Genomic DNA, 144179 nt, shown 5'->3' with positions numbered 1-144179 from the left:
CCACACAGAAAGAGTCCCTTTGGCCTGACTCATCCGTGCCGCCCTAGTTGCTTCCCTGAGCTTATTCCACTTGCCTGGCTTTGAGCTCTGACCTGTCCAAAAAACTCCTCGTTTTTGCCTCATCTGACATCCCTAACGTTAAACGTTTTACATTGCCAAGTCCAATAACGTCGTACTGACAGACTCAGCCAATCATTAGTGGAATTGGTTTTACCAAAGAAATAGAGCCATATGGCACTGAAACAGCCCTCTTGAACCGTCATCCCTTTTGCCGGCACTTGGGATTGAAACTTGGGGCTCTAGACCAACCATTCTCAACCTTGTTTTGGCTCTGGACCTCCTCCCCACCCCTCCTCCCCAACGTAGAATTCTGATTAAAGTTTGTGGGCCACCTTCCCTGTGAAGCAGTTGAGTTTTTGTTTCTTCCGTACTTCTCTCCTACATAAAAAAGTACTCATGATACACGAGGTGAAACGAAAACACGGCTTTTGCTTAAAATTCCTGTGGTCCCCGTTGAAAATGGCTGCTCTAGATGCTTTTTAAATGGTGCGAGTCTCCCCCGCCCCCACCTTCCCCAGGCATGGAGGGCCAGATTCCAACCGGTCCTCCAACTCCTCACCTTTGACCCATGCTTTCAGACCCCTCAATGTGCAGCCTGTCGGAAGCTGTCTCTCCGATGGTGTTGGCCTTGCGCTGTTCGGTTTGCTTGGGCACTTGGATGCAGCACCGATCTGAGGGCAGACCTCACAGGGTTAACCAGTGCATCTGTACCGAATGATCCCGACATCCCCCCACTTCGCCTTCTGCCCAGCAGCCCAACTGTAAAAGGCAAGGAATTCTTCTCGGAAGATTCCTGAAGTGATTTATCCAGCATCAAGTGGCCTGGAATAACTCTTAAAGCAACTATTTATTTCAGGAATAATGAGCTGTTCCAGCATCATCCGAGTCTGTTGAGGTGACTAACTCCACAGCACAGATTGTCCCTTAGAGTCAAACAGCAGGGAAACAGCCCCTTCCGCCCAACATGCCCACACTGCCCAAGATGTCCAGATCAGAGGATGGGACTCATCCTGCTGCTAGGCAAAGCTCAGGTCTGTCAATCCACTGGCCCTCGGGAGAGATGGTTTTCACCAAAGTTCCTCGGCGGGAACAGACTGCCCCGTATTCTCTGAGTGTAAGGATGGTCGGACACAGGGTAGAGAGAGGGACTCAGTGGGGTGAAGTGGAGAAAACCTTAACATTTAAAGCCAGTAGTTCAGGAAAATGCTAATCATACCAGAGGAAATGGAAATCTAAACTCCTCCCACCTTAAGGTGTGAAATATGTCAAAAGCAAGACTGAATAAATAAAGTTAACTTTTTAACCACTCAGTAGAAGCCCATTCTGGCCATTGAAACCCATGCTGCCCTACCAACCCTGCGAATTTTGTTTTGGAAGGTGCAAACTCCTTTCAGACAGCGCTGGAGTTGAATCCAGGTCACTGGTGTGGTAATAGTGTCCCGCTAACCGCTACCTTATAAAACTCACAGATACAGAGTTGTGACCTAAAGCGGGGGGATAGCAGGATGGCGGAGTTGGGCTGGCTTGCTGTACCACTGCAGTCCGGGGTGCAGAGGATCTTGAGGAGGGAGTTCCGAATCCAGACCACCTGTGGGGATAGGTGAGATGTTCTCAAGTCAGGATGGGGTGGGACTGGGAGGGGAGCTCAGATTCACCAGGAAATCTCAAACTTGGGATCAATCACCAGAGAAATATCTTCAGGTTGAGAGAAAGAAACAGCAGATGATTTAGAACATAGCCCAGTATAGGCCCTTCAGCCCACGACATTGTGCTGACCTATGTAAACATACTCCACGACAATCTAACCCTTCCCTACTTCACACCCTCTATTTTTCTTGGGCCTATTTGAGAACCTTTTGAACGTCCCCATTGTACCAGCCTCCACCACCACCCCGAGCCATGCATCCCAGGCCCCCCACCCCTCTCTGATTCTCTGATTTCTACAGAGGTGGGGTGGAAAGTGCACTGACCGGCTGCATCATGGGGACATCAATAACCCTGAGCAGAAAGCCTTCCAAAAGGTAGTGGACACAGCCCAGCACATGACAGGCAAGACCCTCCCCACCATCGAGAACAGTTACAGGGAACACTGGCCGTCGGAGAGCAGCAGCGATCATCAAGGATCCACTCCACCCAGCACGTGCTTTGTTCTCGCTGCTGCCATCAGGAAAGAGGTGTCGGTGCCACAAGACTCGCACCCCTAGGTTCAGGAAAAGCTGGTCCCCCCCCCACCATCAGACTCCTCAACCACAAATTCAATCAGGGACTCACTTAAGGACTCTGACGTGCACTTTATTGGTTTTATTCTCTCTGTGTTGCACAGTCAGTTTGTTTACATTTGTTATATGTTTACAGTTCTTTCTTTGTTTACACGTGTACATCATGTACAGTTTTTTTTTGCATTACCAGTAAGTGATCATTCTGCCTCACCCGCAAGAAAAAGAATCTCAGGGTTGTACGTGATGTCGTGTACATACTCTGACAATAAATGTGAAATCCATATTAAAAATCTTCCCTCTGACATCTCCTCAGAACTTTCCTTCCCCTCACCTTATACAGATATCCTCTAGTATTTGCCATTGACCTTGTACAATCCTCCATGAACTGCAGTCTGACGCTCTGTTGAAAGATGTCACTTGGATAAGGGAGATAGCGAGAGGGGGTTCTGGCAAGTGTCACATCAAGACTGAATGACTGGTGTTTTACCTCCTCGGTGAGCTCATCCAATACCAGTTAAAAGGCCTCAATCAATTGCAAGTCTGATAAAAAAACACTTAACAGAACATTATCAGCAAGAAGGCTTTGGCTAACTTGTGTTTAGCTCCACTATGGAGACAGGACGTGTCAATACAATGTTTTCCACCTGTTGTGTCTGGTTTTGGTCACCTAACCAGAGGAAACATATCAATAAGATTGAAAAAGTGCGGAGAAGATTTACTTGGATGTTGCAAGGTCTTGAGGAAAAGTTAAACAGATTAGGACTTTGTTCCTGGAATGTTGGAGAATGTGGAGAGATTTGATAAAGGTGTACAAAAATATGAAGGGGAGATCTAGAGTAAATGCAAGCAGGCTTTTTTTCCACTGAGGTTGGTCGAGACAAGACCTTGAGGACATGGGTTCAGGGGGAAAGGGGAGATGTTTGAAGGGAACATTCAGGGGATCTTCTTCACACAGAGAGGGTTGAGAGTGTGAAACAAGCTGCCAGCTCAGTGGTGAATGTGGGCTCAGTATGGATTCTCAAGAAAATTTGGACATGTTTATGGAAGGGAGGTGTATGGCAGGATATATTGCAGGTGCAGACTAGATGGGCTGAAGGGCTTGCTTCTATGCTGTAAAATTCTATGGGTCTATTAGTAACCTGACTCTGCCCTGTTCTGTTTGAACACTTCCTCTGTAACACTACGCCCTGCCCCTTTGATTATATCTTTGTTTGACCTCTTGTACTCAGAGGTAAGTGGTCTTGCCTTCAGAGCACACAGAACAGTCTTTGACCTATATTTGTCCGGCTTTCATACGCAGCTTCAGGGTAACCGCTGAACTACTTTAACATGGAAGGTCATCTAGCCAAGAACTTGTGGTTCTATGTGGAGATGATAGGAGAGGATCTCACCTCAAAGGAAGGATCTAGTCATCCAGCACCAACCACAGACCTAGGAGCAGAAGTCCACGTCTTTGACCCTGCCCCTCCATCCAATGAGATCCAATCTTAGACACTCTTTCTTTCACTCTCTCTCTTTCTCTGTCTATATCTCTCTTGCTTTTTCTCTCTCTCTCTGTTACACTTTCTGCCTCTCTTTCTCACTGTCTTTTACTCTCTCTCACTCCCTCTCTCCCCTCTCCCCCTCCCTATCCTATCACTTTCTGCCTTTCCCTTTTTCCATCTCTATCCGTCTCCTCCTCATATTCACCCCCTCTCCCTCCCCTCCTCTCACCCTCTCTCCCCTTCCACCCCTCTCTCCCCTTCCCTCCCCTCTCACTCTCCCCCTCTCTATCCCCTTCTCTTCCCCGTCTCTCCCCCTCAGTCTCCTCTCTCCCCCTCACTCTCTTCTCTCCCCTTCTCCTCTCACTCTTCCTTTCTCTCTCTCCCTCTCTCCTCCACCCCTCTCCCCCTCTCTCTCCCCCCCTTACTCTCCCCTCCCCCTCTCCCTCTCCCCTTCGCTCCCCCTCCACCCCTCTCTCCCCCCCTCTCTCTCCCCCTCTCTTTCCCCCTCACTCTCCCCTCCCCCTCTCCCTCTCCCCTTCGCTCCCCCTCCGCCACTCTCTCCCCCTCTCACTTTCTCCCTCTATCCCTCTCCCCCTCACATTCTCTCCTTCATTCTCCCCCCTCTCGCCCACTCCCCCTGTCCCCTTCCCTCTCTCCCTGTCTCTCCCCATGTACTTTGAGTTGCTTTCCTTTCTCCTCCCCACCCTCTCTACGTGCCTGTCCCCCACACATTCCCCCAGCTCCCAATCCCTTTCCAATCAGAGCACATCTTCCTCAGCCCTTTGCCTCTTGCTCCTATCACTTGCAAACCCAGGTTCCTCCCCCCTCTCCCCCCCCCTCCACACCCTTTTATTCAGGCATCTGCCCATTTCTTGATCTTTCTGATGAAGGGCTTTGATCAGAAACATCGACCATCTATTGCCTTCCACAGATACTGCATGACCTGCTGAGTTTCTCCAGCACGTTTGTATATTGCACTCGACCCCAGCGTCTGCACAAGTTTAAGCTCATGGTCACATGATAGAGATTGATTTGCGAGCAGATCATCTGGACGTCCCAGATTCAGAATCAGAATCTATTCGAAATTTGTTGTTTTGAGGGGGTACTACAGGGCAAACATTTATTATAAACCACCTTACAAAATAAATAAAAACAGTGCAAGGCAAAGTAAGGCAGTGTTTGTGAAAGAAGCCGTCCTTGTGCCGCTGGGGACTCGTCTTTAGGCTCCTGTACCTTTTCTCCGATGGTAGCCGAATGAAGAGGGCATGGCCTGGGTGGTGGGGGGTCTTTGAGGACAGAGGCTGCTTTCTTAGGGGGTGGCACAGTTAGTGTAACGGTAAGTGCAAAGCTGTTACAGCACCAGCGATCGGGACCAGGGCACCCTGTCTGTAAGGAGTTTGTACGTTCTCCCCATGTCTGTGTGAGATTTCTCCAGGGGCTCCGGTTTCCTCCAACCCTTCAAAAACATTCTGGCGGTTATAGGTCAATTGGGTGTAATTGGGCGGCACGGGCTTGTGGGCCGAAAGGGCCTGTTACTGTGCTGTATGTCTAAACTTTTTAAAAATTAAGACACCGCCTCATATAGATGTCCTCGATGGAGTGAAGTCTGGCGCCTTGTGATGTCGCTGGCTGAGTTAACAACCCTCTGGAGTTTTTTCTTGTCCTGAGAGTTGGCACCTCTGTACCAGGCAGTGATGTAACCAGCCAGAATGGTCCCCACGGTACATCTGTAGAAGTTTACGAGAGTCTTTGGTGATGTACCGTATTCCCTCAGACGCCTCACAAAGTATAGCCGCAGGCGAGCCTTCTTCGTGATTGCATCAACATTGAGGCCCTGGGACAGATCATCGGGAGTGGAACAAGTAAGACAGAGTACAGATGTTTACAGAGAGAAATCTCTGGTGAGACCACCCCTGGAGAATTGTGTTCAGTTCTGGTCATCTCATTACAGGAAGGATGTGGAAGCTGTGGAGAGAGTGCAGAGGAGATTTACCAGGATGTTGCCTTGGTTGGAAAATAAGTTTTATGAGACAAGGTTAACAGAGCTGGGGATTTTCCCTTTGGAGCGCAGAAGGATGAGAGGAGACTTAATAGAGGCCTACAAGATTCTGAGAGGCAGAGATAGGGAGGACATTCAGCATCTTTTTCTCAGGGCAGGAGCAGCAAACACCAGGAGACACATGTACAAAATGTAGGGAGGGAAGTTTAGGGGAGATGTCAGGGGTAAGTTTTTTATAGAGAGCATGGTGGGTGCCTGAAATACCTTGCTGGGTGTGGTGGTGGAGGTTGGAACAATGGAGGCATTTAAGAGACTCTTAGACAGGTATGTGGATGGAACAAAAATAGAGGGTTATGAGGTAGGGAGGGCTTAGTTTTGGTTGGTAGGCATGTATGGGTCTGCACAATATTGAGGGCTGAAGGGCCTCTACTGTGCTGTAACGTTCTTAGTTCTAAATGAGCAAAGGCAACATAATTTCACTCTTTTGGGGTTCATTCACGAGCCTGATAACAGCGGGAAAGAAACTGTTCTTGAAGCTGGTTGCACATGATCCCGCACTTGTTATTCTTCCTGACGAGGAGGACATGTCCGGGCTGGGGTGAGCCTTTCGATATGTTGGCTGCTTTACCAAAGCTGCGGGAGTTAGAGATGGAGCTGATGGAGGGGAGGAAGAGTGTGTGTGAGCCACATACACAATGTTCAGCAGTTTCTTGCATTCCTGGGTGGAGCAGTTCCCATCCATGCAATGATGAAACACCCTGGCAGAATGCTTTCAGTGGTGCACCTGTCAAAGCTGCTGAGGGACGCAGATGGGGCATCACAGATCCTCAGGTTCCTGAGGAAGTGGAAGCTTTGAATAGCCTTTTCTGGAGTGGCCACTTTACACAGCAAAGTCTGAGGGGGTGAGAGTTGGCTGGGACTATACTCACTGGAGTTTAGAAGGACGAGGGGGGACCTTGTGAAGCAAACAGATACTGTATAAACAGGGAGGGGTTTTATTTCTGCTGGTAGGTGAGACAAGAACTGAGGGACATCGCCTCAAGATTTTGAATGTTGAAAGGCATGGACAGAGTAGACGGCGAAAGGTTGTTTCCCATGGTTGGACAAAAGGGCACAACTTCAGGAATGAAGGGCGTCCACTTAGAATGGAGTCGGGGAGGAATTTCTTCAGCCAGAGGGGCATGAATCTGTGGAATTTGTTGCCACGGGCGGGTCATTGATTGTATTTAAGGCAGAGATTGATAGGTTCTTGATTAACCAGGGTTTCAAAGGTTATGGGGAGAAGGCTGTGGGAAAATGGATCAGCTCATGATTAAATGGTGGAGCAGACTTGATGGGCAGATCGGATTATTTTAGCCCTTATGTCTTATGGTCTAGCTCGAAATAGATCAGCACAATTGAAAGGAGGGGAGGGGAGACTCGATGGGCAAAATAGCCTATTTCTGCTTCTATGTCTTAAAGCCTTAGATTCAGGGGACCACAAGGTAAGACTCAGCCCATCATTTGACTGCCATTCGAATCATGTCTGATGTAATTTTTTTCTATCAACTCTATTCTCCAGCCTTCTTCCTGTAACCATTGACCCTAACCCTTACCAATCAAGAACCTATCAACCTCCGCTTTAAATTTACCCAATGACTTGGCCTCCACACCTGTCCGGGGCAACAAACTCCACAAATTCACCTCCATCTGGGCTGAAAAGGTTTTTTTTTAAATTAATTCAAATGTTTAAATTTAAAATTTAATTGTAATTTTAAATTTACTCACACAGCACGGTAACAGGCCATTTCGGCCCACGAGCCTGTGCCACCCAATATACACCCCATTAACCTACAACCTCTGGTACATTTGGAACAGTAGGCAGAAAGCAGAGCCCCCAGGGAAAACCCACGCAGACATGATGAGAATGTGCAAACTCCTTTCAGACAGCGGGGGGATTCGAACCGCTACGCCAACTGGGGCACCCCAGCTCCTCATCTCCGCTCCAAAGAGATGACCTTTTACTCTGAGGCCTGTGCCCTCTGGTCCCAGAGTCTCCCACTGCTGGAAACATCTTGTCGACGTCCACTCGACCCAGCGCTTTCAGGGAGAGTAGATTTAAGACAGAGCTGAAGAGGAACTGCAGGGATGGTTGTGTATAATTACTGGCGAGGGCACCTTGTTGTCTTTGGTAGCCATGGACACAGGCAGTAAACAGCAATTGTTGTGCCGGTTTTAAATAGGGGACCTTCTTTGCACTGTGTGGGCGTCCCACATGTGTCTCAGTCAATTAGACACTCAGACCCTGGGACAGCTGCTCCCTGCATTCCAAGTATCACTCACTCTTGTGGTGAAGTGTGGACCGACTTTATCCATAGCTGGCATTGGACACAAGGGACAGATGGTAAAGCTGCACCCCTTCCAAGATCCGATGTTGTTTTCTTTATTGGGGGAGAAAGCTGGGGTAAATTTGGTACATTGGCCTTCATCAGTCAGACTGTTGAGTACAGATGTTGAGAGATCATGTACAAGACGTTGGTGAGGTCTTATTTGGTGTATTGTGTTCAGTTTTGCAGGGAAGATGTCGTTGAGGAGCTGGAGAGGGTTCAGAGAAGATTTATGAGAGCGCTGTCAGGACTTGGGGACCTGAGCTAGAGGGAGAGGCTGAACAGGCTTGGGCTTTATTCCTTGGAGCGCAGGAGGATGAGGGGAGATCTCACAGAGGTGGACAAAATCACTAGAGGATTAGATCGAGAGTCTTTTGCCCAGAGTAGGGGAATCGACGACCAGAGGACATGGGTTTAAGGTGAGGGGCTGGGGGGAGATTTAACAGGAACCTGAGGGGGAACTATTTTACACAGAGGATGGTGGGTGTACGGAGGAAGTGGTTGGGTCAGGTACTATTCAAACGATTCAAGAACATTTGGATAGGATGGGTTCAGAGCAGTGGCTTTCAAACTGCCCCCCAAACTCACGTTCAACCTTAAGCAATTCCTACATCAAAAGATGGTTTTGTGAGTGGAAGGAAAAAGTTTGAAAACCACTGTATTTATTATCTCTTTTTAATTAAATTCAATTAAGTATTGCTTTTTAGTTTTTTTTTACTAGTTAGTGCATACTGTATGTACATTGTACAATATGTTTGTCATTAGGCCGGCACGGTTAGCAGAACGCTATTGCAGTACCAGCGATCCAGTTTCAAATCCCGCCTCGTCTGTAAGGAGTTTGTACGTTCTCCCCATGTCTGTGTGGGTTTCCTCTGGGCGCCCCGGTTTCCTCCCACCCTCCAAAAGCATACCGTGGTTGCAAGTTAATCAGTGTATTTTAACAACACCAGCTTGTGGGCTGGAAAGGCCTGTTACTGTGTACGCTCATACGCATGTATGCCTTAAAGGAAACGCTCGGCTAAAATTTGCACAGTATGATAGATTTTATAGACTATCGCAATTGAGGACAGAGAGTCAGATAACTTTAGCGGCGAATTCGAAAGATTAGGTCTTTAGCAGCTGAAGGAGCCACATTATAAATAGAGTGGTCTAAACTGTGATACACTCAATCTCTCTTCATCTTGACCTCCTGGCAAGGGGCACTCCTGAATCCTTCCTGGGCTGTCACAGAGATATCTGGAAAAAATTCCAGGGAAGGTTTGCCGTTGTCAATTATCTTCCACAAGTGTTCTGCGTCTCCCAGTTAATTGGAACCTTTCCTTTCCTTTCTCATTGCACTCCAGATGAGGACAACCCACTAACAATACTGAGTCTATCATTCAATTATAACTTGTACGATGGACAAATGCTTACAGCAGCAGATTAAAATTCGATTGATTATAAATATTTAGTGATCCTAGTGCAAAAAAAGTGACAGCAAATAGTGGAGGCTTCTTGTTGGTGGTGTCTGAGCAGCCCCAGATTAATGTAACAAGAGCCGAGTAAAAACACACTAAAATGCTGGAGGAACTCAGCCAGTCTTCTCAGCGCCCGGAGGAGACAAAGGTACATTGACGATGTTTCGGGCCTGAGCCCTTCTTCAAGGAATAAGCAGAATGAGCCAAAAGCAGGAAATTGCAGAAGAGGGACAGCGTTGGCTGGGGGAGGAGTCCAGACCAACCAAGCGGGGTTAATTGGATATGATCAGGGACAAAGTGAGAATTGATTACGTCTGCATGAAAGGAGACGGTAAAGGAGGGGGAGGGACAGACCTGAGGTGGTGGGTTTAACGAAAGCCAGGGTAGTTGCTATTAATGCCATCCGGTTGGAGGGCATCCAGTCTCAAGATGAGGTGTTGTTCCTCCGATTTTCAGGTGGTCATAGTCTGGCTGTGCGTGAAACCATGGGCAGACATGACAGCAAGGGCATGGGTTGAGGAATCGAAATGGGTGGCCACTGGAGATCCGCGCTACTGTGGTGCAGAGAGCAGAGGTGCTCGACAAGGTGATCTCCCAGTCTCTCCGATGCAGAGGACACCACACGCGGGAGCACCGGATGCAGTAGACGACCCCTGTGGATTCACACGTGAAGTGTTGCTTCACTGGAAGAACTGTTTGGGGTCCCAAATGGAAGTGAGGGAGGAGGTGTGGGTGCAAGTGAAGCATTTCCTTGCATCACAGGGGTAGTTACCAAGGGGACAATTGGTGGGGAGGGTGGAGTCGACAAGGGAGTCATGGAGGGAATGGTCCCTGGGATAAAGAGCCTGAAAGCTGTTGGAAATAAATTGTTCTCGAACCTAGAGGTGCTGGTCTTCAGGATTATGTCTCTTCTGTAAAGATGCAGACATCAGGATCCTCTTCATCTTCTACAGTTCAACATTTAACACCATCATCCTCTCAAAATGGTCAACAAACTCCAAGACCTGGGACTCAACACCCCTCTGTGTCATTGGAGCATGGATTTCCTCACCTCCAGTTCACAATCAGTGAGGATTGGTAAGAACTTCTCCTCCACAATCTCCATAAGTACCGGCGCATCACAGGGCTGTGTTCTTAGCCCCCTGCTTTACTCGCTTTACACCCTCGACTGTATTGCTCGGTACGATAATAACACCTTCTACAAATACCACAGTAGTAGGTTGTATACCACAGGAGGAAGATTGAAAATTTACCTGAATGGTGCACCAACAACAACCTTGCACTCAATGTCACCAGAACTAAGGAGCTGAATGAGGACTTCATGAAGGGAAAGCAAGAGGTTTACAATCCAATGATCATTGGGAGTTCAGAGGTGGAGAGGGTGAGCAAATTTAAGTTCTTGGGAGTCACTATCTCCGAGGATCTTTCCTGGATACATCACACCAGGATGGCGAGAAGTTCTCCTCAGAAAATTGACTAAATGTTTTCAAGTTTGGGTTAATTTGTGAACAACATACTTCGTACAGTGTGAAGGGTCAACCTTGCAATCACGAATAGGGCTATACTTTGTGTGGAGATTGAGGAGGTTTGGAAAGTCACCAAAGACACTTGCAAATTTCTACTCCTGCACCATGGAGAGAATTCCAACTGGTTGCATCACTGTCTGGTACGGAAGTGCCAATGCTCAGGACAGGAAAAGACTAGGGGGAGTTGTGAACCCGACCAGCGCCATCACAGGCACCAGACTTCACTCCCTTAAGACATCTACAAGAGGTGGTGTCTCAAGAAACCAGCCTCTATCCTCAAGGACCCCCCACTACCCAGGCCATACCCTCTTCACTCTGCTACCATCGGGGGAAAGGTACAGGAGCCTGAAGATGAGCCCTTAGCGGCACAAGGACAGCTTCTTCCCCTCCGCCATCAGATTCCTGAATGATCAGTGAACCACGGACACTGCCTGACTGTCATTTCTTAAAATTTATTTTGTAAGCTGGCTTGTACAAATGTTTGCACTGTGAAGCTGCCGCAAAGCAATGAATTTCATGACATATTCTTGACAAAAAAATTTCTGATTCTGAAAAGTGAGGTCGTGTCTGTGGTTCACTGTCCATACAGAATCTGACAGCAGAGAGGAAGAAGCTGTTTTTGCCCCATTGAGTGTTCGACATTAGGCTCCTGTACCTGATGGAGTGAAGTGGATGGAGTGGCTCCATAGCACAATGGTTAGAACACTGGTCTTGGTCAATGTAGTGAACTGGGATTCACTAGAAGTGTGCTGTACTGACGACTGATCCTGCCTCCTGCCTCCTCCCCCAGGAGCCCGTATATAACCGGGGTTGCCCGCCTAAATTCAGAACCCCTCTGAAGCCTAATCACGAACCCTACCTGGGTTGTAAGCTAATAAAAGCGTTAGCTCTCCCTCCAGTCGAGTGTGAGCTTTTATCTACGCCACAGTCAGCGAGTTTGTTCCTCGCTGGGGCCTCAATTTTGTGAGGGGCGCTGGACAAAGTGGCGACTCTCTGTCTTCCTTATGGGACACAAAGTTAAAGAATTCCATGTATGTTACATTCTAAATGTAGTATTACGTGGCAATTATGGAATCTTTACTTTTACCTCCTTCCTGACAGGAGTATGGCCTGGGAGGTGAGGGTCTGCCTTCTTAAGACATCCCCTCTTGTCCTCGATGGAGTGAAGTCTGGTGCCTGTGATGTCGACGGCTGAGTTAACATGAGTTTATTCTTGTCCTAAGCGTTGGCGCCTCCGTGCCAGACAGTGATGCAACCAGTCAGAATACTCCCTACGGTCCACCTGTAGAAGTTTACGAGAGTCTTCGGTCCTCAAACTCCTCACAAAGTACAGCCTTCATGATGGCACCGACATGGAGGCTCTAGGACAGATCCTCAGAGATATTGAAGCCCAGGAATTCTGACCCTGTTAGTTCTTCAGAGAGTGAACTGTCAGGATATGTGTAGTAGGGGAATTCTGGGTCTGGGGAAGAGGCGGGTAAGTGGAGCTGAGTCCACAGCCAGATCAGCTGTGATATCCTTGAATGTCGGAGCTGGCTCGGCAGGCCGGATGTTCAATTTACTGAGTTAAACAAGAAAGTCTGCAGACACTGTGATTGTAGTTTACACAAAAATGCTGGAGAAACTCAACTGGCCACGCAGTGTTCTTTGGGTAGCTAAGTTAAAGGTACGTAACCAACGGTTTGGGTTGACCCCTTCATCAAGGTGTGAGCAAAAAGCAGGTGAGGCCACCTGCAAATTGAAGGAGAAACATCTAATCTTCTGTCTGGGCACTCTCCAACCAAATGGCATTAACATCGACCTCTCCGGTTTCCGTTAAACCCCCCCCCCCCTTCCCCAAGTCTCTTTCCCTATCCATCTGTCTTCTTTCCTCCAGCTCCCCACTCCCTGTCCTCTCCCCAGCACCTCTCAGCCTTTATCTCTTCTCCCCTCCCACCCACATCTACCTATTGCCTGTGGAATTGCAGTGTAAAGGAAGATTAATTAGCCCCAAGCAGTGTGATCACACTGTGGCGGGGATCATTCAGGAACCTGATGGTGGTAGGGAAGAAACTGTCATTAGGCCTGTTGGTGTACTCAAGTGCGAAAGCTTCGAAGACACAGGCGTAGACTTTTAAGAAACACAAAGTATCTTGTATTCAGCGAGTGGTTTGGATCTAAAATCCACTGTCAGCAAAAGTATTGATTCAATGTAATAATCATAAGGAAACCAGTTTAATACCTGAAAGGAGAGAATTTAGTCAGGTCCATGAAGAGCAGAGAAGATGTACAAGGATGTTGCCGGGACATGAGGAATTGGGTGACAGAAAAAGCTTGAAAAAACACACAAATGCTGGAGAAACTCAGCAGGTCAAACAGGGCCTTTATGTAGCAACGGTGAAGAGACAGAACCAACGTTTCAGACTTGAGCCCTTCATCAAGGTGTGGGGGAACATGAGAAATGTCAGAACAAAAGGGGAGGGAGGGGTGGTGAGGGTGGGAGATGATAGGTGGAGAGGGGGAGGACTGCAGGAAGGTGGGGGTTCTAGGCTGGGTGGAGAGAGAAAGGTAGGAACTAGAATGACTAGTTAAAGGGGGGGTGGGGAGGGAGAGAGCTGATTAGTGGAATACAGTGAACTCAATGTTCATGCCCTGGGTTGGAGGGGTCCCAGATGAAAAATGAGGTGTTGTTCCTCCAATCTGCAGGTGGTCACTTAACCACCGGTGTCAACAGAATCCTCTGTTTTACCTACAGGAAAAGCTTGAAAAGGTTAGGACTTTATTCCCTGGGCCGTAGAAGAATGGGGGAGAATTGATTGAGGCATTTAAAATTATGAGGGGCATAGAGAGAGTAAATGCAAGCAGGCTTTTCCCACTGAGGGTAGGTGAAACAAAAGCTAAAGGCCATGGGTTAAGGATGAAAGGTGAGTTGTTTCAGGGAAACATTGGGGGGAACTTCTTCATGCAGAGAGTGGTGGAATTGTTGAATGAGCTGCCAGCCCAAGTGGTGAATGGGGGTTCCATTTTGACATTTAACACAAATTTCATTGGATGCATGGATGGGAGGGGTATGGAGGGATATAGTCTAAGTTGGAATGGAATATACATTTGGGAGATAATTGGTAAAATTAGAGTAGGTTACATGCATACACACATTTTCAAACAGATCTTATTTGAAATTCATATTCAGTGAACTTTACAGAAACTATGGAGAATGCTATGCACATTCCACAAGTAGGTGCTAATTGAAATGATGTCATAAAAGTAACAAGCAGGAGTTAGGCTGGCTGTTGGATATTTCTGCCAAGAACTCACTCAAAGGTCAATGAGAAGTTTTGTTTACCTAAGACAACAGATGGGAGCAAAAGGCTAACTCATATTGTTTGCTGGAGAAGGAGGGGGTTTTGCAAGAGAGAGAGAGTCACATGGGCTTTCCTGCAGTTGGAGAGAGAGAGAGAGAAGGGTGAAACAAGTTTTCTCAGCCAGTGTGTGGGACATTGAAAGCAGCTGAACAGAACAAGCCAGGAGAAGCTTGTAGGAAACAAAAGGCTCCAGAGTGGCGGATGGCTGGAAGTGCTATCTGTCTGATGTTTCTCTTGAATAAGTGGAACAAAAAGGAACTCTGTGGTAGCCTGAAAGAAAGAGGTTATCATCTGGAAAACCCTGATGGGCCAAGTTTCATCAGCGAGACATTGAGGTGACTAATGGTGGTACCTCAGTTGTGGAAATCCTGGAACAACAAATCTCTCTCTGTAAACCTCCAAAGAACTTTCCTGAGTGGTAAACATTTACCATTAAAGTTTGGTGAACTTTATACATGTTAAATTCAGTGCACAGTATAAGAATTGTCTGCAACCAGTGAACTTGGAAGAATGAGAAGTGAGATTGAACTGTGAACCAAATAACTTTTCTTAAATTTACACACACATCATACACATGCGGTTAGAATTAGAAGGGGGTTAAGTTACGTTAGTTAAGTTAATAGAGATAAGTTAAAGTTTGTTTCTGTTTTCATGTTTAAGAATAATTAAAAAACAACTTTTGTTTGAGTAACCATTTGTTGTGGTGAATATCTATTGCTGCTGGGTTTTGGGGTCCTTTGGGTTCGTAACAAGGTGCAGGTCAGTGGGACTAGGTGGAATAATAGTGGGGTACAGACTAGATGGGCCAAACAGTCTCCTTCTTTCTCACGACCATTCTCCGATTCTGAGATAGCATCACCATGTTCCTCCAGTACTGCCTACAAGTTGAGGAGGTTTGCCATCAAGCCTCAAGGTGAGGGAGTGCCGACCCCTCTCCCTCAAATTCTTCTCCAGCGTATTGATGAGCAAAATAGTGTTCAGCACTGACTATAAAGGCCAAATCGCCTGTTTTCTGTGCCAGATCATGTTATGGTATTCCATTACAAGTTGCAGGTGTGGCTGATATTGTCTCCGTGCTGAAGAAGGAGACAGCATTGGTTGGTTTTGAGCTAGACCATGAGACATAGGGGCTAAAATAAGCCATTCTGCCCATCGAGTTCTGCTCCACAATTTATTCATGAGCTGATCCATTTTCCCACAGCCCCACTGCCCAGCCTTCTCCCCATAACCTTTGACATAGGAGCCCAAAGTAATCCATTCTGCCCATCAAGTCTACTCCACCATTTAATCATGAGCTGATCCATTTTCCCACAGCTCCACTGCCCGGCCTTCTCCCCATAACCTTTGACATAGGAGCTAAAGTAATCCATTCTGCCCATCGAGTCTACACCATTTAATCAAGAGCTGATCCATTTTCCCACAGCCCCACTGCCCAGCCTTCTCCCCATAACCTTTGACATAGGAGCTAAAGTAATCCATTCTGCCCATCAAGTCTACTCCACCATTTAATCATGAGCTGATCCATTTTCCCACAGCTCCACTGCCCAGCCTTCTCCCCATAACCTTTGACATAGGAGCCCAAAGTAATCCATTCTGCCCATCAAGTCTACTCCACCATTTAATCATGAGCTGATCCATTTTCCCACAGCTCCACTGCCCGGCCTTCTCCCCATAACCTTTGACATAGGAGCTAAAGTAATCCATTCTGCCCATCGAGTCTACACCATTTAATCAAGAGCTGATCCATTTTCCCACAGCCCCACTGCCCAGCCTTCTCCCCATAACCTTTGACATAGGAGCTAAAGTAATCCATTCTGCCCATCGAGTCTACACCATTTAATCAAGAGCTGATCCATTTCCCCACAGCTCCACTCCCCGGCCTTCTCCCCATAACCTTTGATGCCCTGGCTAATCAAGAACCTATCAATCTCTCCCTTAAATACACCAAATGACCCGGCCTGCACAACTGCCCGTGGCAACAAATTCCACAGATTTACCACCTTCTGGTTGAAGAAATTCCTGTGCATCTCTTCTAAGTGGATGCCCTTCAACCCTGAGTTTGTGTCTTCTTGTCCTGGGCTCTCCCACTGTGGGAAACAACTTTTCTACATCTACTCTGACCATGCCTTTCAGCATTCAAATTGTTTCAATGAGATCCCTCCTCGTTCTCCTAAATTCCAATCTGTCAAACGTTCCTCATAGGATAACTCAGAATCTTCCTTGTGAACCTCTTCTGAATCCACTCCAGTGTCAGAACATCCTTTCTTAAATGAGGAGCCCAAAACTGCTCCAAGTGAGGCCCCACCAGTGCTTCATAAAGCCTCAACATCATATCCCCGCTCTTATGTTCTAATCCTCTTGAAATGAACGCCAGCGTTGCATTTGCTTTCTTCACCAGTCTCAACCTGCAGTGATATGTATATGCTGCTGTGTACAAGTGACTGGGTGGCCCACTGATGACTTGATCCCCAGTAGCTCCTCCCTGTGACCTGGCCATAAAGGTCAACCTCCCTCTCCACATCCCCCCCCCCCCCCCCCCCATCCATTCATTCGAGCACATGAAGTCGGGCCAGTTACAATCTAAAGTGTATTAAAACCTATTGTCTCCTCTCAGTCTTTGGAGTTATTGATGGAGCGTATCACAATCTACAAGTGTTCCTTCAGGCTGTCCTGCACGAGGACTCCCAGGTCCCTTTACATCTGGGTATTTTCAATTTTCTCCCCATTTTTTTCTTCCAAAGTGCATGACCAGGCACTTTCCGACTTTATATTTCATCTGCCACTTTCTCTGCCCATTCTCCTCATCTGTCTCAGACCTTCTGAATCGTCCACATTTCCTCCACACGACCTGTTCCTCCACCTACCTTCATATCATCTGCAAACTTGGCCATAAATCCATTCATTCCACAATCCAAATCATTAATATTGATCGTAAAAAGAAGCAGCCCCAACACCGACCCCTGTGGAACACCACTTGCGACTGGCAGCCAAACTGAGTAACAGATTTGTGGACACAACGGGTTTTTACAGCAATATGAGTTTCTGCTCTCTGAAACTGAGAAATGGCATTTTTTAATTAGAAAGAGTTTGTTGTCATACACATTGTACAATGTACAGATGCCCAAAATTATTCTTACTTGCTGCAGTCGAACAGATACTTTGTTAAACAAAATAGAATTTATCGCTCCTGATTTATTTAATTTCTTGAATAAAATTCCCTGGTTGCTTTGCAGGAAGCAAACACACATCTCCATATTAATGGACAAGAACCTTCTTCAAGTTCAAGTTTGAATTTATTTTCAAAGCACACACATAAATTTAAATTAAATTTTCATATACAGCATGTTAACAGGCCATTTCAGCCCTCGAGTCCGTGCCATCCAATTAATCTACACCCAGGAGATATTTTAAATGGTGGGAGGAAATGGGAACCCCCAGGGAAAACATACAAACTTCTTACAGAGAGCGTGGGATTCGAACCCCGGTCCCAATCGCTGGCGCTGTAAAGGCGTTGCGCTAACCTCTGCTCCAACAGTTCTGCCCAATGACGGCACATATGACCCTGAGATTCTTTTTGCTGTGGGCCAAGCAGACCGTACCCAAAGAAAGATAGAACAATAAACAAACTGAATGTGCAAACACAGAGGTATAAATATTCAATAATAAATAATGAGCAAGGTTCAAATCCGTAAATGAGTCCCTGATTGAGTTTGTCGTTGAGGAGTCTGATAGTGGAGGGGAAGGAGCTGTTCCTGAACTTGGTGGTGCAAGTTTTATGGCACCGATATCTTTTTCCTGATGGCAGCAGCAAGAACAGAGCGTGTCCTGGGTGGGGTGGGTCCTTGATGATTGCTGCCACTCTCCGACGACAGCGTTCCCTGTACATGTTCTCAATGGTAGGGAGCGTTATGCCTGTCACGGCAGCAGACCAGTGAGGGGGATCTGCAGCTGAGGGACCAGTGCATGTGGAGGGCAAGGAACTCAAGGCAAGGAACTCGTGGAAGTAGTGGGCTGCTGGAGACTGCTGTTGGGAGACTCACACTGGGCTGCAGACAGCTGGAGACTGGTTTGAGCTGGTTTGAGAGGCTCCAGGTATCGGAAACAGGATGCAAGGAGGTGCTGAGGGTCCTGGAGGGTCCCTGACTGTTTCGGAGATTGGGATCTGGAGCTCAGGTCACCAGTGGTTTGGACTGGACTCTGTGTAGCTGCGGGGGCTAATGTGCCAGAGGCAAATCTATGGACACACGGTGACTCTGGGGGGGACTCTCTTTTGCTTCTCTCTTTCTCTGACTGTAAGAGGCACTTCAGGCAATTTCTGCCGATGGCAAATCTGTCTGCCTTGCAGCAGGCAAAAATAATATGACACTGTTATATTACTATTGCTATTGGGTGTGTCTTTGGAAGAGATAGATTGTGGGGGGGGGTTGGTGTAGGTCATTAACATTTCATTTAAAATGCCAGAGTTTTGGCTGAAGCTAGACAGTCAGGCACCAGTGATTTTACAAACACAGTGGAATTGTTTTTGGAAGGGAACTTCAGAAGCAGGTGCAAATTGATCGAAGCCTAGGCTCAAAGGGCTGATAAAGATCTTTCAAAGATGGGTTTGGAGTCAAAAGTGGTTGTTTCATTTTCACAAGCAGAGAGAGAGAGAGGTCAGTTCTGCAGAAGCTTTTGAGTCTGCAACATGGCAAGCTGGCAGCTTGTTGAAAACCCCATTTTGAAGACGGGTTGTGAGTTCTGAGTTCAACCTGTTGAAAACCCTTGTGGTCCTTACAAGAGGAAATGGCTGGCTAGAGTATTTCTCCTGAAATAAGGGAAACAAGAGGAACTCTGTAGTCTCTTGGAAGAAGAGGTTATCATTTGGAAAACCCATGATGGGGCAAGTTTCTTCAGCAAGACACTGAAGTGACTGATGAGAGGAAATCAGTTTGTGTGGGTGTCCAATGAGCAACACATCTCTCTCTGAAACCAACAAGAACCTTCCTAAATGGTAACCATTTACCTTTAACCACCAGAGCCTGGTGGAAATTCATAAATGTTGAATTCTGTGCACAGTATAAGAATTACCTGCAACCAGTGAACTTGGAGGAGTGAGAAGTGAGATTGGACTGTGAATCAAAGAACTTTCTTGAACTTACACACACATGCGCTTAGATTTAGAAGGGGGTTAAGTTAGGTTAAGTTAAAATTTGATCCTGTTTTTATGTTTAAAGAAAATTAAAAGCAACTTTTGTTTAAGTAACCATTTGTCTTGGTGCTGAGTTTTGGGGTCCTCTGGGCCCATAACATATAATAAATTGAACCTTGAATCCTGATGTCCTGGGCTGTGTCCATTACTTTCTGCAAGCCTTTCCACTCAAGGGTATTGGTGTCCCCATACCAGGATATGATGCACACTTTCCAATGCACATCTGTGGAAATTTGCCAAGGATTTCAATGTCATCTCAAACCTCCACAAACTCCTGAATGGGGTATTGATGCCCAGGTCTTGAGTTTGCTGATTAGTTCTGAAGGGATGACGGTGTTGAATGATGAACTGTATTTGATAAAAGAGCATCCTGATTTTGCTGTCTCGTTGTTCCAAGGCTTTGTGTAGGGCTAGTGAAATGGCATCCGCCGTAGACCTGTTGCTACAGTGGACAAATTGTAGCAGATCCAAGTCACCACTCAGACAGGAGCTGAAATACTTCATCACCAGCCTCTCAAAACACTTCGTCACCGTGGATGTGAGAGCCACTGGTCGATAGTTGTTCAGAAAGGTTACCAATCCTCGTAACTTAAGCTCAGTGGTGCAAAGAGCATAAAACATAGGCAATAGGAGCAGGAGGTCATTCTATCCCTCTGGGCTACCCTGTCACTCGATGAACGTAAAATCGCAAGGCCCCACATAGACAAGATTCTTTCTTGGTCAGTGATAAAATCAGAAGATGCAAAGGTATATGTACTCTTTCTGAGAGGATGTTGTAACGCAATGGGAAGTGGAGGATATTTGCAAGAGCTGAATTTGCTTGCTAATTTGTTGGTTATTATAAACAAATTGCCTTATACGCTGAAGGGTTTATGGATAACCAAAGTTGCAGAGCTTAACCACTTTTGAGGATGTGGTACAATTTTTGGAATGGCATGTGCACGTTTACACTGTACAGTATTTGGAAATATTAAGGGTACTTCTATAGTTCCTACCTCTGCCCCATTTTCTTGCCTGAGCCGTGAGCCCCTTAACATCTAAAACATTCCCGATCTCTGTCCGGAATCAACCGCCACTGAGACCACCCTCCTTGGCCAAGAGCTTTCTTGATTCCTTCTCATCTCTATCCTTAGAATCTAAATATCTGCAGCACCTCTGTTTCCCCAGAGTAGTCTGAGACGAGAGGCCAAAGGTTTAAGTGGGGAGATGTAAAAGGGACTTGAGGGGTCACCTTCTTTCCACAGAGGGCAGTGTGGGTGTGGAATGAGCTGCCGGAGGAAGTGGCAAAAGAGGGGAACAGTTGTCAGAATCTAAAGGTTTAGCGCCACACTATTACAGCACCAACGATTGGGACTGGGGTTCGAACCCAGCACTGGCTCTCAGGACTAGGCACATTCTCCCCGAGTCTGCATGGCTTTCCCCCGGGTGCTCCAGTTTCCTTCCGTGCTCCAAAACCATACGAGGTCGGTAGGTTAATTGGGTGTCATTGGGCGGCACAGGTTTCATGGGCTGGATGGACCTTCTAACTGTGCTGTATAATTAAAGTGAGTGCAATTTTTAAAGGAACCATCAGTCACCAGTGGGATCTGGAGCTGGAGATCTAAGAATAGATCATTGAGAAGTCTGGCAGCCTGGAGTGCCTGTCAATGACACCAGCTTACTGAGCTGTCCAGGACAGGGACAAGGTGACAGGAAGAGAATCTGTCCTTGCTAAGACGGCTGTTCATCAAAGTTTATTTCCCCCACAAAGTTAATGATGAAAAGGGAAAAGTTTAAGGCAATGGTTCTCAACCATTTTCTTTTCACTCACATCCCACTTTAAATATTCCCTCTGCCATCGGTGCTCTGTGATGAGTAAGGGATGGCTGAAAGTGGTACATGGGTAGAAAGAAAAAGTTTGAAAACCACCGTTTTAATCGTCCCTCATTGACTCGTTATGTGCACGGTTTCAGAGCTCCAAAGGAAATGACAATTTTTCTCAAGCAAAAGATTTCAATAACAATTGGGTCTGGAGCAGTGATTCTCAACCTTCCCTTCCCACCCACATCCCACTTTAAGCAATCCCTTATTAATCACAGAGCACTGATGGCATGGGGATTTCTTAAAGTGGTACATGAGTGGAAAGAAAAAGGTTGAGGACCACTGGTTTAAGGGGAGCATTTGGGGTAACCTCACAAAGAGTAGTGGGAGTGTGGAACAAGTTGCAGCTGAGGTGGTGAATGCAGGCTCAATTTTAACATCTAAGAAAAATTTGGATGGGTACCTGCAGGGAAGGGGTATGGAGGGATATGATCCTGGTGTAGGTCAGTGGGACAAGGCAGAATAATAGTTCAGCACAGACTAGAAGGGCCAAAGAACCTGTTTTGGTGATGTAATGTTCTAAAATATATTGTACATTGAGAAGGGTTCTCTGTGAGATTATCTCTGACACTTAGAATATTGTGTTCAATTCTGGTCACCTTATCACAGGGAGGATGTGGAAGCTTTGGAGAGGGTGCAGAAAAGATTTACCAGGATTGGAGAACATGATTTATGAATCAAGGTTAACAGAGCTGGGGCCTTTCTCCAAAGATACACAATGAGTTACACTACAGAAAAGTAGTGGAAAATCTTGTGATATGGTTTGAGAGTAATTAACCTTATTCTCAACATGGACAAGAAGAAGGAGGTGATCGTGGACTTCAGGAGGACCAGGAACAGCCACCCTCTACTACACATCAACAACTCTGTAGTGGAGAGTGGAGAGCACCGAGTTCCTTGGAGTTCACTTAACCAGTAACCTATCGTAGACACTCGACACATCTCCTCACTTGTCAGGAAGCCGCAACTGCGACTGCACTTCCTGAGAAGAATTAAGCGGGTCACCTTTATGCCAGCTTTCATCGGAGGTCTATCGAGAATGTCCTGGCCACCTGGATCATAGTGTGGTATGGTTGCTGCAGAGAAATGGATCGGAGGTCATAAGAGCAGCAGAGAGGATCACTGGAGTCTCTCTCCCCACCCCCACCCATCGACGTGATCTACCAGGATCATTGCCTGAAGAGGACACACAAAATCATTGAGGACCCATTCCACCCCACGCACAGCATCTTTCAGCTGCTCCCGTCAGGGAAGAGACACAGGAGGATCAGAGCCAGCCCCACCAGGCTGAGGAACAGCTTCTTCCCACGGGCAGTGAGAACGCTGAACGACCAAAGGAACTGCTCACACTGACCATCTGAGACTCTCATCATCATGAACATTATTTATCTATTTATTTGTATCGATGAAATACTGGTACTATATCTATATTGTTTGCCTGTATGTGTGTTATGCCTGGCTGTGTGTCTGTGTGTTTTGGCCCAAGGACTGGAGAATGCTGTTTCGCCCAGTTGCATTTGTACAATCAGATGACAATAAACTTGTCTTGAGACATGCCCTAGCTCTCTTTGTTCTCCACTCCAGGCAACATCCTGGTAAATCTCCTCTGCATCCTCCCTCAAAGCTTCTACGTCTTCCTGCAATGAGGCGACCAGAAATGAACACAAGGCTCCAATCAAATGTGCTCTTTTCTCCTCAGGTGCTGCCTGGCCTGCTGCGTCATCCATTTTTGGTGAGGTGCAGCTGCCTTCCTGCACTGTTCAGCATTTCTGCTCCCCCTGTTCATCTGCAGCGCATATGTGTGAGGTGTTGCCTTGCACCAACTCGACTCTCCTGCTCCCTTCTCCACCTGATGTACTGCAGAATGCCCAAGTGGGGCTTTCATGTCTAACTCCATCAAATCCATCTCATGGCTCGCAATTCTATAGGTTCACTGCCTTCAGCCAAGTTCAGTGTCTTTTAACCATATAACAATTACAGCACGGAAACGGGCCATTTTGGCCCTTCTTGTTCGCACTGAACCAAGTCCTCTCCTCTAGTCCCACTTACCTGCCCCTTGCCCATAACCCTCCATTCCCCTCCCATCCATATACATATGCAATTTTTCCTTAAATGACAAAATGGACCCTGCTGCCATTACTTCTCCTGGAAGCTCATTCCACACGGCCACTACTCACTGAGTGAAGAAGTTCTCCCTCATGTTACTTCTCAACTTTTGCCCCTTAACTCATCTCCTCTTGTTTCAATCTCTCCTGCCCTCAAGCCTATCCACATCAACTCTATCTATCCCCCTCATAATCTTAAATACCTCGATCAAATCCCCCCTCAACCTTCTACGCTCCAAGGAATAAAGACCTAATCTGCTCAAACTTTCTTTGTAATCTAGATTCTGAAACCCAGGTAACATTTTCGTAAATCTTCTCTGCACTCTCTCTACTTTTACATGAATATAAATTAAAATATTAAGACATATACAGTAGCAGTCCACAGTCCACAGTAACTATCCACATATGTTCTGGGAATTCAGGCTTGGGGGGAATAAACTGTTGCCCAATCTGGACGTAAGGCTTTGGGTGCTACGGTACCTCCTACCAAATGGCAGGAGGGGTGTGTGGAGCCCTTCACAATGTTTATTGCCTTTTGCCTGCATTGTGTGTCACTGTAGGAAGATATAATCTAAAATAAATGTAAAAAATACTTTAGGATGATTTACTCAGTCGCAAGACACTGTTCATCAGACTCACAGCCTGTGGAATGAAGCCATTCCCTAGCCTGACAGTCGGGATTTTGATTCTCCTCTAAATCCTTCCTGGTTTTAGTGGGTCAAAGATCTTGTGTGCTGGATGGAAAAGGGTCCTCAATAATTCTTTGAGCCCTGACCCTCCCAGTGAATGTCGCCAATAGAGGAAAGGGAGACCCCCCTCCTGATCTTCTCAGCCGTTTTGACGATCCTCTGTGTTAACACCTGGAATCTGATACTTTCATTGATGTCACTTCAGACATTAGTTTCAACCACTTGCTCCAGAGTCAAACTGAAATCTCACGGTTCCAACATTTTAGGAGCCGTGGATGTTCCACCTCACAGGTGTTCCTTCCATAGAACTGTAGTGAGTTGAAGGTGGAATACGACCTAAGGCCTGAAACATCGGTTTTATATCTTTACCTCCTCTGGACGCTGCGAGACCTGCTGAATTCCTCCAGCATTTCTGTGTTTTAACTACAGATCTTTGTGTTTCCTTCCATGGAATTGATATTGTTTGATAGCAAGAAGATCTTGTGAAACCACATTCCATCAGAAGTGATCAGTTGTGTTATGAATTGGTCTCGCTCGTTGTCTGAAATTGTTGAATTGAATGTGGAGTACTGATTGCAGCAACGTGCCAGTCAGAAGTTAAGGTGCTGATCTTCCATCTTATGTTGACCTTCACTAGAACGGTATAGGAAGCCAAGGATAGGGAAGCAGTATGGGATCGTGAAGGAGAATTGGGGAGGTGCATTGGATCAGAGGTCACATAAGGAGTTGGCAGAGTGTCCCCCTCCAGGATCATTGTTTAAAGAAGGCTCACAAAATCATCGAGGACCCCTTCCACCTTGTACATAGCATCTTCCAGCTGCTCCCATCAGGGAAGAGATCCAGGAAGATCAGAGCCAGCGCCACCAGGCTGAGGAACAGCTTCTTCCCATGGGCAGTGAGAACAGTGAATGACTGACAAACTCCTCACACAAACCACCCGAGACTCTGCTATCTAATTAAACAATATTTTTTTATTTTTATATGGTCCGCATATGAATTGTTTGTCTGGATGACAATAGACAATAGACAATAGGGGCTGGAGTAGGCCCTTCGGCCCATCGAGCCAGCACCGCCATTTTACAGATCATGGCTGATCACTACCATCAGTACCCCTTTCCAGCCTTATCCCCATAACCCTTAACTCCTTTGCCCACTAGAGACTTATCTAACTCTCTTTTGAACATAATCAGCGAATCTGCCTCTACCACCCTCTGCGGCAGAGCATTCCACAGATTCACACTTCTCTGGGTAAAAAAATGTTTTCTCATCTCTGTCCTAAAGGGCCTACCCTGTATTCTTAAACTATGCCCTCTAGTCCTCGTCTCCCCCATCATTGGGAACAAGTAATCCGACTTCACCCTCTCTATCCCCCTGATGATTTTGTATACCTCAATCATGTCCCCTCTCATCCTCCTAAACTCCATCGGATACAAGTCCAGTTTTTCTAGCCTTTCAGCATATGTCAACCCCGCCATCCCTGGAACTAACCTTGTAAATCTGCGCTGCACACCCTCTATAGCTAGTATGTCCTTCCTCAAAATTGGAGACCAGAACTGGACGCAATACTCCAGGTGGGATCTCACCAGGGCCCTGTACAACTGCAGAAGGGCGTCTCTGTTCCTATACTCCAATCCCCTCTTTATGAAAGCCAACATGCTATTAGCCTTCTTCACAGCTTTCTGAACCTGCATGCTAGTCTTCAGTGACCGGTGAACAAGTACACCCAGATCCATTTGCTCCTCCCCACTCCCTAGCTTGTCCCCATTTAAATAATACTCAGCTTTCCTATTATTGCCCCCAAAATGGATAACCTCACATTTGCTCACATTGAACGTCATCTTCCATTCTGCCGCCCACTCCCCCAACCTGTCCAAGTTCCTCTGCATTTTCCTGACATCCTCCTCACACCCCACACCGCCACCCAGTTTAGTGTCATCTGCAAATTTGCTCATGTTATTAATAATCCCCTCGTCCAAATCATTTACATAAATTACAAACAACTGAGGACCCAATACCAATCCCTGCAGCACTCCACTCGTCACATCCTGCCATCCTGAAAAAGACCCGCTTACTCCAACCCTTTGTTTCCTATTTCTTTACGAATTTCCTATCCATGTCAGCACCTTACCTCCAATTCCATGCTCCCTGATCTTGCCCACTAGTCTCCCATGTGGTACCTTATCAAAGGCCTTCTGGAAGTCCAAATACACCACATCCACTGGCTCTCCCAAGTCCACCCTCTTTGTCACATCCTCGAAAAATTCCAGAAGGTTAGTCAAGCATGACTTACCCTTAAGGAATCCATGCTGACTAGCCCTTATACTATTATTTCTGCCTAAGTGTTCTGCTATTCCTCCTTTTATGATGGACTCCAATATCTTCCCCACCACTGACGTCAGGCTGACCGGTCTATAATTTCCCGTTTTCTCCCTCCCTCCTTTCTTAAAAAGCGGCACCACATCAGCCACTCTCCAATCCTCAGGGACCTCCCCCGAATCTATGGAACTTTGGAAAATGTCGACCAGTGCCTCCACAATTTCCATAGCCACCTCTTTAAGCACCCTGTGATGCAGCCCATCAGGCCCTGGGGTTTTATCAGCCCTCAGTCCCAACAATTTACTCACAACCTCCTGTTTCTAGATCCGGATATCCATTAGATCCCCTACTTCCCCAGGAAAGTTCCCCAAGTCTCTTGATACCGCATGACCACTACCCCCTAGCTGACCATAACCTATATCCTCCTTGGTGAAGACAGTTGCAAAGTATTTGTTAAATTTCTCAGCCATCTCCTTGTTTCCGGTAATAATTTCACCCTTTTCCATTCTTAATGGACCAATTTTAGACTGAACCAATTTCTTCCTCTTCACATAATTAAAAAAGCTTTTGCTATCCTCCATTATATTATTTGCTAATTTCCTCTTGTACTTCATTTTCCCCTCTCTTATGACTTTCTTAGTTTCCCAATCCTCTAACTTCCCACTCTGCTTCGCTATCCTATACTTATTCCCTTTGGATTTGATATTACACTTGATTTCATTAGTTAGCCACGGCTACCATTTGCATCTCCTAGAGCCTTTCCTCCACTTTGGAATAAATTTGTCCTGAAACCTGTGAAAAATTTCCAAAAATACCTGCCATTTTTCCCCAGTTGTCCTCCCAGCTAGTGTATCTTTCCATTTTATTTTGGCTAGATCCTCCCTCATAGCTGCATAATCCCCTTTATTTAACTGCAGTACAGATGCTTCTGACTTCCTTTCTTTTTCCCTTTCTAATCGCAGCTCAAAAGTAACCATACCATGGTCACTATTCCCTAATGGCTCCCCTACATCGAGGTCACTTATTAACTCTGCGTCACTGCACAGCACCAAGTCCAGAATTGACTTCCCCCTGGTAGGTTCCTTCACTAGCTGCTCCAAGAGAGTATCTCGTAGACATTCAATAAACTCAGTCTCTTGTGCTCCTGCCCCCGTCTGATTATCCCAGTCCACCTTCATGTTAAAGTCCCCATGTATGTTACCCTGCCCAGTACAGACAAACCTTCTTCACACCCTCCCTGCCTGTGTCACCATTTTTAGGAAATAATATTCCTGTACCTCTGGGTCCCACCGTTCTACCATAGTCTGCATTTACTGTGCAAGTTTGACACACCACTGTGGTGGAGAAAGTTGGCAGGACAGAAATAAAGGGTAACCTCCAATCGGATGGCATTAATATCTGGCTTTCATTAAACCTCCCTCCCACCCCCACTTCCCACCCCCACACCCCACCCCCCCATCTCTCCATTCCCTGTCTCCCATCGCACAGACACGATAAATTCTACCTCGTCCCTTATCACATCCAATTAACACCCTTTGTTGGTCTGGATTCCTTCCCCATTGTTTGGACTCTGAGACGTTCTGAGATTTCCCGCTTCTACCTTTTCTGATTTCGCCTTGAAGGGCTCAGGCCCGAAACGTTGGCAACGTATCTTTGTCTCCTAGAGATGCTGAAAAGACCGGCTGAGTACCTCCAGCATTTTGGTGTGTTTACTACAATCACAGCATCTGCAGACTGTTGTGTTTCAACCAACGTTTCGGGCCTGAGCCCTTCATCTAAAAAAGCAAACAGTTGCCTGAATAAAATGTGGAAGTAAGAAGGGATGGGGCGGGGAGGGGGGGGGTAGAAGAACAGGCTAACAGGTAAGAGGTGGATGCAGGTGAGAGGGTAGAAGAAAAAGAAGCTGAAGAGTGATGGGGGGGTAACTCTAAATCGAGAGGGCAGAGATTTACCAGGATGTTGCTCGGGCTTCAGGAACTGAGTTACAGGGAAAGGTTCAACAGATTAGGACTTTATTCCCTGGAGTGTAGAAGAATGAGGGGAGATTTGATCGAGGTATTTAAAATTATGAGGGGGACAGACAGAGTAAATGTAGGTCGGCTTTTTCCACTGAGGGTCAGTGAGATACAAACCAGAGGACATGGGTTAAGGGTGAAAGGGGAAAATTTTAGGGGTAACATGAGGGGGAATTTTTTCACACAGAGAGTGGTGGGTGTGTGGAAAAAGCAGCCAGCTGAAGTGGAGAATGTGGGCTCAATTTTAGCATTTAAGAAGAATTTGGACAGGTACGTGGATGGGAGGGTATGGACTGGGTGCAGGTCAGAGGGACTAGGCAAAAAAGGTTCAGCACAGACTTGAAGGGCTGAGGGGGCCTGTTTCTGTGTGGAAATGTTCTGTAGTTCTATGGAGAGGGAAAGGAGTGGGGAGCTGAAGGAAGGGAGGCAGAGGGATAGGGAAAGAGAGACTCAGGGAAGGGGGAATTAGCAGAAATTGGAGAAGTCCATTTTAATGTCACACGATGCTGGAGAAACTCAGCAGGTCAAACAGTGGGCCTTATCTTCTTCTCTTCTTCTTCTTTGGCTTGGCTTCGCGGACGAAGATTTATGGAGGGGGTAAAAAGTCCACGTCAGCTGCAGGCTCGTTTGTGGCTGACCAGTCCGATGCGGGACAGGCAGACACGATTGCAGCGGTTGCAAGGGAAAATTGGTTGGTTGGGGTTGGGTGTTGGGTTTTTCCTCCTTTGCCTTTTGTCAGTGAGGTGGGCTCTGCGGTCTTCTTCAAAGGAGGCTGCTGCCCGCCAAACTGTGAGGCGCCAAGATGCACGGTTTGAGGCGTTATCAGCCCACTGGCGGTGGTCAATGTGGCAGGCACCAAGAGATTTCTTTAGGCAGTCCTTGTACCTTTTCTTTGGTGCACCTCTGTCACGGTGGCCAGTGGAGAGCTCGCCATATAATACGATCTTGGGAAGGTAAAAATACGTAACTGACGTTTTGGACTTGAGCCCGTAAGGGAAAATGTCGGCAGGCGTCTGAACAATAGGGTGGGGGGAGGTGTGGTGGGAAAGGCAGGAGGTGATATATGGAGAAGGGAGGGAGGGGACAGCAGCGATTGAGGGGAGGAGGGATGGCTGGGTAAAGGGAGGGCTGAGAACTGGAAAGGGGAAAGAGGGGAGGGGGGAGAGCAGGTTAGCAGAAACCTCGATGCTAATGCCATTTGTTTGGAGAAGGCCCAGACGGAAAATCATGTGTTATTCCTCCAATTTGTGGTGGGACAGTACATGAGGTCATGGACAGACATATGAGCGTGGGGGTGTGACGCAGAACTAAAATGGCTGGCTACTGGGAAGACTCTGTCACGTCAGTTCTGTATCTTTTCCTTTGCTAAATAAAGGACACTGTCTGACCGGCTGAGTTTCTCCAGCATCGTGTGTTTTCACTTCAACCACCGTGTCTGCAGACTTTCATGTTTTACTTCAATGTTAGGTGTTATTCCTCCAACTTGCAGATGGTCTCAGTTTGGCAGGGCATGAGGGCATGAGGCCATGGACAGATATGTTAGTGTGGGAATGGGGTGTGGAATTGACATTGATGGCCACTGGAAAGTCCCTGTTATTGCTTCACTCGGAAGGGCCACTTGGGGCGAGGGAGGGGGTGCAGAGGCAAGTGTAGCATTTCTTGCGGTCACAGGCCGTGGTTTGACTTGACTCTAGCTGTCTGCTCAGGCGCACTTTACAGCTTTACACTTCGCACTCTCGAAGCTGTGCGCGTGAGAGTGTGTACACGCATTTTGCAACCTGCTCATTAAGGAAATGAATGTATGGCTAAAAGGTTAGTCACCTGGAATAACGCAGTAATTAATAATTATATTTGCTGAAAATAATCTCTGTTAACTAGTTAGTCGGTTAAACAAGTAGTTAATCATTAGTAATTAAAACATGCAGTTTTATTAGCCATGAGAGAGCGACTGTGCCAAAATGATCTTGATTAGCTGTGGTGGTATACCTGCAGGAGTGTACGGCCGGCCTACTGCAGGGGGCAGCCTCTGTACCTGCAGGAGTGTACCGCCGGCCTACTGCAGGGGGCAGCCTCTGTACCTGCAGGAGGGTACCGCTGGCCTACTGCAGGGGACAACCTCTGTATCTGCAGGAGTGTACCGCCGGCCTACTGCAGGGGGCAGCCTCTGTACCTGCAGGAGTGTACCGCCGGCCTACTGCAGGGGGCAGCCTCTGTACCTGCAGGAGTGTACCGCCGGCCTACTGCAGGGGGCAACCTCTGTACCTGCAGGAGTGTAGCGCCGGCCTACTGCAGGGGGCAGCCTCTGTACCTGCAGGAGTGTACCGCTGGCCTACTGCAGGGGGCAGCCTCTGTACCTGCAGGAGTGTAGCGCCGGCCTACTGCAGGGGGCAGCCTCTGTACCTGCAGGAGTGTACCGCCGGCCTACTGCAGGGGGCAGCCTCTGTACCTGCAGGAGTGTACCGCCGGCCTACTGCAGGGGGCAGCCTCTGTACCTGCAGGAGTGTACCGCCGGCCTACTGCAGGGGGCAGCCTCTGTACCTGCAGGAGTGTACCGCCGGCCTACTGCAGGGGGCAGCCTCTGTACCTGCAGGAGTGTACCGCCGGCCTACTGCAGGGGGCAGCCTCTGTACCTGCAGGAGTGTACCGCCGGCCTACTGCAGGGGGCAGCCTCTGTACCTGCAGGAGTGTACCGCCGTCCTACTGCAGGGGGCAGCCTCTGTACCTGCAGGAGTGTACCGCCGGCCTACTGCAGGGGGCAGCCTCTGTACCTGCAGGAGTGTACCGCCGGCCTACTGCAGGGGGCAGCCTCTGTACCTGCAGGAGTGTACCGCCGGCCTACTGCAGGGGGAAACCTCTGTACCGGCAGGAGTGTACCGCCGGCCTACTGCAGGGGGCAACCTCTGTTCCTGCAGAAGGGTACCGCCAGCATATTGCAGGGGGCAACCTCTGTACCTGCAGGAGTGTACCACCTGCCTACTGCAGGGGGCAACCTCTGTACCTGCAGGAGTGTAAGGGGACAAGACAACACCTGGCCAGCTGTCAATCAGTCGGCCTGAAGGGATCAAGCCCCACCCGGTCGGGTGTCAATCACCCTCCGGGATACAAGCCCACGCCGTCCTCCTGAAGCTCACTCAGAGTTACTGCAGCTACAGCCAGCCTGGCTCTGTGGAAGTCTTTGTGGATTAAAGCCTGTTGTACAGTCTTTACCTTATGTGTGTGTGATTCTTGGCGAACAGCGCACCACACTAGCTCCTGCCCTTGGACTGTCCCTCACACAGAGGTTAATAAGAACCCCAAGCCCTGCACATTTATAGCACCACAGGACCTGCTCTGTCATTCAAACCCAGCCCTAGTGCATGTGATGAGTCAACCCATTACCCTGGCTCATCCAAACCTGTTGCTGTCAGTCCTCCACCACTGGGAATTAAACCCTTGCTAAATATTCTTGTGAACACAGAAAATTAATTAGGGCTGGCAGGAATATCTTGCAAGAGATTTCATTATGACAGATTGATTGAGTTTTGGGGATTGAAGCTTAAGATCAGAGAGGTTCTGCTGCAGCTACGCAAGGCATTAGTGAGGTTGCACCTGGAGAACTGCATGCAGTTCTGGTCTCCTGACTTGACAAAGGATATATTGGCTTTGGAGATGACGCAGAGGAAGGTTCGACAGGTTGATTCTGGAACTGGTTACCTTCTGAGTAGAGATTCAGTGGCCTGGACTGTTGGTGTTCCAAAGGATGAAAGCTGATCTTGTAGAAATATATCCAATTCTGAAAGGAATAGATAGCTGAAACGAGGACAAGGGGAGATGAGATTTAGGAGTGAGGATTTAGGGTGGAGGTGAGGAGGAATTGCCTCTCCCAGAGAGTAGTGAACCTCTGGAATTCCCTGCCTAAGGAAAGAGTGGAGGCTGCCTTGTTAAGAAAGCAGCCTCTATCCTCAAAGACCCTCACCACCCAAGCCATGCCCTCTTCACTCTGCTACCATCAGGAAGGAGATCCAGGAGCCTGAAGATGAGCACAAGGGCAGCTTCTTCCCCTCCACCATCAGATTCCTGAATGATCAATGAACCAAAGACCCTGCCTTACTTTTCATGAATTATTATTTTGATGGTAATTTCATAAGATGGTTATAAAATGAATGTTCGCTCTATGATGCTTCCGCAAAACCCTGAATTCCATGACTTGTTCATGACAATAGATCCTGATTCTGATTTTGAAATGTTTTTAAGAAACAGTTAGATGGATTTTTGATTAACTTGGGAATTAAGGGCTATGGGGAGAAGATGGGTGGGTGGAGCTGAGCCCATGGCTGGATCAGCCACGATCTTATTGAATGGTGGAGCAGGCTCAACGGGTTGGATGGCCAACTCCTGCTCCAGTTTCTTATGTTATGAATATTAAGGGAACCAAGGAATCTGGGAGCAGTGCAGGAAAATTGAAGAGGTGCTCTAGGGGCAGTGGTCCCGCTGGTGCTGGACCAGGGGGAGAGCACGGAGCGGAGACACAGCGCTCCTCCACAGGGTTCTACCGCCAAGTCCGACCACCAATGCCTCTGTCCAAGCTTTATTTTAAAATCCTGCAACTGCATGGTCTGGGCCTGGGCCTCAAGGGCTTGGAGATGCTGAGGAAGCAGAGGACTCTTGCAGGGCACCAGAAAACAGGAAGACCACCCCTTCGTTTGAGAAGGAGAAGCAGAGAAGACATCCCGACAGATGGTGACCCTGGTGTTAGGACCAGTGAGGGGCTCTGCAGCTGAAGAACATACAGGCTGCTGGCGACTTGCGACCAAAGGACTCACTCTAGGCTGTGGATTGCAGGAGACTGGATCAAGACTGGCTGAAGGGGGTGCCAGGTATAGGAAATGGGGTTCAAGAAGACACTGAGGGAAAGAAGAGCTCCCAAAGGGCTTCAGCAGCAGAAGCTTTCCTAATTGCGTCAGAGGTTTGGACCTGCAGCTCGGGTGGCCGATGGTTTGGACTGAAGTCTGTGTGGCCGTGGAGGCTGTGGGAGCGCTGCAGGCTAATGCACGGACACTTAGTGACTCACTTTGCTTCTCTTTCTCTGACTGTAGGGGACACCAGGCAATTTCTGCTGATGCTAAATCTTTGTCTGCCTTACGACAGACTAAATGTGATTTTGTGTAATATTACACCTGCTTTGTTACATGACAATAAAAGAATCTTGAATCTTGAGGTGGGTCAGCATGAGAGGACTGAATAGCCTCTTCTATTTTTGATTGTTCTTCCAGAATCTACTTTTCTTTCACATAAGAACATAAGAAATAGGAGTCGGCCATCGGGCCCGTCGAGCCTGCTCCACCATCCAATAAGATCATGGCTGATCTGATCATTGATTCAACTCCACCCACCTGCCTTTTCCCCATATCCCTTAATTCCATTTTTTATGTAAAAATCTATTCAACTGAAACTTAAATCTGTTTAATGAAGTTGCCTCAACTTCTTCCCTGGGCAGAGAATTCCACAGATTCACCGACTCACTGGGAAAAAGTTTTTCCTCATCTCCATCTTAAATCTACTCTCCTGAACCTTGAGCTGTGTCCCCAAGTACTGGTCTCACCTACCAATGAAAACAATTTTCCTGTCTCTATCTTATCTCTCCCTTTCATAATTTTATATGTTTCTATAAGATCTCTCGTTCTTCTGAATTCGAGTGAGTATAATCCCAGGCGATTGAGTCTCTCCTCTTAGATCAACCCCCTCATCTTCGGGATCAACCTGGTGAACCTCCTCTGGACACGTCTAAGGCCAGTCTATCCTTCCTCAAGTATAGAGACCAGAACTGCACACAGTTCTCCAGGTGCAGCCCCACCAGGACCTTGTACAGTTGCAGAATGACCTCCCTGCTCTTGAATTCAGTTCCTCTAGCGATGAAGGTCAACATTCCATTTGCCTTCTTAATAACCTATGCAACCCAACCTCTTGCGATTCATTCCCGAGCCCTCCCAAGTCCTTCTGCTCTCTAGCGCACTGCAGTCTTTCACCATTTAAATAATAATTTGCTCTTCTATTTTTCCTCCCAAAGTGGATGACCTCACATTTACTAACGTTGAACTTCATCTGCCAGACCTTTGCCCACTCACCTAACTTAACTATATCCTTCTGCAGCCTCTCAACACCCTCTATACAATTTACTGTCCATCGATCGTGTCTTAGGCTGGGGATGACAGACACAGTTATTCATTGGCTAAAAGGGTCAGTGTCATGGTGTCACAAGGTCGTGGATTTTAGGCACAAGCCCTCCAGCCGATCATTTCCTGCAGACTGCCAGCTACCCATTCATACCCATCCCAGATACCTCTGAAATGGTGCGAGAGTCTCTCCTTCCACCAGCCAATCAAACAGTACCTTCCAGATTCCACATGCTCTCTGGGTAAAAAGATTTCTGCCTCAGGATCTCCAATGGGTGGCACGGTTATTACAGCAGTAAGTGCTAGGCTGTTACATCGCCAGCGACTGGGGATCAATACCACCACTGTTTGTAAGGAGTTTGCACGTTCTCCCTGTGTCTGCGTGGGTTTCCTCTGGGTGCTCTGGTTTCCTTCCACCCATCAGGGTTGTAGGTCAATTGGGTGGCAGGGCTCAAAGGACAAATGGGCTGTATGTCTAAATTTAAAATTTAATCCCTCACCCTGAGCCTATTTAGTCCTTCTGTTTTCAGCTAATTGAACTATCCTAGCCAATCGCCCACATAAAACAGATACCTTCTTGAGCAGATGGCCGTAAATATTACTGACAACACACAGAAATTTGGAAACAGGTTCAGAGGTCTGAGTACAATCTACTGGAGGAACTCAGTGATTGAGTGGATCAACACAATGGGTTCCTCAAGCAGATTTTGATTGGCTTCAGATTCCAGCATCTTCACTCTCTGTGTGCAGAGATTTACTGGGCTGTTGCCGGGACTTGAGGACCTGAGTTACAGGGGAAAGGTTCAACTTTATTCCCTGGACCGTCAGAAAATGAGGGGAGATTTGATAGAAGCATGCAAAATTATGAAGGATATAGGCTTTTTCCATTGAGACTTGGTGAGATACAAACCAGAGGACATGGGTTAAGGGTGAAAGGGGAAATATTTAAAGGGAACTCCAGACACAGAGAGTGGTGGGACTGTGGAACGAACAGCAAGCTGACGTATTGAAAGCGAGCTCAATTTTTACATTTAAGTAAAATTTGGCCAGCTACGTAAATTGGAGGGGTATGGAGGGATATGGTTCAGATATAGATCAATGCAACTAGGCAGATTAATAGTTCAGTACAGACTAGATGGGCCGAAGGGTGTGTTTCTGAAGTGTTCTGTGGTTCTATGGGGCGTCTGAAAGAGGCCTACCCAAGGCATCAGTCCTCCGACCAATTTAAAGCTTCTGTGGTGATATGTAATTACACCACTAGGTCACCAGGGGTCACCCCGGTGACCTTGTCTGGAAAGCAGTCCAGACCTACAGTCTAGCCTTCCAGGTTTGTCTTGCAGAGAGACAAGGCCTCGTAGTGTACATATTAGCTTCAACCGTGTTCCCTTGGGCAATGGCCATTGCCAAACCAGGAAAGTTCGGATGAGGGTATAACAGACCCGAAATGTTAGCTCTTTCTTTCTCCACAGACGCATCGTGACCTGCTGAGTTTAGCTTAAGTTTAATTCCAGTCTATTTTAAATCTAAGCTCCAACATTTGGCATTTTATTACATGAAACACTTCATCAGGATGGCTCAGCAAAGCTGTAATGGAGGTCCCACCAGCACGCTGGGGCATGGTTACTTAATGTTCTACTTGGAATGGAGGTCCCACCAGCAGATTAAGGCATGGTTAGTTAATGTTCTACTTGCAATAGCGGCCTCACCTGCATACTGGGGCATTGTTCATCAATATTCTACTTGCAGTGAAGGTTCCACCAGCATACTGGGGCATGGTTAGTCAGCGTTCTACTTGGAATGGAGGCCCCACCAGCATATTGGGGCATGGTTAGTCAATGTTCTATGTGCAATAGAGGTCCCACCAGCAGACTGGAATGTGGTTAGCCAATGTTTTACTTAATGATCCAAGTCTCTCCAACCTTTCTCTATAACCCAAGCACTCCAGTCCGATCCTGTTGAATCCCCTCTTAACAATGATAAAACTGCATACAATGCTCCATGTGTGATCTCACCACCCCGGATGGCCGGAACGTGAAGTCCAGACTAGCAAAGGCAACATGCAAAGTACCTTCTTTACCTCCCTGTCTACCTGTGTCAACCACATTTATGGAGCTAAGTGATGTTTGGTTTACTTCGAGTCAAATTCAAGTTTACTGTCACACGTATTGATGTGGAGTGAGAAGGTTTGTTGAGTGACAGGTCAGGAGGTGAGCACAACCTTCCCCCAGCCATGGTTTTAGATTCAGAGTCCACTACGTCCAGACTGAAACTTTGACCCATCTACACTAATCCCAGCGTTGAAGTAAAACCACAATGTTGGAGAAACTCAGCTGTTCAAACAGTGTCCCTTCTATAGCAAAGATAAAGATACAGAACCAATGTTTTGGACTTGAGTCCTTCATCAAGGTAACCCCAGTACCAGCTTGAGCACCATCTCCATGCCTATTAGTAGCTGTCCATACGCCTCTTAAATGTAGAACATTACACCAGCATTCTCAACTTTTTTTCACCTACAGCCTGTGGTGAAAGGCATTTGAATAGATGTATGGACTGGCTAGTCCAAACCTACCTGACCTTCCCTAACCCCTCCCTTGTTTGCACATATTCCCCACTCTCTGTGCCCCTGCATATTCATGTGTCTGTCTAGAAGCCCCTTAAACTATTACAATATTGTTTTTGATTATCCAAAAACCACAACTGAAATTCACAATTATCTAAAAAAAATATTAAGTTGAAAAAGATGATCTTTTCTTAAATTTATGCATTTATCTTATTCAGGAAATTATGTATCTGTATTCCCAGATCCCTTTATTTCTCTGCACTCCTCAGTGCCATTTACTGTGTATGTCCTACCTTCCAAAATGCAACACCTCACACTTGTCTGCATTAAATTCCATCGGCCATTTTTTAGCCCATTTTTCCAGCTGGTCCAGATCCCTCTGCAACCTTTGAAAACCTTCCTCACAGCCCACAACGCCTCCAATCTTAGTGTCATCTGCAAACTTGCTGCTGCAATTTCCCACATGATCATCCAGATCATTGATATAGACAACAAACGACAATGAACAGAGCACCGATCCCTGAGGCCCATCACTAGTCACAAGTCTACAGTCTGAGAAGTATCATCCACTACCACTCTATGTCTTCTCCCATTCATCCAATTTTGAATCCATTTTACAACCCCTCCTAGATATCTAGCGCCTGAAACTTCAGAACTAAACTCCCATGTGGGACGTTGTCAAAGGCCTTACTGAAGTCCATGTAGGCAACATTCACAACCTTTCCTTCATCTACTTTCTTGGCAACATCCTCAAAAAACTCTATAAGGTTCATTAAACACAACCTACCACACACAAAGCAATACTGACTGTCCTTAATCAGCCCTTGATTGTTCAAATACTAGTATATCCTATCACTCAGAACATCCTCCAATAATTTACCCACTACTGACGTCAGGATCACCGGCCTGTAATTTCCTCATTCACTTTTAGAGCCTTTTTAAAAAACAGAACAACGTGAGCTACCCTCCAATCCTCCGGCACCTCACCCGTGGCTAAGAACATTTTAAATATTTGTGTCAGGGCCCCTGTAATTTCTACAGTAGCCTCCCTCAAGGTCCGAGAGAATATCATGTCAGGCCCAGGGGATTTATCTACTTTTAGTCACTGTAAGGCAGCTAGCACCTCCTCCTCTTTAATCTCCACATGTTCCATGCCACCACTGTTTATTTCCCTTCCTTCCTTATACATGAAGCCAATTTCCTGAGTAAATACTGATGCAAAAACACTGTTTAAGATCTCCCCCATTACGTGAGGCTCTGCACATAGACGACCAATGGGGGACCAATTTGGTCCCTTATTATCCCTTTAACATACCTGTAGAAACCCTTCATGTTTACCTTCACATTATCTACCAGAGTAACCTCATGTCTTCTTTTTGCCTTCTTCAGTATTTCCTTACATTTTCTATACTCTTTTAGTACCTCATTTGCTCCTTGTTGCCTAGACCTGCTCTACACCTCTCGCTTCCTCTTTATCCAGATTGTTAATATCCCTTGAAAACCAAGGTTCCCTCTGCCTGGTAACTTTGCCTTTAATCCTGACAGGAACAGGCAAACTCTGCCCTCTCAACATTTTGCCTTTGAAGGCCGTCCACTTACTGAACATGTCCTTGCCAGAAAACATCCCAATCCACTCCTCCGAGATCCTTTCTCATTTCCACAAAATTGCCCTTTCTCCCATTTAGAATCTCAACTCAAGGACCATAATTAACATGAAACTAATGACATTATGGTCACTGGACCCAAAATGTTCGTCTACACATTATTTGTCACCTGACCTGTCTGGTTCCCTAGTAGGAAATCAAGTACTGCATCGTCTCTCATTGGTACTTCTATATATATTGATTTAGAAAACTTTACAAACTCCAAGTCCTTTTACAGTAAGGGAGTCCCAGTTAATAAGTGGAAAGTTAAAATCTCCAACTACCACAACTTTCTGTTTCTTACATTGATCTGGGCCAAAATGACATCACTGAGCATGCTAAAGGCTTGTCAGAACAACCACATGGATCCAAATCAGAAAGATGGGGAGGAACCAAGGAAAACAAGACATATTCCTAAAATGGACCTGTTATCAGAAGTTTGGCATCTCATTAAAGGCAATCCAACTTTACTCCCTGTATCTAGCACATTCAAATCTCCACAGCCACTGCATTGCTGCCAAGAATGTTCATCAGAAGCTTCACAGCCATTTGCCTCATGTCTCCAACAGAACCATCAACATCTTTTTACCATTGATGGATAAACTTGGGCCGTTTTCTCTGGAACGTCAGAGGTTTAGGGGAGACCTGATTGAAGTTTATAAAACTGAGCCAGACCTAGATCGGGTAGACAGTGGGAGTCATTTTCCCAGGCGAAAAAAGTCGCACACCAGTGGACACGCATTTAAGGTGAGATGGGGGGAAGTTGAAGTGAGACATGTGGGACAAATATTTCAGATAGAGAGTGGTGGGTGCCTGGAACAGGCTGCCAGGAGTAATGGTGGAAGCAAATACAATAGTACATTTCCAATTGTCCAAAAACTTGGGACCAGACGTTTTTCAGTTAACCAGATTTTTTGGATAGTTAAGAAAAAAATGGCTTTAAGCAGCCCAGGATCGTCAGCAGAATATTTGTATCAGTGGTTCAACAACAAGAAGAGGGGTGGTGGAAAACGGCTTGTTGGGCTGGAGGCCGGTGACGAGTGGAGTGCCTCAGGATCGGTACTTGGTCCATTGTTGTTTGTAATATACATTAATGACCTAGATGGTGGGGAGTTAAATTAGATTAGTAAGTATGCAGGTGGCATTGTGGGTAGTGAGGAAGGCTTTCAAATCTTGCAAAAAGATTTGGGCAAGTTAGAAGTTAGAAGAGTTGGCAAATGGAGTTTGACGCTGACAAGTGTGAGGTGCTACATTTTGGTCGGACTAATCAAAATAGGACATACAGGAGGTAAAGAATGCAAATGAACAGAGAGATCTAGGAATAATGGTCCACAGTTGCCTAAAAGTAGAATCTTTTGGAGTCTTTTTTAAACAATGGATCAACATGAGCTACTCTCCAATCCTCTGGCACCTCACTTGTGGCGAAGGACATTTTGACTATATCAGCAAGGCCCCCTGAAATTTCTTCACTAGTCTCCCTCAAGGTCCGAGGGAATCCTGGGGATTCACTGTAAGGCAGCAAGCACCTCCTCCTCCTTAATCTCCATGTTTCATGATACTTCTGTTTGTTTCCTTCCTTCCTTATCCACTATGTCAGTTTCCTGATGCAAAAAAAACTGTTTAAGACCTTCCCCATTACGTAAGGCTCCACACATAGTTGACCACTCTGATCCTCCAGGGGACCAATTTTGTCCCTTACTATCCTTTTACTCTTAATATACTTACAGAAACCCTTTGGGTTTTGTAATGTGCGTCAAAAGAACCGAAGACTTGTTGATCCAAACCAAGGCTTTTATTAACTAAAAGACTGGAGCATATCACAAGTAGGTCAACCAGTCCAGAATGACCTGGTCTGGCTAGGAGCAATCCTTTAAGACCTGCCAGTAGGTGTGGCTACACTCTCAGCCAATCACAGTCATCCTACACGACCAGCTGTACATATACACATTGGTGATAGAATCTGTACCATCACAGGTTTACCTTCACATTATTGGTCAGAGCAACCTCGTCTTCTTTTTGTCTTCCTGATTTCTTTCATTTTCTTGCATTTTCTGTATTCTTCAAATACCTCATTACCTCCTTGTTACCTATACCTGCTCTACACCTCCCTCTTCTTCTTAACCAGATCGCCAATATCCCTTGAAAACCAGGGTTCCCTAAGCCTGGTAACTTTGCCTTTAATCCTAACAGGAACATGCAAACTCAGCACTCTCAAGATTTCGCCCTTGAAGGCCAGCCACTCACTGAACTCACCCTTGCCATAAAACATATACCGATCCACTCTTCCTAGATCCTTTCTCATTTCCACAAAATTTGCCATCCTCCAACTTAGAATCCCAACATGAAGCTCAGGGGATGTGCGTCTCAGCTAGCAGATGCTCTCACGGACATCTGTAACATCTTCCTGAGAAGTGCCGTGGTCCCAAAGTGCTTCAAAGCTGCCACCATTTTCCCCGTGCAGAAGAAGTCACCTGTGTCCTGCCTCAATGTCTATCACTCAGTCGCACTCACATCCATCAGGCATGAAGTGCTTCAAGAGGTTCATCATGGGACATGTCAAACTCCTGCTGTCCCCATCTTTAGACTCCCTGCAGTTCACATACAGACCCAACCGCTCTATGGACAATGCCATCACTGCTTCCCTCCATCTAGCCCTCACCCACCTGGAAAATAAGGACATGTATGTTCACTCTGCTGACCACGAATGTGCAGCTAAACACAGCTTGAACCACATCATCAAGTTTGATGACGACCCGACCATGGTGGGTTGTAAGAATGAGGAGCTAGTATGCAGAGATGAGATGCAGTCACTAACAGAATGGTGCAGAGCCAACAACCTGTATCTGAACATTAATAAAACAAAAGAGATGGTTGTCAACTTCAGGAGGACCTGTGGGGTGGGGGGGTGGTGGTGGTGGAGGGGAACCATGTTCCGCTGACCATTCATGGATCCACCGTTAATGTTGTCAAGAGTATCGAGTTCCTTGGAGTGCACTTGGTGGAGAATCTCACCTGGTCCCTTAACACCAGCTCCATTGCCAAGAAACCCCAGCAGCGCCTCTACTCCCTGCGAAGGCTGATGAAAGTCCATCTCTCACCCTCCATCCTCACTACATTCTACAGAGGATGAATTAAGAGCATCCTGTGCAACTGCATCTCCACCTGGTTTGGAAGCTGAACCTCCTCGAACTGCAAGACCCTGCAGAGGATAGTGAAGTCAGCAGAAAAGACCATTGCGGCCTCTCTTCCTACCGTGACGGACGTCTACAATACTCAATGCAGATGAAAGGCAATAAACATTGTGAAAGACTCCACACACCTCTCATGTAAACTGTTCCCACTTCTGCCATCTGGTAGGAGGAACCATAGCACTCGGGCCCTTACGTCCAGATTGAGCAACAATTTTATCCCCCAAGCCATCAGGCTCCTGAACTCCCAGAACATTTTGGGATAGGGTACCATGACTAATACTGTATATGTCTTAATATTTTAATGTGTTGAACTTCCATTTATGTAAATCTGCTCCATGGTCCTGGAGAAACATTATCTCGTCTTTACCGTGCAAGCATGGTATAAACGATTATTTATCAACTTGACTTGACTTGAACACCTTTTGTCTGTACTCCTCCTCTAGTCCATTCTTCCCTTTGAATTCAGGTGCCTGCCTGCTTTTTATGCGTCCCTTGAGGAAAGGCTCAGGCCCGAAACATCAGTAATAAACCTTTACCTCCTATGGGGCAGCACGGTTGGCATAGTGCAATGCTGTTACAGTGCCAGCATTTAGGACTGGGGGAGGTAGGGTTCAAATCCTGCTCTCTCTATAAGGAGTTGGTATGTTCTCCCGTGTCTATGTGGGTTTTCCCTGGGTGCTCCTGTTTCCTACCACCATTTGAAACATAGCAGGGAGTGTAGGTTAATTGGGTGTACATTGGGCAGCACAGATTCGTGGGCCAAAATGGCCTGTTACCTTGCGCATGTCAAAATTTAAATTAAAAAAAAAACACTGCAAGACTGGCTGAGTTCCTCCAGAATTTTTGTGTTCTTACTTTCGAACCAAGTACTGTGAGCACCTATTAGAAATATGTGTCCATCCAAATGAAGCCAAGCTGTCATTGCATCGGAGGGATTTCGCCACCGCACTGGGATTAAGACATACAGACCTTGCCAACATTCCCCACTCTACCCTTTCCTCCCCCGCAACCTTGTGACTGGAAAGTCACCCATTTCGGAATCTGATTTACGTTCTCTGTGCCAAACAGATCTCGGTCTCAAATGCAAAGCTCTTGATTTCATGGTGGAATTACCATGGTGGAATTACCCTCTAGTGGCCAAGATGAGTTTTGCTCAACAGATACGCAGCACGATTTTCCAGTTTCAGGTGAGAACGATCATGGGCTTATTGTCAGACATAATGAACAATGTACATTTACCCAACATTCTTACTTGCTGCAGACAAACAGGCACTTACACCGGAAAACTAGAATAGTAAACCAACTGGATTAAATTAAAAAGAGACAATAAATACAAATCAGATCCTATTTATTGTCATGTAATAAAACAGAAATGTAATATTCGATGAAATTGCCTTTAGTCTGCCATAATAGAGCACAGTACAGGCCCTTGGGCCCATAATGTTGTGCTGACCTCAATGTCCCTATAAAAAAGAAAATGACACTGTGTATATTCAAGAGGGAAATGTTTGTGTGTATTTTGGTTAGTATGGTTCATAGTGTGAAAAATTTTTAAAAATTAAAAAAATATACCTACAAAAAAAAAATTGAACCTTCCCTACCCCATAATCTTTTATTTTTCTTCCATCCATGTGTCCCTGTTGTTCTTACTTCCCATGGCATGGCATTCCAGGCACCCACAACTCCCTAATGTCTCCTCTAAACTTTTTTCCCTTCACTTTGTAGAGATGCCCTCTGGTGTTTTCTATTCCCACCCTGGGAAAAAAGATTCTTATCTATGCCTCTCACAAGGCCGACAGAGATTTACTATTAGCATTTAGCATTGCCCGGTGCCCCCTACAGTCAGAGAAAGAGAAGCAAAAGAGAGTCCCGTCAGGGACACTGAGTGTCCGTGGAATTGCCTCCGGCATCCCCTGCAGCTGCCCAGACTCCTGTTCAATCCATCGGCCGCCCGAGCTCCAGATCCAAACTTCTGACATGATCAGGAGGCCTTCAGCGTCCAGGGCATCTTCTACCCCTCAGCACCCTCTCGAATCCCAGTTCCGATACCTGGTTCTCCAGCAGCCTGCAGGCTAGTGTGAGTGCCTCGACCGCAAATCACCAGCATGTGTGGGTGTTTCAGGTAGATGATAAATATTCAAGAAAGGTGCCTTGCAATAGTGTAGACCAGCCCTTCTCAATCTTTTTTTAAATCCCCCTTTTAATGGCCTCCTACCCCGTGAAGCAGCCGTTTAGTTGGTTTCTTCCAACCGAGTACACAAATAAACAAAAATATTTTATGATTCAGTCCGTGTCCCCCTCCCCCTCTTAAAACTGCTATGGCCCCCAAAGGTGCATAATGGCCCTCGTTGAGAACAGCTGCTTTGGAAAATCCTTTTGTGGTTGTTGGATCAGTCCCTGATGAGTGTTACAAGGGGAGTTTCAAGAGCCTGGAAAACAACTGTTCTTCAACCTAGAGACGCTGGTCTTCAGGCTTCTGTGTCTTCTACTTGAAGGGAGCAGTGAAAAGAGGTGGGGGGGGGGGGGGGGGGTGTGGAATCTGTTATCAAGTTGGCTGCATTCTTGAGGTGTGCCTCACATAGAAGTGTGCATAGGTGAGAGGTCAGAGCCTGTGATGGACCTGGCTACCTTCTGCAGCTTTCTGCGCTCCTGTGCACTTGTATTCCCAAACCATTGCCATGCATAGAAGGGTTAGAAAAACCCGATAGGTCCTGCAGCATCCATAGGTAGCACAAGGTAGTTGACGTTTCGGGCCTGAGCCCTTCGATGGGAGTCTGATTCCCAATGAGGGGCTCAGGCCCTAAATGCTGGTTTCCCCTTTGCTTCCTATGGACGTTGTGTGACCTGCTGAGTTTCTCCAGCACATTTGTGTATTGCACTGGACCCCCAATGTTTGTAAATTTTCTTTTACCAAACCAGGCTGTGATGCAGCCAGTCAGTCTACTTTCTGCAGATCACCTTAAAAGTTTGATAAAGTATTCAACAACAAGCCAAATCTCCTCAGACTCCTCAGAACGTAGAGTCACCGGTGTGTCTTCCTCACCTTGATGTCCTGTCTCCGGGAACGATCTTGTGAGATAGGGATTCTCAGGAACCTGAAGGTTCTGACTCTCTTCACCTCTGTCCCATCTATGCAGACAGGTAACCCACATCTCCTGTTGTTCACCTCTCTCTCTCTTCTTCCAATCCACGTTCAGTTCTCCTGGATTTGACCTCTTTTTTCCCTGAGAATGCCTGGGCTACATCTGCTCTCCTTCCACATTCCAAAGACGTGCACTTTTGGAGATTAATTAGCCTCTATAAATTGTCCCACTGACCTGCAGCCAGTCCATTTCCCTTCAACCTCTCCCATCCATGTAGGTGACTGAATTTTTCTTAAAGGTCAAAATTGAGCCCGCGTTCACTTCAGCTGGCAACTCGTCCCACATTCTATCTACTCTCTGTGTGGAGAAGTTCGCCCGAATGTTCCCCTTAAACTTCTCATCTTTCACCCTTATCATTGTCAAGTTGAACAGATATTTGGGCATGTGCTTGGATGGGAAAGGTTTGGAGTGAGATATGGGTCAAATTCGGGCAAATGGGACAAGTTTAGATAGACAACCCGGCTTACATGGATGAGTCAGATCTGGATGGCCTACCACCATGTCGTTTCATCCAATGACCCATGTCCTCTAGTTCTGGTCTCACCCAACCTCAGTGGACAAAGCCTGCTTGCATTTATTCTATCCATACCCTTCAAGATGTTGTATACCTCTATCAAATCTCCCCTCATTTTTTGACACTCCATGGAATCAAGTTCTAACCTGTTTAGCATTTCCCTGTAACTCAGCTCCTCATGTCCCAGCAACATCTTTGCAAATATCCTGAAGCTCGAGCAATCACCATATCAGAGAATCCCATTCTATTATCATAATCATTGGGTGGAACAGCACAGTGGTAGGTTGTCCAGTCCGATTCATCCATGTTACCCAGGTTTGTCTATCTAAGCTGGTCCCTTTTGCCCGAATTTGACCCATATCACTCAAAACCTTTCCCAACATGCACGTGTTCTGCTATCCTTTCAACTTCACGATGATACAATTCTCTACTATTTGGAAGGCACGGTTAATGTAGCAGTTGGCGCAATGTTATTGCAGTACCTGCAACCCAGGTTTGAATTTGTGTTTCAACGTTCTCCCTGTGTCTGCATGGGTTTCCTTTAGATGCTCCAGTTTCCTCCCACCTTCCAAAACATACAGGGTTAGTAGGTTAATTGGTCACATGAGTGTATTTGGGCAGCGTGGGATTGTGGGCCAGTAAGGCCTGTTACCCTGCTGTATCTCCAAATTAAATTAATATTCACTCGGACAGCTCATTCCACTTTCCCACCGCCTTTTGTGTGAAAGTGTTGCATGTCCCTTTTAAATATTTGCCCTCTCACCTTAAATCTATGCTCTTTTCCTCTACCCTGGGGAAAAGACTGATCATTCACCTTATCTCTGCCCCTCCTGATAAGGTCACACTTCAGTCTCCCACACTGCAGGGAAAACAGTTCCCAGCTCATCCATGTACTCCTTATAACTCAAGACCTCCAATCAAGGGCTTGATCTTTTGTGCATGAAGATTCCCAAAACATTGATGTATCTTTATCTTTGCTACATAAAGGACACTGTTTGATCAGCTGAGTTTCTCCAGTGTCGTGTTTTTACTTCATCCGCTGTTTCTACAGGCCTTCATGTTTTACTTTGAAACATTAACCATTCTTTTTCTCCTGCTGAATCTGCCTGACTCACTGAGGTCAGAGTTCAGATTTATGGTCAGAGTATGTACGTGGCATCATATACAACCCTCAGATTCTTTAGCCTGTGTGTGATGTAGAATTACCACTAATTGGTACTGCAGAATAAAACTGTACACAGTGTAAACAGATAAAGAACTGTAAATAGATAACAAATGTATATAAACTGATGGTGATTCGGCTAGGACCAGTGGTTGGATTGGCATCCGTGGCATCAGGAGTTCCACAGGCAGGGTCAGCACCAGAACTAATGTTAGAGGGGGCATTACCGTGTTAGATGGGGGCTCATCCAGCGGGGGTGGGGGGAGGCCATGAGGGTGCTGGCCTGGACCTACTTGTCGTTAACACCATCTGCCCCTCCAATATGGGACATGAGGGCACTCTCTTTATTGAGTCAAGCATCACTACTAGGGCAGACCCTGTTTGTAGGATTGACGGCTGGGGCCAGGGCTGGAGTTGGCGGCCAAAGCTGAGGATCTGATGGGGGTGGTGGGGGGAAGACAGAGCACTGGTTCGAGCTAGTAGCGGAAGCATAGGGAGCTCCAGAGGGCAGGAGGCCGGGGCCAAGATGGGGACCCACACTGAGGGTTGGGGGTTGGGGTGGGCGAGATTGTGATCCTTGATGGGCACCAGGCAGGTGTAGAGCAGGTGGTTGAATGCATGTAACCAATGGTGGATGGAGCATAGGAGGGGTCTGCTGTAGGCCATGTCCGGCGAGGTCCAGAGCTGTGGCGGTGAGATGGCGAGTTGCCACTGATACCTCTGCATCGAAGAGAGGGTGGTGCATAGGAGCCGTTGGGAGAAGCGTGGTCTCGAGGGAGGCGAAGTGTAGCATTTATTTGTTTAGACGTGTACCTATTTATTCTTGCACCACCAATAAGTGGCAAATCTGCTGCGCCCGCAGGCAAAAAGAATCTCAGGGTTGTACGTGATGTCCTGCATGTACTCTGCCAATAAACCTGAAATCGGAATCTGCTTGCTCCAGGTTCCCAGCCTCTGCAGACTTTCTGCTCGCCAGGACAATCAAATTCTTGCCACCACACAGAAGAGAGGCATTTGGACCACGTTCCGCCCTCGCTCTTCCACGGCCGCCAATCAAAAGGCGGTTAATGCTCGCGCCCACCAATCAGATTAGTCCGTGGCCGGTTGACAACCTAGAACCCGCCCTCAGGATGAGTGATTGACATCCCGACCCAGATCGCGCCCGAGTGATTGACATCTCCCCGCTGCACCCGCCTCAAGACCTGATCCCCTATCGCTCCCGCCCCCTGCGTGAGTTTCTCCCTTGTGTGTCAAGCCGCGGCTTTATCATGATTGGTTAATGGGATTGATTGACAGCGCGACCTCGGTGCCTCCTGCCCCGGTGATTGAGCGGACTTGTGATTGACATCCTGAGGCGCAAATGCGTGTCATTCAGCGCCGATTGGTTGATGGGTGAAGCTCCGCCCCTGACAGTCCACGCATGCTCTGTCCTGAGTTGGCGGCAGAGTGTGGAGCTGCTCACAGGCTGCAACGATGCAGGTCAGTGGCACGGGACCCCAACCTTCCCTCCCCCTCCCTCCCCCGCCCCCCTCCCTCCCCCGCCCCCCTCCCTCCCCCGCCCCCCTCCCTCCCCCGCCCCCCTCCCTCCCTCCCTCCCTCCCTCCCCCTCCCACCCTCCCCCCTCCCTCCCGCCCCTCCTCCCCCCCTCCTCCCCTCCCTCCCTCCCCCCCACCCAACCCTTCCACCCTCCCCCCTCCCTCTTTCCCCACCCAACCCTTCCACCCCCAACCTTCCCTCCCCCGCCCCCCTCCCTCCCTCCCCCCCTCCCTCCCCCCCTCCTCCCCCCCTCCTCCCCTCCCTCCCTCCCCAACCCTCCCTCCCTCCCCAACCCTCCCTCCCCCCCACCCCCCCACCCCCCCACCCAACCCTTCCACCCCCCCACCCAACCCTTCCACCCCCAACCTTCCCTCCCCCGCCCCCCTCCCTCCCCCGCCCCCCTCCCTCCCCTCCCTCCCTCCCTCCCCCTCCCACCCTCCCCCCTCCCTCCCTCCCTCCCCCTCCCACCCTCCCCCCTCCCTCCCGCCCCCTCCTCCCCCCCTCCTCCCCTCCCTCCCTCCCTCCCCCCCACCCAACCCTCCCACCCCCCACCCCCCACCCCCCCCACCCCCCACCCCCCCACCCAACCCTTCCACCCTCCCCCCTCCCTCCCCCCCCCACCCAACCCTTCCACCCCCAACCTTCCCTCCCCCTCCCTCCCCCGCCCCCCTCCCTCCCCCCCTCCTCCCCCCTCCTCCCCCCCTCCTCCCCTCCCTCCCTCCCCCCCACCCAACCCTTCCACCCCCCACCTCCCTCCCCCCCCACCCTCCCCCCCCACCCTCCCCCCCCACCCAACCTTCCCTCCCCCTCCCTCCCCCGCCCCCCTCCCTCCCCCGCCCCCCTCCCTCCCCCGCCCCCCTCCCTCCCCCGCCCCCCTCCCTCCCCCGCCCCCCTCCCTCCCCCGCCCCCCTCCCTCCCCCGCCCCCCTCCCTCCCCCGCCCCCCTCCCTCCCCCGCCCCCCTCCCTCCCCCGCCCCCCTCCCTCCCCCGCCCCCCTCCCTCCCCCGCCCCCCTCCCTCCCCCGCCCCCCTCCCTCCCCCGCCCCCCTCCCTCCCCCGCCCCCCTCCCTCCCCCGCCCCCCTCCCTCCCCCGCCCCCCTCCCTCCCCCGCCCCCCTCCCTCCCCCGCCCCCCTCCCTCCCCCGCCCCCCTCCCTCCCCCGCCCCCCTCCCTCCCCCGCCCCCCTCCCTCCCCCGCCCCCCTCCCGCCCCCGCCCCCCTCCCGCCCCCGCCCCCCTCCCGCCCCCCTCCTCCCCCCCTCCTCCCCTCCCCTCCCTCCCCCCCACCCAACCCACCCCCAACCTTCCCTCCCCCTCCCTCCCCCGCCCCCCTCCCTCCCCCCCTCCTCCCCTCCCTCCCTCCCTCCCCCTCCCTCCCTCCCCCTCCCTCCCTCCCCCCCACCCAACCCTCCCTCCCCCCCACCCAACCCTCCCTCCCCCCCACCCAACCCTCCCTCCCCCCCACCCAACCCTTCCACCCCCCACCTCCCTCCCCCCCCACCCTCCCCCCTCCCTCCCCCCCACCCAACCCTTCCACCCCCCACCTCCCTCCCCCCCCCCCCCCCCACCCCATCAGGACAGATCTTCCCACCCCCCCACCCCAATCAGGACAGATCTTACACCTCACCCCATGACAGGTCTCCCCCCCCCCCCCACCCCCAACAGGATGTGTCTGCCCCCCCCATCGAGATGGTCCCCATGAGATCCGGGTCTCTCTTTTCCCTACCCCCCCCCCACCCATACTTGTTCAATCATTTAATATTTCGTTTGAAAATCTAATGTAGTTAGTTTTGATCTCCTTTTTCTACCTTGGCACATTGTGGTAATTTAAGGTATCCTCTTGGTTACCTGTGGGGCTGCAGCAAGGAAGGATTTCAGTCCATCTGGGTTGTACTTGTGTCTAGGTCAATAACCGCATACTCATTCGACAATGCTTTGGCCTGGAGTCTGTCCAGTCCATGATGGGAAATCCTTCTGTAATTTCAATGTTACTTCTTCCTTAAATATAATTGTGTGGCGGCGAACATCCTCATGGCGAACCGGCCACGTGGCGGGGCTGCCATGGGGAAATGGCGTCGTCAGAGGTTTCTCACTGACTCTCCCTTCCAGCGCCCACCCTGGGCAGCGATGATGACGTCACAGTGCACCAGGTAACTGAGCTCAGGCTGCCCTTAAAAGGGGCGCGCTGAATGTGAATAAAACAGTCGTTAACGACTCTCAACGTGGTGACTGTGCTTCTTTCACTGCTCACACAACCACAATTTGTTGATTTGAGGCTGAAACATTGATATAAATAGGTGTAATAGGTAAATTATTGGAAGGTGTTCTATGAGATTGACTATATAATTCTTTGGATTGGCAGAAACTGATTGGGATTAGTCAACATGGCTTTGACCATGATAGGTCGTGTTTAACAATCTTTCGAGGGAATTGACGAAGGAAAGGCTGTGGATGTTGTCTACATGGACTTAGTAAAGCTTTTGACAAGGTCCCACATGGAAGGTTAGTCTTGAAAGTTCAGACGCTAGGTATTCATGATAAAGTAGTGAACTGGATTCAGCAATGGCTGGAAGGGAGAAGCCAGAGAGTAGTGGTAGATGACAGCTTCTCAGTCTGGAGGCCTGTGACTAGTGGTGTGCCTCAGGGATCGATGCTGGGACCATTATAGTTTGTAATGTGGTCAATTGGGTCAGCAAGTCTGCAGATGACACTAAGGTTGGACCCGTGTGGATTTTCCATAGGATCTGGAATTCTAGGAAACATTATGAACATGCCTTTTAAACTGTCCAGGTACCAAATTCAGTTTGTGAAGGTCACCTTAGCAGTAGCCAGGAGGTGTGTAGAGGTTATGTGGTAGTCCAACTCCCAACTAAATATTGCACAATGGGATACAGAAATGCAGAGTTGCATTCCTCTTGGGAAAAAAAATCATATACAATTTAAGGAGGAAATATGACACATCTTTTATGGTGTGGGCCACTCTATCTGCAGTACATTGGTATGCAGATATGATTTTACCCCTTCTGAATAAAGGAAATGCATCAATCTGTGCCAGTCTTGGGTCATGGCGCAGATGACGCGCACTTTCATTTTGTTCCTTCTCTTTTTTGTTTTCAGTTACTTTAGGTTTTTCTTAAGTTCACTTAAAGATTTTTGACTTTACCAATAATTTTTTTGTGGTATTAGGGTATGGAAGTGGGGGGGGGAACAGACTCTGAATGTTATATACCATAGTTGAGAGATTGCATTGTTTGGATTTCTATGAAAATCAAAAATAAAATATTCCAAAAAAATTGGAGACGTTGTGGACAGTGAGGAAGGTTTCAAAGGTTGCAGAGGGACCTGGACCAGCTGGAAAAATGGGATGAAAAATGGCCAATGGAATTTAATACAGACAAGTGTGAGGTTTTGCATTTTGGAAGGACAAAGAAAGAAAGTGACGTGGTTGGTGTAGGTGTTGGCGGCGCGGTTGGCATAGCAGTTAGTGCAGCACCTTTACAACACCTGCGATCAGGAATCCAACGCTGTCTGTAAGGAGTTTGTCCGTTCTCCCTGTGTCTGCATGGGTTTTCCCTGTGGGCTTCAGTTTCCTCCCACCGTTCGAAACATACTGGCGATGGGTGAAAATTGAGCAGCACAGACTCGTGGACCAAAATGGCCTGTTACGGTGCTGTACATCTAAATTTAAATTTTAACGGACATACATGGTGAATGGTTGGGCACTGAGGGGTGCAGTAGAACAGAGGGATCTGGGAATATGAATACATAATTCCCTGAAAGTGGTGTCACAGGTGGGTAGGGTTGTAAAGAGAACTTTTGCCTTATTGAATACAGGAGTTGGGATGTTATGGTAAAGTTGTATAAGACATTGGTGAGGCCAAATTTGGAGGATTGTGTGCAGTTTTGGTCACCAATAAGATACCAATAAGATAGAAAGAGGTTAGAGTAGATTTACTGGGATGTTGCCCAGAATTCAGGAACTGAGTTACAGGGGAAGGTTAAACATGTTAGGACTTTATTCCCTGGAGCATAGAAGAAAGAGGAGAGATTTGATAGAAGTATTTAAAATTATGAAGGGGTGGGGTAGACAGACTAAATTAGATACCCACAAACCAGAGGACATGGGTAAAGAGTGAAAGGAGAAAAGTTTAGGGGAAATTTCTTCACACAGAGTGGTGGGAGTGTGGAATGAGCTGCCAGCTGTGGTGGTGAATGCAGGCTCAATTTTAATATTTAAGAAGAATTTGGACAGGATGGGAGAGGTATGGAAGGCTATGAACTAGGTGCAGGTCAGTGGGACTAGACAAAAAAAAGGTTTGGTTTGGCACAACTGGAAGGGCTGAAGGGGTCTGTTTCTGTGCTGTAGTATTCTATGGTTACTGATCTACAATAAAAAATCTAGAAGCCCACACTGGCCAGGCAGCACATGACGAGAGCAAAACAAGTAACATACTGATGAAAGGTCAATCTACATCATTAAACTGTCTCTTCAACAGGTACTGCCCGGACCATTGTCTTTTCAATCAGCAAGATGTCACTCCCTGAAGCTAAAATAACACTGACAAGTCTTTAGACTTGCAAGACTGGTTTGGGGAAGATTCTTTGCTCCTCTGTCTATCCACATCAGGCAGCATGCCTGCTTCTGTCACAAATGTCTACAGATACTGTGATGTAGTAAAAACACACTGAAATGCTGGAGGAACTCAACCCGTCTTTTAGTTTATTCCTTGAAGGGCTCAGGCCTGAAATGTCGGCAATATATCTTTGTCTCCTATGGATGCTGAAAGACTGGCTGAGTTCCTTCAGCATTTCAGTATGTTTTTACCCTGCATCTCAATTTGCTTGTAGCATCTGTTGCAAGCTTGTGTTTTAGTGAGTGTTACTTGGGGGGTTGATTCTGGGTGCAAACCATACACAAGAGTTCATGACATTTTCCAGACCACCATGGCACCTCAGTCCAAAACCATAAACAGTTAATGCTCTCAGTTAAGAGCCAGAACAATGGATTTGTTTACCCAAGATAAAGACATCTTTGAAGAAAAAGTCATATGCTTATGAGACATGTTTTTGGGAAATTGAAACAAACAGATTTTAGCATGGATCAAGCAAGTCATGTGATTGAGACACTTGAAGAAGCAAGATTAGTAACCAGAGATCTGCAAGAGACAGAAGTGAAGGACTTTGTGAAATGGACACTTCTGCTGTTTTCTCCTTGTCAGGGGACAACAGAGATCTGTGACCATTTTGTCTGACCTTTGTGTTTTTCAAATCACACGTTTCGTTTCCTCCATGCAAGGAAGAGGGGAGTTGCGCAAATCATTCGTATGAAAGAACATTTCTCCGGAAGCAACTCAACATGGATTCATGAGTTTTGAGCAGTTTGATCACTCTTGTGTCTCATCTACCCCATAAGTACTTCTAAACATCAGTTTAAAGGTTCTGGGTTTCAACGCAGATTTCTAAGACCAAACTTTGAATTGACTTTCCAGAATTGTACCTAAGCTGGTATGGTGTGGTTAATAAACACACACACACACTTACGCATGGTTGGGGTTAAGTTTAGATTTAAGAACGATGTTATATTATTAGTAATTATTAATTAAAAAAATTGTTTTAAATATAACATTGTCTTGGTGAATTTCTATAGAAATTTTGAAAACTCTGAACCTTGGAACATACAAAAGTGAGGACTCTATATTTTGTGGTTCTGATTTTGTCTTCAAACTTCCACGAAGTGGGATAGATAATTGGCCAAATGCCATCACTTAGGCAGCAGTTACATACTGCCATGTAAAATCTCAAGTGATTTTATTAATAATATTGTCATAAATTTTGTACAATGCAATGACTGCTGCAGCCAAACAGGTGCATATAAAGAAAAACTAATCAAGTAACCTTCATTGAATTAATTTAAGAGAGAATAAATACATTAGATAAATATTCACTTGTTCCAAGCTCTTCTTGAGTAGCACAATGTCTGCAGAGGATTGGAGGATGGAGCCCAGGATGGAACTTGCTATGTTTGATGCCTTCTATGTTCCTGGGCACTTGTATGACCAATCGAGATAACCAATCTGTGTACTTTACACAGTGCACCTGTGAACATTTCTTAGAGTGTCCGACCTCATGCAAAATCTTCTCAAGACTCCTTAGGAATTAGAAATGCTAGGGTGCCTTCTTCATAGCTGCCTTGATATGCTGGCTGCAGGAAAGGTTGTCTGAGATATGGAGTCCCATGAATTTGAGCTCTGTCTCTCTCCAACTCTGTCCCATCAATACAGACAGGGACTTGGTCCCTCAGCCTCTCCTTGCTAAAATCAACAGTCAGCTCCATGGTCTTGGTAACGTTGCTGGAAAGATTGTTGTTCTGGCACAATCCAGCCAGGTGCTCATGTCTATTCATCCCATTGAGCCTGCTCCACCATCCAGTGTAATGCTCTTCAATAGCCTATCCTTTCTCTCCTTACCCCTTGATCCCTTTATCAACCTGGCCTCAACTCTCTGTGATAGGAAGCCCAAAGGGTTCGCAGCTCTTGAGTGAAGAAATTTCTCCTCATTTCAGTCTTAAGTGGCTTCCCCCTTGTCCTTGGATTGCGATGCTTTGTTCTGGACTCTGCCAACATCGGGAACCATTGTCCTGATTGAGCTTGATACCTGTACAGCATGTAGAACCTTTCACTGTATTTCCGAACACGTGACAATAAGCAATATTCACGAAGAAAGTCCGCAGATGCTGGGGTCGAGTGGAAAGCACAGATGTGCTGGAGAAAGTCAGCAGGCCATGCAACATCTAGTGTACCCAACGAACGATCCAGGCACGAAACATTACTTCCTCTGGATGCTGCATGACCTGTTGGCTTTTTCCAGCACATTTGTGTGTTGCTCAGTAAACAATGTTCCCTGTAAATCTACAAGCCCCCAAAAATCTTCATTTTATTCCTAAATTATTAAGGCTGATGCTTGTTTTGTTCTGTTCATTACATATTTTGTGCTCTTCAACCCACCCCCCTAGAACGTACCCAATAACAGATCGGAAGCAGCGATAAAGGAAGCCGCTAGAGAGTTCTTGCTCTTCGTGGATCGCGGGGTGTCCCCTTATCACGGTGAGTTGATTCATATGTTTTTTTTAAAACTTGGGGAGATTTGGGAGACCTGCTCCTGTTTGAGCCCTTATCTTTGGATACTGGGAAGTGTTCCAACCTGAAACGTCAAAAGTCCTCTTTCTCCTCCTGATGCTGCTCGACCCCGTTAGGTTCCTCGTGCGTTCCCAGTGAAATGTTGGTCTCGGGCAGCAAAGGGTTAACATATCAGTTTGGAAGAAAATATTGTTTCTTTCTCTGTGGATGCTGCCTGGCCTTCTGAGTGTTTCCAGCATCCTATTGTTATTTCTGCTGAGCCCAGATGTGTGTCCTCAGCTGAGCAGCTGATACCATACCTGATTCAACATTTGAATGGTGTCGCTGGCCTACATCAAAATGGGTAATTGGAGACGTGCGAGAGCGGATGCTGGGATCTGGAGGAACACACAGTCTGCTGGAGGATCTCAGTGGATCAAGCAGCATCTATGGGAAATGAAAGAATGTCCGAGGCATTGGTCTTCACTCCATCGAGGGCATCTACAAGAGGCGGTGTTTTAAGAAAGTAGCCTCTATCCTCAAGGCCCCCCACCACCCATTCGCACCCTCTTCACTCTGCTATCATCAGGGAAAAGGTACAGGAACCTGAAGACAAGCACTCAGAGCCACAAGGACATCTTCTTCCCCTCCGCCATCAGATATAAATTTTTACACTGATGAATTTTGTGACATAGTCATGACAACCAATTCTGATTCTACTTCTGACAAAGGGTTCTGCCCTGAAGAGTTGATTTATCGCCCACTAATGCTGCTCAACCCACTAAGTTCCTCTTGCAGATTATGTATTGATCATTTCGTAGTTTAAAGTTCTTTTTAAATATATTTAAAACAATTTCAAACTGTTTTTATAAATATCTCTGGTTATCAGAGCAACGCTGTCTTGTGACTGCGCTAATTTTACAGAGAGCTGGGCCGCCTTCTTGTGTCCAGGCTAATATTTTGAACTCATTTTAGAATCCGGTTTATTGTCCTGAACATGTGTCACGAAATAGTTTTTTTTGTTTTGCAAGCGAGAAAAAAGTGAGGTAATGTCCATAGGTTCATTGTCCATTCAGGGGAAGAAGCTGTTTCTGTACCATTGGGTGTTCGTCTTCAGGCTCCTGGATCTCCTTTCTGATGGTAGCAGTGCGAAGAGGGCTTTGTCTGAATGGTGATGGTCCTTAAGGATAGAGGCTGCTTTCTTCAGACACCGCTTCTTGTAGAATGTCCTCAATGGAGTGAAGACTGGTGCCCACGATGATGCTGGCTGAGTTCACAACTTCCTGGAGTGAAGTCTGGTGCCCGTGATAACATTGGCCGAGTTCACAACTTCCTGTAGCCTTTTCCTGTCCTGAGCACTGGCACCTCCGTACCAGACAATGATGCAACCAGTCAGAATGCTCTCCACGGTTCACCTGTAGAAGTTTGCAAGAGTCTTTGGAGACATACCAAATCTCCACAAACTCCAAATGCGATAAAGCCATTGGTAAGCCTTCTGATAATGTTGTATTGTGGGAGCCTAGTTCATGTCATTTAGTAGCAACATTTCCTGCTCTGCAGTCGTGGTTACACTTCCAAGTGCCTTTGTTCTTTGGTTGTTTAGAACTTCAAGTTGTCCTGGGGTATGCAGATGGAAAGATGTCCTTCATTTATTTGAAATCAGAGAACCAAGTGATTAAAGCTGTGTATTCAGTCGTTTCAGGGATTGTCAGTGAACTCATTAAAAAATTTACATTTTTAATTAAAGAAAATTTTTAGACAAGCAGCAGGGTAACATGCCATTTCGGCCCATGAGTCGTGCCACCAAATTTACACCCCCCCCCCCCCCCCCCGGTACATTTTGAACAGTGGGAGGAAACCCGAGCCCCCGGGGAAACCCACACAGACACGGGGAGAACGTACAAACTCCTTGCAGACAGCACGGGATTCGAGCCCCGGTCCCTGTGGGGCTCAGGTTGTTGGATGTATTTAAGGCAAAGATTAAGAGGTATCTGAATAGTCAGGGTATCAAAGGTTATGGGGAGAAGACATTTGAGTGGGAGAATGGGTCAGTTCATGACGAAATGGTGAGGTGGACTCGACTGTATCTTACAGTCTTGTGGGTTCAAGTGTTCAGGGTGTTCCACTGACAGCTTTTGAATGAGAGATCAAGGCATGTAACAGAAAGTGAAATTACCTCACACATTCTGGCTTAAACCTGTGCAATATTCCTCCTTCACGTTGCCAGACATCTTTGCTGCTTTCATTTTCCTTTCTATTCTTGAGCTAGTTGGTTACACCCAAAGCATTAATTAATCTTTTTCTCACAATAAACATTGTCACATCGGAAGATTTCCTTAAGATTTATTGCACGTCAGTTCTTGGTGGATGTCCCAAAATTGAGATCAAATTTTGATCCAAGTCGAAGATAATTTCCTGAAGTCATGGATCCAATTCCCACTGTGGAGTACTTTTACAGAGTATAATATACCGAGTCTTTTTTTTTCCCCTCCCCTACCCCTCAACCCCCCCCCCTCCCAAAAACGATAAATCAACAAGCACATACTGGTTACAAAAGAAAATGAAACACAAACAGAATGACAATAGGTACAAACGGGTCTGAGAAAGAAGATACTTTATCCCAGAAGATTCCCAAGCATCCTAAAGTACTCCCAAAAAAAACAAAGAGACAATACAAAAAAAAATTGGGGACGTGTCAATCGATCTCAGGGTCATTTCTTCAATCCTGACATTCCAGGGCTGGCGTGAATTTACCATCCACTGCTTCTTTTAAAGAAAGGAAGTTGGTGAAGGGGGGGTGGTTTAGTGCTATTGACCAGCACCAAGGTCATAGCCCTCCATACTTTACCCACCCATGTACTTATCCAAATTTTTCTGAAATGTCAAAATCAAGCCTGCAATCACCACTTCAGCTGGTTGCTCGTTCCTCTCTCTGTGTGAAGAAGTTCCCCCTCATGTTTCCTTTAAGCATTGTCCTGGGTAAACTTGTACCTCTCACTGTTCGTTTTAGATTGGTCACAGTGTTCGAGCTACTGAAAGAAAATGGACACCCATACTGAGAGCAGTTCAATTTATACAAATGTTTATTACAAATTCAAAAGCTGATTTCAAACTACAATATGCAAGCCCTTCCCAATTATACTTATCAATGCCTGGACTGGTTCCAACTGCCGAAGCGAGGCAATGATCGCACACTTGTAGTAGGTTGTCGGGGTACCGATAGCAGCTTCTCCACCTCCCCCGACCGGGACGTTAGCTGGACTCTAGAAGTTCTTCTTGCTGAGAGATGTTTCCACCTCTCAGAGAGTCTCCACTTCAGCAGTGGGACCATGGCTTATATTACCCAAAAAATTGTTTACTCACAGCTTATCTCTTTGAATAAATGATTTAATTATCTTCAAGGTCTCCTGACAGTCTGCGACCAACAAAAGGCAACTGCATCTCTGGGCCTCATGGTGTAAATTAGATTATGTCTTCCTACATTCAACTGCATCCCTGGGCCCCATGGTGGAATTTAGATTATGTCTTCTGATGCAACTCCATCCCTTCCTGCATAAGCTGGTCTAAATCCTCCATTACAAGCATCTCCCCTTTCACCTTGAGCCCATGTCCTCTATAGTTTTTGTCTCACCCAACCTCAGTGGGAAAAACCTGCTTCCATTTTCCCATCTCTACCCTTCATAATTTGGTATACCCCTATAAAGTCTCCCCTCATTCTCTGAAGCTCCAGGGAATAAAGGCTTAACCTTTCTCACCTTGTGTACCTGTCCAAATGTCTTTCAAACATTGCCGTTGACCCCACTTCTATTGGAATGTAACTTTGACGTGTTGATGACCACACTTCAGAAAGTACCTTGGACCACAATGGTTTTTTAAGCAGCATGGTTTCTGTCATTTCCACCAACTACAACGTGATCCCACAACCAGGCACATCTTCCCCTCTCCATCCACTGCAGGTACCGCACCCTTTATAACTCTCTTGTCCACTTTATCCCTTCTCACTAATTTCCCCCTTGGTACCTATCCTGTGTCATCAGGAAATGCTGCAGGTCCACCCATACCTCCTCCCTTGTCCCAAAAAATATTTTGGGGCCCCAAAATAGTCCTTTGAATGCTTGTGAATCTGCAGGGGTCGTCCACTGCATCTGATGCTCCCATTGTGGCCTCCTCTTCATCAGAGAAACTGGTTGCAGACTGGGACGTTCATTGAACACCTAAGGTCTGTCCTCAGCAATAATTATGACTACAAAGTGGCCACATCCACATGTCTGTCCATGGCCTTGTGGTTTTCCATTCTGAGGCTACCAGCAAATTGAGAGAGTACATCTTACAAATTGAGGGAATTCAATCTGGGCACTCTCCAACATTAACAGCGACTTCTCCAGTTTCTGTTAGGCTCCTCCCCCAACCCTCTCTCTTCCCCATTCCTGTTCCAGCTCACCACCCCTTTCCCTCTCCATTCAGAGAGCTATCTGTGGTGATCTCTGTACTTGCAGAAGACCACCATAGGACAGACCACATCTGGCCAGCTGTCAATCAACCGCCCGAGATATAATCCTGAGCCGGCCCCTCCTGAGCCAGTCACTCGGGAGCCACCAGTACAGCTAACACTATAGCAGAGACTTTTAACTGAATAAAGCCTGTTGTACGGTCTTTCTCGAGTTTTGTGTCTGCTCATTGCTGCAGCCGTGCATCCCAATATCCCACCCTTCCCCCATCACGGCCCAGAATTTTTCTCTTCTGCCCTTCTACCCTTCCTTATCCACCTAGGACTTGTGGGGCTATGCTCTTCTCACAACCATTTTATTCCGGCACTTGCCTGTTTGTTGCTTATACCTTGTCGAAGGCCTCAGGCCTGAACTATTGGTTTTGTACCTTTGCTACATAAAGAATGCTGTGCGACCTACTGAATTTCTCCAGCATCTAAGTATATTGTACTATAACCTCAGCATGTTTAACTAGGTGTGAGTTCAAGTTTATCATTATCCGATTGGACAAGTACCACCCAACGAAACCGCATTCTCCAGTCCTCAGTGCAAAACCAGACATAACACACGTACAGACAAACAAAACATGTGCATTACATAAACAGTACAACTCCGATTATCTGAAATGGTCAGGACCGGGCCTATTTCGGATTATTTTTTTTTCAGAAAATTGCTCTTTTTAAAACAGCCCAGTAGCAACAGCAAATCACATAACAGTGTTTAAACAACAAGGGAAGGCTCTTTAAGCATTAAAATAATGTTTAATTCTCACTAAAAAAAAAATGCTGGCCGTCGCTGATCGCCTACACCTCCCCACTGAGGCCCCACTCCTGCCCGTGGGCCCAAGGTCTCCACTCCTGCCCAGTAGCCCGCAGTCCCCCCTGCCGCCGGGAGCCTGAGGTCCCCGGTCAGTTTGGTTCCAAAAAGTTTCCGATAAATGCGGATTTCAGAAATTCAATTTCAGATAAATCAGAGTTGGATGCAGATATAAAAATAAATAAATATTGTTTAATAAATACGGGAGTCTCGGAGGGTTAGTGGGAGCAGTTCCTTTGGTCGTTGCCCGTGGGAAGAAGCTGTTCCTCAGCCTGGTGGCGCTGGCTCTGATCCTCCTGGATCTCTTCCCTGACGGGAACAGCTGAAAGATGCCGGGTGCAGGGTGGAAGGGGGTCCTCAAAGATTCTGCACACCCTCCGCAGACAGTGATTCCAGTAGATCATGTCGATAGGGGTAGGTGGGAAACCCCAATGAACCTCTGCTACTGCTCATATGATCCTTAGTTATCCACTTACCCCTCTCATAGTTAGCCAGAAGTTCTATCTTTCTATCAAACATTTCAGTCGACTGCAACGTTTCTTATCGACTGCACCTTATGCTGGCAAATTCTACAAGTTGCTAGTCTGTTCAAAGGACTTTGGATCCCACTGATATCCACTGGCTATTCCAAAATAATTAGGTTGCTTTTTATGGCCTGTTTGCTTCTGGAAACCTTGACCCTTGGTAATACAGGTTATATTGAGTATGTGTAATCTGCAGTATCTTGATTATGCAGCAGTTTTTTTTGCAGCTGTGATTGCAATCTCCCCATACCGAAGCTGGAAAGGTGTGAGGGCACGTTAACCGACTACATTTATCATGGGCCCTCTGTGGTGCCGACCCACATATTACTTCCAAAGAGAAAGTTCTAAACCTTTCCTACCTCATAACCATTTGTTTTTCTTTCATCCACATGTCTAAGAGTCTCTTAAATGCCCCTAATGTTCCAACCTCCACCACCATCCTGGGCAGTGCATTCCAGGAACCCACTGTGTGTAAATAAAAACACTGCTGTCTCCCTTAAACTTCCCTCCCTTCACTTTGGAAACATGTCCTCTGGTGTTTGCTGATCCTGCCCTGGGAAACAGGCGCTGGCTGTCCACCCTATCTATGCTCTCAGAATCTTGTAGACCCCTATCTAGTTTCCTCTCATCCTTCTTCGCTTCAAAGAGAAAAGACCCAGCTCTGCTAACCTTGCCTTATAAGACTTATTTTCCAATCCAGTCAACATCCTGGTAAATCCCCTCTGCCCCCTCTCCAGAGCTTCCATGTTCTTCCTATGAGGTGACCAGAACTGAACACAATACTCTTGTGTGGTCTCACCAGAGATTTGTAGTTGCGACAGGACCTCTCAGTTCTTGAATTCAATCCACCTATTAATGAAGCCAACATCCCATAGACTTCTTAACTATCCTATCAACCTGTGTGCAACCTTGAGAAACCCCAAAGTCCCTCTGTTCCTCCACACTGCGAAGTATCCAACCATTAACCCTGTACTCAACCTTCTGGTTTGACCTTCCAAAATGCATTACTTCACAATTATGTGGATTGAACTCCATCTGCCACTTTACTGCCCAACTCTGCATCCTGTCTATATCCTTTATCAACACCATCCACATCTCCTCCAAACTTCGTATCATCTGCAAACTTACTGACCCATCCTTCCTCCTCTTCATCTCGGCCATTTATAAAAATCACAAAGAGCAGGGGCCCCAGAACAGATCCCTGCGGGACTCCTCTAGTCACTGGCCTCCAGGCAGAATAATTTTTTCCACTACTCTGCTTTCTACAAGCAAGTCAATTTTTAATCCACACAGCCAAGGTTCCATAGATCCCATTCCTCCTGACTTTCTGTACGAATCTATCATGGGGGACCTTGCCAAATGCCTTGCTAAAATCCACGTAGACCACATCTACCACCCTACCCTCATCAATTCCTTTTGTTACCTCCTCAAAAACTCAATTAGGCTCACAAGGCATGACCTTTCCTTCACAAAGCCACACTGACTATCCTTGAGCAGACTGTACTTTTCCAAATGCTTATAGATCCTATTCTTAAGAATTCTGTTCAATAGTTTACACAACTCTGATGTAAAACTCACCAGTCTATAAGTTCACAGGACTTTGCACAGTTTATTTTCATTTTTCTCCCTCGTTTTCTTGGTTCCCTGGGCTTGACAGCCTCCATTACCCTTGGAGAAACAAGAAAGTCTGCAGATGCTGGGGCCTTGTGTAACACACAAACATGTTGGAGAAACTCAGCAGGTCAAGCAAAAGGGTTATCAATGTTTTGGGCTCCATTACCCCTGGCCATGTCTTCCCTGGCGGGAGGGGAGGGGAAAGGTGAGATGTAGATGGAGGGTGGCCAAATGGAAGGCGATAGGCGATACAGTAGTGCAGGGGAGTGGATGGGTAGGGAAGGGTCACCTTCACAGATGCTGCCTGACCTGCTACATTTCCCCCAGCAGTTTTTTTTAATTTAAAAAAACATTGGTTTGGCCAAAGTCAAATGAGACTGGTCTCCAATCTACAGGAAGGATGTAGAGGAAATTCACCAGGATGTTGCCAGAGTTGGAACTTTCAGTTGAGGGTAAACCAGATAGGCTTGGATTTCAAGTTCATTATTGCATGTGCAGGTTGAATACCCCTTATCCAACTACCCAAAATCTGAAACAATCCAAAAACCTAAACTTTTTTTGTCCGTGGTCCCATAAGACAATATGTAATAGAGTTTAGAGTCCCATTTGGAGAGCGGACATAAGTAGTGCATTATTGAGTGTAGATTTTTTCAATATATGTTGACTTCAGTTCATTTGTTCACATGTCAATATTTGTATTGTAACGTGAATGCATGTACAGGTATACTCCATTTTACGAATACTCACATGATGAAAATTCAGTTTAATGAAGAAACCTGTGTTTGTTGTCCAAAAGAAATTTCAATGGGTTTTCACTTTTACGAAAACAACCTTCAATAGTAGTGAATGGGTCTTCGCTTTACGCCATTTTGGCTTATGAAAGGTTTCATAGGAATGTTCTTTCATAAAGCGGGGTATACTTGCATCTTTAAGTCTGAGTGAATGAGGGCAATTTTTTAAATGGTGTCCCAAAATCTGAAAAATCCAAAGTCCAAAGCACTTTTGCTTCCAGGTATTTCGGATAAGGGGTATTCAACTTGTATCAAGTTGCAGTGATAGGAGGGGTCACGTGATGGAGTCGTGGCCGGTAGGAGAATACCAGCCCTCTCCAGAAAAGAAGGAAAAATGTGAAGAAAAAGCAAAGCCCCAGACACACAAATCACAACAAATAAAAAATAAAGGTGTGGAGAAAATGGCACCAAAGAAAGAAAAGCCAAAAACAACAGGAAGAAAAGAAGAAAGAAAGATGCCAGAAGAGAAAGGTGAAGGCTTTACCTGCATGAAAAAGCAGGGACCTGGCGTGGAAAGAGGAGCCCACTCCCTGAGGTCAGTGGAGACCCTGCAGGGTTGCGACCCATCGAACGCAGGACTGCAAAGATGGCTCACGGAGCCAAACAGAGGTGCACAAACGCGCATGACAAAGACAACACCAACGGGAGGGGTGACCAGCTGAGAGAGACCCGACAGCAGGACTCCCAGCTGGAAGATAAAGAAAATAACGGGGAGAGGAGTGAGAATGAAAAATGGAAACTAAATACATAACAGATAACCAACCCAGAAGAAGAGGACCAACATCAAGACACCATGGAAAAGAAATACCCAACAAACAGACAAGCAGCTCAACAAGAAAGTCAGAAGAGACACAGGTACAAGGAAGAGAAATAGAAGACACAAACCGAAGAGCAGACACAGAAGAAGAAGGAGAACACCAAGCTCTGCACAGAGGATTAGGAGGTAAAATGAATGGACAGTACATAGATTTTTTAAAAATTTCAAGAATATATGAAAGCATTAAGAGAATGGCTGACACTAGAATTTAGTGAAATAAAAAGAAAAATGAAAAGTACAGAAAAAAAAGTGAGTAGAATAGAACTGGTCATGACAGATGTAGGGAAAAGATTAGAAAATGTGGAAGAACGTGTAATGGTGGTAAAAATGGAAGTGAACGACTTAAAAAGAAAATTGGAAGAAATCTGATTTAAAAAGTTAAAGAAACACAGGAGTTGTTAGCTCAGCAGATGGATATAATAGAAAACTACAGTAGGAGAAACAATATAAAGATAGTGGGCCTTAAGGAGGATGAAGAAGGCACAGATATGAAGGAATTTATAAAAGAATGGATCCCAAAGGTCCTGGGAATGCCAGAAATGCAGGAAGGAATGGAAATAGAAATGGCACACAGAACATTAGCCCCAAAACCACAGTCACAACAAAAACCAAGATCCGTGATAGTAAAATTCCTGAGATATACGACAAGGGAAAATATATTGGAGAAGGCAATGAATGAAATGAGAGAAGACAAAAAACCACTGGAATACAAAGGTCAAAAAAAATTTTTCTACCTAGTCATAAGTTTTGAGCTCCTGAAGAAGAGGAAGGAATTTAACGCAGCAAAATCGATCCTATGGAAGAAAGGCTATAAATTTATGTTAAGATATCCAGCGGTGCTTAAAATAGTTATCCTGGGGCAGCAAAACAGACTGTTCTCGGATCCAGAGAAAGCACGAGAATTTGCAGAACGCCTGCAAGACAGAAAGAGAGATGAAGAGATGTGTAACAAGATGAAAGAATGACAACAAACTTCATATAAAGAAGGAAAAATAATGTATAAGTAAGAACTAAAGGAGGGAAAGAAAAGGGAAGAAAGGAAGTAAGGGTGGGAAAAGAGGGTGAGCTTTGTTATGTGAAGATAAAAGTTTTCTGGAGGGGGCTGGGTGGGAGAGAATAACAGTCACTGCAAAATCAGTTGACGCTTGCGAGCGGGTTCACAATCCAAATGGAGAGGGGAGTTGTGGTTTCCCGACAAGGGGCAACTCAGAGAGGGGGGCGGACACATTTGGGGTTAAGGGAATTTTAGATGTGGAAATATTTTATGTTTTAGAAGTGTTGTCATACAGTGCATTCAAAAAAAGAAAACTGAGAAATGGAAATGGGGAAAAGGGGAAAGGTGGTGGTGAGGAAATGGAAATGAGAGGTAAACAAAGTATGAAATGGCCATGTTGAACTATATGACAATAAATATTAACGGAATACATAACCAAATCAAAAGGAAGAGGCTATTTACTGAAAAAAGAAAAAATTGATAGAGCATTCGTGCAGGAAACACATCTAACTGAAGTGGAACACAAGAAATTAAGGAGACACTGGGTAGGGCACGTAACGGCAGCATCATATAATTCAAAAGCCAGAGGAGTAGCTATATTAATCAATAAAAATGTACCAATCAAAATAGAGGAGGAAAATAGATCCAGCAGCGAGGTATGTAATGATAAAGTGTCAGATATATTCAGAATTTTGGAATTTGCTCAATGTATATGCACCTAATGAAGAGGATCAAAAGTTTATGCAAGATATCTTTTTGAAGATTGTAGATACACAGGGGAATATTCTGATAGGAGGGAACATTAACGTTAATTTGGACTCGGATGGATAAAACTGGACAAAAGACTAGCAGAAAGAACAAAGTAGCCAAATTTATGGTTAAATCGATGCAGGAAATGAAACTTATGGATATATGGAGAAGACAACACCCAAAGGAGAAGGAATACTCATATTATTCAAGTAGAAATAAAACATACTCAAGGATTGACCTGTTCCTGTTGTCAGCCCACATCCAAGGAAGAATTAGGAAAACAGAATATAAAGCTAGATTGTTATTGGATCACTCACCCTGTTACTAGCAATAGACCTGGAGGACATCCCACCAAGAACGTATAGATGGAGATTAATAAACTCCATGCTACTTAAAAGACAGGATTTTAGAGAATTAATTGAGCACCAAATTAAAATGTACTTTGAAATAAATACGAAATCTGAAAGATAAATTTATACTATGGGATGCAATGAAAGTGTTCATCAGAGGGCAGATAATAAGTTATGTAACTAAGATGAAGAAGGACTACAATTGGAAAATGGAACAGCTGGAAAGGGAAATAGCAAATACAGAAAAAGAACTAGCAACAAGGAAAGATACAACAAAAAGAAGAGAATTGGCGGACAAAAAAATAAAATACGAAACACTACAAACATACAAGGTTGAGAAGAACATAAGACAAAGCAGAAGTATTATGAGCTAGGAGAAAAAAATGCACAAAATACTAACTTGGCAGCTTAAAACAGAACAAACTAAAAGAACGGTATTGGCATCAAAGAAAAAGGACAAACAAATGACATATAACCCAACAGAGATCAATGAAAACTTCAAGGAATTCTACGACCAATTATATCGAACTGAGAACGAAGGGAAAGAAGACAAAACAGATGAGTTTCTAGCTAAAATTGAACTACTGAAATTGTAAGAAGAGGAGCAAAACAAATTGATTAACCCATTTGAAATAGAGGAAATACAGGATATATTAAAAAAGCTACCGAACAATAAAACACCAGGAGAGGACAGACTCCCAATAGAATTCTATAAAACATTTAAAGACTCATGTCTTCTTTGGCTTGGCTTCGCGGACGAAGATTTATGGAGGGGGTAAAAAGTCCACGTCAGCTGCAGGCTCGTTTGTGGCTGACAAGTCCGATGCGGGACAGGCAGACACGATTGCAGCGGTTGCAAGGGAAAATTGGTTGGTTGGGGTTGGGTGTTGGGTTTTTCCTCCTTTGCCTTTTGTCAGTGAGGTGGGCTCTGCGGTCTTCTTCAAAGGAGGTTGCTGCCCGCCAAACTGTGAGGCGCCAAGATGCACGGTTTGAGGCGTTATCAGCCCACTGGCGGTGGTCAATGTGGCAGGCACCAAGAGATTTCTTTAGGCAGTCCTTGTACCTTTTCTTTGGTGCACCTCTGTCACGGTGGCCAGTGGAGAGCTCGCCATATAACAGGATCTTGGGAAGGCGATGGTCCTCCATTCTGGAGACGTGACCCATCCAGCGCAGCTGGATCTTCAGCAGCGTGGACTCGATGCTGTCGACCTCTGCCATCTCGAGTACTTCGACGTTAGGGGTGTAAGCGCTCCAATGGATGTTGAGGATGGAGCGGAGACAACGCTGGTGGAAGCGTTCTAGGAGCCGTAGGTGATGCCGGTAGAGGACCCATGATTCGGAGCCGAACAGGGTCATGTAAAACAGCAATAATTACAGTAATACCAAAGACGGGGAAAGATCCACTAACACCAGCATCGTATAGACCAATATCTCTACTTTACTCAGATTATAAGATAATAGCTAAACTATAAGCAAACAGATTTGCCGACTGTGACCCAAAAATAGTAAAACTAGATCAAACTGGATTTATTAAGAAAAGACAAACAACGGACAATATCTGTAAGTTCATTAACTTAATCCATGCAGTACAAGGAAATAAGACGCCAACAATGGCAGTTGCTTTAGATACAGAGAAAGCTTTTGACAGGGTAGAATGGAATTATTTATTCAAAGTACTACAGAGGTTCAACCTACCAGAGAAATATATTAATTGGATTAAAGCATTATATAATGGACCACTGGTGAAGGTGACAGTAAATGGATATATATCAAACCAATTTAAATTAAGCAGGTCAACTAGGCAGGGATGTCCACTATCTCCCTCACTGTTCGTGTTAGCTATAGAACCCTTGGCAGAACTGATAAGAACAGAAAATAAAATAAAAGGGATAAAAATAAAAGAGAAGGAATATAAAATCAGTTTATTTGCAGATGACGTCATAGTATACTTAACAGAACTAGAATTATCAATAAAATAATTTTATCAATAAAAGAAATTGAAGGAATAAAGAGAAGTATCGGGGTACAAAGATCAACGCAAATAAAAATGAAGCAATGCCAATGAATAATGAGGATTTCACAAAGTTTAAGACAGAATCACCATTTAAATGGCAAACACAAGTAATCCGATACCTTGGTATTCAACTCGATAATAATCTAGGCCATCTATACAAATTAAATGATCAGCCATTAATGAAGAAATTACTAGATGACTTAGAACATTGGAAAGATTTACCACTAACACTGATAGGAAGGGTAAATTGCATTAAAATGAATATCTTCCCAAGGATACAATACCTATTTCAATCATTACCAATTTCCTTAACAGAGAAATTCTTCAATGAGCTAAAGAAAATAAGGAAATTCTTATGGAAAGGGGGGAAACCGAGGATAGCGCTAGATAAATTAACAGAATGGTACAAACAAGGGGGCTTACAGCTACCAAACTTTAAGAATTATTATAGAGCAGCACAATTAAGATACCTATCAGATTTTTATCAAACAAGGGAAAAACCAGATTGGACCAGATTAGAGCTAGATAAAATAGGGGAGAAGGTACCTGAACATATACTATATAAGTGGGATGAAAAGCTGGTGCAACATAGGAGTTCACCCCAGTACTGCACCATCTGCTCAACATTTGGAAGAAGATTCATGTAGAAAGGAAAAAAAACGAATTACCAACTACCAAAATTATTATTGACTCAAAATCAAATAATCCCTTTCACAATAGATAACCTTTCCTTTAGAGAATGGGAGAGAAAAGGGATCAAAAGAAAATTGTTTTTTGGGAAATAATTTATTATCTTTTGAACAAATGAAGTGCAAATATGGTATAACTCAAGGTACAATGTTTGCATGCCATCAACTGAAAACCTACTTGAAGGACAAATTGGGAAGCAGGCTGAGGTTACCAGAAGGAAGCAGCTTTGAATATGTGATTTCAGACACAGTGATAATTAAAAGATTTATAACAAACATGTACATCAACTGCAAGAGAAAGAGAATGAGGAAACAAGCTGTAAACCCAAACAAAAGTGGGAACAAGATCTAAACATAAAGATAAAGAATGAAACATGTGAAAAGCTGTGCTCCGGAAATAGGAGAAATACAATAAACACGAGGTTACGCATGATACAATATAATTGGTTACACAGGCTATACACCACACCCCAAAAGTTAAATAAATGGGACCCAACAGTATCAGACAGATATTTTCGCTGTAAGGAGGAAATGGAAACAACAAGGACATGCAATTTGGGCATGTGAGAAAGTGGAAAAGTTTTGGGAAGATCTAAATCAGGTATTAAATAAAATCACAAAAAGCAACATCCCAAAAAATTCAGAGATCTTTCTTCTAAGTAACATAAGAAGTAAAGAACTAGGCCTTGACTTGGATGGAGCACAAAAAAGATTTATTATGATAGCTTTAGCTGTAGCAAAAAAATGTATTATGTCAACTTGGAAATCAGAAGATAGGCTGAGAATATAGCAATGGTATATAGAAATGAATAAATGTATTTCATTGGAAAAAATAACAATTAAAAAAATAAAGTCACAGTATTTGAACAAATTTTGGAACGCAACAGAGAGGGCCTACCGCAGACCTCCATCACCTAAAATGACAGGAGAAGACGAAATGAACTGACCCAGTATGTAAAAGTAGATGACACAAATTTCTTGTTTATTTTCATTGTGTGATGACATTTTTTAATGGGTTTACACTGTGTATATTCAAGAGGGAAATGTTTGTGTGTATTTAGGTTAATATGGTTCATAGTGTGAAAAATAAAATTAAAAAAAGATGCAGTGATAGAGGTCATTTTATGAGCGGTGCAGCTAGACATCTCGTGCATAGTACAAGAACTAAGACAGTATACAAGTGCAGAGTTAGAGAGATCATTTACTACCAAGAGAGATCATTTACTGCGGAGCAGCATAATTTTACCAATGTGAGGTTCATTCAGGAGCCTGTTAACTGCAGGAAAGAAACTGTCCTCCAATCTGGTGCCAATCTGGCACTCGAGAATCTTCTCCCCAATGGGAGGGGGGTAAAGAGAGTGTAGTGGGGGTTGGTTGAATCTTTTAAGATGCTTTTTCCAAGGCAGTGGGAGTTATTGATGGAGGGGAGGGGGTTGTGTGTGAGTGAGACGGTCTGAGCCATGTTTCTTGCAGAATTGGGTGGAGCCCTTTCCGTCCCACACAGTGGCGCGCCCTGGCAGTCAGCTTTCAGTGGTGCACCTGTAGAAGTTGTTCAGAGGGCAAAGCCTCAAATAAAAGGAGGTCCCTTCTGAACAGAGATCAAGTTACTTCTGCCGGGGGTGGGGGGGGGTGTGAATCTGTAGAATTTGCTGACACAGACAGCTGTGGAGAGCAAGTCAATGGGTAGATTTAAAGTGAAGGATGATAGGTTCTGAATTAGTAGGAATGTCATTTATGGGCCAAGAGAATTTATTTATTGTGATTTGAATGGCGGAGTAGACTAAATGGCCCAATTCTGCTCCTTCATCTCGTGATCTTACGAATGGGAGATGCTCACCCTCAGAAAAATGATAATAAGTTTATTGTCATATACATTGAGCACATGTACCAAAACTCTGACCTGTTGCAGGGAACAGATACTTCATCAAAAGTATAAATTAAATTAAAAAGGGAAATGAAAAAGACAGATAATAAATTTTCATTTGCAGTAGGGCAAGAAAAAGAACGTGGCACTGTGGTAGTGCCGAAGGGCCTTCTAGGTTGTCAGAGCTATGTATCTCCACCTCAGCACCACTGGTGGGGAATGAGCTCTGCCTCTCCTCCAGAGGTCTGACCAGCTAACATTTGAATCGGATTCTCCGAAAACCCTCAATTATCTGAATTTTTAAAACAGTTTGGATAAATGAGGATAGCTGAAACAAATCAGAAATCCTCGTTTATCCAAAATGTTTTCGGAGCTGAACTGACTGGGGACCTCAGGCTCCTGGCACGAGCAGGACCTTGGTGGGTTCATTTCAGTGATTGGCAATGGCCAGCATTTTCTTTGGTGAGAATTAAACATTAATGCCTAAAAAGTCTTCCCTTTTTGTTTGTTGTTTAAACTCTGTTACAAGTGATTTGCTGTTGCTACTGGGCTGTTTTGAATAAAAGACCAGTTCTCCGGAAAAAAAAACATTTATCCAATAGAAGTCCAGATCATTTCAGATAATTGGATTTGTACGGAACACACATTTATGAATGTGTGTGTGTGTGTGTGTGTGGGGGGGGGGGGGGTCAGGTGACGATATATTTGTGCATGTAATATGGAGCACTCTAGAAATGAAGGTTCAGTCGGGGTAACATTTGATGCTCAATGTCATGACCCCATTGAATTTAACCTTTTAAGGTCATATGAAGTTCAAAAGTTCAAAAAAAAATTGAACTTGCACCAGGGACACCTCAATTAGTTTCCGAGCTGTGCAAAAACAAGTGGCCCAAACCCAGTTCAATATAGACCCAAAAAAGGAAAGTAAAATTGGCAGAAGCTCTTCACAAGGCGGTAAAGTTAGACCAGGGGTCTCAAGCTTGCGGCCCTCGGGACGATAGTTTGTGGCCCCGCCTTAATATGAAAGTTTAATGTTAGTGCGGCCCGCGAGTTTGATATAATTGGCACTTTTCAGTGTTGTGTGCGGAGCTGAACGAACCGACCAATCACAGTGGGGTATATTGCTCTCGGGGGCGGAACATCGGCTGGGCTTATTGCGAATGTAAGCAGATTTGTGTGCATTTTCTATTTGTCATTATATGCACGCGGCACATGCGCAATTTCCGTGTCCGCTCCCGCTTCACGCGCTTCGGCGTCCAGTCTGAACCCGGAAGTTGTTGCTCAGCGGGACAGAAAAAGAAGCGGAAAAGACGCGTTGGCTAAACACTGAAACTTCAACGCAACAGTGACACCAAGTGGAATTATATATATTATACGGCCCCAAACATGTCTTTTTCAAAGCCTGCAGTGAAGAGAAAGGTTGGTGATGAGCACAGACAATTTCAGGAAAAGTGGGAAGTGCAATATTTCTTTGTTGAGCACAGGGGTATCCCGACGTGTCTTATTTGCACAGAGAAAGTTGCAGTGCACCAAGAATACAATTTGAAACGTCATTACACAGCTAGACATGCTGAGGAGTATGCAAAATACCAAGGAGATGAGAGAGCCAACCGGGTTGCTAATCTTAAAACATGTCTAGTGAGGCAACAAGATTTCTTTAAGAAAGCAACCAAAGAGAATGATGCATCAGTCGAAGCTAGCTACGTGGTTAGTGAGATGATTGTTAAAGCAGGAAAGCCATTCACAGAAGGTGAATTTGTCAAAAAGTATTGTCTGTCCAGAAAAGAAAGGTCAGTTTAGCAACATCAGCCTTTCTGCCAACACCGTGGCAGAGCGCATTTCTGACCTGTCAAGTGACGTTTATGATCAACTGTGTGAGAAAGCAAAATGTTTCAGTGTATACTGTAAGGTAAAAACATCATGAGATGGGACCGGAGAAGGAGTCACCCAGTACTAAGGAGTAACAGGATGCAGGTGTGACCTTGTACGCTCAAGATAAGTGTGGCAATAACAAGATGATGTGCAGCAGACTAACAGAGAAGGGTAGCAACAGCTTATTCATTGGACAATGTAATGGTATGATAATTTACTAAGTGCGTGTCCTGAGGTATAAAAAAAAACCACTTGCTGATATCGGGAGAATGCGCCTTCTCCAACTAACACTGTTAGTTGCAAGTGTTACAATCCGGTAATAAAGAACAAAGAACCTTGATTTCGACTCAGTCTGGTGTTTGACTCACTCATTCATGAACAAAGCAGACCTAACAATACTCAGTCGCTCTTGAAGAGACCACAGACATCACCGACACTGCCCAGCTCGCAATCTGTGTTCGTGGTGTTGATGACAATTTTGAAGTCACCGAGGAGTTGCTCACAGTAATTCCAATGCATGGCCAGACCATCGCTCAGGAGATATTTTACCAGCTGTGTGATGCCATTGAGAATGCCGGTTTGCCACAGAAGAGGTTTGTTGGAATAACAACCGATGAAGCGCCATCAATGACAGGGAGGGAAAATGGACTGGTGGCACTTGTTTAAAAAAAAACTGGAAGAGGAGAGTGTGGAGGAGGCCATTGCTCTGCACTGCATTATCCATCAGCAGGCTCTTTGCAGCAAATGCCTGAAGTTTGACAATGTGATGTCTGTCATTGTGAAATGCATCAACCAAATCAGATCCAGGAGCTTAAAGCACGGAAGTTTCCGTGCTGTTTTAGAGGAAATGGAGTCAGATTATGGGGATGTGCTCTACTTCACCGAGGTACGTTGGCTCAGCAGGGGAAACATATTGAAGAGGTTTTTTGAGTTGAGAGCGGAAGTGAAAGCCTTCATGGAGAAAGATGGGGTTGCTGTTCCCGTGCTAAGTGATCCCAAATGGCTCATGGACTTAGCTTTTCTTGTTGATATTACACATGAGCTTAATGTACTGAACAAGAAGTTATAAGGCCAGGGCAAGTTGTCAGTGCTGCCTATGACAACGTGAGAGCATTCTCTGCGAAACTTGTGTTATGGAAAGCCCAGCTTTCTCAGACAAACCTTTGCCATTTCCCAGCATGCAAGGCACTCCTGGATTCAAGCACACCTTTCAGTGGTGAGAAGTATGTGGATGTCATTTTGAAGCTCCAGGAGGAATTTGATCACAGATTTGCAACCTTCAAGATGCACAGAGCCACCTTTCAAATTTTTGCGGACCCCTTCTCCTTTGATGTGCAAGATGCCCCTCCTGTGCTTCAAATGGAGCTCATTGACCTGCAGTGCAACTCTGAACTCAAAACCAAGTTCAGGGAGGTGAGTGGAAAAGCAGACAAGCTTGGGCAATTTTTGAGAGAATTGCCCCTGAGCTTTCCCGAATGTTCAAGCAGACCCTGTGTCTTTTTGGGAGCACATCCTTGTGCGAAAAGCTCTTCTCTCCCTTGAACTTCAATAAGTCCAAGGACGGGTCCAGACTTACTGACGAGCATCTTCAAGCCCTACTGAGGGTCTCAACTGCCTCCTCCCTTAAGCCAAATGTGGCTCGGCTATGCGAGAGGAAGCGCTGCCAGATCTCTAGCAGTAAGAAGTCGGCAGAAGAAGACATGTTCATAACAGTTTATGTTCAATGTTCCATTCATGTTCAGAAAGTTAAAGGTTAAAGAACTGTTAATACAGACATTTGAATCTGAATAATAATAATTACATTTCTCCAGTCAGCAACTAGATGTGGTTTCTTCAGTCTTCTCTATCTGCTGTATTATTATTATTATTACTGATTGATTTTATTTTTTTTCTTATGAGTTGTTAATTTATTATTTTTTCATCTTATTTTGTGTTTAAAAAATAAAGACATTTGATAACATTTTTGTAAGAACTTTTCTTGTGGAAAACCTGATGCGGCCCAGCCTCACCCAGACTCTACCTCCAGGGGCCCCCGGGTAAATTGAGTTTGAGACCCCTGTTAGACAAAGCAAAAGGACAGCAGTGGAACATCAGTCTCACCTCACCGTTGATGCTTCCAGACATGCAAGGAGCAAGTACTTTTATATATACACGCACACACAAGCACCCCTCCCCCCCCCCCCCCCCCCCCAACATAACAGCAGATCTCTGGGCCATAGTGTACACACAGGCAAGGTAGTGTCTCAAAAATACTGTGGGCTACATAGTAAAGCTCCTCAATGACTCTCTGAGCTCTCTTGAAGCACTGCTCCTTGTAGATATCATCGATAGAGGGAAGGGAAATCCCAGTGATGGTTTTAATCCCCCTCTGTACTGACATCCAATCCAATGCTTTGCAACTACACTATGATACAGCCAGCCAGGGCAATCTTACCTGTTCCTCCTGCAGAATGTTGTTAGGATGGGGGCCGGTAGCCTTGCTCTTCTCAACTTTCTTGGGAAGTGTAGGCGCTACTGTGCCTTCCTGACTAATGAGGAGGTGTTGTGGGTCCAGGATTGATTGTTCTTTCAGTGGATTCTCCTTAGTCTTGCTGACATTGAGGAAGAGGTTGTCGGTCTGGCACCACACTCTGTCTCTCTAATGTACTCCATCATTCTTTGAGATCCTGTGTTTAATGGCAGTGTCATTTGTAGATTTAGAAATCGAGTTGGAGCTGTGCTTGGCCGCACGACAAAAAACCCTTTCCATCCAGCACACTCTTATCTTTGACCCACTACCATCAGGAAGACGTACAAGAGCCTCAAAATCAGCTCTGCTTGGCTGAGAAATTGCTTCTTCTCACAGGCTATGAGATTGTGAACAGTATCCTGTAACTGTAAATCATCCTAAATATTTTTATATATTTATTTTGCATTATGTAATGTGTATGGCGTTTTTGTTGGTGCACTGTGGTCTGCAGAGAAACCGTTCCATCGGATTGTATACATACAACTTGATGTACAAATGATGGTAAACTTGACCTCGAATCAGTTCATTGACTCTCGAAATCCGTTCTGTTGTTCTTGCAGTTGTTCAGGAGTGCATATATCGTCTCCAGGCCGCCGGTTTCAAGGAGCTCAAGGAGGCTGACCACTGGGATGTGAAACCTACTGGCAAGGTGAGGGGCTGGATGGGGAGCAAGTGGGAAATGGTGGGGGGGGGGGGTCATCTCTCCTTTGGGAATTTCCACGAGAACAAGGGGACAGAGCCTCAAGATTCAGGGGAGTAGATTAAGGCAGAGATGAGGAGGGACTGCTTTCCCCAGAGCGTTGTAAATCTGTGGAATTCTCTGCCCAAGGAAGTAGTAGAGACTGCCCCATTAAATGCATTTGAGGCACAACTCAATTTTTGAATCGTAGGTTAGGGGGAACAGGCGGGTAGGTGGAGTTGTGTCCACGGCCAGATCCACTGTGATCTTATTGAATGGCGGAACAGGCTCGACGAGCCGGATGGCCGACTGCCCCTCTTTGCAAAAGCTGCCCATCCTTCAGTGACAGCCACTCAATGCATGATGGAAACATCTTTGTACCCAAATGGCCTGTGGCAGGGTTGATGCTCGCCGCAAGCCTGCAGCTTCTGATGGGTTTGCAGAACCAAGTCTAAGATGTGCGAGGGAGTGCAGGCAGCTGGATCAGGGGGCTTCGGCTCAGCACCCGGGTGCAGCAGGCAACAGAAGAGGAGGTGGCGTGATCCTCAACCACTCACCACCTCTGAAGGGGCTTTCTCCATTTTCTTTGCTAAGTACCGCCACGTGTTTTGCCGTTGAAATGGCATGTGAGAATAATAAGAAACTCGACATCAAAGCTCTCCAACTTCATTTTCTTTCTCAGGACATGTATGCTTCTTGTAAAGGCTGGATCTGGCCATCTTGGGCGCCCTAGGACCCAAATGGTCTGCAGATCATCAATGAACACCCCATAGCACTGATATTCTCTCTCACTTCAGGAGTCCTTCAAAAGGTTGAAGTGAAATGAGAGAGAACTGGGAATGGGACAAATCGCATCTCAACGCCAGCAATGCCCAGATGTGCTTTTATACCATTTTCTCCAAGGTGCTAACTTACTTTTCATCTTTTCTCCCTTTATTAATTCTCTATGTTACCTTCTGTTACTTTTTAAAACCTACTCCACCCTCCAGCTTTTCTTACTAATTATTGCAATACCATAGAACTCTACGTCACAAAACTGGCCCATCTCGTCCACACTAAACTATTTATTCTGCCATTCTCATTGACCTGCACCCTCTGTATCCCTGCCATCCATATACCTGTCCAAATGTTTCTTATCTGTATCTTCAAATCTGTATTTACCAATTCAGCTGGCAACTTGTTCCACACTCCCACCACTCTGTGCATGACGAATTTCCCCCTAATGTTCCTCTTAAATCTTTCACCCTTAATCCATGTCCTCTCATTCTTGTCTCACCCAACCACAGTGGAAAAACTCTGCTTGCATTTACTCCTCCTCAGTTCTGGGTACCTCGATCAAATCTCCCTCCATTCTTCTCTGCTCCAGGGAATAAAGACCTAACCTGTTTAATCTTTCCCTATAATTCAGCTCCAAGCCCTGGCAACATCCTTGTAAACTTTTGCTGCATTCTTTCAATATTTTTGATACCATATGCCATCTCTTTTGCTTTTATGCTATCTTTGACTTCCCTTGTCAGCCACGACTGCTTCACCCTCCCTTTAGAATACTACTTCCATTTTGGGATGACACAATCCTGTGTCTTCCGAATTATTCCAAGAAACTTTTGCCTTCTCCGTACCTGGTCACTCGAGTCTGCATACCAGGCCACAATGCAGCCAGTCCACATTTCACCTGGCGAAGCTTGACAGAGTATTTGACGACATGCCAAATCTTCTCAGGAAGTAGAAGTGTTGGTGCACTGCCTTCAAGGTTGCACTGATGTTCTGGCCCTAGGAGAAAACCTAGAGTGACATTTTGGCGAGACTGGACAACAAAAAAACTCCAGAGGGTTGTTAACTCGGCCTGCGACATCACAGGCACCAGATTTCACTCCATTGAGGACATCTACATGAGGCGGTGTCTTAAAAAAACAGCCTCTATCCTCAAAGACCCCACTACCCAGGCCATGCACTCTTCACACTGTTACCATCAGGAAGGAGGTGCAGGTGCCTGAAGATGAGCACCCAGCGGCACAAGGACAGCTTCTTCCCCTCCGCCATCAGATTCCTGAATTAATAATGAACCACAGACACGACCTCCCTTTATCCTTTTCATTCATGAATTTTATTTATTTTGTATGGTGGTTTATGTGAACTTGCCTGTGATACTGCCACAAATCAATGAATTTTATGACGATAAATTCTGATTCTGGACAGCAATTTCTTTCCATAAAAGATTTTAGAGAACCATATTGTTAAAAATATTCTGCTAGTTTTGTAGTTTTCATTACTAAAACAAATTTATTACATTCCAAAGTATTAACAGAATTTAAATTTGACAGTTACTTTGGTGGGAATTCAACTCAAACTAAGCCAGTAATCTGGAGGGAAAAAAAAGTTGCTGAATGAACTCAGCAGGTCAGGAAGCAACTGAGGAGGAAAATGAAGAGACCGTGCTTCTCAACAGACCGCAGCACAACATCCAGTCTCAGCCCCAATCATTAAATCTCCATCGCTCTCCACTTGATTCTCCAGTCATCTTAACTGAGCTGTGTGTTTGTTTTAAACAGTATTACGTGACCAGGAATTACTCAACAATCGTAGCCTTCGCTGTGGGGGCCAAGTACAAACCAGGGAATGGGTTCAGTATGATTGGAGCACACACGGACAGTCCCTGCCTGAGGGTGAGTTTAGAACATCGGTTAACATGGCTCTCGACCCACAGGGAGGGTGTCTGAAGATCACTGAGGTGGGGCTTGAGTTGCCACACTCACAACATTGATTGTCTCCTGCAGGTCGATGCTTCAGGGCAATGGGGAGTCCATGATCAAGTTCATTACAACCGTAGAACATTACTGCACAGAAACAGGCCCCTTTGGCCCCTCTAGTCTGTGCTGAACCATTTGTTTTTTTTTTTTGCCTAGTCTCACTGACCTGCACCTAATCCGTAGCCATCCATGCTTCTCCCATTCATGTATCTGTCAAAATTCTTCTTAAATGTTAAAATTGAGCCCGCATTCACCAATTCAGCTGGCAGCTTGTTCCAAACTCCCACCACTCTGAAGAAGTTCCCCCTCACATTACCCCTAAGCTTTTCCCCTTTCACCCTTAACCCATCCTCTGGTTTATATCTCTCCGACCTTGCCAATCTACATTTACTCTATCCCCCTCATAATTTTAAATACCTCCATCAAATCTCCACTCATTTTTCTGCATTCCAGGGGAATAAAGTCTTAACCTGTTTAATCTTTCCCTTTAACTCAATTCCTGAAATCTGGGCAACATCCTAGTAAATATTCTCTGCACTCTTTCTGTCTTATTGATATATTTCCTGTAGTTTGGTGTCTAAAACTGGACACAATATTCCAGATTTGGCCTCACCAATGTCCTGTTTAACTTTACCATAACATCCCAACTCCTGTACTTAGTACATTGATTTATGAAGGCCAAGATGCCAAAAGCTCTCTTTACAACCCTATCCACTTTCAGGGTATTATGTATCTGTATTCCCAGATCCCTCTGTTCTGCTACTTTCCTCAGTGCCCAAACATTCACCATGTATATCCTTTCTTGGTTTGTCCTTCCAAAATACATCTGCCATTTTTCCAACTGGTCCAGATCCCTCTGCAATCTTTGAAAAGCATCACTGTCCACAATACCTCCTACCTTTGTGTCATCTTCAAACTTGCTGTTCCAATTTACCACATTATCATCCAGATCATTGATATAGATGACCAACAACAATGGTCCCAGCATCGATCCCTGAGATACATCACTAGTCACAGGCTCCAGTTTGAGAAGCAATCATCTACCACTAATCTCTGGCTTCTCCTGTCCAGACATTGTTGAATCCAGTTCACTACTTCATCATGAATACCTAATGTCTGAACCTTCCTGTGTAACCTCCTATGCGGGACCTTGTCAAAGGCCTTACTAAAGTCCATGTAGATTACATCCACAGCCTTTGCTTTGTCAACTTTCCTGGTAACCTACCATGCCTGGGACCTACCATGCACAAAGCCATATTGACCATCTCTAATCAGTTTCTAGCTATCCAAATAATTGTATATCTGATCTCTTTGAACACCTTCCATAATTTACCTACTACTTATGTCAGGCTCATCGCCCTATAATTTCCAGGGTTACTTTGGAGCCTTTTTTAAACAACAGAACAACATGAGCTACCCTCCAATCTCTGGCACCACACCTGTGGCTAAGAATATTTTAAATATTCTGCCAGAGCCCCTGCAATTTCTACACTAGCCTCCCTTCAAGGTCCGAGGGAATATCTTGTCAGGCCCTGGGGATTTATCCACCCTTTATTTGCTTTAAGCCAACAAGCACTTCCTCCTCTTTAATCTGTATAGGTTCCATTACCTCATTCTTGTTTTCTTTTCTTTTCACGACTGTCCCCGTTTCCTAAGATAATACTGATGAAAAAAAAATTACTATCTCCCCATCTTTTTCGGCTACATACAAAGCCGAGGCCCCCTGATCTTCAAGGGGACCAAGTTCGTCCTTTACTATCCTTTTGCTCTTAATATTTCCTGTAGAAACCCTTAGGATTTTCCTTCATATTTTCTGCCAAAACAGCTTCATGTCTTCTTTTAGCCCTTCCTGATTTCTTTCATGAGGTTTTTCTTGCATTTTTATTCTCCTCAAATACCTCATTTGCTCCATGTTTGCTGATATCTGTGATAAACCTCTCTTTTCTTACAAACCAGATCCCCAATATCCCTCAAAAATCAAGCTTCCCTATACCTGTGAACCTAGTCTTTAATCCTGATAGGAACATACAAACTCTGTACTCTCAAAATTTCACCTTTGAAGGTCCTCCATTTACCTCGCATATCCTTGCCCCAAAAAAAACTTATTCTGATTCATGCATTCTGGATCCTTTCTCATTTCCTCAAAACTGGTTTTTCTCCAATTTAGAATCTCAACCCGAGGCCCAGACCCATCCTTCTCCATAATTAACTAAACTAATAGCATTGGACCCAAGATGTTTCCCTACACATTCTTCTGCCACCTGTCCTGTCTCGTTCCCTAGTAGGAGATTCAGTATTGCACTCTTCTCTAGTTGGTGTCTCTGCAGTATTGATTTAGAAAACTTTCTTGAACGTGTTTGACAAACTCTAAGCCATGTATCCCTTTTACAGAATGGGAGTCCCAGTCAATATTTGTAAATTTAAAATCTCCTATCACAACCTTAATGTTTCTTGTAGCTGTCTGCTATCTCTCTACAGATTTGTTCCTCTAATTCTTGTTGACTTTAATACAACTCCATAGGTGTGGTCAAGCCTTTCCCATTCCACATCTTCACCTCTATAGCCTCAGGGGACAAGTCCTCTGGTCTGACCTGCTGTAATATTTTCCCTGACAAGCAGTACCTTTCCTCCCTCTTTCATCTTCCCTATTCTATCACATCTAAAGCAATGGAAGCTCAGAATACTGACTGCCAGTCCTGCCCCTCCTGCAACCAAGTTTCACTCATAGCCACAGTGTCATAATACCACATGCCAATCCATGCTCTAAGCTTGTCTGCATTTCCAACAATACTCCTTGCATTCAAATAGATGCATTTCCACTGTTGACTCCAAACAGTGCGTGCAATTTTTACATCATCTTTTCCCTCCTCCACTCCTCTATCTTTTCTGGCAATCTGGTTCCCATTGTCCCAGATGTTCGTTACCATGAGCAGTCCAACAACTCAACACCAAGATGAACACAGCTATCCAAAGTCAAAGAGCACGTCCAGGTGTATAGTGTTACGGTGAAAGATCAGACAGTATACAGAAATAAGCCATTCAGCCACTGAGATATCCCTGCCATTCCATCATGAGCTGATCCATTCTCCCATTCAGTCCCACTGCCTGGCCTTCTCCCCATAACCTTTGATGCCCTGGCAAATCAAGAACATATCAATCTCTGCCTTAAATACACCCAATGACCTGGTCTCAACAACTGCCTGTGGGGAAAAAAATTCCACAGATTCACCACCCTCTGGCTAAAGAATATCCTCCACATCTCTGTTCTAAGCAGGTGCTTTCCAATCCTCTTGTCCAAGACTCTCACACCATGAGAAACATCCTTTCTACATCTACCCTGTCCGTGCCTTTAAACATTTGAAATGTTTCACTGAGATTCCCCCCCATTGTCCCAAGATGTGCGTAATATATATCAAGGTGCACAAATTGGACGTGTACTAATGTCCAGCTGGTAAGCATGTGGATACACACTGCTGGCTATTAGCTGGTAGTGAAGGTCTTCAATTTACTTCCATCTTCAGGTGAAGCTCAGGTCAAAGAAGACTCATGTGGGTTACCTGCAGGTGGGAGTGGAATGTTATGGTGAAGGAATTTGGAACACCTGGTTCGACCGTGACCTCAAAGTGGCTGGAAGGGTTCTGGTGAAGGTAAGCTGACTTCAGTGGTTCCTACTTAAGACATGCCCTGAGCATTTTTCTCCTTGCTTACAAATCTCAAACATTTCTATCTGCCAACTCCTCCAGTCCTATAACACTCCGATTACTGTGTACTCCAGCTCTGGAGTACCGAGTTACCGAGGGGGTGATCAGTGGGATGTGATGAGTGAGCAAGGGAGTCATGGAGGGAGCGGTCCCTGTGGAAAAGTGGAAAGGACAGGGGAAGATCTATCTGGTGATGCAATCCCACTGAGGGTGGTGGTGGAAATTGCAGATGATAATGTGTTGGGTGCGAAGGCTGTTGGGATGCTAGGTGAGGACAAGGGAACCCGGGCATCTTGGGAAGGTGCCAGGACAGATGTGGAAGAAATAGAGGCAATGAGGGTGAGGCCTGAGTTAATGGTGGTAGACGGGAAGGTATATTCATCACAGTACAGACACTTCAGCCCAATCATCCATGCTAACCAAGGTGGTCTGGGCTATTTTGGCTAACATTTGGTCAATATCCTTTTTTGAAAATTTTATTTAACTTTTAAGGTAATTTCCCCCCCACCCCCAAAAAAACTTACAACAATTATCAATATTCCCTGATTGGTGTGCCATACTTATTACACTTATTTAATCTCTATAGCCATACATTTCAAATACAATCCCCACATATCAATAAAAAAAGAATAATTATTTCTCAAATTATGTTAATTTTTCTAAATACAAACAAGACTGCAATTCATTATGCCACCTTTGCAAATTCAGTTGTACATCATTCTTCCATGTAATAGTTATACATTTTCTTACTACTGCTAATACTAACCTTATAAAAGCTAAATATGGCTTAAACAATCTTGAATCAACCATTGGTACTTTATCATCAACTAGGGGAATGTTGATGAGGGTAGAGCAGTGGATGTTGTCTATATGGACTTCAGTAAGGCCTTCGATAAGGTTCCGCATGGGAATTTAGTTAGGAAGGCTAAGTCCTTGGGTATTAATTTGGAGATAGTCAAATGGATTCAACAGTGGCTGGAAGGAAGGTGCCAGAGAGTAGTAGTAGATAATTGTTTGTCAGGATGGAGGCTGGTGACAAGCGGTGAACCTCAGGGTTCACCTTCATTTTGGTAAGAAGAATCAGAACAGGACATACGTGGTAAATGGGAGAGCATTGAGGAATACAGAAGAGCAGAAAGATTTAGGAGTAACGGTACATCGTTCCCTGAAGGTAGAAACTCACGTGAATAGGGTGGTGAAGAAGGCTTTTAGTATGCTGGCCTTTATCAATCATTGCATGGAATATAGGAGTTGGGAGGTGATGTTGAGACTGTATAAGACGTTGGTGCGGCCTAATTTGGAGTTCTGTGTGCAGTTCTGGTCGCCTAATTATAGGAAGGATATAAACAGAATGGAGAGAGTGCAGAGAAGGTTTACCAGAATGTTGCCTGGGTTTAAGCATCTGGAGTATGGGGAGAGATTGGACAGATTAGGTCTTTATTCTTTGGAACGTAGAAGGTTGAGAGGGGATTTGATAGAAGTATTTAAGATTATGAAAGGGATAGACAGAGTGGATGTGGATAGACTATTTCCGTTAAGAGGAGGAAAGATTAAAACAAGAGGACATGAGTTAAGAATTAAGGGGCAGAGGTTTAGAGGTAACATGAGGGGGAACTTCTTTACTCAGAGAGTGGTAGACGTGTGGAATGAGCTTCCGGGAGAAATAGTGGCGGCGGAGTCAATTGTATTATTTAAGAAAAGGTTGGACAGGTATATGGATGAGAAGAAGATGGAGGGTTATGGGCATTGTGCAGGGAGGTGGGACTAGAGAAGGGTGTTTGGTTCGGTGCGGACTAGGAGGACCTAATGGCCTGTTTCCGTGCTGTAAATTGTTATGTTATGTTAAGACCTATGTGGTAAATGGGAGGGCGTTGAAAGATGCAGTGGAGCAAAAAGATCGAGGAATAATGGTGCATTGTTCCCTGAAGGTAGGGGCGCATGTGGATAGGGTGGTGAAGAAGGCCTTTAGTATGCTTGCCTATATAATTCAGTGCATAGAATATAGGGGTTGGTAGAAATGATGAAACTGTACAAGGCATTGGTGAGGCCAACTTTAGAGTACTGTGTGCAGTTCTGGTCACTGATTTATAGGAAAGGCATTAACAAGATAGAGAGAGTGCAGAGAAGATTTACAAAAATGTTGCCTGAGTTTCAGCATCTGGAATACAAGGAAAGATTGAGCAAATTAGGTCTTTATTCCTTGGAACGTAGAAGGCTGAGAGGGGATTTAATAGAGGTGTTTAAGATAATGAGAGGGATAGATAGAGTTGATGTGGAAAGGCTTTTCCCATTGAGAGTAGGAGAGATGAATACAAGAGGTCAAGGGTTGAGAGTTGAACCGCTTGTGCCAAAGGTTCAATCACTAAAGCAAATAAAGCAGGTGAAAGAGGATGGCCTTGTCTCATAGAACAAGATAAATTAAAAGATTCTGATATCTGACCATTTGTTAAAACCCTAGCTGTAGGTCCTGCATATAAAGCCTTAATCCAACTTTTAAAAATTGGACCAAAATTAAATTTTTCTAATTCTCTAAACAAAAATTTCCACTCAACACAGTCAAATGCCTTCTCAGCATCTAAAGACACAGCCATTGGTTGATTTTTTTTGCTGTTTTGCCACATTAATTAATGAAATCAACTTAACTATATTATCTGCTGAATACCTTTAACAAAACCTACCTGATCAATATAAACCAATTTTGGTAAGAAATTAGATATTTTCTTATTAACTAAAATCGCTATCCCCCTAGCTTTAGAGTTAAACGAAGATTAAATTAATTACATATCCAGCCCAATCCCCCTTTAACCTTAAATGTTCTTTTTTCTGTTAAATGAGTTTCTTGCAAAAATACTTTATCTACTTTTGATATCTTAATGTAATTTAAAACACGCTTTCTCTTTATCGGATGATTTAATCCCTTAACCTTAAAAGTTGCAAATCTTAAATTACTCATTACAATCTATATAATGGCACCCAATCTTACAAAATTCAATAACCCCCCCCCTCCCTTAAAAAAACCTCTAAACTACCCCAACAGAAAAACTGCGACACAGTAACCCCCTTATTAACCGGGTGCGGTTAATACCAACAGTGGCTGATGACTTCGGATTTAGCTGGAATAGCATCCTCTCCCAAGCCAGAGAGCAAAGAAACCCCTCGTTTATTGAATACTTCCTGAATCTCCCTGTAAGTCCATCAGTTGTTCAACTTCCAGTTTCTTCTCAACTTTCTCATTTCCAGCTTTGTCCAGCCCCACCAACGGTTCCAACGCAAAGTCCTGTATAATCTGGTAAAGAGTTAGCAAAAGTTAAAGCTGCCTGTGGATCTTCAAAAAACTGAGATTGGTATTGCCCATAAAATATTTTTAAAACTGATGTTTGTAGATTTGTAACCTTTTTTCCATAAAACAACTTTAGCAGGTTGAAACTCTCTCCGTTTCATGACCACCGCCTGACTCAAATCTGCATAGAAGAAAACTTTACTATACTGAATTAGCATTGGACCATTTATACGTAAAACCGCTGCACGTAAAATCATCTCATGATCCTGATACCTCAAACACCTCACTAAAACAGCTCTAGGTGGTTGCCCCGGTAACAGTTTTTTTCTTAACGCATGGTGAGCCCCCTTTATCTCCTGTTCCTTCCACTCAATCTTCCACATTTTTAATTTTACCTTCAACTTTATCCACTGCTGTAAGAGATTTGATGACATCTACTTTCATTGAAGCAATCTCACCAGACATATCAGATAACCGTTGGTCTATATTTTGAAAACTAGTTGAAACATCATCCATCAAACTCTTGTTTTGTAATTGTTTCTAACATCATCTCTACGTCAGAAGGGGGGCATCAGACTCCTAGTCCTGGGAGATTTATATGGTGAAGGTAATTTTAAAGATGTTGGAGTACCTTCCACTTTAGCCTGCTGCTAACAGTAATTGATTGTCTTCTGCCTCCAAATAGTGTTGTAATTCTTCTTCTTCCATCTCTTGTTGTAGCTCAGCTTCCTGAACTTCTTCAGGCTGGCTGCAGGTCTGTTCCTCACTCAGCGTCGAGCTGAGCGGCAGCTCCTGCAGCTCGCACCCACTCGAGAGTTTCATGCATGCGCACCGCTGCCTGCGTCCCTGCAGCGACCGCATAGCGCTGGTAGGCTGTCTCTGGCACATCTCTCGCATACTGCGTTAAAGACCCAGTTGCAAGTGATGTGTCGCCCCCCCCCCCCCAGCTGCCCCGCCCTCAACGCGGCTGAGCCCACGTCACGGGACTCCCATAGCGTCACCAACGATGAAGCAGTGGCGGCGCCATCTTGCGCCCCTCTGCATGTAGAGGACGCCGTCGCTGCAGCCAACCTTGCTGAAATGGGTCACTGACTCTTCGGCTCCATCTCCACTTGAGCTCAAGGTTCTAAATCTTTGGTAAGGCCCGCTTTTTTTCCAACTCTTTCAACTTTTTAAAATGTAATTTTTTCGAATGTTGAACTTGTTTTCTCTGAGTCATTTTCTTCTCATATCATATATAATCCTTTCAAAAGATTTTCAGACATACATTAAGTTTTTATATTTGGAGTCTAAACTTTCTAGCTGAGGAGAGATAGGCTCCCACGTCTTCACCCCACACCATCTTGCCACGCCCCCCTGGTCCATATCCTTCTAAACCCTTCCTCGCCATATATCCATCTGAACGTCTGTTAAAAGTGTTAATTGTGCCCACTTCTACAGCTTCCTCGTCAGCTCATTCCAAATATAGGAGCAGACGTAGGCCATTCAGCCTCTCAAGCCCATTCTGCCATTCCATCATGAGCTGATCCATTCTCTCACTCAGCCTCACTCCCTGCCCTCTCCCCATAACCCAGATTCAGATCCCTATCAATCTCTGCCTTAAATGCACCCAACGACCTGGCCTCCACAGCCACTCATGGCAGCCAATTCCAGAGGTTGCCCGCCCCCTGACTAAAGAAGTTCCTCCATATCTCTGCTTTAAATGGGCGCCTTTCATTCCTGAAGTTGTGCCCTCTTGTCCTCGACTCCCTAGCATGGTAGACAACTTTGGCACATCTACTCACACCGGGCCTTTCAGCATTTGAATTGCTTCTATGAGGTTCCCACTCGTTTTTCTGAACTCCAAGGAGTGCAGTTCAAGAGCTGACAAACTGAACCCTTCATTCCTGGAATTATTCTGGTGACTCTTCTCTGAACCCTCTCTCCAATGCCAGCAAATCCTGTCTTAAATAAGGTGCTAAAAACTATACCCCGAACTCCAAGCGAGGCCTCACCACAGTACTTCAACTGAGTTGCTTCTCGTGTTCCTCTTCAATCTCTCCGCACTCAGTTCCCGAACTCAAATTCCAAAATTGTCTCCCCTGGGAAACAGTCTGTGAACATTCATTTTATCAGAACGCCTCATAATTTCATTCTAAGCTCACCCCTCTGCCTCCTCTGCTCTTCCACTGCCTCCTGGTGCTTGTTATCTTGCACAATGTTTATCGTTTCCTGCGCTTCTCTTGTGTTTGCAGGTGGAACACCGCTTGGAGCACCGCCTGGTCCACATTGGTCGCCCCATCCTTCGCATTCCCCACCTGGCCATCCACCTGCAGAGAGACGTAAACAACAGCTTTGGACCCAACAAGGAAACTCAGCTGTATGCACGTGCAGCGGAAAGCCCTCGCACTGCACCGTCACTCTCTTTCCTCTTAGCTCTGCTGTCTGGGGGTTCAAGTCTCATGCTGGAGACTTGAGCCGGGTCTGTTGCTTCATCGTAGTACTGAGAGAGTGCTGGATTGGTAGTGGTGTGTTCTCGGGATTAGAAGGAGACCATAAGGAATCAGGAAAAAGTCAGTTCATCCCATCAAGTCTGCTCTGCCCTGATTCATTTTTCCAAGCAGCACCACTGCCTGACCTTTCTCACCACCCCCCCCCCCCCCACCCTCATTACCTTTGAAGCCCTGGCTAATCTCTGCCTTAAATACACCCAATGACCCGGCCTCCACAACCACCTGTGGCAACAAATTTCAAACATTCACCACCCTCTGGCGGAAGAAATTCCTCCGTGTCTCTGTTCTAAGCGGACACCCTTCAATCCTGAAGTTATGCTCTCTTGTTCTAGACTCCCCTACCATGGGAAAGAACCTTTCTACATCTACTCAGTCCACGCCTTTCAACATTCAAAATATTTCGATGAGACCCCCCCCCCCATTCTCCAAAATTCCAACAAATACAGGGCAAGAGCTGTCATATGATAACCCTTTAATTCCCGGAATCAACCTTCTGAATCATCTTGAACCCTCTCCAACGTCGGCATATCCTTTCTTAAATGAGGAACCCAAAACTGCTCACAATTCTCATCAGTGCCTTATAAAAGCCTCAACATCACATCCCTGCTCTTATATTCTATTCCCCTTGAAATGAACGCAGACATCACATGTTCCTTCTTTTCCTCCATCTCAACCTACAAGTTAACCTTGGAGAAAAAGGAATCGGTGGTTGAATTGCATTTGGGAAAGGGAATAATTTGCAGGGAAGGAGGGGATTGGGATTGTAGAGAGATGGAATGGGCTGAATGGTCTTAAACAAGAAAGTCTGCGGATGCCGGGGTCGAGTGCAATACAGGACAGTGCTGAGGAAACTCAGCAGGTCACAATGCATAAAGGGTCATCAAATTTTCAGGGCCTTCGTCAGGCAGAAGCAAAATCAGGCTGGTGCCTGAACAAAAGCTGTGGGGAGGGGCAGGGAGAGGAGGAGAGGCGAAGAGGTCATATGTGGTGCAGATGGAAGGATAGAAGCTGAGAAGGGCCACTCTCTGAATGGAGAGGGGAGGGAGGGAGTTGGGGAGTGAGAGGAAAGGAGACAGAGGGATAGAGTAAGAGGTAGACTTGGGGGATATAAGTTGATATAAATACTGTCTGGTTGGAGAGTGCCCAGAGAGATAAAAGCCATCGAATGGCTTCCTGTAAAAACACAATGCTGGAGAAACTCAGTTGGTCCAACATTGGACTCAAGCCCGAAATGTTGGTTCCGTATCTTTATCTTTGCTATGTAAAGGACACTGTTGGCCCAGCTGAGTTTTTCCAGCGTCGTGTTTTTACTTCAACCACATTGTCTGCAGACTTTCGTGTTTTATGAATGGCTTCCTGTGTTGCAGCACCTAAGATCCCTTTGCAATCTGGCTGGCTGTACTGAGCACTAACTTTGTCTTTCATTCAAGGGTTCCGATCATAGCTACAGCTGTACAGGAACAACTGAAAATAGGAATGTTACCTACTGGGAATGCCTGCGAAGCCACCCAGATGGTAAAGAAACCTGCCAGAATTAATTTCAATGATCAATTCATCCTTTGCAAACCTGGGGGTGGGGGCATGGTAACAGAGAGAGAATCCTGATAATGGGCTTGTAATGCAGAACTTGTATGAGTTCAATCCTGCGGCCAGTGGGGAGATTTCATTTCTGTTCACTGAACTATCAGAAGCTGGTGTTCAGGAGTTGAAGGTTACGGGGAACAGGCGGGTAAGTGGAGCTAAGTCCATAGCCAGATCAGCCGTGATCTTAGTTGGGTGGGCACGGTTAGTATAACGGTTAACACAACACTGTTACATCAACAGCAATTGGGGTTCGAATCTGGCGGTGTCCGTAAGCAGTTTGTACATTCTCCCCGTGTCTGCGTGGGTTTCCTCCCACCCTTCAAAACGTTGAAGGTCAATTGTGTGTAATTGGGCGGTATGGGCATGTGGGCCGGAAGGGGCTGTTACCGTGCTGTATGTCAAAATATAAAGTTTAAATTTGAATGGTGGCCCAGATGGCTGATTCCTGCTCTTTTTCCTTATTTTTTTGTTTGCATTTAACAATCCCAATATGCTGAAGGCCTTCATTTATAACCATATAACCATCTACGGAGTGGAAACAAGCCATGTTGGCCTTTCGAGTCCTCACCGGTTCACTGATTTTGTGCGCCCTCTTCAGGCATTGGTCCCGGTAGATCTTCTGAATGGAAGAATCTGGAGGGGGGGAGGGGGCAGGTGGGTACGGAATTGATGGCAATGTTGGGAAATAAATTAAGGTAGGATTACTGAAAAAGTACGTGACCAGTGTTGGTTGTTTTTAAATTTTATGGAATCCCCATTATCCGGAATTCATTCAACCGGAAATTCAAACAACTAGCCAAACCCATCCCCCCCACACCTCCCCCCGGGTGGGGAGGAAATAAATAAATATATAGATCGGAATTAAATGAACATAAATAAAATTTTGAGTAAAGGTTTAAAATTGTAAATGTGAATGTTCTCCGAAGCTTCATGCAACTCCTTGGTGACAATGGGAGCAAACGTTCAGCCTGCGGAGCGCCCCCAGTGGTGCCCCGCCCACAGCAACTGTTTGGATTAAGTTTCAATAAAGTTGTGTTTGAATAAAGCGGCGGCTCCCATGATGAAGAGCCGGCCAATGGCACTCGACGGTGGGGCAACTCTCCCAAAATGTCTCCGAATCTTTATTCGCGTTAGGGATGTTAGTGAGGCTTTATCTGTAAACTTGGGGGGCTAATATGGAAGGTGGCATGGTTAGCATAGCAGCCAGCGCCACGCTGTTACAGCACCAGTGACCAGGGTTAAAATTTATAATTTAAGTTGCGGGAATTACTTGATTAAAGGGAACTTTTACATAATTAAATACAGTACTACAATACTGATTTTTTTTTCAAATTACATTTTGCACTGTCTTGTGTCTTTTAAACGGTGGAGTCTTAATGCAGGTGTATTAGTTAGGTATTGTAAGAGTGTGTCGCAGTCAACTGGAAAATTCACATACATGGGATCCGCGATCCCTGTAGGTGCCAGATAATTGGGTTTCTGCTTTATTGAAGAATCGTTGAACTGTCAACTAGCTGCCTATTTACTGCACCCATGTTCTTACTGAGTTCTTGCAATATGCTTCTGCCTGCAGCACGAGAAGCACCACATAGCTCTGATTAACCTGATCTGCATGGAGCTGGGAGTGAGCATTGAAAACGTCATCGACTTTGAGCTGTGCCTGGCCGACGTGCAGCCCGCGGTGAGTCCCTCTGTCTGGCCGGTGGCTGACCATTGGGAGCTACGGAATGACTGGGTGGGATGCCTCAGCCAGGTTGGTCGCTCTTCAGAGAGAGACGGAACCCAGCCACAAAATCAAATTGGGGAAAAGCACATGGGGACTCAAGGAGCAGGAGTTGGCCATCTGGCTCGTCGAGCCTGCTCCGCCATTCAACAAGGTGGCGGATCTGGCCCTGGACTCTATTCTATTTACTCTCCCTTAATTTCCCCTATTCTTCAAAAATCTATCCATCCATGCCTTCAGGGACTTCTAATTCTCTTTCTCTTATTGTTGGCGGTGCCAGGCAATGCGCATGGAAACTCTCTGCCTTATGGCAGGCAAAAATGGAAGTATTTCATGTATATTACATTTTAACGTACCATAAAACCCCTCTTATCTGGAATTCGAGCAACCAGCAAAAAAAAGGTAAAAAAAAATGGTTTAAAATTGGCGTGCTTCGCCATTCATTCTCCAATCCAAGCAACAATCTCAAGCAACCGGAATTTTCACTTATCCGGCATCTGCCATTCCCTTAGATGCCGGATACTAGGGGGGCTTTACTGTATTGTTATGTAACAATAAAGGGAACCTTGACCTTAATTAAATACAGCTAATTAGGCTCCTTCTACTGGTCTGCCAAAGCTCATGATTTCCCGATGTTTCAGACCACTACAGGCAGTGAAATGTAGATGCTTTAGGGTGCAGAGGAAACTTACCAGGACGTTGACTGGATTAGGGAACGTCTTAGGAAGCAAAGTTGCTTTTCTCTTGGAAAGTCAAAGGATGGGAGGTGACTTAGAGGTATATAACATGATGAGGGGGTTTTTCCGGGACAATAGCTGAGGGCATTTGCTTAAGGTGAGTGGAGGAAGTAACAGGTAACACAGTTCAGGCGATGGAGAGCAGTTTGCTCCCATTAACAGCAATGTGATAATGACCAGATATTGGCAAGACGGGGATAATTTCCCTGATTATGAGACCATGCCTCGGGAGAATTGGCATCATGAGAAATAAAGCCTCAGTTTCATTTCCTTCCTCTGAGGGCTGCAGCCCTTGACAGCAGGGAGGAAGTTTGCTCCTCCCCAGTGTTCTGGGGTTCCTGTTCTAACTCGTAGCCAGAATCCCTCACCCATCGGCCCGCGAGCTGCAAGCTACACAGTTCTGCTTGCTTCATTTACTGCAAAGATCTCCATCTTCAAATTTGTACTCTGGTTCCTAAACTTAGCCTCCCGAGATCTCTGCCTAAATTCTCACTTCTTGAGAACATCAAAGTTAAACACTCAACAGCAAACAATGAACCACCGGAGGAACTCAAGTCGAGCTTTTTCATTATCATCTGATTGTTCAAGTACAACCCGACGAAACTGCGTTCTTTGGTCCTCAATGCAAAATGCGCAGTCACACAACCAAGCTTTAATACACACACAGGACAATACATATGCAGGACAAGTATTTCATCTCTGCAAATAAATAAATAAATGTTTTTTCATGAACATGAGAGTCTTGGATGGTTAGTGGGAGCAGTTCCTTTGGTCGTCCAGCGTTCTCACTGGGAAGAAGCTGTTCCTCAGCCTGGTGGCGCTGGCTCTCATCCTCCTGCATTTTTTCCTGACGGAGGCAGCTGAAAGATGCTGCGTGCAGGGTGGAAGGGGTCCTCAATGATTTTGAGCTCCCTCTTCAGATAATGTTCTTGATAGGTCACGAGAATGGTGGTGGGGGGGGAGGGGTAAGAGGGAGACTCCAATCCAGAGACTCAACAGATCAGGCAGCATCCTGATGGTTTATGGTTTGGGACCCTTCATCAAGATGCAAGTGGGAAGATAGGCAACTTATATTGAGGGGCTAAGAGGTAATGAGAGGGAGAGGGGGTGGAAGTTAGAAAGAAAGGAGAGTGGTTGGTTCTTGGAACAGGGTGCCAGGAGTAGTGGTGGAAGCAGATACAAGAGGAGTATTTGGATGGTGACGTGATGGAGGGATATCTATCAGTTGCAAGCAGCAGAGTTTAGTTTGATTTGGACATCATATCAGCACAGGCATGGGGGCTGATGGGCCATTTCCTGTGCTTTACTGCCTTTACTATAAAAGTAAGAACAGGAGGAGGTACAGAGGAGGTGGAAACAGTGGAACCAGGCTCTGGTGGTTTACCTAAACTGGAGAAATCAATGTTCACACCATTGGGTTTGAGGCTGTCTGGGAAAAATATGATGCGTTGTTCTCAAGCTTGCGTTTGGCCTCATCCTGACAATGGATGAGGCCAAGTACAGACATTTCTCAAGATTCAAGGTTCTTTCATTGTCATAATAGTACAGGACAAGTAATATTACACAAAAATAGCTGCCATAAGACAGACAGAGTTATCATCAGTGTTGCCCAGCACCTCATAAAATAAGAGGAAAGAGAAACAAAAGGGAGTCCCTTCAGAGTCACCGAGTGTCCGTGGATTCGCCTCCCGCCGCCGCGCAGACCCCTGTTCGATTCGTCAGGGCATTAGTGGCAAGGCCAGCATTTATTGCCCATCCCTCATTGTCTGAAAAAGTGACCCAGAGACCTCCTTCCTGAACTACAGCAGTGCATTGTGCGAGAGACGTGGAGGCAGGTGCTTTGCGTGTGAAGGGCTTGCAGACAGTTTGAGTGATGCTGTTTTATAAGATTGTGGTTTTTTTTTGCAGGCTGTGGGTGGTGCTTTTGAGGAATTTATATTTTCACCGCGTTTGGACAACCTCCACAGCAGCTACTGTGCTCTTCAGGTAACAAAGGGAAAGGTGGGATTCACTAGCTGACAGAGCAGGTTTTGATTCGACGAGGAAGTCTGCAGACGCTGTCCTTGTAGTTTGATGCACAAAAGTGTTGGAGAAACTCATCAGGGTCATCCTCCTGTATCCTGTGCTCCCGTTGTGGCCTCCTCTACATCGGAGAGACTGGACGTTTCGTTGGGCACCTCAGCTCTGCCTGCTGCAATAGCAGGGACATCCCAATGGCCACCCGTTTCAGTTCCGTGTCCCACTCCTGTGGTGACCTGTCGGCCCATGGCCTCGTGCGCTGCCAAACCAAGGCCACCCTCAAATTAGAGAAGAAACACTTAATATTCAGTCCAGGCACTCTCCAACCAGATGACATTAACTTTGATTTCTCTGGTTTTCGTTAGGTCCCTCCACCGAGTCTCTCTTGGGCGGAACAGTTAGTGTAGCGGTTAGCACCATGCCTTCACAGCGCCAGCGATCGGGACCAGCATTTGAATCCTGCGCTGTCTGTAAAGAGTTTGTGCCTTCTCCCTGTGTCTGTGTAGGTTTCTCTGGGGGCACCATTTTCCTCCACCATTCAAAACATATGGGGGCTGTAGGGTAATTGGACAGCATGGTCTTGTGGGCCAAAAGGGCCTGTTGCCTTGCTGTATGTCTAAATTTTAAAAAATGTAAAGTAGTATCCCAATCTCTTCCAGCTCCCCACCCCCTTCCCTCTCCTCTCAGAGACCCATCCCCTCCCCTATCACCTCTCTTCTGCCTTCCCACCCATAGCTACCTGTGTCCTCTTGCCTGAGTTCCTTCCCCACCTGCCTGCCTTTTGCTCCATACCTTAACGAAGGCCTCATGCCTGAAATGTCAGTTATGTGTCTTTGTAAAGAAAATCTATGAACCTGCAACGAGAGAGCTGCATTACTTGCTGAGTTTCTCCAGCACTTTTGTGCATTGAAGAGCAAGGTGGGAGATGCAATTCTGCTGGAGCTCGAATCTGGAGCCAAAAACAAACTGCTGGAGGAAATCTGGGTTGGACACAGTCACTGGGTGCAAAGGGATGGCCAATATTTTGTGTCTGCTGCTGCTTCAGTCGTTTCTGTGTGGTCCCGCTTGTTCCTTTTCACATGATCATTAAGTTACCTGCACTGAGGAATCGTTTATAGTATCGGTTAAATGCAGTCGGAAAGCGGAGCACTCTGCAGAAACCCACTCAGTCAAGGTTGGCATAGCGCTGTTACAGCGCCAGGGATTTGGACTGGGGTTCTAATCTTGTGCTATCTGTAAAGCTTATATATTCTCTCTGTGTCTACATGAGTTTTCCCTGAAGGCTTCCTCCCACCCTTCAAAAAAATTTACCAGGATTGTGGGTGTAATTGGGTGGCACGGGCTTGTGGACTGAAAGGGCCTGTTATCGTGCTGTTTGACTAAATTTTTTAAATGTGATGGAGTATGTTCCGACTGCATCCAAACTGCATGTAAGGTCAGAACTGAATCTGGATTACTGGGACAGTGAGGCTGAACTGTTGTGCAAACTTCTGTAAGACCTCCCCTGCTTAAGGGAAATAAAAAGTCCCAGCTTCTTGTTGCTCAAACACTCCCAGTTCAATCACACAGATACTGGAGGAACTCAGCCTGTCTCCTCGGCACCTACCCCTGGGACTGTAAGGGATGCTCCACTTACATCAACACGTCCTCCCTCGCTCCCATTCGGCCCCAAATAGTTCTTCCAAGTGAAGCAACGTTTCACACATGAATCTGCAGGGGTCGTCTGGTGTTTCTGTTGTGGTCTCTACATTGGAGAGACTGGACGCAAACTGGGAGTTCACTTCTTTGAGCATCTCAGCTCGATCTGCTGCAATAGCGTAGTTCTCCCAGTGGCCACCCATTTCATTTCCCCATCCAATTCCCTTGCTGGCATGTCTGTCCACAGTCTCATGAACTGCCACTCTGAGACCACCCGCAAACCAGATGGCATTAACATCGACCTCCAGTTTCCATTAAACCCCTCCCTTCTTTCCCCCAGCTCTCTCCCTCCCTTTTTCCCTCCATCTCCTTTCTCAGAGCCAGTCAATTCTCACCTTTCCTCTTATATCCAATTACCACCTTTTATTGATCTGAACTCCTTCCCCCTGCCAGTCTTCAATCTTTATTCCGACATCTTCCTGTTCTTTGCTTATACCTTTGCTCAGGTCCAAAACATTGGTACCAGGATGAGAAGAAGATGGAGGGTTATGGGCATTGTGCAGGGAGGTGGGACTAGAGAAGGGTGTTTGGTTCGGTGCGGACTAGGAGGACCTAATGGCCTGTTTCCGTGCTGTAAATTGTTATATACCGTATCTTTACCTGGTATGAATGCTGTGAGACTTGCTGAGATCCTCCAGCATTTCTGTGTGTTTTAACTGCAATCACAGCATTTTAACTGCAATCACAACATCTGCAGACTCTCCTGTTTCACTCAAACCCTCCAGTCATGGTAACATCCTCATGAATCTGTTCCACACCCTTTCCAGCCCAACAACATCCTTGCTATGAATGGGAACCCAGGGCTGTGCACAATATTCCACAATCAAAATCCATTCTGTTTTTCTCCACAGAGCCTGATAGAATCATCTAAGGATAATGGGACACTGGTGGAAGACACCAATATCCGAATGATTACACTGTTTGATAATGAAGAGGTAAGGAAAGACATAAAGAGGATGTTTTCAGCTGGATGAGACCACCGTCAGATCAGTGGGAAATCTATGAGAACCTGCAACGAGAGAGTGCAGGCTGCTGCCACAAGGAAAGAAGACTGGGAAAGGGAGTTCTAAGTTGGAGAAAGTGAGAAAGGGTGAATGGAACAGAGAGAATACTTGATCAGAGTGCAGCCCGAGATACTCAGCTGATCTCGGTGGTGACGGAGCTGACTGGTGAATGGATGAATGCGGACAGCTCAAGAGAAAAAGAAGAAGATGTGTTAAGAATGTCTGGGGTCGGGTGCAGGTCACAAACATGCTGGGGAAACTCAGCAGTTCACACAGCAAGTAGGAAGTATAGGGTCCTATCCTTCTGTCTCCCTTCTTCCAGTTTCCCACCCCGGATTGCTTTCCCTCCCATCACTTCTCAACTGTTTTCTCTTTTCCAGTAAGGAGTTTGTCCGTTCTCCTTGTGCCTGTGAGGGTTCCCCTGGGTGCTCGGTTTCCTCCCACCCTTTCAAAATTGTACGGGGATTGTCGGTTAATTGAAGGGCCTGTTACCATGTTGTATGTCTAAATTGAAATTGTTTAGTCTCCCACCTGTATCCATCTATGACCTCTTCCCTGTTAGCCTGCACTCTTCCTACCCCCCCCCCCACCTTTTTATTTCAGGCACCTGCCTGCTTTTTGCTCATACCTTGACGAGGGGCGCAGGCCTCCACTTCCTGTGGATGCCATGTGACCACTGAGTTTCTCCAGCCCTTTTGTGTGCTGTAACAGTGTGGAAGCTCTTGAACTGCGCTGAAACCAAACAGAGAATGCTGGAAAGGACCTGTCGTCTCTGGAGAGAGCAATACTGAGTTAATGTTGGAAGGATAACCTGAGCTGGTTAGATGGTTCACTCTTGAAGACAGAAATTTGATAGAGATTCCTGTGGAGAAGCTGAACGGCCAGGCAGCATCCATGGAGAGAACATTTTGAGTTGGAACCCTTTTTTTCCCCCCAAGATGAAAGTGCATGGAGGTTTTAGTGCATTGGTGTCTTATGAGACTTCTAGAGGGACACGTAAATATGCAGGGAATAGAGGCATATGGATCACATGCAAGCAGTAGAGAATGAATTGAAGTAAAAACACAACGCTGGAGAAACTCAGCAGGTCAAACAGCGTCCGTTATGTAGCAAAGATAAAGGTGCGTAAGAAATGTTTCGGGCTTGAGCCCTTTCATCAAAATGTAGGCAGGCACCTGAATAAAATGGTGGGGTGGGAGGGGAGAGGGGCAGAGGCAAGAGGTAATAAGTGGATAATGGAGGGAGGGCACACCAGCAAATGGGGGGGGAGGGCAAATGGCTCTGTGAATGGAGAGGGACGGGGTGGAGAGCTGGATGAAAGGAGACAGAGGGATTGGGGAAGAGAGGAATAACATTATATTTGCCATATGAAGCAGGCAGTTTGACCTGAGTTTCTCCAGCATCGTTTTTACTTCTATAACGACGTCTGCAGACTTTCGTGATTTACTCCAGAGATTTCATTTTCAGCTGTTCCACATTCTATGTTCAGATATGTTTTGAGACTTTGAACCACTTGATAAGGAAAATGTTAAGATCATTCCGGTTCCTTGCCCCCAGAGTGCGGCACCTGAGAATAATAAGCTTCTTAGTTCCTTGTTCCTGGGCTTGTTTGAATGTAACCCACAGCATAACACAGTAAACAGGTCTGAAATGGGATCTTGTGGTTTGATTGTTTCCTGGAGAGATACCAGGCAGAGAATCAACCTGGCTTTTCTACAACTGACCGCACATCCGCCCAACATCCCAGCACAGTACTCGCCCTTCAGTTCTCGACGTTGAACCCACTCCACAACAATCCAATCCTTCCATACCTCACAAAATAAGTATTTTTCTTACGCCATGTGCCTGTCTTTGAGTATTTTGTACTAACCTCTACTGCCACCCCAGGCAATGCATTCCAGACACCCACCGCTCTCTCTAAAAAGAAAAATAAACTTGTGTCTGATGTCTCCCCTAAACTTCCCTCCACTGATGTCCTCTGGTATTGTCACTCCAAGAAAAATGTGCTGACTGTCCTCCCTATCTAAGCTCCTCATAATTTTACATAAGAGCATCAGAAATAGGAGCAGGAGTCGGCCATCCGGCCCGTCGAACCTGCTCCGCCATTCAATGCGATTGTGGCTGATCTGATGATCGGTTCATCTCCACCCACCTGCCTTTTCCCCATATCCCTTAATTCCCCAACCAATGGTATCACAAAGAAAGCCCATCAATGCCTCTACTTCCTCAGGAGTTTGCGGAGGTTTGGTATAATACCAGAAACCCTGGCAAATTTCTACAGATATATGGTGGAAAGTGTGGTGACCGGCTGCATCACAGTCTGGTTTGGGGTCACCAATACTCCTGAGCGTAAAACCCTGCAAAAGGCAGTGGACACAGCCCAGGACATTACAGGCAAAACCCTTCCCACCATTGAGATCATCTACAGGGAACGCTGCTGTCAGAGAGCAGCAGCAATCGTCAAGGATCCACGCCACCCAGCACACGCTCTGTTCTCGCTGCTGCCATCAGGAAAGAGGTATCAGTCAGTGCCATAAAACTCGCACCACCAGGTTCACGAACAGCTGCTCCCCCTCCACCATCAGACTGCTCAACGACAAACTCAATCAGGAACTCATTTAAGGACTCTCACTTGTGCATGTTATTTTTTTTCTCTATGTATTGCACAGTCAGTTTGTTTACATTCGTTATCTGTTTACAGTTCTTTGTTTGTTTACATGTATAAATTGTATAGTTTTTTTGCACTACCTCGTCGCAGGAAAAAAAGAATCTTAGGGTTGCATGTGATGTCATGTACCTATTCTGACAATCTGAAATGCATCAGTTTCAAAGCTCACACCTCCAGATTCAAGAACAGTTTCCTGCTGTTAACAGACTTTTGCCTGTTTTAACTTTTTTCTCCTTAACACTGTATTCCCCTGGATAGCACGCAGAATGAAATTCTGCACTGTGTCTCGGTGCACGTTACAATAATTCAATTTAAGTTCTGCTCTGATGCCATTGGATAACTAGTCAGGTTTTTGGATGCTTTACAAGACTAATTTAAATGAAAGTCTCAGGTGCCTGGATGACTCTGGAGTCCGTGGCGGCATGGTGAGCGCCACATCTTTACAGCGCCAACGACCGGGCCTGGGGTTTGAATCCCGCTCTGTCTGTCAGGAGTTTGTACATTCTCCCCGTGTCTACGAGGATTTTGGCTGGGGTGGGGGGGGATCCAGTTTCCTCCCACCGTTCGCAATGTGTCGGTTAATTGGGTGTAAATTAGAGTGACCTGTTACCATGCTGTAGGTCTAAATTTAAATCTAATCCTCTTCTCTCCCCCCCCACTGTGTCGAGGTTGGGAGTGGCAGTGCCCAGGGCGCAGATTCCTCCTTCACTGAGTTAATCCTTCGCCGGCTGTCCAGCAATGAACACAACCGAACTGCATACGAGGAAGCTATTCCAAAGTCCTTCATGATCAGCGCTGACATGGTTCACGCTGTGCACCCCAACTACTCGTAAGTGTTCTGCTTTTATGTGCTTCCTGTGCAAAAATGCACGTGACTCCTGCCCAGGTTATCTCAAGTTCATTTATTATCATCTGATTGTACAAGTACAACCTGACGAAACAGCGGTCTGTCCTGGGTGGAACACACTACAAACACGCATACAGACATAACACATATGCAGGCAAACGATGAAGTACATATACGAGAATAAATAAATAAATACCATATATACTCGTGTAATCATCGAATTTTTTTTTTCTTTAAACCACTTTTTCGGGCCAAATAAAGGAGGGGAGCCGACTTACTCGGGTACTACTTTTGACCTCGGTAAGTACCTGCGTCACTCAAGGCGTCGGGAGCTTGGATGCCCGGGACCAAGTGGTAAATCCATGGTCAGGGCGTTGGGAGCTCCGGTGGGCAGGTGACCAGGGCCGATGTCCACTGACAGGGCATGGGGAGATCCGGTGGGTGAGTGGCTGAAACATCAGGAGCTCTGGTGGGCAGACGGCCGGGGCAAGACTCCACTTTCGGGGCATCGGGAGCTCGGAGGGGCAGGCGGTTGGGGCCAAGATTGGGGTGCAACTTTTATATTCTTTGGCTTGGCTTCGCGGACGAAGATTTATGGAGGGGGTAAAAAGTCCACGTCAGCTGCAGGCTCGTTTGTGGCTGACAAGTCCGATGCGGGACAGGCAGACACGATTGCAGCAGTTGCAAGGGAAAATTGGTTGGTTGGGGTTGGGTGTTGGGTTTTTCCTCCTTTGCCTTTTGTCAGTGAGGTGGGCTCTGCGGTCTTCTTCAAAGGAGGTTGCTGCCCGCCAAACTGTGAGGCGCCAAGATGCACGGTTTGAGGCGTTATCAGCCCACTGGCGGTAGTCAATGTGGCAGGCACCAAGAGATTTCTTTAGGCAGTCCTTGTACCTTTTCTTTGGTGCACCTCTGTCACGGTGGCCAGTGGAGAGCTCGCCATATAACACGATCTTGGGAAGGCGATGGTCCTCCATTCTGGAGACGTGAGTGGCTGAAACATCAGGAGCTCTGGTGGGCAGACGGCCGGGGCAAGACTCCACTTTCGGGGCATCGGGAGCTCGGAGGGGCGGGCGGTTGGGGCCAAGATTGGGGTGCAACTTTTATATAGGTCATACTAAAACACCCGATTTTTGGGCCATAAAAAGGGTGGCGTGGTCTACTATTACACAGTATCGGTGATGTATTTCCTGTCATTAGGCGATCAAAACTGTGCACAATCTCCAAATTTGGCCTCACCAATGTCTCGTACAACTTCACCATAATAATATCCCAACTCCTGTACTGAAAAAATTTGATTTATCAAAGTAATGTGTCAAAAGGTTTCTTTACGACGACGCCACCTTCAAGGAATTACGTATCTATTCCCAAATCCCTCTGTTCTGCCGCACTCTGCAGTTCCCGACCATTTGCCATACAAGCCCTACCCTGGTTGACCTCCCAACATCCCAACACCTTTACATTTGTCCACATTAAATTCCATCTGCCATTTTACAGCCTAATTTTCCAAATGGACCAGACCCCCCACCCCTGCAAGCTTTGAGAAATCTTCCTCACTGTCCACTACACCTCCAATCTTTGTGTCTTTGCAAATTTTCTGGTGACTCATCTCCACCATCTCTGATGAATTTGATTCCTTCCCAGAGTGTGGAGGCTAGTACTATACCTCTCCCATGACACTTAAAGCAAAGAATGTGAATTTGAGACAAAAAAACGAGCCAAAACAGAGTGGAATTTACTTGGTTTTCATTCTTTCCAGAGACAAGCATGAAGAGAATCACAGGCCAGCTCTGCATAAGGTGAGACCTTCTGAATCATAAATTCCACAGAGATTTCCTCGCAAGTGCACAAATCCATAAAAACGTGGAGGGGCAGGGGTGTGAGATTATTTTAAACAAATTTATGAAAATTATTTTTCACTCTTCAGTCTTGGATTAGATCACATTGATTTAAATAGGCTGGTTCACAAAGTGTAAAATAATATCTTTGCCAACACACCCTTTGTGGATCTAGCCAACAATTTCAGAATCAGAATTTATTGTCGTGAACATGTCATGAAATTCGTTGTTTCTCAGCAGTGTTGCAGGTGCAAATATTAAAGTTATAAATCACATTTAAAAACTAAATCAATTGGTGCAAAGAGAAAGTGAAGTAGTGTCTGTGGATTAATGTCCATTCAGAAATCTGATGGCAGAGAGGAAGAAGCAGTTTTCGTACCATTGGGCTCCTCTACCTCTTTCCTACAGTGATAAGAGGGGATGGCCTGGGTGGTGAGGGTCCTTGACGATAGAGGCTGCTTTCTTGATTCTCTGCCTCTTGCAGATGTCCTCGATGGAGTGAAGACTGGTACCAGTGATGGCGCTGGTCGGGTTCACAACTCTGTAGTCTTTTCCTGTTCTGTATATTGGCACCTCTGTACCAGACAGTGATGCAACCAGTCACAATGCCGTGGACATATGCAAGGATTACGAGCCCAAAGGACCCCAAAACCCAGCAGAAATAGAAATTCACCACGACAAATGGTTACTTAAACAAAAGTTGTTTTTAATTAACTTTAAACATGAAAATAGAATCAAACTTTAACTTATCTCTCTTTACTTAACTAACCCAAATTAACCCCCTTCTAATTCTAAGCGCACGTGTATGATGGGTGTGTAAATTTAAGAAAAGTTCTTTGGCTCACAGTTCAATCTCAGTTCTTCTTCCAAGTTCACTGGTTGCAGGCAATTCTTATACTGTGCACAGAATTTAACATGCATAAAGTTCACCAGGCTTTGGTGCTCGAAAGGTAAATGTTTACCGCTCAGGAAGGTTCTTGTAGGGTTCTTGCAGAGAGAGATTTGTTGTTCCAAGATTTCCACAACTTAGGTACCACCATTAGTCACTTCAATGTCTCGCTGATGAAACTTGGCCCATCAGGGTTCTCCAGATGATAACCTCTTTCTTTCAGGCTAGCACAGAGTTCCTTTCTGTTCCACTTATTCCAAGAGAAACATCAGACAGATAGCACTCCCAGCCATCCACTGCTCTGGAGCTTTCTGTTTCCAACCAGCTTCTGGCTTGTTTCAGCCGTGACTGTTCAGTCTCTTTCAGTGTCACCCACACTGGCTGAGAGAGCTTGTTGAGCTTGTCTTCTCTCTCTTTCTCTCACTAACTCAGACTGCTCTTGTGACTCTCTCACTTGCAAAAACCCCCACCTTCTTCAACAAACCACAGGAATTAGTCTCTTGGACAAGCTGGTGCCTTAGGAGTGACCTTTCTGAGCACTCTGTCAAAACCCCTGCAAAGAGCTTCCAACAGTCCATTTATTTCATGACATCATTTCAATTGGTACCTACTTGTGAAATGCGCACAATAGCCTTTTCCATAGTTTCTGTAAAGTTCATTGAATATAAATACTTCAATCTTTCAAATTAGATCTGTTTTAAAATGTGTGTATGTATGTAACCTACTCTAATCTTATCAAATTCTCCCAATATTTTTACTTCATTACACAAGAGTCTTTGATAATATACCAAATCTCCTGAAACTCCTAATGAAGTATAACTGCGGGTGAGCCTTCTTCATGGTTGCATTTTAGCTTCAACTTTTCCTACACATGTACGGTATATCAGTCCTCATCCCCTTGCTTCCTGTCCCTGTGACCTTGAGATGTGCTCCACTTGCACTTACTTTTCCTCCCTCACCGCTATTTGAGCCCCCAAACGGTTCTTGCCAGTGAAGCATCACTTCACTGGTGAAGACGTCAGAGACACTGGATTCAGACTGGGAGATTGCTTTGCTGAGAACCTTCGCTCTGTCGACGTCAATAGTGATGACCTCCCAGTGGTCGACCATGACAGTTTCACACTCCATTGCCACTGACATGTCTATCCATGTCCTCATGTCTTCATGCAATTGGAGCATTCTCCAGTTAAATGGCATTAATATTGACTTCTCCGATTTCTATTAAACCTTTCCCTTGGTCTCTCTTTTTCCCTACCCCTCGGTCTCCTTTCCTCTTGCTGCCCACTCCTTCCCTTCTCACGTCGGAAAGCTCTTCCTTCGCCCTCTACCCCATCATATGTCAGCTTCTTTCCCCTCTACTCTCTCACCAGTATCCACCTTTTACCTCTCACCTCTGCTCCTTCCCCACCCCCCACCCTTTTATTCAGATGTCCAATTTTCAGCTTTGATTTAAATAAAAATTTAATTGTGACTGAACTTTGTTTGGAAGAAAGCCTCGTGGAATTTGCCTAAAAGAATTAACAATTTAAAGCCAAGAGACATCCACGCTGTAATAATTGAATATCCCGGAAGTGTGTGAACCTTTCCGTGAATTGTGCAGTTTGAAATTGAGCCAAAGTCTGGCCAGACAGTTTGCATCCTTGAAAAAGATAAGCCACAGCTCTGGTAGCAGATTTGGCAAGATGCCCAAAAAATGTTACTGTAAACATAAACATTGAGATAAGAAAGGTTGCGTGCAGAACCAAGAGACAATTCAGCCAACTCTCTTAAAGGGACCAAGTAAGATACAAAATTTGTTTGCAGTTCCAGCAGGAACCAGGAGAAGCCAGGGCAAAGCCAGATTGCAGTGTGAAGAATCCAAGATAGATAAGAAGTCTCGTTGGGCTAAAGACCTCAAGCAAACAGATCCTCTCAAAGAACTGTTTGATCGTGAGTTGAGCCAGCAAGGCAGACCGACAGCGCTTGGCAGGAGGTTGGAGCCAGTGGCCAAAGAAGAAGCGGCTTCAACCAGCAAGCATGAAGAAGACTCTGTCAAGGCACTGCAGGCCTCATTAACTGGCTTAAAAGTTAGTGGAACTGGAACATCATATGTTGCAAAGTGCCAAGCAAAATGCAGAAGATAGAGACTCATTTAGTGGTATCTGAAAGTTCAGATGTGAATCTTGACGATAGTATTCCCAAGGTTATAAGCACAGAAAGATCTTCAAAGGCATCCAGACCAAGTGCAGCTTCGCGAGCTTCAAGCATATCAGCTGTGCATGCTAAGGCACAAGCAGACTCGGCTACTGTCTGTACACAAGTGGTTGGAGAAAAGATATGCTTTAGAGGATAAGAAGGTTGAAATCAGGAATTGGCTCGAAATGTCAACGGCCTCTTACTTCCTGTAGATGCTGTGTGACCGGCTGAGTTTCTTCAGCATGTTTGTTTACTGCATTTTACAAACTAACATTGCCACATAGTTTTGGATGCTTATTCATTTAATACTCCATCCCTAACTTGAGAAGGTGGAGGTAAGCTGCCTTCTTGAACCACTGTTGTCCTGGAGGTGTAGCGAGGGGTTTCCTGAGTTTTTACTCAGTGGTAAATGGATGGCTGGGTACAAGATTCAATTCATTACATATTACATGAAATTGCTTTTGCCTGCTGTTAGAAATTGCCTGAAACGCCTCTTACAGTTAGAGAGAGAAGCAGAGTTCCTCCCCAGAGTTACCAAGTGCCCGTGGATTTCTCCTCCAGCATTTTCGCAGCCAGAGTCCAGTCCAAACCATTGGCGAGCCGAGCTCCAGATCCGAACCTCCGACACAGTCACAAACCTTTCAGCGCCTTCAACCAATTTCAAGCCAGTTTCCAGCAGCCCACAGCCTCTGTGGGTCCTTGCCTTGGTTCATCAGCATCCCGCTGCATGCGTCGGTCTTTCAGCCACAGACCTTCTCACTGGTCTGCTGCTGTGGTCATCGACACGTGGATCATCTCCTCTACTCCACCCTCCCCCCCCCCCTTTCTGGTCTCCCCGTTTTCTGGTGCTGTACACCAGTCCTCTGCTCCCCTGGAGGCTGCAACCACTGTCGGCTCCGTTAATGGACCGTTCAAAGCCTATGTGGAGCTGACTGCAGTCGGACAGGGGGGGGGGGGGGGGGGTGGGGGGGTGGGGGCTGGAGCCCACGGGAAAGCTGTATCTCTGCTCCTTGTTCCCCGTGGTCCGCACCAGCGACAGCACTGCTGCTACAGCAGTCCGAGCAGCACGCCATTTTATATCTACATGTACACAAAATTTGTTAAATTTAAAGGTTTTACCAGCAGCTTGGAACCCCCCCCCTCCCCCGCCCCCGCCCCGCCACCACTAAGAGAAAGAGAAACAGATTCCCTTCAGACACACTGAGGGTCTGTAAATTTGTCTCCAGTGCTTCTGCAGCCACATGGCTTCCTGTCTATTCCAGTGGTGGCCCCCGTGCTCTGGTTCAGAACCCCCAGTCTTCAGTTCCCACGGGCCAGTGGTAGTGCTGGGAGGGCAACTTCCTGGGGGTGGTGTTCCCCATGCTTTTGTTGCCATGGTCCTATCTGGTTAAGGTAGTGCATTTGGAAGGTTCCCCAGATGAGTGGGTTAGCCTGAGGAAGGGATCGAGTTGCCTGGGATTGAAGTCTATGGAATTTAAGGGATCTCATAGAAACATTTAAAATTATGAAAGGAATAGATAAGAGAAGCTGGTAGGTTGTTTCCAGTGGCAGGTGAGACTAGAACTTGGGGTAGATCCTCTACTCAGGGTGGGGGAGTAGATTTAGGACAGAGATGAGGAGGGACACCTTCTCCCAGAGAGCAGTGAATCTGTGGAATTCTGTGCCCAAGGAACCAGTGGGGACTGCTGCAATAAATATAGTTAAGATAGATTTTTAAATCATTGGGAATGAAGGGTTATGGGGGAAAGGCAGGAGTCCATGATCAGTTCAGCTACAATCTACTGAATGGTGGAGCAGGCTCCATGGGCCAGATGACTGACTCCTGTTTCTGATGTTCTTATAAAGGGGGTTAGGTCCAAGCTTGTATCCAGAGAGTGGTCCGTGTACCTCGTGAAATAGAAAGGGCCCTGTGTATAATTGCAGTTTTAACGTTATTCCTGGCCACACAACCAACTGTCCTTTTTATTTTAATTCTGTCCTGTGCTCTTCTTGTCCAGGGCCCAGTAATTAAATTTAACAGCAACCAGCGATATGCCACAACTGCTGTGACCTCTGCTGTTATCCGAGAAATTGCTCACCGTGTAGAAGTTCCTCTCCAGGTAATGTTGCCATGCTCCCTTCTATCAGGGATGGAGTGGGGGATGGGGGTGGTGGTGGAAGGAAGAAGAGGTGAACATCTACTTATTGAAAATTTGAACACACCTCAACACCACAGGGGTGGCACAGAAGAGCAGCTGCCTTGCTCTGCAAGGCCCTGGCTTTGATTCTGACCTCGAGTGCTGTCTGCGTGGAGTTTGCAAGTCCTCCTTGCAGGTTACCTCCACATTTCCAAAAGATGTGGGATGGAAGGTTACTGGGCCACTGAAAATTTGTGGAAGAATTGTGGGGTCGGGGGGGGGGGGGTGCAGGGTTTGAGTTGAGAAGCATCTGAGAATAAAATGGGATTTTCAATTTAAATTTAGACATAGAGCACTGTACCAGTCCTTAAGGCCCACGAGCTCATGCCATCCAACTGACCTATCACCTTTGGTAGGTTTTGAATGGTGGGAGGAAATTTGAGCACCCTGAGGAAAAAATGCGGGGAGAACGTGCAAACTCCTTACAGCCAGCGCAGGATTCAAACCTATGAGAACTGTGTCATCCAAATTGCTGAAGGAAAGTAAATTGGGTGCTTGGTAGTCAGTCCAGAGTTGTTTGGCAACTGACTGGTTCCTGCGCTGTGTAACTCCTGTGGCCACCTGTACAACTGCTTCATAGAACATAGGACACTATAGCATAGAACAGGCCCATCGACTTGCGATGCCATGCAGACCTATATATTCCTTTTTTTAAAAAATAAGTACTAAACCCTCCCTCCACCATAACCCTTTATTTTTCTTCCATCCATGTGCCTGTCTCTTAAATGCCCCTAATGTTCCGGCCTCCAGCACCACCCTTGGCAAGGCATTCCAGACACCCACATTTCTGTGACCTCATCTGGTGTTTGCTGATCCTGCCCTGGGAAACAGGGGACGCTGGCTGTCCACCCTATCGATGCCTCTCAGAATCTTGTCGGCCTCAATTAAGTCTCCTCTCATCCTTCTTCGCTCCAAAGAGAAAAGTCCCAGCTCTGCTAACCTTCCCTCATAAGATTTATTTTCCAAACCAGGCAACATTCTGGTAAATCTCCTTTGCACCCTCTCCAGAGCTTCTGCATCCTTCCTGTAATGAGGTGACCAGAACTGAATATAATACTCCAAGTGTTGTCTCACCAGAGGTTTGTAGAGTTGCAACATGATCTCTCTACTCCTAAACTCAATTCCCCTATTAATGAAGCCCAACATCCCATAGACCTTTTTAGCTATCTAATCACTCTTTGCCTTGACCTTGGGGTCCAAATCCATACATCCCTCAAGGTGGCCACACAGGTTGATAGCTCTAGTTCATTCTCGACCTTGGGAACTGTCTGTATAGAGTTTGCACAATCTCCCTGTGATTGCGTAGGTTTCCCCCAAGTCCTAAAGGCATGAGTGTTGATGGGTTAACTGGTGACTGCAAGAGGCCCCACTGTGCGGGTGAAGAGAGAATCAAGGGCAAGTTGATGGAAATATGGGATAAAATGGGAGTTAAACAAATGTAAAAGACAAAAATGCTGGCGGGCTCAACAGGTCACAGAGCATACACAGGAAGTGAAGAGTGTCCAGGTCCATGGGAAGTGAAGGCCGTCTGGGTTGACAGGAAGAAAAGGGCACCAGCGTCACAGTGAGAGGCGAAGGGTGGCAACGTCGAGTCACAAGGCAAAGGGTGGCAACAAAAAGCGAAGGGCGTTCACGCAAAGCGAAGTTTGGCCACATTGAGGCAGGAAGCGAAAGGTGGCCATAGGAAGCCAAGGGAAGTGAAGGGCGGCCACGTCGAGTCAGGAAATGAAGGGTGGCCATGGGAAATGTAGGGAAGCAAAATTGAGACGGGAGGCAAAAAGCGGCAACATCGGGTCAGGAGGCGAAGAGCAGCAAAGTTGGGACGCGAGGTGAAGTGCAGCCACAGGAAGTGAAGGATGACCACATTGGGGCAGGAGGCGGAGGGCGGCAACAGGAAGTGAAAGGCGGGCACATTGGGGCAGGAGGTGAAGGGCGACAATGTCGGGGCAGGAGGCGAAGAGCGGCTACGGGAAGCGATGGGCAGCCACATTGTGGCGGAAGGCTAAATGCGGCCAAATTGGGTCGGGAGTCAAGGAGCGGCAACAGGAAGCGAAGTATGGTAACAGGAAACGAAGGGCGGCCAAATTGGGACGGGAGGTGAAGGGCGGCAACATAGGGGCGGGAGGCGAAGTGCGGCCACGGGAAGTGAAGGGTGTCCACTGGAGACGAAGGACAGCCAATTTGGGGCAGGAGGCGAAGGGCAGCCACGGGAGGTGAAGGGTGGCAACATCGGGGTGGGAGGAGAAAAGCAGCAACGTCGGGGCGGGAGGCGAAGTGCGGCCACGGGAAGCAAAAGGCGGTCAAATTCGTGCAGGAGGTGAAGTCCGGCCACGGGAAATGAAGGGTCTCCATGGGAGGCGAAGGGCGGCCAATTTGGGGCAGGAGGCGAAGGGCAGTCACGGGAAGCGAAAGGTGGCAACATCGGGGTGGGAGGCGAAAAGTGTCAACGTCAGGGCAGGAGGCGAAGTGGGGTCACGGGAAGCGAAGGGTGGCCAAATTGGTTCAGGAGGCGAAGTCCGGCCATGGGAAGTGAAGAGTGTCCATGGGAGGCGAAGGGTGGCCAATTTGGGGCAGGAGGCGAAGGGCAGCCACAGTAGGTGAAGGGGTAGGCAACGGGAAGCGAATAGTGACAACGTTGGGGCGGGAGGCGAAGAGCGGCAACATCGGGAAACGAAGTGCAGCCATGGAAAGCGAAAGGCAGCCAAATTTGGGCGGGAGGCGAAGGGTGGCCACATCAGCAGGAAGCGAAAGGCGTCCATGTGGGCGGAAATTTGAGGATAACTTGTCAGAATGATATGGGACCAGTGGAAGTGGGTGGTTGATGTTTAGTATGAACAAATTGGGTCAAAAGGTTTGTATCTGAAGTCTCTGTTGAAGTCTTGATGATCCCTGATCAACATCAGTTTATTCTTAGGATGTGATGGTGAGGAACGACTGTCCGTGTGGCTCGACAATTGGCCCGATCCTGGCCTCTCGCGTGGGGCTGCGCGTCGTGGACATGGGCAGCCCACAGCTGGCCATGCACTCTATCCGAGAGATGTGCTGTACCTCCAGCATTCTCCAGGTCATCATGCTGTTCAAGGTGAGTGACCCACAGCACTCCAGGCCCACCCACAGCGCTCCAGGCCCACCCACAGCGCTCCAGGCCCACCCGCAGCGCTCCAGGCCCACCCGCAGCGCTCCGGGCCCACCCGCAGCGCTCCGGGCCCACCCGCAGCGCTCCGGGCCCACCCGCAGCGCTCCGGGCCCACCCGCAGCGCTCCGGGCCCACCCGCAGCGCTCCGGGCCCACCCGCAGCGCTCCGGGCCCACCCGCAGCGCTCCGGGCCCACCCGCAGCGCTCCGGGCCCACCCGCAGCGCTCCGGGCCCACCCGCAGCGCTCCGGGCCCACCCGCAGCGCTCCGGGCCCACCCGCAGCGCTCCGGGCCCACCCGCAGCGCTCCGGGCCCACCCGCAGCGCTCCGGGCCCACCCGCAGCGCTCCGGGCCCACCCGCAGCGCTCCGGGCCCATCCACAGCATTGGGGAACAGCTTCACCAAGCACTCGGCAACCCACCGTCTCCTAGTCGAGCAGTGTTGAAATGCTTTGTCAGGAGACTGAGGCAGAGGGGTTTTGGGAGGACATGCCACAACTTGGAACAAATGTCAGTACGGTCACCAGTCTCAGAAAAGCTGCTAGCATATGAAAGCACCTACCCTACATACCGCATGGAAAAAGGCCCTTTGGCCCAAACTGTCCATACTGGTCCTAATATCCCACCCACACTCATTCCACCTGCCTGCATTTGGCCCATATCAAGTTCAAGTTTATTTGTCTTCATTTGTGCAAGTACAACCTGATGAAAGAGCATTCTTTGGTCCTTGGTGTAAAACACTGCAAATGCACGTGCACCTAATATGGTGCATATGAAGTACTTGTATACAAATATTGAAATGAATAGTTGAGTCACGGAAGGTTTGTATGAGCAGTTCGGCATTCTCACTGGCTGTGAGATGAAACTGTTTCCCAGCCTGGTGATTCTGCTCTGAACCAGCATTTCCATAAATCCTTCCGATTGTTTCTGAAACGTTCCAATAATACCTGGCTCATCCACCTCCCCTGGTAGCTGTTGCAAGCACCCACCACCTTCTGTTTAAAAAAAAGTTTCATAGAACACTACAGCACAGAAACAGGCCCTTTGGCCCTTCTAGACTGTGCCGAAATATTCTGCCTCATCATACTGACCCGGACCACAGGCCTCCATACCCCTCCCACCTTTGCGCCTGTCCAAACTTTTCTTACATTTTAAAATCGTGCCTTAATTTACCATTTCAGTTGGCAGTTCATTCCCCACTCCCACCACTCTCTGGAGCACTCTCTCCTCCAGCATCTCTCTGTTTCAACTCCATGTCCACCAGTGGGTGGCAGCGTGTTTCTGTGTTCAAGGAATCATTCAGATCAGCCGTTCTCAACAGGGCCCATACGTCCCTCTCCTAGGGGCCAGTGCACATTTTAAGGTGGGGGAGGCCACAGGCTGAAACCATAAAATGGTTTTTGTGTAGTCGGTGGGAGAGACGTATCGAAGAAACCAAAACTTGACTGCTTCACAGGGAAGGGCCCATAGCCAAAATAAAATATCGAGGATGGCTGGTGTGGAACACAGCATTCCAGCCCAGGGCTGACCGATGCAAACCCACTCCAGCACAACCTAATCCTTCCCTCACTCAAACTCATAACTCTTGACTCACATCCAGGTGCCTATCTGAGTATTTTGAATGTCCCTATTTACCAGCCTCCACATCACCCCTGGCAATGCATCCCTTGCTCTCTGTGTTCTCCCCTCCCGCCCTCTTTCTCCTCTCTCCCCCCTCCGCTTTCCTGTCCCCCTCGTCCTCGCTCTCCTCTCCTCCTTCCCCCCCCCCCACCACTTTCCTCTTCCCCCTTCTCTCTCTCACACTGCACCCAACCCTAGTAATTAGTGTCTGCACAGAAAGGCAGGCAGAAGTGCCTGTGACGCACTTTCAGGCATCGACCGGTCTGTTCCATTTCCCTGACCCAATCTTAGAGTGTTCTAGCTCTGATAGGCTATTCGTCCCACCTTTAAAATGCTGACCTTATCCCGTTTGCCAGCACTTGGTCTGTAATCCTCCACCACAGTGTTCCAGATCCCACCCACCCTCTGGGTGAAAGGGTTAATCCCTTTCCCTTTGACCCTGTGCCCTGAGTATCAGATACCAGAGGGCTAGGAAGAGAGAGCTCCTGCAGTCCAGAATATCAGTGCCTCTCATTCTTTTGATTTACCTCTGTTCAGATCTGCTCTATTTCTCCCCGACCCCCCCCCCCCCCCCACAACCCGCTCTCATCTAAGGATAACAATCTCAGCCTATTCATTCTCTCCCCATGACAGACACTCCACTGCAGCTACTCCTGCCGAAATCTCCTCTAATGCAACCACATCCTGCCTGTAGTGTTGACATTGAAACTGTGGCAAAAGTTTAGAAATGGCTCAAATTGCCTGCTGGGGAAGAGATGAACCATTCAAAGGAGTTTAATATCCTCAACAATCTCAGGGCAACTCTAAAACATTTATAGAATATAGAACGCTACAGCTCTTGATGTTGTACTGACCCATATATTCCTATATTTAAAAAAACAAAACCCTCCCTACCCTGTCACCCTCTATTTTTCTTTCATCCATGTGACCGTCTAAGAGTCTCTTAAATGCCCCCAGTGTTTCAGCCTCCACTCCCATCTCAGCAAGGCATTCCAGGCCACCACAACACTCTATGTAAAACGTATCCCTGATGACTCCCCATGACTTCTCTCCAGAACATACAACAGCAGAGAAACAGACCCCTTGACCCACATGTCTGAGCTGAACACGATGCCCATATTCAACTAAAACTCTGCTCCCAGCCCCCTCATGATATCCCTCCATCTCCTTCGTATCCACGTGTCCGTCTCGAAGCCTCTTAAACACCGCTGATTGCATCTGCTTCCACCACTACACCTGTTCCAGATACTTTTGCCTTGGGGATTTCGTAGCCTTGCTGAGGTGTGATCACATCTGCATTGATATCGAGCTGTTGAACTTCCCTTTGTTACACTAATTAGGGACTGTTCTGATACCACAAAAGGACTGTCTGCAGTATTGTAATGCCACTGTCTTGAGTGATGGTATCTGAATATTTATTATTACCAGTACAAGCCCTCCAGCCCATTATATTGTGCAGACCTGCGTAAACCTACTCCACATCAATTAATTTTTTTCCTGACCTCACACCCATAACTCTCCGTCTTACATCCATGTGCTTGAGAGTCTTTTTAATACCAGCCTCGACCACCACTCCCGATAATGCATTCCTCTGTTAAAATTAAATAAATAAACGTACCCCTGATCATCTCCCCTCACCTTGAACAGAGGTCCTCTGGTGGCTGCTGCCCAGGAAAAATGTGCAGGCTGTTCCACCTATCTAAGCCCCTCATAATCTTGCACACCTCCATTAAGTCACCTCTCATCCTTTTGTCGCTCCAAAAAGCTCCAGCTCTGTCAACCTGCTTCATGTGACACGCTCTCCAATCCTGGTAAATCTCCTCTGCGCCCTCTGCAAAGCATCTACATCCTTCCTGCAATGAGGCAGCCAGAACGGAACGCCGTACTCCCAAGTGTGGTCTTACCAGAGTTTTATAGAGCTGCAACATTACCTCATAGCTGTTGAACTCCATCCCCCAACTACTCGAGACTTGCGTACCGTATGGTCTCTTAATCATCCTTTCGCCCTGTGTGGCAACCTTGATCAATGGAACTGGAACCTAAGCTGCAGTAAATACTTAGGTGCACATTTATGTTGTAACATGTGTACGACAATAAATGCATTGCAGTGAACTGACCGTGCACAACACGATCCTGATCTCAAAAATATGACAATCCTTGTGTAATTGCTCTCTTTTTCATATTAGAACACTACAGAACAGAAACAAGCCCTTCAGCCTTTCTAGTCTGTGCTAAACTATTATTTTGCCTGGTCCCATGGACCTGCACCCATTGACATCCCTACATACTGCTCTTATCCACATACCTGTCCAAATTTTTCTTAAATGACAAAATTGAGCTTGCATTCACCACTTCAGCTGGCAGCTCGTTCCACCCTCCCACCACTGTCTATGTAAAAATGTCCCTCCTAAGCCTCCCCTTTCCCTTAGCCCTCTATTTTTTTCTCTCTCTCTCCCAACCTCTGGATAAAAACCTGCTTGACTTTTACTCTGTCTCTACCCCTTGTAATTTTGCCAACTCTCCAGGCGATGGAAGTTTCTCACAATTTACCATATCAAGACCCCATCGCATTGAGCGCCTTGATGACTGCTTTGCTGACAGGCAAACAACCCCTGTCCTTCCACATAACTGGACTTCCATCCCAGGGACCATTCCAGTCACCTCCTTTTGCTGTCTCCCCGTGACATTCACCGCCGCAGGGATTTGTGATTCTCCAGTGGACGAGCCGGCAGGAATAGATGTCACAGTGGTAGGAATCGGCCTCGCCATTGGGCAGAGCCGTGAAATTTTGGAAACAGCAGCCAGTTTGTGCAGAGATCCACTCAACAGCAGTGTTACAATGTACAGATGTTTCGTTTTACATTTAAGAGAATATTGGATAGTTACATGGATTGGAGAGGTGCAGGACTATGGGTCAAGGTGCAGTAAATAATCCAGCATGAACTAGATAGGCTGAAAGGCCTGTTTCTGAGCTTTAATGTCCTATGGTTATAAATTCTGTGAAGAATAGTTAATTAGTCCATCAAACACTGAAAGAGCACCTTCAAATGCTCAATGTAATTTTCAAAGAAAGGTGATGTTTACATTTCTTCCTTCCTGAGTACAGTTTACCATTCCAGATAATGGCCCACATGAAAAAGAGTCTCGGAGGCTGTATGAGATGTCATGCATGTTCTTTGACAATAAATTTGAACTTTGGACTTTATTTTATCAGAAGGAATGAAGAGAGGAGATAAAGAATTGATGTGCATTTCCATGCTGTAAATGCCATCTTCTCCATGCCAATCAAGTTGTCTACAAGCTAGCCCCTGCCTACAATTGGCCCATACTATAAGGCCATAAAATATAGGAGCAGAAGTAGGCCATCCAGTCCATCAAGTCCACTCCACCATTCCATCATGAGTTGATCCATTCTCCCACTCAGACCCACTCCCCGACCTTCTCCCCATAACCTTTGATACCCTGACTATTCAAATACCCATCAATCTCTGCCTTAAAATACTCTCAGTGACTTGACCTCCACAGTCGCCCGTGGTAGCAAATTCCAGAGGTTCACTACTCTCTGGCTAAAGAAATTCCTCTGCATCTCTGTTTTAAATGAGCGCCTTTCAATCCTGAAGTTGTGCCTTCTCCTTGACTCCCCTACTGTCGGAAATAACTTTGCCTCATCTATTCTGTCCAGGCCTTTCAACATTTGAAATGCTTCCATGAGTTCCCTCCTCATTCTTCTGAACTCCAAGGAGTGCAGTCCAAGAGCTGTTGAACTTTTCTCATGCCATTACCTTCATTCCAGGAATCATTCTTGTGAATTTTCTCTGAACCCTCTCTAATACCAGCACATCCTTCCTTAAATAGGGAGGCCAAATCTGTACCCTGCACTCAAAGAGGGCTCACCAGTGTTACATCATATTCCTGCTCTTATATTCTAGTCCTCTAGATATTGCATTGGTCTCTTCACCACCAACTCAACCTGAAGGTTCTTCTTTTCTTCTAAACCCATCTTATCCATGTACCCAGTCTAAATGTCTAACTGTCGAGGGAGGTGGAAGGAGAGGTGATCTGTGGTTTGGATCAGCACAGAGGGAAGTACTTTCAGTTCCATGAGATGGGGATAATGGGAGCTGGGGTCCGTCTAATGGGCTGAATGTCCCATCTTGTCCAAAGGTAATCCTATCATTCGATGCTTTCTCAGATAATAACCATATAACTATTTACAGCACAGAAACAGGCCAGATTGGCCCTAATAGTCCGTGCCGAACATCTTCTCCCTCCTAGTCCCACTGACCTGCATTTGGCCCATAACCCTCCACACCTCTCCTGTCCATATACCTATTCAACCTTTCCTTGAATATTAGCGTCAATCTCACTTCTATCACCACTGCCGGAAATCCATTCCATACCCCCACCACCCTCTGCGTGAAAAAATTCCCCCTTATGTTTCCCATAACTTTTCTCCTTTTACTCTCAATCAATGCCCTCTTGTTTGATCTCCCCCAGTCTTAGTGGAAAAAACCTGTCCACGTTGTCTCTATCCGTCCCCCTTATAATTTTGAATTCCTCTATCAAATCACCCTCAACCTTCTATTCTCCAGGGAATAAAGTCCCACCCTACTCAACTGTTCCCTGAAACCCCGGCAACATTCTCATAAATCTCCTCTGCACTCTCTATACTGTTTATATCTTTCCTGTAATTCGGCGACAGAAACTGCACACAATATTCCAAATTTGGCCTCACGAATGCCTTATACAATTTCAAGATAACATCACAACTCCTGTTCTCAATACTCTGATTTATAAAAGCCAACATACTAAATGCCTTCTTCACCACCCTCTCCACGTGATTCAACTTTCAGAGAATTATGTACCATGACTCCTAATTCCTTTGTTCCACTGCACTCCTCAATTGTCCACCATTTAACGTGTACATCCTATTCTGATTAGTCCTAACAAAATGTAGCACCTCACATTTATTAGTATTAAACTCCATCTGCCATCTTCCAGCCCACTCCTCTAACTGTCCTATCACCCTGTAAGCTTTGATAATCTCCCTCACTGTCCACAACACCTCTAACCTTTGTATCATCTGCAGATTTACTAATCCAATTTGTCACCCTATCATCTAGATCATTAGTATATCTGACAAATAGTGGACCCAGTATCGATCCCTGAGGCACCCCACTCGACACTAGCCTCTAATTCAACAATTTTCCACCACTACTCTCTGACATCTCCCATCCAACCATTGTTGAATCCATTTCACTACTTCATTATTAATACCTAATGCTTTCACTTTCCTTACTAACCTCTTATGGAGAACCTTTTCAAAAGCCTTACTAAAGTCCAAATAGACAACATCCATCACCTTTCCCTCATCAACCTTTTTAGTAACCTCCTCGAAAAACTCTAAGATTTGCTGGACGTGATCTACCATGTACAAAACCATGCTGACGACTCCGAATCAATCCTTCTTTCTAAATAGTTGTATATTCCATCTCTAAGAACACTTCCCATTAATTTACCCACCACCAACATCAGACTTACAGGCCTATAATTACCAGGTTTACTTTTGGATCCTTTTTGAACAGCGGAACAATATGAGCCATCCTCCAGTCCTCCGGCACTTCCCCCGTGACCAGTGACATTTTAAATATTTCTGTCAACGCCCCCACTATTTGTTCTCTAACCTCCCTCAGGGTTCGAGGGAATATTTTGTTGGGACTTGGAGATTTATCTACCTTGATCTTTTTGAATATAGCCAACACCACCTCCTCATTAATCCTTATATTCATGAGCTCCCTACCATATTTCTTCACTTTATTCAGCTCAATGTTCTTTTCCTTCATGAATACTGAAGAAAACAATTGTTTAAAATTTCACCCATCTCCTCTGGCTTCTCACAGAGCCTCTCCCCCCCACTCCCCGATCTTCAAGGGGTCCAATTTTATCCCTCACTATTCTTTTACTTTTAATGTACTTTAGAAACCCTTTGGGTTTATTTTTACTTTTCCTGCCAAAGCAGCTTCAAATCTCCTTTTAGCCATTTCCCATTTTCTTCTTAAGGTTTTTTTTTACACTCCTTGTATTCCTCAAGCAGTTCATCCTTTCCCTGCTGTTTTTTAATTTTATTTTTAATTTGTATCAAAACATGTACAGTATTTATCCATAACATAAAAATGACACAAAAAGGATACAATTTTTAATATTTTCTCCTCCCTCCCCAAAAATTAGAAAAAAAGAAAACAAAAAGCCTATCTAATAAACCTATATCTTTTAATTAATTAATTAAAAATTACATAATAATCTTAAACCATAAACTAATTAAGGGCAGGTTGTAAGGGGGCGTGGTGGACACTGTAGGTAAAGTTGTAGCAATAAAATCCATGTCCATCCATGGCCCATCCCTTCGCAAGCAAAGATGAACATGGTGCCTTGTAGCTTTTCAGCTTTAGTGCTTGCCCAGGACAAATGCCTCCCTCTGGGTCCCATGCCACTGAGCCTGGTGGAGCGTGAGGCATGACAGAGTGATGCGGAATTTCCCCGCAGTGGCCTGTTTCAAGACCATGCCCACTGGTCGTTGTCCTTATGGGTCCTTCGTCCACCGAGTTTTCTGTTGCAGGCAGCTATGGAAACTGTCCCTGCTGCCAGACTGACATGTGCTATTTGCCCATAGCTGGTGCCCTATCCAGGTACTGACGGCTGGGCGAGATGAGCCCGGGGATTTGAAGTCAGAGTTGCCTTCTCCTAGCGTTTGCCTAAAATTCTTGTAGGGTTTCCAAATCTTATCAAATTTTTCTGGTTGATTTCGTAAATTATACATTATTTTCTCTAATGGTATACAATTTAATAATTCCGTTCGCCATCAATTCAGGCCCATAATACCACCCGATTTACATGTTCCAGCTATACATTTCTTTGCTATTGCTACACTTAAAAACTTCTTCTGATAAATATCTAACTTCAATTGGGAAATTTCTCCCAATAAAAATATTCTGGGATCCTTCAAAATTTTTGTCTTCCAAACTCATCCCAATAAGATACTTATATCCTTCCAAAACGTTTCTACCTTTTCACATTGCCAGACTGCATGCAGGAAAGATCCTACTTCTTTATTACATCTAAAACATTGATCAGAGCAATTTGAATTAAGTCCATATAATTTGTATGGAGTATAATGTAATTGATGTAAAAAATGAAATTTTACCATTTGATATTTAATATTAATTGTATTAGTTACATTTTCATAACGTGATTTTGACCATACTTCTTCTTGAATCTGTATATTTAAATCTTTTTCCCATTTAGATTTAGATTTAAATAAATCCTTTATTTGAATAGTCTCTTGTAATTTCATATATGTATTAGTAATAAATCATTCAATAAACATATTCAAATGGACCTTGTTCTGTAAATTTAAAATTCCTCTCTAACTATCTTTTAAAATAGGATTTAAGTTGATAATAAGAAAAAATAGTATCATGTGGTATATTAGACTTATTTTTCAATTGGTCAAAAGTAAAAAAAATTCCACAATTATACCATCAAAATAATGATTATTAACCATAGAAGAAACTAAAGGATTTTGATTTAATATAATTTTAGCCGACTAATAATTCTTCATTCCCCTTTCTGCATGACCTCCATACTCCATAAAGTATATGCAAAACATATACTTTAAGTATATATCTCAGAATTGGTGTATCTAGTTTTCCTTTTAATAATCTTTCATGCCATTTATATAAAATGTGTTCAAAATTACTTTCTCCTATTTTACTCATTTCACTTTTCACCCATGCAATCTTTTCATCAGTCTGATAACAAGAAGACAAAAATCTAAGTTGAGCTGCTTTATAATAATTTTTTTAATTAGGTAATCGTAGTTCCCCCCCCCCCGATCAAATTTCCATGTTACTTTTTACAATGCCATCCGAGGCATTTTATCCCTCCAAATACACTTTTATTTAAATCTTGAAAAAACATTATTGGTACAAAAATTGGTAAAGATTGAAAAAGGTATTGTATTCTAGGAAAAATATTCATCTTCGCACAGTTAATCCTTTCTATTAAAGAAATAGGCAAATCCTTCCATCTTATTAAATCTTTAATTTTCCTCAATGAAGGTATGTAATTTAATTTAAATAAATTATTTAAATTCTTATCAACATTAATTCCTAAATATTTAATTGCACCGATCTACCATTTAAATTTTGTCCGTTTTTTGACTTGAATGTAATCTGTCTCAATCATTGGCATAATTTCACTTTTATCAATATTTACTTTGTAACCTGATACTAACCCATACTCTGCCAATCGATCATTTACTTTTTTTAATGAGCTTTCACGGTTTGTAAGATGTAGTATTACACTATCTGCAAAAAGTCTAATTTTGTGTTCTTTGTCATTTATATCTTAAATCCCTCAATCTCATTATCACTTCTAATCATCTCGGCTAAAGGTTTTATAACTAATGCAAATAAAAAGGAAGATAGTGGACATCCTTGTCTAGATTATCTTTCCAACGAAAAAGATTTTGATATTTGCCTATTGCAAAAACTTTCAGGACTTTAAATAAATGATCCCATTCTAATCTATCAAAGGCCTTTTCTGCATCTAAAGCTAAAGACACTGATGGTGTTTTTCTTTTCTGAGCCATATCTATTAAACTTAAAAATCTAACAATATTGTTCGCTGATCTTCTATTTTTAATAAAACTTGTTTGGTCCATATTCATCAATTTAGGAAAAACATTTAGCTAATCTATTAGCTATTCATTTGGACAAAATTTTATAATAATCAGTATTCAATAGTGAAATTGGTCTACATAAAGATGGAATAACTGTTATTAACGCAGTTTTGAACGACTCGGGTAAATACGAAAGATCTTCCATTTGATCTAACAATCCCATTAATATCAGAATTAATAACTCTTTAAATTCTTTATAAAACTCCAGAGAGAAACCATCCTCCCCTGTTTGGTAAAGACATCAATAATTCTGTAAACTGTAAATGGATTTGTTAATTCTGCCTTCTCTTCTCTGGTAAAGAAATTTTGGTAAAGAAACTGTGGTAAAGTAATTTTAGGCAAATATTCATCTATTTTATCCCCATCTTTCAAAGATTCCAATTGGTATAATTTCTTATAAAATGTCATAAACACATCATTAATACTTTGTGTTTTATAAGTAAGATGGCCTGAATCTTCTTTTGCAGCTACTATTGTTCTCGATACTTGTTCAGTCTTTAATTGCCATGCTAAATCTTTATGAGCTCTATCTCCCAACACTTTTTCTTGGTCGGGTTTATCTTATATTCCTCTCTACTCCATATGTTTGTATTGTATTAAGCTTCAATTTCTTTAAATCCAATATTTTCCTTTGTTCTTCATTCCCACGATTTTCCAGTTATTTTTCCATCTTTATTATTTCCTTTTCCAAATAACTTCAGACATATTCTTTTTTAACCTTAGCTGTATAACTTATTATTTGATCTCTCAAATTAGCCTTCAAAGAATTCCATACCATGAACTTATTAGATACAGAATGTTCATTTAGGTCCATAAAAAGTTTTATCTGTTGCCTTATAAAGTCACAAAACTTTTTCCCTTTCAGCAATGCTGCGTTAAACCTCCATCTATAACCTATATTTTACTCCTCCTCCAGTAAAACTGACATAACTAAAGGAGAATGGTCAGACAATATCCTCGCCAGATAGTCAATACTATGAACTCTTGTTTGGAGTTGAGAGGTGATTAAAAACATATCTATATGGGAATATGTATTCTGCCTGTAAGAATAAAATGAACAATTTCTAATATCAGGGTATATCTTCCTTCAACTATCAACGAGTTTCATTTCATTCATAAAATTTTTCACATCTTTTGTTACCTTATTTTTAGTCATGATTCCTCCTGATCTATCCAACTTAGGATCAAAGGTAAAATTAAAGTCTCCTATAATTATTTTCCCTTTTGCATTAGCTAACTGCATAAAAACATCTTGTATAAATTTTCCATCGCCTATGTTTATCAAGGTCCAATCTTCAGAATATATTTTACAATTTATCATCACATACCTCTTCACTTTGTCAATCGTTATATCCAGTATTTCGATTGGTAAACTATTATTAATATCACTACTCCTTTAGCTTTAGAATTAAATAAAGAAGAGAATACTGCTCCGACCCAATTTCTCTTTAATTTCATATATTCTATTTCTGTTAAATGAGTTTCTTGTACAAAAGCCACATCTACTTTTTTTTTCATATAATTCAATAACCTTTTTATCTTTATTGGGTTCTGAATTCCATTGATGTTAATATTAATAAATGACAATTTCCCTGCCATTAGACATCAGGATTAAAACTTATATCCATCCAGTGTCCCTCTCCATCTCCCCATCCAACCAAACCCTCCCTAAAGAAAAAAGATAAGGAAAAACCCCAGAGGTGTGTTGTTTAAGCACCTCTATTTCCCTGATCTGTACAGGATGCAAAACTAGTTGCATTAGTGCCCATGATAGCAGTGTGGTCAGGATAACACTCCCCACTAACTCACTCGAAACATCAGACCGTCCCTTACTGTTGACCTTTTAATCCGTTAATCTTACCCAGTATATTAGATCATGCACAATATAGGTTAAACCTTCCTCCCATTTTATACTCTCTTGAAACTCAATGTGTTTTCAGTTACAGCAAAATCTTTCAGTTATATAATGAATTCAAGTATCTACAACCATCTGCTGATCTTTAGCAGACAGTGAATTGGCCTAAACCTTTGGTTCATGAGGCTCAATAAAAAATCTATTCCTCCCTCCCAGGACGAATACTTTCAAAACAGCGGGGTATCTCAAAACAAAGGCATAGCTTTTTTCCACAATACATCTTTAAGTCGGATTAAACTCTTTTTATCAACAAATCAAAACATATCTGGATAAAAGAAAATCTTATTTCCATTATAAATCAAAGGTGATTGTCTTTCTTTGGCTTGTTTCACTGCCAACTCCAATATCTTCTCTCTTACATCGAAGGAATCTGACAGGTATTGGACGGGTCCTTTGGTCAGGCTGAAGTTTAGATCTCAATGCCTTTGGGCTTGTTCTATCTCCAAGTCACCTTGAAATGCAGCCTGACCCAAAGATTCTGTTATCCCTCGTTGCAAAAATCTTTTCAAGCCTTGACCTTCGTCCCCTTTAAATCTAACAGTCTTGATATTATTCAGTCTACTAAAATTTTCCGAAACGTCTATTTTTTGCATTAACTGGTTGTACTGAACAGCTGCCTCCACTTGTGCTTTCTTCATTTGATCTTTAATATTTTGAATCTCAAACTCATTCCCTTTAATTTTTCCATCCTCTATTTCAAATCTAGTGTCCACTTGCTGCATTAATCTTTCCATCTTATCACCATTCTTCCTGACTTCATCAGTTAACACTTCCATAGATTGTCGAAAAAAAGTCTAATATTCACCAGAAGATAAAGAAGTTTTGGCACCTTTTTCTACCTCTTGATTTTCTTTCCTTTGCTTTTCCAGATCCTCTTCTTGATCACTGGAGGGTCTGGAATCTTTTTTAAAATTTCCTCCGCATTTTCTTGTGCTCTGCGCATGCGCGACTCCTCGCACAGAGTCACTTCTTCACTCGATGTCGCCGGCCAATGTCGGGGGAGACTCTGTGCAGCAACGTCCAAGGTCTCCCGGCTTCTGGCCTCTCTCCTTGCGAACAGCTCCAGGATCCTTTCTCGAAGTCTGCCTCTCTTCCTTTTCTTTCACTGCAGTAAGGCCTTTATCCTTCTTTGGTGGCATTGTTAGTCTTCTGTGTATCTTCAGACAGTTCTTTCTTATATTTTCCGTAACTTTTATAGTCTTTTTTCTCAACTTTTTCAAGAAGATTATCAGTCTAACCTTTCGTCTTCACGTGACACTCCCTGTCCATTCCCTGCTGTTTATATCTGTTGTACACATCCCTCTTCCTCCGAACCAAGTTCCCAATATCTTTTGAAAACCAAAGCTCCCTACAGTTTCTACCCTTTCCTTTAATCCTCTCGCAGACAGACCGACTCTGCCCTCTCAGAACTTCTTTGAATATCCTCCATTTATCTGCTACATCCTTCCCTGAAAATATCTTACCCCAATCCATACCCTCCAAATCTTTTCTCATCCCCTTGAAATTTGCTTTCTTCCAATCAAGAATCTCCACCTTTGGCCCACCTCTATTCTCTTCCATTACTAGTCCAAAACTAATAGTATTGTGGTCACTAGTCCCAAAGTATTCCCCAACGCAAATCTCTGACCTATCTTGTACCCTAATAGGAGATCCAATACTGCCCCCTCAAGTGGGTTCCTCTACATATTGATTAAAAAAAACTTTTCTGAACACACTCAACAAACTCGACCCCATCCAGCCCTCTTACTGTATGGGTGTCCCAGTTAATGCTTGGAAAGCTGAAATCTTCCACAACTATCACCTTGTCTGGGATATTTTACATTCATGACTGAAAGGTGATTGGTTTTGATGTTTTGTTTGAAGACGGTCTAGCACAAGCCCAAAGAAACCATAGTTCCATGAAGGTGCTAAAGTTGGGGAGGGTCTTGCACAAAAATTGGGAACTCGTGACACAGCTGAACAAGGCGTTGGTGAGATCACACTGGGAATCCTGTGTGCAGTTCTGTTCACCCAGCTTCAGGAAAGACATCGATGGGAGTGCCGAGAAAATTCTCCAGGGTGTGGTTGGGGCTGGAGAGCTTGATGCCGGGAGAGGTTGAATCAGCTAGGTCTTTGTTCTATTAGCGTGTAGGAGGTTGAGGGTGATCTTATAGAATCATTAGGGACATTTATAAAATGAATGGTCTGTCTTTTTTCCAAGATAGATGATTTTAGAACTGGAGGGCATAGGTTTATGGGGAGAAGGGGAGAGATTTAAGAGGCCCCTGTGATAGTCCAGATCTATCACCAGTGTATATATTTACAGTATCTAGACTGTGCTTACAGCGATTAGCTGAGAGCTAAGCCACGCCTACTGTCTGGGCCTTAAAGGGTTGTGTCCCTAGCCAGGTCGGATCATTCCGGACTGGTCGGCCACCTGTGAAGAGCTCCTGTCTTTTGCTAATAAAAGGCTTGGTTTGGATCAACAAGTCTTTGATTCTTTCGACGAGCTCTACAGCACCAGAAGGGCATCTTTTTTCCACTCAGAGTATGGTCCATATCATGGGATGAGCTGCCAGAAGAAACCGGAAGTGGGTATAGTTTTCTCACTTAAAAGACATGTGGACAGATACATGGATAGAAAGGCTAAGAAGGAGATGGACAAAGTGCAGGCAAATGGGACTAGTTCAAGTTTGTTATCATCTGATTAGTGCATAAAACGGAAAATACACAGCACACTGAAATGTAAATTTAGACCTACAGCACAGTAACAGGTCATTTTGGCCCACGAGCTCCAATTAACCTACACCCCCAGTACATGTTGAACGGTGGAAGGAAACAGGAGTCCCCAGGGAAAAGCCACATAGACACAGGGAGAACGTACAAGCTCCTTACAGACAGCACAGGATTTGAACCCCGATCCCGATCACTGGCGCCGTAGAGGTGTTGTGCTAACTGCTACGCCAAGCATGCCACCCCTACATATAAATAAAAATCTAATGAAAAATGCATAGATATTTTGGATTAATATACTTGTTACCCAAGGTTACAGGGTACCAACGTGGTTGGCCTGGATTAGTTCTGAGCTCAGATCTCTGCCTGAAAACATAGAGCACTATAGCGCAGTACAGGCCCTTCATCCCTTGATGTTGTGCCGACCTATTAATTCCTAACAAAAAAATCAAAACCCTCCCTAATTTCTTTCATGATGTGTCTGTCTAAGAGTCACTTAAATGTTTCAGTCTCCACCACCATCCCTGGCAGTGCATTCCAGGCACCCACATTTCTGTGTATAAAACTCCCCTCAACTCCCTCCCTTCACTTTGTACACATGTCCTCTAGTGTTTGCTATTCCTGCCCTGGGAAACAGGCACGGCCATCCTCCCTAACTATGCCCCTCATCATCTTGAGGACCTATTAAGCCTCCTCTCATCCTTCTATGCTCCAAAGAGAAAAGTCCCAGCTCTGCTAACCTTGCCTCAAAAGACATATTTTCCAATCCAGGCAACATCCTGGTAAATCTCTACTGCACCCTCTCCATAACTTCCTGTAATGAGGTGTCCAGAACTGAACACAATACTCTCAGTGTGATTTCACCAGGGTTTTATAGTTGCAACATCACCTCGTGACTCCTGAACTCAATCCTCTGATGAAGCCCAGCATCCCATAGGCCTTCTCAACTGTTCTATTTAAGGTGGCCTTGAGAGATCTATGGATTTGGACCCAAGGTCCCCCTTCCACACTGTTAAGTATCCAACCATTACCATGTACTCTATCTTCAGGTTTGACCTTCTTTTGCGAGACTCTGTCATTTGGTGTTCTGCGGCAGCACAAAACTCACTCAGCCTGGGCTGAGTTCAGTGGGGAGGGCAGTGGCTGCATGCAACCCCTCATTGTTTCCCTCCCCCCACCTTGAATGATCTGTTTAACTGCTTTTTTTTCCTCCCAGGGATTCTTCAACTTCTTCCCATCTGTGAACAGCAGTCTGACCGTTGACTAAGGCATACCTGCCCAACTGGCTGCCAACGTTCAGCGCCTGTAGACCGGACAACCCAACCGACCCACATGATTGAAAGCAACTCTTACCGATGTAACCTCTGATTTAGCAAGTCTGGAAACCGCTCCTGATCTTGGCGTTGTGTTTCCCTGTAGAATTGTGATTTGGGGCTCTAACTCTAGACCAAGACCATCATGGGCCTTGGGGGATAGAGGGGGGTGGAGGTGATTGTATTTGGGGTGCAAGAACTGGGGATGCTCTGGTCATGTAAGCCAAGAAGGCGTGTCGCTGGTTTCTTTGTAGCAGTGCCGCGGGAACACTCAAGACATAGTGCACTGCCGCCCTTTTGCATTGATCTTGCTGCCTCCGCCTTGTCTTCTAGCCAAGTTACAGAGGCCAATGCTTTGAAAGGTGCGGCCAGAACTGCACGCAATACTCCAACTGGCTCTTGAACTCGAACCCCCAACTAAAGAAGGCCAGCACATCATACATGTTCTTAACCACCCTGTCAACTTGAGAGATCTATGGATTCCGACTCCCAAGATCCCTCTGTTCCTCTGCAATGCTAAGAACCCTGCCATTGACCACGTGCTCTGCATGCATTCGCTCCCCGCATCCAGTCCTGGTGTGAAAAAACACTATCTATGATCACGCTGGTAAGTGGAAGGGGAGAAAAAAATTCACCTCGGCCACCTTTTCTCCTCACAGTTACTGAGAGTGTGGTCATGACACCATTAGCTGTTGAAAGCTCAGTCCTCAAGTTCATGGAATATGGAAGGATCTCCAATCATTTTTCATCTCTGTTACACTGCAGTTACAGTGTGGATGGGGTATGGGGTGAGTGAAAGGCCACGGGAATTCATTAATGGATGAAAGTCGATCTTTCCTGATTGAACAATCTTCAAAGTTAAACAGAATGTTACAGCAGAAGAACAGACCCTTTAGCCCTCTTGTCTGAGCTGAACGTGATGTCCAAGTCAAACTAAAATTCCCTGCACAGGATCCATCACCTTCTCTTCCCTATATATTCATGACTATCTAGAACACTACTATTTTTCTGCTTCACTGACAGCCCGTTCCAGACACCCAACTCTCTATGGGGAAAGAAACACCCCCCACACATCTTTAAACTGCCCCCCCCCTTTAATTGCCCTCTGATATGTGACATTTTTATTCTGTGAAAAAGATTGACGGTCTTGCGTTATCAGTTTTATACTCCTCTAACAGGTCTCCCCTCAGCCTCCGACACTCAAGAAAAAACAGCCCAAGTTTGTCCAATTTCTCCCCATATCTCATACCCTCTAATCCAGGCAGCATCCTGGCAAACCTCTTCTGTACCTTTTCCCAAGTCTCCACATCCTTCCTGTAATGGGGTGACCAGAATTGCACACAGTTCTCCCAAGTGAGGCCTGGCCAAAGTGTTCTACGGCTGCAACACAACCTCCTTACTGCAATACGCAGTGGACGCCGTCAATCCTGAAATTGTGTCCTGGACTCTCCCACTGTGGGAAACGACCTTTCTACATCTACTCTGACCATACCTTTCAACATTCAAAATGTTTCAAGGAGATCCACCCCTCATTCAGGCCAAGAGCTGTCAAACACTCCTCATATGATAACCTTTCCATTCCTGGAATCATCCCTCTATCCTCTCCAACATCAGCACATCCTTTCTAAAATGAGGAACCCAAAATTGCTCTCAGTCCTTCCCAGTGAGGCCTCAATGTCGCATCCCTGCTCTTATATTCTGTTCCTCTTGGAATCATCTGGAAGGCGTGTGTTAAAAATTCCAAATAAATACCAATGGCTATTGAGGGGAACACACACTTTTGCACGTCCATGATCAATCTCTAGCTTTGTCTTGTATCACGGCGAGTATGGAATTCTCTGCAGCCGCAAGCTCCATTCTCAAGCTGTAATCATGAGAATGTATGAAACAAGTGGGAGTAGCCATTCAACCCATCAGATCTGCTGCCCTATTCGACAAGTTTATGGCAGACCTGTCCTGGCGGCACTAATTCCATAGTACCTTAATTCCCTTCAAAGCCAAAGCAGTCTCTCTTGTAAATTTGCTCGGGAAAGATGCCTCCACAGCTCTCTTGGGTTGAGAATTCCAAAGATTCACTTCCTTATGGGTAAAGAGCTTTTTTCCTTATCTGGGTACTATGTGGTGGGCCCCTTATTTTGAGGCAGCAGGGCACATCTACCTTGCCAACCCCTGCAGGGATGTTGCAAGTTTTAGATTTTCTCTCATCTCCATCCATGCGTCAAATCAACTTAATCTTTGTCCGCAGGACAAGTCCGACCTGCTAGGGATCAACCTGGTAAACCATCAATCTCAACAATGCCGTTCCTCGGGTAGGGAGAGCAAACCTCTGCACCATTCCGTACATGTTCTCGCCAGAACATAAGAAACAGGAGCAAGAGTCGGCCATCCGGCCCATCGAGCCTGCTCCGCCATTCAATGAGACCACGGCTGATCTGATGATGGGCTCATCTCCACCCACCTGCCTTTTCCCCATATCCCTTAATTCCCCGACTGTAAAAATCTATCCAACGTAAGAATTACTTTTTTTCAAATGAATCCTATGCAATTTCATGAAGTCCTCTACATTGTTCTCTGGATGGCATTCCATAGTTCTTCCTGGTTCATCAATGCGCTGGGAAGGTTGTTGAGTTTCTGGCTGCAGATGAATGCCCTCCTGTCTGGTGTTGGGGGTGGGTGGCTGGCTGATCGTTTTACTTCCTGCCTGAATGATGATCTTGTGGTCGCTGGGACTATTATCTTGGATAACTGAGGCTGCAACGGGATGGGGTTGTTCAGAATGTAACCCTATATCCAGACGCTCCTATCCCTCCATCTCCTTTCCTCCAGCCCCCGGCCCCCTCTCTCCCTCCGAAGGCTCAAAGCATTGGTTGCACCTCTTCTGCTAACTTCATGCTCTCGGAATAATCCTTATTTGAAGGATTGGGAATTAAAAGGAGTGATATTAGTGGAAGATTGTTTTGAAGTAGGTTCATTTCTTTCGATTTAGGGAGAAATTTGGTATATTACAAAATACTTTATTTGCTTATTATCAGGTATGTGATTTATTATCCGAACAGGAGTGTGGGTATGACAACGGCTCTGTATACGCTCATCTTTGTGAGGTTTTTCAGTTGGTTGTTTTTCCAGACTCTTTTGTGTAGTCTTCCAAAGGCGCTATTTGCCTTGGCGAGTCTGTTGTCTATCTCATTGTCGATCCTTGCATCTGATGAAATGGTGCAGCCGAGATAGGTAAACTGGTTGACCGTTTTGAGTTTTGTGTGCCCGATGGAGATGTGGGGGGGCTGGTAGTCATGGTGGGGAGCTGGCTGATGGAGGACCTCAGTTTTCTTCAGGCTGACTTCCAGGCCAAACATTTTGGCAGTTTCCGCAAAGCAGGACGTCAAGCGCTGAAGAGCTGGCTCTGAATGGGCAACTAAAGCGGCATCATCTGCAAAGAGTAGTTCACGGACAAGTTTCTCTTGTGTCTTGTGTCTTGGCTCCGAATCGTGGGTCCTCTACCGGCACCACCTACGGCTTCTAGAACGCTTCCACCAGCGTTGTCTCCGCTCCATCCTCAACATCCATTGGAGCGCTCACACCCCTAACGTCGAGGTACTCGAGATGGCAGAGGTCGACAGCATCGAGTCCACGCTGCTGAAGATCCAGCTGCGCTGGATGGGTCACGTCTCCAGAATGGAGGACCATCGCCTTCCCAAGATCGTGTTATATGGCGAGCTCTCCACTGGCCACCGTGACAGAGGTGCACCAAAGAAAAGGTACAAGGACTGCCTAAAGAAATCTCTTGGTGCCTGCCACATTGACCACCGCCAGTGGGCTGATAACGCCTCAAACCGTGCATCTTGGCGCCTCACAGTTTGGCGGGCAGCAGCCTCCTTTGAAGAAGACCGCAGAGCCCACCTCACTGACAAAAGGCAAAGGAGGAAAAACCCAACACCCAACCCCAACCAACCAATTTTCCCTTGCAACCGCTGCAATCGTGTCTGCCTGTCCCGCATCGGACTGGTCAGCCACAAACGAGCCTGCAGCTGACGTGGACTTTTTTACCCCCTCCATAAATCTTCGTCCGCGAAGCCAAGCCAAAGAAGATTTATTATCAGAATGTTTTGGTGGAGAGTTAATATTACCTGGTCAAATGAAATTTGAGAAATTAATTGCTGATAAAGGAAAAAGGGGGTTTGTTTCAGAAATGTATTTGCTATTACAGGAAAAGATGAAGGTAGATATATTTAAAATAAGGGACAAATGGGAGAAGGATTTATGTGTTAATCCAGGGTATGTTTATTGGGTTATATGAATACAATTACAGCTAATTAACTTTTGGAGAAACCTCAGATTGCATTTATACGCTTAGGATTGGTGGTCGCTAGAAAATGTATGGCTGTAACTTGGAAAAATAATGTGGAGTTAAGTATGCAAAGATGGCATAATGAAATTCAATCATGCCTTTAGAGAAGATGACGTATAATTTGCGGAATAATTACGCTTTTTTTGTTAAAATGTGGAGTTTATATTTGGAATGTATGGATATAGATGTTAAGTGAAAACTTTATCTGTTTAAAGATGTTAAATTGTTGACATACCACACAACAACCTACTAAGATTTTTTTGTAATAAGCTCCAAGAAGGGAGGGATAGATGGGAGGGGGGAGGAGGGGGGGTTAGTAGGGGGTAGATTTAGATTTTATTTTGACTTTGTAAAATTCTTAAATAAACTTTTCAAAAAATAAAGGTGGGAGGGCACAGCAGTGAACAGAGGGGAGGAGGGAATGGCTCTGGGAATGAAGAGGGAAGGGGGTGGAGAGCTGGAGGGAAAGAAGACGGGGTGGGGAGGAAGGAAAGGGAGGGGTAATGGAGAGCAGCTTAGCAGAAACCAGAGATGTTAATGCAGTCCGGTTGGAGGTGGAAAATTAACTTTTCTGTATTAGATCAGGGCACCAAGGGTTACGGGGGAGTAGGCCGGGGAGTGGGGCTGAGTGGGAGGATGGATCAGCTCATGATGGAGTGGCTGAGCAGACCTGATGGGCCGATTGGCCTACTTCTGCTCTTGTATCTTGCGATTCTGATCTTGTAAGCCCCTTTCCATTCACAGAGCCACCCCCCTCCCCCTGTTTACTGCTGTGCCCTCCCTCCCTTCTCCTCCAGTTACCTCCTGGCCTGTAGGACTGTCCTTCTCCCCCTTCACTCTTGCTCAAAAAATGACAACGTCCGACTCTGCAGATACATAACGTCTGTGGCGAGAGAACGCTTCAGTGACATTATTGACAATAGTCTGATTTGGATTTGACTCTTTTTTTCTCTGTGAACAGGACATACCTGGGCAATTTTAGAGTTGTCAAGGCCTCCATCCACGCCAAAAAGTTGGGCACCTTAGCTAGCCCAGTTTGTCTGCATTCACCCCATAATCCCTCTGAACCGTCCCTCACCTTATTCGGTGAAACACAGAAGTCTGCAGACACTGCAGAGTTCCTCCAATTTTCCCACCCATTTTGATTCCCCACCCCGTTCCTTTATCTTGTTGAGACTCTAGGGCACTGGTGAGATCTCACCAGGATTACTGTGCACAGTTTTGGGAGCCTGATTGATCTGAACTATCAACGACTCCAAAGGCTGAGTGAGAAATGATAGGGTTTAATACACATTAGATTTCAGCTGGCCCGACTCCATGTGCTCGAATGAATGGAAGGGGTAGGGAGGTTGACCTTTATGGCCAGGTCACAGGGGAGGGGTTACAGGGGATAGAGTCATCAGTGGGCGGGCCAGCCAATAATACAGAGCAGCACAGAACAGTACATACAGAGCCTTATTTGAGAAAGGTCGCGATGGCATTGGAGAAGGTTCAGCGAAGGGTAACTAGAATTGTATCAGGAATGAAAGGGTGAGCAAATGAGGAACGGTTGTCTCTTGGACCATACTCATTGGATGATGGGGGTCCTCGTAGAAGCATTTCAAATGCTGAAAGGCCTGGACTGAATAGATGTGGCAAGGTTATCTCCCACAGTAGAGGAGTCTGGGACAAGGGGGCACAACTTCAGGATAAAAGGGTGTCAATTTAAAACAGATTCAGACAAATTTCTTTGACCAGAGAGTCGTGAGTCTGTGGAACTCGTTGCCATAGGAGGCTGTGGAAGCGAGGTTATTGGGTGTATTTAAGGCAGAGATTGACAATTCAGGGCACCGAGGGTTATGGGAAGAAGGCCGGGGAGTGGGGCTGAGTGGGAGGATGGATCAGCTCAAGATAGAATGGCGAGGCAAAGAAATGGGTTGATTGGTCTACATTGGCTCCTATATCTTGTGCCATGGTTTCAAGACTGAGACCATCCAATTGGAACAACACCTCATATTACGTCTGGGCACTCTCCAACCAGATGGCATTAACATCAACCTCTCCGGTTTCTGTTAGACTCCAAACCCCCTTCCATTTATCCCTCGTTCTCCTTTACTTTAGCTCCAACTCTCTCTTTTCTTTGTCTCTGCCAGCTCTGCATTCACAGAACCACCCCCTCCCCCCCCCCCCCCCGACCAATTCTCACTTTCCCTCCCCACCGTGTCCCAATTATCCCCTTTTGTCTGTTGGTCTGCCCTTCCTTCCCTCTTCCCCCAGCCTTTTAATTCAGGCTTTTTACCAGACCTTGAGGAAGGGCCCAGGCCCGAAATGTCGGTTCTACGTCTTTACCTCCTGTGCACGCTGCGAGACCTGCTGAGATCCTCCAGCGTCTCTGTGATTTCACCTCACCACATTCGGATGTTTTTGAGTATTATACACCACCTTACCACTTCTTCCAGCAGCTCCTTCCACATGCCAACCGCCATCTGGGTGTGTGTGTGTGGAGGGGGGGGGTGCGGGGAAATGTTCCTACTGTCTCATATAGTACAACGTTCCAACACAGTGCAGGGCCTTCAGCCCATGATGTTGTGCCGATCCATGGAAACCTACTCCACAACAATCTAACCCTTCCCTCCCTCACCTCCCTCTAGTTTACTTGCATCCACATGCCTGTCTAAGAGTCTTTTAACTGTCCCTATTGCACCAGCCACCACCTCCATCCTTGGGTCCATACATTGCAGGCACCCACCACGCTGTTAAAAAAAAACCTGACATTTTCCTCCACTCCCATGTTTGGGTGGATGGACGGTAGGAAGGGATGAAGTGAAAAAAAGTGTTGGATCTGCTGTAGTCGTGCGGTGAAGTGCCATGCCGTGCAGCGGCAGAGTCCACAGGAGTGACTGGAGGCAAATCCGCGGACACTCAGTAACTGTGAAGGGACTCTTTTGCTTCTCTTACTTCAAGGGATGCCGGACAATGCTAATGGACATTCTTTACAGTAATCTGAAGGCAATGACGTGTTCTGTTTGATTACATGGAAACAAAAGAATCTTGAATAAGATGGGAATGATTGGGGCAGAATGGAAGAATGCACCAGGAGGTTATATCGTGACCATATGCCTTGGAAATCCCCACTCAACTTCTCTGTGTCCCTTGTCATTTTATAGAGCTCACATGTCAAACTCAGGTCTGCGGGCCAAATTTGGCCCGTGATATAATTATATTTGGCCCGCAAGATCATATCAAATATGTATTAGAGCTGGCCCGCTGGTCGCCGTGCCAGTACAGCTACAAATCTCAGAATGCTTTGCAAATGCGTTGGCGCCGGCCCGTCAGCCCGCTAATCGCCCCCACCTCCTCTCTTTACTTCCATTAGTATCTGCGACCTGTCGCCTCACTCACACGTAATAAACCCCTTACGAAAAATGGCCAAACGAAAGACAGAAAACAGGACCTTTCAAGACAGGTGGGAGGCAAACTCTGACCCCAGAGTTTGATGAACTTGCATCTAAGAAGAGATGCCAAGTATCTGGTTTAGACCCAGGTGCATCAGAGTAAACCACAGTGCAGCAAGCTAAGCTTGGATTCATATTTTCTTTGGTTCACTTTGGACTGTTCATCGTTGAAAGATTGGATTTTCATTGAAGCAAGTTGTTATTTTTTTGACTTGTTGGCTTGTGAAAAAAAAAATACATTTAAAAGGAGCTTAAAGGCTAGAGAGAAATATTATTTATTGAATATTTTATTTCTCATTTGTTAATGCTTCTGGAAAGAGTTTAACCAAAACTATTATTAAACATTTATTTTAATAAGAAAAAGTTTAACATTACATATGTTGAAAGAAGAGAAAACATCCAGATGTTGTTGAAAATTTTCAATAAATATTTAGTTTGGCCCTCGACTTAGTCCAAGTTTTTAATTTAAGCCCTCGGTGAATTTGAGTTTGACACCCCTGTTATAGAGCCTCTGTAATGTGCCCCATGGAAAAATATCTCAACCTATCAGTCTTCTAAGTGAAGAAAAATCATAAGGACTTAGAGAGAAAAATGAAGAGCAAGAGGGTAAGCAACCCTCGAAGATCATTGTGGTTGACAATGCATGGAGCCAAAAGATGGAGAGACGGACTTATTAGGGAGGTAACCCAGAAAATTGATGAAGAAAAGGCAGTGGATGTTGTCTGTGTGGACATTAGGATGCCTTTTGACCAGACCCCACAAGGGAGGTTGTTCAAACAGGTTTGGTATCCTGAACAAGGTGGTAAATTGGTTTAGACATCGGCTTTACAGGAAAAGCCAGAGAGTAGTGGTGGACAATAGCCCCTCTGACTGGAGGCCTGTGACTAGTGGTGCCTCAGGGATTGGGGCTGGGAAAATTGTTGCTTATCATCTATATAAATGATCTGGGTGATAACGTGGTCAATTGGATCTGCAAGTTTGCAGATGGCATTGAGATTGGAGATGTGGAGAGTGAGGAAGGTTTTCAAAGCTTGCAGAGGGATCTGGACCAGCTGGGAAAGTGGGCTGTAAAATGGCTGATGGAATTTAATGCAGACAAATGTGAAGTGTTGCATCTTGGAAGGACAAACCAAGAAAGGACAGACCGGTGGAACAGGTATCAAAGTATTGAGTACAGGAGTTGGGATGTTATGGTAAGACATTGGTGAGGCCAAATTTAAAGGAAAGGTATCAATAAGATAGAAAGAGTGCAGAGATTTACTAGGATGTTGCCTGGACTTCAGTAACTGAGTTACAGGGAAAGGTTAAACAGGTTAGGGCTTTATACCCTGGAGCATAGAAGGATGAGGGGAGATTTGATAGAGGTGTATAAAATTATGTGGGATATACATAGGATAAATGCAAGTAGGCTTTTTACACTTAGGGTAGGTAGGGAAAGAACTTGGGTTAAATGTGAAAGGTAAGATGTTTAAGGGGATCATTAGGGGTAACTTCCACTGAGAGGATGGAATGATTTAAGAGGAACTTGAGGGGTAACCTTGTTTTACACAAAGATAGTAGTTTTGTGGAATATTTTAATTTTAAATTTAGACATACAGCACAGTAACAGGCCCTTCCGGCCCATGAGCCAGTGCTGCCCAATTACACCCATTTGACCTACAAATGTGGTACGTTTTGAAGGGTGGGAGGAAACTGGAGCCCCCAGGGAAAACCCATGCAGACACGGGGAGAACGTACAAACTCCTTACAGACAGCGCAGGATTCAAACCCCACTCATGGTCGCTGGCGCTGTAACAGTGTTGCTCTATCTGTGTGGCCCAATGGGCTGCCATAGGAGGTGGCAGATACTGTTGCAAAGTTTCCAAAACATTTGGAAAGATACACAGAGGATGCCTATGAGCCAAACACAGGCAAGTGAGACATTTTGGACAGCACGGACAAGTTGGGTCGAAGGGCCTGCTTTGTACGACTTCACGAAGTGCTGGTGAATATTGAAGCTAAGTATTCAGATTTATTGTCAGAGTACATACACGGCATCACATACAACCCTAAGATTCTTTATTCCTGTGGGCATGGCAGAATTACCACTGATTGGTAGTGCAAAAAAATAAACTGAACACAGCATAAACATGTAAACAGATAGAGAATTGTAAACATAACAAATGTAAACAAACTGATTGTGCAATGCAGAGAGAATTTTAAAAATCAATAAAGTGCACAAGAGTCCTTGAATGAGTCCCTGATTGAGTTTGTCGTTGAGGAGTCTGGTGGTGGGGGAGTCACGTGATGGAGTAGTGGCCAGTCGGGAAAACCAGCCCTCTCCAGGAAAATAGAAAAAATAGTCAGGAAAAAGCAAAGCATAACAGAAATAAAGTACAAGAATTAGAAGATAAAGATACAGAGAAGAGAAAGAAGATGGCTTCCAAGAAGGAGAAAGAAAGAACAGCTGGAAAAAAAAGTAAAAAATGTTGCCGGAGAAGAAGGTAGAAGGCCTTACCTGCAGGAAGAAACAGGACGCTATGATGACGAGGAGCGCCCGACCCTTGAGGTCAGTACCTGCCCTGCAGAGTCAAGACCCACCAGCCGGTGCACTACAAAAATGGCTCTCGGAGCCAAAGAAAAGTGCACAATGCGCAATCAGAAGAGAAAGAGGACCCCGGCGGGATGGGGGGCTCAGCAGAGGAGCGGCCTATCACAGACCGAGCAGCTTAGAGACGCCCGACACCAGGGCTCTCAGCTGGAGGATAAGGAAGACAGCAGAAGAGGGAGTGACGAAACAGACGTGGAAGACAGACGGAGGGAAGATCGACAAGACCAACATCGGGAAGTACAACAGACGAGCAGCCCAAGAGGGGAGGAACAGCAACAAGAGGCCCAGCAAGAAGAGGCCCAACAAAGAGATACAAGCAGCTCATCAGGAAAAACAGAAGAGACACAGACACGGGTACAGACACAGAAGAAGAGGAAGAAGAAGACCAAGATCTTCACAGAGAAATAAAAGGTAAAACTGATGAACAGAATATGGATAAACTCTTTTTTAAAGAACAAATGAGATCACTAAAAGAATGGTTTTCATTAGAATTTAATGCAATTAAAAGGAAAATGAAAATAACAGAAGATAAAATGCAAAGGTTAGAACTGGTAATCACAGAAATAGAAAAAAGAGTAGAGAATGTGGAAGTGCAGGAAATGGCTGTAGACACGAGTTGTTATCTCAGAAAACTGATATGTTGAAAAATTTTAGTAGGTGAAACAACATAAAAATAGTGGGCCTGAAGGAGGGTGAAGAAGGCACAGACATGAAGGAATTTATAAAAGGATGGATCCCGAAGGTCCTGGGAATGACAGAAATGCAGGAAGAAATGGAATTAGAAAGGGCTCACAGAGCATTAGCTCCGAAACCACAGGCCCATCAAAAACCAAGATCCATCTTAGTAAAATTTTTGAGATATACAAGAGAAAATATTCTGGAGCGGGCAAGGAATAAAATTAGAGAAGATAAAAAACTATCGGAATACAAGGATCAAAATTTTTTTTTTTACCCAGACATAAGTTTTGAACTCTTAAAGAGGAGGAAGGAATTTAATACAGCGAAATCAACTTTATGGAAAAAAGATTACAAATTCATATTAAGACATCCAGCCGAGCTTAAAATATTTATACCCAGGGAGCAAAACAGACTCTTGTTGGATCCAGAGAAAGTGCAAGAATTTGCAGAACGTTTGCAGGACAGGAGATGAAGAGATGTAACAAGAATTAAGAACGGCAATATATATATATATATATATATATATAAAGATGTAAAAACAATATATGTAAAGAACTAAAGAGGGAAAAGAGAAGGGAAGGAAGGGAGTAAGGGGGGGAAAAGGAGAGCTTTGTTATATGTGTTAAAAAAGTGTTTTCTGGAGAGGGCCGGGTGGAGGGGGAATAACCGTCACTGCAAAATCAGTTGAATCTGCAAACAAGATCGCAATCCAAATGAAAAGGGGAGTTGTGGTTGCCCGGCAAGGGGAATGGGGAAACTCAGAGAGGGGGGGAACTTTTTGGGGCTAAGGTATTAGTGGATGTGGGAACTGCAGGGGGACTTTATGTCTTAAATGTGTTGTCGTACATTAAGTATAATAAGAGAAAACTAAGAGATGAAAATGGGGAAAAGGGGGATGGAGGTGGCGAAGAGGTGGAAAAGAGGTGCGTGCAAGATATAAGATGGCCATGTTGAACTATATGACTATAAACATTAATGGAATACATAACCAAATTAAAAGGAAGAGGCTACTAAATTTATTGAAGAAGGAAAAAATAGATATAGCATTTATGCTGGAAATGCATCTAACTGAAGCAGAACATAACAAACTAAAGAGAGACTGGGGAGGACACGTAACGGCAGCATCCTATAATTCAAAAGCTAGTTAACAAAAATGTACCAATCAAAATAGAGGAGGAAATAATAGATCCGGCAGGGAGGTTTGTAATGATAAAGAGTCAGATATACTCAGAATTTTGGAATTTGCTCAATATATATGCACCTAACGAGGAGGATCAAAAGTTTATGCAGGATATTTTTTGGAAGATTGTGGACACATAAGGAAATATATTGATAGGAGAATAAATTAACCTTAATTTGGACCCAATGTTGGATAAAACTGGACAAAAGACAAGTAAAAAGAATGAAGTAGCCAAATTTATGGTTAAATCAATGCAGGAAATGAAACTTATTGCAAAAAAAAAATTCATTATGATAGCCTTAGCTGTAGCAAAAAAATGTATAATGCAACTTGGAAAATGGAAGAGAGCCTGAGAATACAGCAATGGTACATGGAAATGAATAAATGTAATCAATTGGAAAAAATATCATACAATTTAAAAAAATAAAGTCACAATGTGTGAACAAATTTGGGAACCATACATGGAACATATCGGAGAGAGCTTGCCTACGACCTCCATCCCCTAAAATGAGAATGAAAATGATAAGACAAAACGACTAGATTCAGTGTGTAATAAATAGATGACGCATTTTTCTTGTTGATTTTCCTTTGTGTGAAAATATTGTTTTATGGTTTTATTGTATTGTATATATTGAATATTTATGGGTATTGGAGGGGGTGGGTAGAGGGGAAGGAGGGAAGGGGGGAAAGGGGAGAAAAGACCACTGTAAATTTAATGAGATACGTTTATACATATTTTGGTTGATATGGTTCGCAGTGTGAAAAATCAAAAAATATTTTTAAAAAAGAGGAGTCTGATGGTGGAGGGGGAGCAGCTGTTCTTGAACCTGGTGGGTGCGAGTCTTGTGGCACCGAGACCTCTTTCCTGATGGCAGCAGTGAGAACAGAGCGGGTGCTGAGTGGTGTGAATCCTTGATGATCGCTGCTGCTCTCCGACGGCAGCGTTCCCTGTAGATGTTCTCGATGGAGGGGAGGGTCCACTACCTTTTGCAGGGCTTTATGCTCGGGGGTATTGGTGTCCCCCACACCAGACTGTGATGCAACCGGTCAGCGCATTTTCCACCACTCCTCTATAGAAATTTGCCAGGGTTCCTGCTGTCATACCAAACTCTTGAGGAAGTAGAGGCGCTGACAAGTTTTTTTCATTGGTGTGTTGCGTCCAGGAAAGATCCTCCGAGATAGTGACACCCGAGAACTTAAATTTATTAGGGGATTCCCCAACCCCATTATCCCAAAGCAGTCCTGCCCATACTCTTGATTCTCTTGTTCTCCACATACATGTAGAACACCTTGGCATTTTCTTTAAACCTACTTGCCAAGGTCTTCTCATGAGCCGCTTCTTGATCCCCTCAGTCTGTTAACCCTAATGTTCCTTCCTGGCTATCATGTAATTCTCATGAGCCCTGCCAACTTGTTAACCTTGTGTTAACCTTTCTTCTTCCTCTTGACCAACTCAACTTTTATTTTTATTTCCCCAACATAGACTTCTTTACAATAAATTATTTCCAAACAGAAAAATGTTCAAAATCTCTTCCCATCCATAGTTTCATATTCATACATTTCCCTCACTGTTCCATTCATTTCTAACGATGCAATCACAAAGAAGGCTCACCAGTGGCTAGGCTTTGCGAGGTGTCTGAGGAGATTTGGTATGTCTCTCGAAAACTTCTACAGGTGTATCTTGGGGAGAATACAGGCTGGATGCATCACTGCCTGGTCCAGAGGTGCTAATGCTCAGGACAAGAAAAAACTCCAGAGGGTTGTTACCTCGGCCTGCGACATCACGGCCACCAGACTTCACTCCATCGAGGACATCCACAAGAGGCGGTGTCTTAAGAAAGCAGCCTCTATCCTCAAAGACCCCCGCCGCCCAGGCCACGCCCTTTTCACTCTGCTACCATCAGGGGAAAAGGTCCAGGAGCCTGAAGACGAGCACTGAACGGCACAAGGACAGCTTCTTCCCCTCCGCCACCAGATTCCTGAATGATCAATGAACTACAGACACTGTCTTACTTACTCTTTTTCTTCACCATTTTTATTTATTTTGAAAGGTGGTTTTCATGACGATAAATTCTGATTCTGATTTACATCACTGGCATCTTGTTGATTCTCCCCTCCCCACTCCCTATCTGTTGGTTGATGGCCTTCCCCTTAGTCTTAACTCCTCAATGCCCGATACTGGAAGGACTAGACTGTGCTCCTTCCCGACCCTGTTCCTACATTCTCCTACCACTCTCTCACTGTCTCAGTGGGACAAACCTATCCGGAACCCGGTGCAGGTGGTCCCTGAACAGCCCTCTGATGTTTCTGTCATGCATTTCCCTGAAAACACCCGATCCCAATTCACGTCCCACATTCCTCTCAAATGCCATTGTAATTAGCCCTGCCCCTGCCCCAGTCGAATACTTTCCCACATCGTCTGCTCCTGTCCTTGTCCACAGCGTTGCTAAAGATCAAGGTTGCAGTCACCAACTCCGAAAAGCTTGCCCACTGAGATCCCAGGTAGAATGCTGAGTGCTTGACCCAGTATGGCCTCTCCTCTCGCCTGCCTGTCCGCATACTGTGTCAGGAATCCTTGGACACTCCAAACAAATTCTCCTCCATCCAAACCCTTTGCATTCTTCTTTTTTTCTTTGGCTTGGCTTCGCGGACGAAGATTTATGGAGGGGGTAAAAAGTCCACGTCAGCTGCAGGCTCGTTTGTGGCTGACCAGTCCGATGCGGGACAGGCAGACACGATTGCAGCGGTTGCAAGGGAAAATTGGTGGGTTGGGGTTGGGTGTTGGGTTTTTCCTCCTTTGCCTTTTGTCAGTGAGGTGGGCTCTGCGGTCTTCTTCAAAGGAGGTTGCTGCCCGCCAAACTGTGAGGCGCCAAGATGCACGGTTTGAGGCGTTATCAGCCCACTGGCGGTGGTCAATGTGGCAGGCACCAAGAGATTTCTTTAGGCAGTCCTTGTACCTTTTCTTTGGTGCACCTCTGTCACGGTGGCCAGTGGAGAGCTCGCCATATAACACGATCTTGGGAAGGCGATGGTCCTCCATTCTGGAGACGTGACCCATCCAGCGCAGCTGGATCTTCAGCAGCGTGGACTCGATGCTGTCGACCTCTGCCATCTCGAGTACTTCGACGTTAGGGGTGTAAGCGCTCCAATGGATGTTGAGGATGGAGCGGAGACAACGCTGGTGGAAGCGTTCTAGGAGCCTTTGCATTAAGGAGGTGCCAACCGATGTGAGGGAAGTTAAAGTTGCTGTTGGAAGTTTGGTTCCTGTTTATACGGACTTCCAAATTCCATTCAATAATGTGTGACAGAATAAACACATGAAGTCTGCAGGATGTAAAAAGAAAGGGACTTGTCACAGCGGGCATGAACTCAATAGCAGAGAAAGTACATGATACACCTGTGGGCTTATTGTCACATACACAGGTAGAATATAGAGAAGCACAGAAAGTCTAACTTGCTGCAGCCACACAGGTACGTACAATACTGCAAAATGTGGGAGCAGAATTAGGCCATTCAGCCCATCCTGTCTGCTCCACCATTCGAATCATGGCTGATGTATGGCCCATTCTCCTGCCTTCTCCTCTTAACTCACTGATCAAGAACCTGTCAACCTCCACTTAAAATCTACCCAATGACCTGTGACAATGAATTCCACAGACTCTCCCCCCTCTGGCTGAAGAAATTCCTCCTCATCGCTGTTCTAAAGGGAGACCCTTTTATTCTGAGGCTGTGTTGGCTGGTTCCTGACTCCCCTACCATGGGAAGCATCTCCATGCCCACTCTATCCAGCTGGAATATTCAGAATGTTTCAATGAAGATAGGTTGGTCCCACTGGGACAGGAAAAAGATGGTAGGAAAAGGGAAACGTGGCTAACGAAACAGGTCAGGCAACTAGTCAAGAGGAAGAAGGAAGCATATGTTAGATATAGGAAGCAGGAAACAGGAAGGGCTCATGAGAAGTATATGGTACCCAGGAAGGAGCTAAAGAAAGGACTTGGGAGAGCTTGAAGGGGGCATGAGAAGGCCTTGGCTGTAGGATTAAGGAGAACCCCAGGGTTTTCTATGTGTATATGAAGAACAGAAGGATGATGAGAATGAAAATGGGGCTACTAAAGGATATGGGAGGCAACATGTGCCTGGAGGTTGGGGAGGTCCTAAATGAATACTTTGCTTCAGTATACACAAGAGAAAAGGACCGGGATCAGGGTGAGGTTAGAATAGAACAGGCCTATGGGCTGGACAATGTGGGCATTAAGGAAGAGAAAATAATGGATCTTCTTAAAAACATCAAGGTTGATATTCCCAAGGTTGTCTTGGGAAGTGAGAGAAGAGATAGCTGGGACTGTAGCTATAATCCTTGAATCTTCTTGGTCGCAGGGGAGATGGCGAAGGATTGGAGAATGGCAAATGTAGTCCCCTTGTTTTAAAAAGGTAATGGGGGAATCCTGGGAATTATAGCCCAGTCGGTGAGTCTTACATGTGTAAACTATTGGAGAAGATTCTTAAGGATAGGATCTATGAGCATTTGGAGAAGTTC

The 144179-nt window shown here is 45.5% G+C and overlaps 1 protein-coding gene across 1 annotated transcript; it reads left to right on the top strand.

Annotated features, from left to right (window-relative positions):
• The first annotated feature begins 48309 nt into the window (after nt 1–48309).
• dnpep (aspartyl aminopeptidase) lies at nt 48310–130440 on the top strand. Its single transcript, XM_069935974.1, has 15 exons — nt 48310–48469; nt 55534–55624; nt 76288–76376; nt 78956–79069; nt 82675–82800; nt 88369–88493; nt 90057–90141; nt 91784–91891; nt 94579–94656; nt 97239–97322; nt 100728–100888; nt 102663–102702; nt 107803–107904; nt 110897–111064; nt 127319–130440. The coding sequence occupies exons 1-15, from the start codon at nt 48464–48466 to the stop codon at nt 127367–127369; spliced, it is 1428 nt and encodes a 475-aa protein (XP_069792075.1). The 5' UTR covers nt 48310–48463; the 3' UTR covers nt 127370–130440.
• Nucleotides 130441–144179: the final 13739 nt, after the last annotated feature.

This window comes from Narcine bancroftii, chromosome 4 (genome assembly GCF_036971445.1).
Source record: "Narcine bancroftii isolate sNarBan1 chromosome 4, sNarBan1.hap1, whole genome shotgun sequence".
In the NCBI taxonomy this organism is placed as follows: domain Eukaryota; kingdom Metazoa; phylum Chordata; class Chondrichthyes; order Torpediniformes; family Narcinidae; genus Narcine; species Narcine bancroftii.
This window is presented reverse-complemented; position numbering and strand designations above follow the sequence as displayed.

Bases quoted from the DNA above. Each gene is read 5' to 3' on its own strand.
- dnpep (XM_069935974.1), top strand. The intron at 91,892-94,578 runs GTGAGTCCCTCT...TTTTTTTTGCAG, and splicing joins TGGCCGACGTGCAGCCCGCG to GCTGTGGGTGGTGCTTTTGA. The intron at 97,323-100,727 runs GTAAGGAAAGAC...CACTGTGTCGAG, and splicing joins CACTGTTTGATAATGAAGAG to GTTGGGAGTGGCAGTGCCCA.